General features: G+C 40.0%; 1 protein-coding gene and 1 pseudogene across 2 annotated transcripts; one reads left to right on the forward strand and one right to left on the reverse strand.

The window, feature by feature from the left end:
- Nucleotides 1-1845: 1845 nt before the first annotated feature.
- LOC127454480 (beta-chimaerin-like) lies at nucleotides 1846-88944 on the reverse strand. Of its 2 annotated transcripts, none has more exons than XM_051721721.1 (13): nucleotides 88511-88944; nucleotides 39408-39446; nucleotides 36649-36704; nucleotides 36398-36422; nucleotides 35482-35595; nucleotides 29889-30159; nucleotides 16946-17032; nucleotides 10289-10373; nucleotides 5523-5696; nucleotides 4958-5035; nucleotides 4495-4632; nucleotides 3385-3490; nucleotides 1846-2965 (listed from the first exon to the last, which is right to left on the reverse strand). In XM_051721721.1, exons 2-13 carry the CDS (start codon nucleotides 39419-39421, stop codon nucleotides 2794-2796), a joined length of 1320 nt encoding a protein of 439 aa, XP_051577681.1. In that variant the 5' UTR covers nucleotides 39422-39446; nucleotides 88511-88944; the 3' UTR covers nucleotides 1846-2793. The 2 variants fall into 2 exon arrangements, with proteins under 2 accessions (XP_051577681.1, XP_051577680.1); XM_051721720.1 differs by having other exon boundaries at nucleotides 36391-36422.
- A 14393-nt stretch (nucleotides 88945-103337) lies between these two features.
- On the forward strand, nucleotides 103338-111925 carry LOC127453793 (probable serine carboxypeptidase CPVL; annotated as a pseudogene).
- The last annotated feature ends 7192 nt before the right edge of the window (nucleotides 111926-119117 follow it).

Below are 119117 nucleotides of genomic sequence, written 5' to 3' on the forward strand. Positions count from 1 at the left end.
GGTTCACCACACTGGCTGTGTCCTTCATTTTCTTCAAAGTAAACTGCTAACCTAAAATTAAAAACTAAAAACCTTCACATGTGCAATGTTCAAAATTGTAAATGCAAATCACAATTTCCCTAGACAAACAAACGTACAGGGTAACAATCTGCATCATATCCCGATGAAATGCCCTTGGGCACTGCTGGATTTTCTTCATTTAAAATAATTAACTTAAAAACAACAACAAAAAAATCTCTTCTTTAAATAATACAGAGACTTTTATACATATATATATATAAAAAAAAAAATACAAACAGCCCCAAAAAGTGCTTCTTCGCTCCACTTTATACTTGCGCCAACAGATCCTTTTTTGTAGGCCAATAATTGAATAATTGATCAATTCATTGGAGAAATGAAAACATCAAGCATTCAATGGAGGCAAATCAAGTACAAATTTTCCAGGTTACTACAGAATGTAACGGATGTCATTGGCAGTCCCTGATAATAACAGCAACTGTTTTTCCTTCTACAGTTCAACTCGCTCACGTAATAAAAGACTTTGATCGACCGTTTCATTGATTTTATCCACAATCCTAAAAGACTGGTCGAGTCGCCAGCAACCCACATGGTGTGCTTACTTCGCCACAGCCACGTTTCTCTCATAAAAGTTGTTTTCGAGCAGCGTGACCCGAATTTTTCGTTTTTCCTTGAAACGGCCTGATTGCGAAACTGTCCAGTTTCTCCGACTTGAATTTTCATTGAAGGCGGGCTGCAGCTGAGAGTCGTCGTACATCTGGTCGCTAATCAGATTGTTGTTTTTGTTCTCAGTGCCAGTTTGTTTCGCTGATGTCTTGTCCGAATTTCCAAATTCCTGCTGGACGTTTTTCAGAATATTCTCGTTTCTTCCAGTCAAGGTTTTCCACCAGGGGAACCTGTCTGCCATTATGTCTTTCTTCTTAATTATTGCACACTGAAATGTATAATTTTAACGTTAAAATAGGTCAGTATATAAATAAATAAAACACACACACACACACACATATATATATATATATATATAAATTAAAATTGGCAAAAAATAAACAACAAAATACTACATAAATATATTAAAGTGAAATAGGAAATACAATTGTAATTGCATAATATTATATAAAATAGTTTGGAAGTTTAAAAATGGCTTAAAAAACGATTTCAATTTTTAAGCAAAAAATATTTTAGATTTTTGTTATTTTTTCATAAAACATTTTAAGAGTAATAAGATATTAAATATACAACAATATATTTTTTATTTTTATAAAGCCATAACATTCATATAATACTCACCAATCTCAGCAGGAGGTTTATATCAGTTTGAATCTCAGAGACTGTCCTGTTAAGTCTTCAGTTTCTTTCGAGAAAACATCCAGCAGGAAAACTTTGTGACTTTTGATTCTAAATCCTAGCCTACAACATCTTGTAGTGCCTCACATCTCAGTCTAATGTAGTCATAGTAAGCCATGAATTCATTCATTTATACTTCACCTGCTGCTTACACACCCTCCTTTCTCTCTCTAATTGGTCTGTTGAGGCTGGTTTCAAGTTCTCACTGTGCCCATGATGTAGTGCAAAAGTCACTTTGGGACATACTGGCTAAGCTGCCCTACACTAAAACAATGGTGCCATTCACACCCCAGAATTTGGAACACAAAACCAAACTTAACGCTAAACAGAGCTAACCAAGTTTGTGTGTGTGTGGTTGAGAAGCACAACAGCATATTTCACATACTGTTAATAAGAGGTAAAAAAATAAATACAAATAAATAACAATAATATCATCAGGGCTATATGTGCCAGAAAATAATTTCACAATGAAATTAGTAAACAGATTTACATAATTTAATAAATCAGCATTTCATAAATTACAATCATAATTACATTCTTCACAGAAAATATTTTAACAAAACAAATCTGTAGAAAGGTCTTAGATCAAATATACAGCTTGAAAAAACTTAGACCAAGGCAATGGTACTTTTTTTTTCTCATGGTAGGTGAATGACTGATCTTGCCTCAAGCCTGTAGGCTCAGGAGCTAGTGTCACTGTATAAGATGAATACAATACAAGCAATTTTGTTGAGTGTCATTCTTTAAATGGGAGGAGAGTTTAAAGTCCAAGGAGGGAGAACAAGCAGTAAATAAATGCTGAAAGAAACATTTTGTCAAGTTACAGAGTGATGATGTAGACAACTCCATTGTTTTCATGGTGAACAAAAACAAAAAAAAACAAAAAATATATGATATAAGGGAGCGATGGATTACTCTAAATACAGCGTTATCAACTCTGATTGAACAAGAAATATGAAACAACTATTTACACTCTTTGTAAAATTAAAATTAAAAAGTGCTTTACATAGGATCTCAATTGTCTGGCCATTATAACACACTATACATTTTGCCAACCTCATGACCCCAAAAATACTGTATACTTTTTCTATATTTGTTTCACAATGCTAGCAAATGCTTCATACTTATTTGGCATCAAAATCATTTGATCAAACAAAATGTCCATCATTTATCGGTTTATAATTCATTCTGTAGCGTGAATGTTGAATGCAGAATGTTATTACTTGCGTAACAGCATGTGTTAAAAAATATACCACTACTGGGGGTGGAGAAAGACATTGAGTGAAATATGAATGTAAAATCTGATTCGATATATTTGAAAATCTTTAACATTTGTGTCATGCTGCAACAAAGTGGATTAGCAAAGTGACTTTTGCTTCATGTCCATTTCTGTGTGAAGTCTCAAAACACAGAATTCTTCCATTTAGCTATTTAAAACAAAATGTCCTCGTGCTCTATCAGGAGTTGAACAATCAGTTTCTGGTATCTCATGTCGTTGAGAGTGGCAAGCGTGTTCTGGTCTGGCGGCCGCATGAGCGTTGGTCCAAAAACAATTCCTAGGTTCTCTGCGGTCATGTAATTGTCTTTATCAAACATGGTGACCCTGAAAAACATGGGAAGAGGAAAGACTTGGAAAAATAAAAATAAATAAACAATACAATTTTGGTAATATACATGAGCAGGCAGGTAACTGATATGTTTCCATAAATGTGACCGAGCTGGCTCAACAGGTCAGATATAAAGCCCAAATCCTTAAGGATCATTGCATACATTTTCGAGTTCCTGAATTGCACTGAACTAAAGGGCCATATTATGTATCTAGTTCCCTTCTAATCAGTCTTAGAAGTACTTTATATTGCAAAGAAAAAGGAAGTAAACTCACTTTTAAAGCTTAGTAAATGCTTAAATGCAACAAAAACCTCAAAAACCACCAGCTCAATGTGGCACAGAGCCAGAACTATGGGAGCACTACCTAAGGGACCAGAGAATATGACTGAATATGTACATTTTCAGTCACTTTACCTCTTCAGGTGTGTCATCAGGTAACGCAGGGTCTCAAAGTGGGCGGGGGGAAGCTGAAGGAGACCATCGTGAACTGCCTCCAGTCTAGAGTCAGGGTCCATTATTTCTGATCAAGAAAACATACTGTTTAGAAATTGCACATGACCTCGATATGTTCTCAAAATTCTGTACATTTACAGAAATGCAATACTTCTGCTTTAAGCGACACTAATCCACATACTCCATATGTTTTAGCACAGGCTGATAGCATAATGGCTAACACTTTACAATAACATTCCATTCATTAACATTAGTTAATGCATTAGGTATCATGAACTAACAATTAACAATGCTGTTTACAGCATTTATTAATATCTGCTTATGTTAGTTAATAATAATACAATTGCTCATTGTTAGTTTATAGTGCATTAACTAATGTTAGCTAATACAACTTTTGATTAAAATGTTTTATTACTATATGCTGAAATTTACATTAACCAAGATGAATAAATGCTGTAAAAGTATTGTTCTTTGTTAGTTCCTTAACTAATGGAACCTTATTGTAAAGTGTTACCACAGAATGCATAATGTGTTAATGAATAAAACCTGCATTAACACATTATGCAAAAATAAAACAATGTTTGCGTGGTGAATAATGTGGGACTTTTAACTAACCAACAAACCCAAAACACACCAGGGACTCTTATTTTGAAAGGACGGAGACTTAGCTCCATTACAATAATCTATATTTAAGTATTTACCAAATTAAGCTTTTTATAATACTGTATATACAGATATATATCCACCAGGTGAAGGGTATGAAAATATGAATGAATATTGTCAATAGGTTTTTATTTCAACTCGAAAGTGCGCTTTTATACTGTAGAACCAAGCCGTTCTAACCGTAGAATCCACCAGTGCTGGCCACAGAGGAACACAGAGGACATTTAAAAAAATAAAATAAAAATAAACTATCGGTATGGATTTTTGCTGATAACTGATAGTTCTACTGGCACCGATTAATTGATAAAACCAATATATCGGTCTACATCTATTAAGGGCCATTCAAACATAGATTACAAGAGCAGATTCCAGGATATTTATAATTGAATATGTTTTGAAGTCTCTTACTGGCTGCTTGTATGAATTTGGAGTAAACGTCATATGTGATGACTGGAATGGGCAGGTCCCGCAGGTAAAGCTTCAGAGCTCCAGCAATGATGTTGATGTCTGGGTATAAACTGGCACTGATGTCTGCCTTCTCACCATCTGCACAGAATTAGTTATGTTTTATGAATAATTGATTAATCACTATACTAAGACGCATTGCTTGTTTTGAGTGGAAAAGCTTGGGTTTTTCCACCCAGGTTGAATGTTGATGGAAAATTAAGGTTACGTGAGCAATTATTGTGAGTTCATTCAAGGATATAACTGAATGGGGAGAACAAACTTAAATGTTTAAACATCAGCCATTGAAAAACCATACTGACAGAGCATTAATATAAATATTGGGGTCTATGGTGGATATTACCCCGAGTTCTTCAGGTTTGATGCAGCAATAACGTGAAGGTCCTACACTTATTCTAATACACACCTCTATCAAAGGCCAGCCTGACGTCTTCTATGTGTTCTGTGAAGCCAGACACTCTGTAGAGACCCTCTGATTTTAACCCTGAAAGAAGCAGCAGTAAGACACATTTACTTGGACTTAGCCGTAAACAATTTGGCATAAAATCCAAAAGAGCATACTGTGGGTGAGCTGTCTTGCTTTCTACTCCCTGCACAGGGAGCATGCTAACTGAAATGGAACCTCGTAAGTGACTGTTTTGGAACGCTTTAGCTCGATTATAACAGCGCATAAAAATCTACTGACTCAAGATGCAATTCCAAGTAAAAATGCAAAGAATGTTAGGTTATCTCCCTGTTATTTTAATTTGCAAAGGTATCCAAGGATTCTTCTTCTTGCACATTTTGATATATGACAGGGGAAGGGGTCAGAGCAAAGGGCAGCTGTGGGGTGCCCACAGACAGTGATTAAGTGCTTTGCTGAAGGCCACAGGTGGAGTAGAGAAGGTCTGAGCCTGGGATCTCCCATTTATTCTGAAACACACAAATCACCAATCACATTTATAGTACTGCATTTCAGAAGTGATCAGAACCTCTGTGCTCGATCTCTTTGATACACATGTCCAGAACCATTGGCCGTGGTGTGTTGTGGGCTTTGACCAGCGTGGTGAGATCGCAGCTGAAGACCTTCTTGATCCGGCGCAAGTCTGGCTGACAGTCGCTGGGCACCAATTTAGAGCACTGCTTGTGCACGTTCAGCCCACAGTCTGTAAGAGTAACAGGTCAAAATGTCAACAGAGCAGGACTCTATTGTCTCCAATGAGAAAAAAAGACTGACTCCAAGAGAGAGTGTGTTTCTAGGGGTCTAATTGAGTGTATATCTTCAGTCACAGTCAAGCTGGGTGGTACAGTGTCAGAATATCTATCACATGCTGGTGTGTGCTCATGGCTCTGTCAATCTAAGAGCTTAACCTTGAGTGACTCTGGGTGTTTGTCAGCAGGCCTACATACATACACGTACAGTTGTGCGTCATATGAAGTTCTGTTGTCATATGTGTGATGGATACCTGCTGGACTGAAACAATGCTGCTGCTCTTGACCCCAAAGACTTAGTGCCCATATGCGTTTTCACACATATTTTGTTAATTAGTCATAACTTGGACCACAAGGATCTCTGAAAGCGTCATTCAAACGTCATTCTACACATTCCCCATAACTTTTTGTAAGTTTGTATATTTGTTTTTCCTTATTAGTGGTGCTTGATTTGAACCAACCCCTAACCCTACATATTAAATTTGGCACGTAACTTGTCACTGTTATAATACAAACATGACAACCTCATGGCTAGTACCTTTCAAAGAGCTCATACTTATGATTTTTGCAAAAAATCCCCATTGACTTACATTGAAGGAGGGATTTCAGCAATATTTAAGGACCAAAATATCAAAGAGCTCTTCTGACTTGGGCCAGTAACCAACCACATAGCAACCCCCCCAAAAGACCCTTGCTCTGACTTTTGCACAGGAAACCCCAGTCACATTTTCTTCAGAAAACGCTTTAATAAATGCATTTTGGAATCAACCTATCAATGGCATACATGGTTGTCTCTGCACATTAAGCTGGAATAGGAAGTATTTTAAAATCGTATTTTAGTTATTTAACATAAGTATTTTAACATAGAAAAAAAATACACACTTAACCATTAACTAATTTGACCATATTTAAACCCATTACACAGATTTCTGAAGTGTGCAGATTCAATGTTAGCCTAATCATGAGATTTCAGTTGTAAGCGACCTGGTTCCCTAACTCTGGCTTGATACAGGAGCTATGGGTGTACGCAGCAGAATGTGAACTAGGGTGGTCTGTCTGTCTCTGTCTGTCTCCCCCTGTCTTCAGTGGCATACACATGTTGTCCCACTGTTCCTAATCTACAGTAATCCCATTAATCACACACTCTGTCACTTTTACTGCCTCCTGAACTCCTCCTTTACTGTCTTTAGGCCACGTAGAGAAAAAAGAAAAACACTGTGCTCCTCCGTGTGGGCCTGTGGACACATTTAAATCTGCACTAATTCTCAATGTGTCTGATGACACCAGCTTGCTTGGGGGCCAGTGTGAAATACGAGGTCACTGTGTGAAAAGAAAAGGCTTGAATAATGGTCCAAATGGATGAGACCATTTACAGTGTAAAAACCAACAGTGAAGCCTTGTGACTGGATTGAGTTTGTGTACTAGTTCTATGTTAACATGAGATCTGACCAAACCTGTAATTACGGAATAAAGGTGCATTTGCCTATCTAGGTCACATCTAAATGAACATCCTGTATTGAAGAGGGTTTAGGAATTAGTAAAGCTTATATTTGAAGGACAGACAGAAGATGTGAGTTAAAACCTCTGAAATACAATAATAATAATAATATATATATATATATATATTAGAGCTGTCAGAAATAACGCGCTAATGCATGCTATTACTTAAACCTAAAAATTTTCTTATTCGCGATTAACGCATTTATCATTATTACAGCATAAACACTGGTGTGAAGGGAGGAACCCTTGTAATGTGTCCGCCCGGCATCGTTACACTGACGGACACTTCACAAACAGACACAGCGCCAGAGCCCTTCTACCAAGATGAGCCTACAAGCTTAGCATAAATTAACATAACGCGGCAGTCCCGTTGACATTCTATGGGTGGTATGACCTATGATAAAGCCGCAGAGGTTATGTCAGTAAATAAAAGAGACTCTGAGCTTCCCCGTCAGTGATAAAATGGAAAAAGGAGCTCTTAGCACTGTATGATGTACAAGACAAGCCATATGCATTTCTTGTGGAAGGCTTTGTTTGGAAAAATTAGGGTGCAATGCACTATTTTGTGACTCCTCCCGTTAACCATCATTTACATTTTCTGTGACTTGTGCCACAATAGACCTTCTGTCGGTTTGGACCAGATGGGATAGCTTTCGTTCCGATGAGTCCCATTTTCTTTTACATCACGTAGATGGCCATGTACGTGTGCGTTGTTGACTTGGGGAATTGATGACACCAGGATGCACTGTAGAAAGATGACAAGCCGGTGGAGGGAGTGTGATGCTCTGGGCAATGTTCTGCTAGGGAACCCTGGGTCCGGCCATCCATGTGGATGTTAATGTGACACATGCCATATATCTAAACATCGTTGCAGACCAGGCACACCCCTTCATGGCAATGGTATTCCCTGATGGCAGTGGCCTCTTTCAGCAGGATAATGTGCCCTACCACACTGTACACATTGTTCAGAAATGGTTTGAGGCACATGATGAAGAGTTCAAGGTGTTACCCTGGCCTCCAAATTCCCCAGATCTCAATCCGATTGAGCATCTATGGGATGTGCTGGACCAACAAGTCCGATCCATGGCAGCTCCACCTCGCAACTTACAGGACTTCAAGGATCTGCTGCTAATGTCTTTGTGCCAGATACCATAGGACACCTTCAGGGGTCTTGTAGAGTCCATGCCTTGGCGGGCCAACGCCGTTTTGGCAAGTGGTCATAATATATATTATATATATATATATATATATATATATATATATATATATATATATATATATATATATATATATATTAGTAACATTTAAAATAATAATAAGTATTTAATTAATTAAAAAATTATCACACTCACAAAAAGCAATTTAAAGAAATATTTTGGATCCAAACATAACTAGAAATAACTATAATCACTAAAGAAATGTCCATTATTTGTCCATGATTTTTTTAAAGGTTGAACTTTTCCATGACTTTTCCAGGCCAGTAAATTACAATGAAAAAAAATTGTCTGATATTCATGAACGTGGGAACCCTGTCTCTTCTGTTCCATGTTGGAGTGAATATAGTACAATTCATAAGATCCAACTTATAATGCAGGAAAATTATCTTCCTAATAATTTGCATCACATCTACATAACTTCTATAGAAGTGTTATTTAGTGAAGTGCTATTTCGTCATACAGTACAGTACAGCCCAATTTTGTTCTGAGGTGGGATTGGACGACATTGGACGGGATTGAAGTGCATCTGTGCATGTGTTGTTGCATGTTCAGTGTTGGGAGGGTTACTTTTGAAATGTAATCCTCTACAGATTACAGAATACATGTTGTAAAATGTAATTTGTAACGTATTCCATTAGATTACTCAAAGTCAGTAACGTATTCTAAATACTTTGGATTGCTTCTTCAGCACTGGTAGATTTTTTCACTTGTTTTGACTATAAAAACTCTGCCAGTACAGTAAGACAAAATACATGTTAAAAATACATTCTCTGAAAAACCTAAATATCTTATGCAGTGTTGTTTCTAAAACAAGATCAATCTAATTGATCTTGTTTTAAGGATTTTTAGATATCTTTATAGGAAAACAATACAAAAATTATTATCAAGAATAAGATTTTTGCCCTAATATCACTACTTACTAGAAAAAAAGAAATTATGATCCAACGTGAATTTTCTTGATAAAAAAATATGATCGTGCCTGGTAACATGTGCATGTAAAATGGCTAGAAATAGCATTTTATCTTAGCGTAAAGCTGACAATTTACACAAGGTTTATTTCTATTTCTTCTGCTCCAAACTTACTTCTCTGTCTGCTCGTATGAATGTAACACATCATAAGAAAGTGTTTCACCGCTGTTCGAATGCACTTTGGATCGCATTATTTATATGTATAAATGTTTTCCATCTGAAAGGACTAAATATTAAATGAAAAAATGACAATAAAATGCAAAGTAATCTCTTCAGTAATCAAAATACTTTTTGAATGTAACTGTATTCTAATTACCAGTGATTTAAATTGTAACTGTAGTAGAATACAGTTACTTATATTTTGTATTTTAAATACATAATCCCATTACATATATTTCGTTACTCCCCAGCCCTGTGTATGTTTGTGTGTGTGGTTTGGAGTGCAGCCAGATTTCATTCTGCAATAATACAAAAAAGATTGTCCTGGTTTACCTAGGTGTGCCTCTTTCACGATACTCTATTTTGTACACAATATGCAGCACTATAAATAGTCAACACTCGACAGAAAGCACTAAACTGGTTTAGACCAGGTGTCATTTAGGAATGCTAATTACCCACACATTAGCTTATAATTTAGTTTAATAAATCCTTATTGTCCCAGGTCTCACTTTCAGTATTTAGCCTCAGGTTGCCATCATGTTCAAGTTCAACAGCTAATCAAACATTGTTATGTTATGTAGAACTGCCTTTGGTTGTAATTTAACATGAGCAATTCTTTCTGTGGATGCTTCTTGGCAGGTCCCATAATTCTGATAGACAGTCCATTTGTGTGGGAGGGTTTGTGACTGATGGAGGGTTACCTGCACAACGGACGCCCTGGGCGATAAGACCCCACATGAAGTTAGCACAGTATTCACACCAGTGTGGCCCTCTGAAGGTGTGCACCTATACCAAAGAGAAAGCAGTCATTGTGAGAAACACATTCAAAGCACTCACAAACACACACTGGAAATACACACATAACACACATACACTACAAGGCCAGTGATTCATTCATCTATCAATTTCCAGCTAAAGCTCACAGTGAAAGTTCAACAGAATATGAGTGATAACATTTCCGGAGTATCTTGCAGTATAAATACATCAAACAGAGAGAGTCTTACTTAGACTGGACAAACATTTCCTGTGATGCATTAAGATCCTTTACTGTCATTATTATTCTACACATTTTACCAGGTTATTTTGCAAAATTCTCATTATTATTACAAATTACTCTATTTTAAGTTATTTAATAATTGTATTAAATTTAATTGTTAGTTAATTAAGCTGATGTCCACGTCCAACCTTGAGATCATAAAGGGATAGTTCACCCAAAAGAGAAAATTCTCTCATCATTTTCTCACCATCAATCCTAGGGATGTGCCTGAAGCCGAATACCTTATTCGGAAAGGCACGAATAATGACTTCAAAACGAATAATGGATTCATCCAAAAAATACAAAAAATATTATTATGACTGATTATCCAAGAAACACAAGGATAAAAAATTATACCAAATTACAATGAATTTATGAATCTGTGCAGCCAATATTTCTAAAGTGAAAACTTTATGAATGGAAATGATCAGATGACCACGGTCTCGACTCCGTATGTGGTCTCTGTTAATTGTGCGCATATGGAGCTTATCAAGTGTAACATTAATTAAGATACGACATCATATACACTTTCCACTTCTTGAAATGTCTGTTAAAGTATCACACGATTCACACGTGATTCTCATGTATTATTTATAGCCTAAACCTGAGCGCGATGTTAAATTCCTGACATGAAGTGATTTAACGTCAGAGCTCGTCTATCCGTCTCTTAAAGTTGAAAACATTTATATCCACATGAGCGATTAACCTGGTTAAGACTTTATTCTTAAAATGCTCCATAAAGGTTTAAATGCTCCATAGAGTATTCATTTATTAGGAGTATTCCTCATGTAAAACGAAGAAACTGAAACATGCTCTGTCTTTTTTCTTCTTCTTCTGTAAACTGTGCTAAATTTGAGAATGTTAAGTGTTCTTGAGCCCTGAAAAGGGGCTATAGAAATGTAACATTATTATTATTTAACAAAATAATGGTGTCCTATCATAAAAATTCCTGATAGACTTATGGGACTTTCACCTGTTTGTAGGCTATATTGATTTATTATATTTCTTTTAATGCTTGAATGTTTTGAATTTGTATTTATTATTTACTGCAGAATGTGTGCTTGACATTTCACATTTTGTTTGACACCTCCTGACTCCAGAATAATGTTGTTATACATGCACAGACAATCGGAAATTCTGTTTCATGCAGATATTAATATCAGAAATACCAGGAGAAACCAAAGTTAACAATATATTCCACAGTTAATGTGGCCAACAAATTCAGCTTCATTTGGTAAGAAAAATATTATAATTTAATTAAATAATAATTGTATAATAATAATAATTATTATTATTAGGCTATTATTATGAAAAGGCATACACAAGGCATATTTTATTAATAGAAACTATAAACGTAAGAGTAACATTTAAAAATGGGCGTTTCATTTAGTTTAAACGCACTTCCGGTTTAAGCCCCGCCCACACCCAGTTCTATCCGAATACAGAGACAAATACAGATAATTTTGTCATATGAACAACTACAAATACAGATAATCGCTTTGCTGCACACCCTGATATGCCATCCCAGATGTGTATGACTGACTGTCTTCTGCTGAACACAAACAAAGATTTTTAGAAATATATCTCTGCTCTGTAGGTCCATACAACACAAGTTAATGGGTACAATTTGTAAACATTTTGAAGCTCCAAAAAGCATATAAAGGCTGCATAAAGAAACCTATAAGACTCCAGTGGTTAAATCCATGTTTTCAGAAACAAATATGATATGTGTGGGTGAGAAACAATATTTAAAGCTGAAGTATGTAATTTCTGCACCACTAGCTCAGCGAAACAGAATTGCAAAAATAAACATTGTTTTCAAAACAGCTTTTGCCATTGATCGAACAGATAGTCTCGCCCCCAACTCACGCCATTGGTCAAGTCAATGTTATTGTTTCTCTTGAGATGGGACACTCAAACAAACACAGGAATTTTCATAGTGCCACAGAGATGCAGTGTTTTCAGTTTTCAAGAAAATTAACCAATGAATGGCAGTATCTGCATATTTGTTTTATTTTTATTTTCTCCCCAATTTGGAATGCCCAGTTCCCAATGCGCTCTAAGTCCTCGTGGTGGCGTAGTGACTCGCCTCAATCCAGGTGGCGGAGGATAAATCTCAGTTGCCTCCGCGTCTGAGACCATCAATCCGCGCATCTTATCACGTGACTTGTTGAGCGCGTTACCGCGGAGACATAGCACGTGTGGAGGCTTCACGTCATCCACGCACAACTCACCACGCACCCCACAGACAGCGAACCACATTATAGCGTCCAAGAAAGTTACCCCATGTGACTCTACCCTCCCTAGCAACCGGGCCAATTTGGTTGCTTAGGAGACCTGGCTGGAGTCACTCAGCACACCCTGGGATTCGAACTCGCAAACTCCAGGGGTGGTAGTCAGCGGCAATCTCTGCATATTAAGCTGGGGTGGGATATATTAACACAGAAAAAGTTACATCCTTCAGCTTTAAGTCCTTTTTTTACTATAAATTCTCCTCCCTGCCCAGTCGGTGGCGATATGCATGAAGAATGTGAATAGCCAAAATCAAAAGTGAAAAATGGAGATTTATATATATATATATATATATATATTATATAATAACTTAAATATTTATCTGTTTCTCATCCACACCTATCATACCACTTCTGAAGATATGGATTTAACCACTGGAGTCTTATGGATTACTTTTATGCTGCCTTTGTGCTTTTGGAGCTTCAAAGTTTTGGTACCCATTCACTTGCATTGTATGGAACAACAGAGTGAAAATATTCTTCTAAAAATCTAAGTTTGTTCTCTGTAGAAGAAAGTCATACAAATCTGGGAGGGTTAGTAAATGATGAAAGAGTTTTAATTTTTGTGTGGACTCTCCCTTTAACCAAGCACTGAGGGGTCAGTTTGATGACAGGCAGCACTTCAGCAACAAAACTGCTCTCAAGCAAAGTGATAAAGAAATAATCAGACCTGTAAGTAAAGACTAGAGGGTGGCAACGAAAGAGATTATAAGTAGGGTGGACCCCCTGTGGAGACAGTCCTGCTTTTTGTATTATAATACTTGTGAAATATTTTACAGGATTGCTGAAGAAAGTAATATGCCAAGCATCTGTTACCATGGCTGCTGAAAGTCACACGCAAAGCATGTTTCCATACACGCCCTTGTCAAAACACAGCACAAAGATGAAAAGAAGAAAAGATGCAACACACAGAGCAGGGTTTCACAGGAATAAACCCCAGGCATATGAATGCTGAAATGTAACTATTATAATGAGACAAAGTGTTAGATCTCAGGAGGGATAAGGAGGAAACTGAATAACTTATGTTGCTGTTATGACTGCAGGTGACTTCATGAGGAAGATTCTAGGAAGGGTTCAAGATTTACACCTAAATGAACACACCTGCCAGTGACGGGGGAATAGAGAAAATCTACCTGCCATTTATTAACCAGCCATGAAATTGCATTTTGCATTATTTTAATTAAAATATATGTTTTGTCCAAATGACTTCAATTATTTAGATATTTTTTCTTATTTTGTCCCCCCAGTCACTGATGTTTCCTTTAGTATAGGTGTTTTTAAGTCACTCAGGGCTCTTAAATCAATAAGGATCAGATTATCATTCTTACAGTTTGATTTAAACCATCTGATTGTAGTTCCTAAAAAATATTACTAGCCAATTATCGAGTTACTACGCTTTTGTTTTTACACACCAAAGCCAATTTTGACTTGCATTTGCCACTTTGCAAGTGTTTATTTTGGAGCCTGCTTCCAGGTGACATTAAAATGAGATGAGCTTTTTTTTGCTATTTCTTTTGCTATTTCAGGGTTTGAAAAGAACAAAAGTAATTCAGATAAGGATGTGTGTTCATTCTCAGCCTCAATCATTTTTCAAAAGCCGAAGGCATGAAATGGGAGAATCCATTCATCAGCTCAGCAGTGAGAGGTTATTGACCTGGACAATCAATCCTATCAATCAATACCACTGTTAATGGATTAAAAGCCTAGGCAATTAGGCTCATAGGATAGACACAGGCTTATTGCTATGACTCTCGCAGAATTTGTACCAAGCCTTTACAAATATTGTCAGAAAATTAACATAAGGCAGTTGAACAACACATCATACTACAATAAAACTCACTGATAAAAACAGCATCCCATTTCAATTCCAGGAAGCCATGAGTGTAGCTGCGTGTTTAGGTCATGTCGGAATTATTGTAATTATGCGAACTCTTATAGTGTAAACATGGATCCATGTGCAGCTTTGTTGATGACGACAAACAAAATACTTAATCACTAATTTATTTCACCTCTATATACCAGTAATAAGAATGCACATCAACAAATATTTGTATAGGTACCAAACTTAACTACACTCAAAAAAGGATTTTTGCTGCTTGTTCAATTTTCTTTTCTAGAAAATTGTCACAACTTGATTTCATTGCATTCTATCCACTTAAATTTGTAAAACTGAAGTTAACTTAATCCATTTGAGTTGGAACTACATTAATACTTTATATGGTGCTAATGCATAGATGAAACTGGGCAGGGGATTTCCATTTCCCAGCATGCTTTGTATGGGACATGATAGGGAGCGTAAATGTTAAGTGTTATTTTATGTGTTTTTGTGCAAGATGAATAAAAAGGGGGATACCTGTTACTGTTTAATGTTTTGTAATGTTGAAATTTAGAAGAGTATCTGTTATGTTGAAGTTTTGGGGGTTACCATTATGGTGAAGAGTGGAGTCTGAGGTAATGAGGACAGTTGCACATGAAATTGATTGCTTGCTTCATTGAGCAAATGCTGTGCTAACCATAGCATAGTTACTAAACTATAGCGATGGGAAGATCGGATCATTTTACTGACTTGGATTTTTGAGTCTCGTTCAGCAAAATGAGCAAATCTTTTTTCCACGTCATTTCGTTCATTTGAGCTGAATTAAATTAAGATGTTACATTTTCAATAGCCAAATCCCCCCCAAACACATCTACTTTGATTATAGTCCCAATAAGGAAACATTTATAATGCAGCCAAGGACAAATGATGAGAAACAGAAATCATTAGTTCATCTCTGGAATCTTCTTGTCCGAGTCGTTTGTTCTTTTGTCACGTGACAGCCGTATGTGCATAGCGTATACAGCTGTCACGTGATAAAAGAACAAACGTCTAGGACCAGAAGACTCGAGAGGTGAACTAAACATTTCTGTTTCCTGTGTGAGCAATGCAGTGTATACGGCTGTCACGTGACAAAAGAACGAACTACTCTGACCAGAAGACTCGAGAGGTGAACTAAACATTTCTATTTCCTGTACAGCACCTATGCGGTTTTCACATAAAAAATGAACGAATCACTCTGAGACTTCTCGTTCTTCCGAGTCACATAAAAGATTTGTTCAAAATGAACGAATCGTTCATGAACGACCCATCACTACTAAACTACACTCTGTAATTCTTCCAACCAGCATGTATTTAGTATGCCAACATTCACTTTCACTAGTTAGTAATTAAATAAGTGTCTTATTTGAGTTACATTGAAGAGTTTAATTTAGTTGGGTTTACCCAATTCAACTGAATGAAGTTCAGCCAAAAAGTTACTAAGCTGCTGTGAGTTTGGCTCCTTTCACATGATACCATGACATTCAAGTGCAAGTAGTCAGAGCTTTTCAAATCCAACTTTAATTCAAGTTGAGCTCAATCGACAGCATTTGTGGCAAAATATTGATTACTACAATAAATATTTTTGACTTGTCTCTCGTTTATTAAAATAAAAGAAGCAAAAAACCCAGTAACAATAAGGCGCTTATAATAGAAGTGAATGGGGCCAGTCCATAAAAATTTAAATAAACATTAGTTCAAAATTATAGTCACAGGACATAAACATAATACATGTTAACATGATTTCAGTGTGATAAAATCGATTACTAACATCAGGGTAAAGTTATATCCAATATTGCAACATTGTTGCCATGACGACGCAATGCCGGTAACCCTGTAAGCGATTTCATTACAGTTAAATCGTGTTAACATGTATAATATTTACGTATTGTGGCTCTACTTTTAAAACAGTGTGTATTGTAATGTTTATGGACTGACCTCATTCACTTCCATTGTAATTGCCTTCCTACTGTATAACTGTGATCTCTGCTTAAACGAAGGACGAGTCGAAATAATTTTCTGTGGTAATCAACATTATGGTACAAAAACCTTCGACTGAGTTTAACTTGTACTGAACATTTCTTTAACTGCAGAATTACGAGTTTAAGACGCGAGCGGTTTTTACATGTCTGAAATTCATAATTATGCCAATTGACATGACGTCAACATTACCCACCTTAAAGTTGTGGAACTTTTCGTAGTTGTAGTGTTTCTCCTGTCCATCCTTGATTGTGGTGCGTCTGCTCAGCAGCGATGGGGAGATCTGTGAACAAGCCAAGATTTTTAAAGGCTTCCATAGCAGAGTTCCCTTTCTGCCCAGATTCACTCCCAGAGCCATTGCCAACAACTCCTGGTGCTTACATTCCTTTGGCTTCACTCTGTGATTGGCTAACTCACCCCTTGCTGGGCACTTAGTGCCAACAGCCGGGTCCCAGGGCTCCGCAAGAGCCTGCATCTCCTCTGTAGAGGAAGATGAGAGTGGTGTGGTGGAATAGAGGAGAAGGTCAGGACTACAGGGATGACAGTAACAACTGTCCCGCAGAAACTGAGGCAGTCCTCCTCTCTCTGGCAAATGAAAGAGGGACAGCATGGCCCTATATGGGCAGGGCGGGGGGTAGGGGGTGTGGTGGGTGGTCTGCCTAGGGGCAGGAGTGTACTTCACACAATAGCACTTATTCAGCACTCTCAGAGAAGGGCAAAGTGTGCAAGAGACAGAAGAGGAGAGAATAGACATTGTTAGGAGTCCCAATGTCAGTCTTGTAAATACATTTCAGCAGGTTTTTATAGCTGGATCAATGGAATCTTTCCACAGGGCTTTCCTTAAACACGGCTAATCCTACAGCTCACAGCCAAAGCGCTTGGCTTTTAAATGCAACAAAATGAGAGATTTGCTCTAAGAAGTGAAGAGTTTCTCTCAAAACGGTCTTTTATCATAGACAAAAGAGAACCACTACGCTACAAAATTGCTTTCTATGTTCTTTTAACATCCATTGAACAGGTTTTAAGATGTTTATCTATTTAGTCCCCTCACTGTACTGTTTAATAGAGAATTTTCTATTTCTTCATTTCAGGATTTAGCCAGATTACAGTCGTAATCTTGCATTATGGGATATTCCTCTGGTGCTTAAATCTCTTGCCTGCCTTAAATGCAGGCTCATTTTCGGGCTGGGGGGCCATGACCCCTCTCAGCAAGGGGCTATTGCAGACTCTAGCAAGTCTTTGTTTAAACATCCTCACCTGCAATCACTTACTTACAGAGTTATATTACAGAACAGACTTTATGGACCAGCCATTGGAATTATTAACGGCATCGTTCACCCAAAAAATGCATTCTATGGAAAATAAATAATTGGATGTAAAACAGATGCAGTAAAAGTGAATGGTGACAGAAGATAATGTTTTGTTGAACTATTTTCCTGTTCCACAGAAGTCAGTCATACAGATTAGAAACAAAAAGAGTGAGTAAACGAAACTGTCCCTTTTAATAAATTAACAAAATTATGAGATTAGGAGGGACTATGAAGATCTGATGAGTAAAAAATAAAAAATGTTGAAGAGGAAGGAAAGCAACCTGACAGCATGTCTTAGTTCAAGATATGCTGCATTCAGAGACATGATGGACCTGATTTCCCAGAAAAGTGAAGCAGACATGGGTGGACACCTGTCAAGGTTGTGTTTAAATATATGAGCTTTGCTAAAAAACTGCTGGAGTGGTTTTATTGCTGCTGACCTCCACAAAGTGACCAGGCATAGTTGTGTGCTGGTGGTACAGAGCAGTAGACACCAAATAACCAGTGGTGGACAGTAACGAAGTAGTTACTTTGTTACTGTACTTGAGTAAATTTTTTAGGTATCTGTTCTTTAAAGTATTTTAGGAAACTTTTACTTCACTACATTCAAAAGCATAATTTCGTACTTTTTACTCCACTACATTAAAAAAAAAAAAAAAAAAGTGCTGTTCCTCGCTACTTTGAAATTAACAAATAAATAGTGTTCAATTAAAATAGACTAGTTGGTCTTGTTCTCACGAGACTATAACCGTAACCCAGCAACAATGCGGGCTCGCGAGAGTTTCCGCAGAACGAGGGTTACCGTTCAGATATAGTGTTGCTCAATGCATTTTAGTGCCAAAAGCCATTTTTAAATGTCTTCTCTGCCTGCCTAGCAAAATACACAATGACGGTATCGGCTTTCAAGAACTTACCATCAAACTTGAAAAACACATCAAGTTAAGCAATTTTTAATATTATATAAATAAAACTGCCTCGAGTTGCTTGCTAGAAGTAATCTTATAAATGCACTCTGGCCAATGCAAATTAGCTTGCAGGGTAATATAGGATATATAGAGAGAGCTATATAAAGAGCCAAGAACAGTTGATTAGGTCTATTTCTCTTTATATGTCAAAGAAAATATATTAATCTCTGTTTTAGGAATGAACAAATCATAAAATGAATAGCGAGGCTAAAGCATGAAACTAGATTTGTCTATCTTAATGCAATCTACAATCTCATCTGTTTAGCATCTTTGGTCATTACAAGATCATTATTCATATCCATATTCAGATTATTAAACACACATTGACCAAGCGGGGTATGTTGTCCTACAATTATTTAAAAAAATAAAACAATTATGAAGCACAAAATGATTGATAAAATAGCAAAGATGTACTTAATTGGCAATTTACAAAGATAAAAAACCATTGTTTGGCCAACAGATATCGTAATAAATAAATCGTAAACAATTTAAAACACACAATCTGCACTGACCTGACATTTATGAATAATACTCGTCCTGAGAACACAGGTGAACCTTTTGGTTGATGTCTTTATTATTGGTGACCCTTGCTTTAAATGTATGGCAGTATGGTTTTATGAGTAATCATATAACTCAAATAACCATACTGTACCATTGCATTCACAAATTTTAACCATACTTAACTACACTACTGTTGTATTGTTGTTGTATTTGTTTTTAATTTTTATCCCCTTTTCGGCCAATTCCCACTACTTAGTAGGTCCTCGTGATGGCGCGGTTATTCACCTAAATCTGGGTGGCGGAGGACGAATCTCAGTTGCCTCCGCTTCCGAGACAGTCAATCCGCGCATCTTATCTCGTGGCTCGTTTTGCATGACACCGCGGAGACTCCCAGCATGTGGTGGCTCATGCTACTCTCCGCGATCCACGCACAACTTTCCACGCACCCCATTGAGAGCGAAAACCACTAATCGCGACCATGAGGTGGTTACCCTATGTGATTCTACCCTCCACAGCAACAGGGCCAATTTGGTTACTTAGGAGGCCTGGCTGGAGTCACTCAGCACACCCTAGATTCGAACTTGCGACTCCAGGAGTGGTAGTCAGCTACCCAGGCCCCCACTACTGTTGTATTGTTTATTATGATGCTGTCATTTTACGATTTAAATGTGGAAAAAGCATTGTATGTTTGCAAAAAAATTTAGTAACAATTAAAGATCATTAAATTTCAGGTCAGGACTTCTTCAGAGACCATCTGCGAGAAGAGATCACGTCTCAGTAACCAGATGATACCTCCAACACTTCTGATGAAAATGACTTCTTTTCAAGTATGAAACACACATACAGTCAGGAAAGGGTCACGCACGCATGCGCGCGCGCACACACACACACACACACACACACTTATTGTGTATGGCAGTTTTTCTTAATAAAATGCTCTATTTGTGCCTGTGACATTAGACTACTCTCTCCTTAAATTTATATGAGCAGGAGAATACAGCATATTGAATTGCAAAAAAAAATATTAAACAAAAGCCTTATAGGGATAGATCACCCCAAAATGAGAATTCTCTCTTAATTTACACACCCTCATGACATCCCAGATGTTAATGACTTTCTTTCTTCTGCAGAACACAAACAAAGGTTTTTAGAAGAATATTTCAACTCTGTAGGTTCATACAATGCAAGTGAATTGTGGCCAGAACTTTGAAGCTCCAAAAACCACTTAAAGGCAGCATAAAAGTAATCCATACACCTCCAGTGGTTTAATTAATGTCTTTGGAAGTGATATGATAGGTGTGGGTAAGAAACAGATCAATATTTAAATCTTTTGTTACTATAAATTCTCCTCCCTGCCCAGGTGGCGGCAATATGTACAATAAAATGTGAATCATAAAAAACAAAAGAAAAAGAAAGTGAAAGTGGAGATTTATAGTACAAAAGGACTTAAATATTGATCTGTTTTTCACTCACACTTATATAGCTTCTGAAGACAAGGATTTGACCACTGGAGTCTTATTGTTTTTATGGTGCATTAATGTGCTCTTGTAGCCTCAAAGTTCTTTGTGTTCTGCAGAAGTCAGTCAGTCATACACATCTTGGATGGCGTGAGGGTGAGTAAATGATGAGCGAATTTTCATTTTTGGGGTAACTATCCCTTTAATAGACCAGTGCTTTTTAATTTTGATGCTTAAGTGCATTTGAAAGCAAATACTTTTGTACCTTTACTCAAGTGGAAATTTAAAAGGAGTAATATTTCATCAGGGTATCTGTGCTTTTACTTAACTACAGGATTAGTGTGCTTTGTCCACCACTGCAAATAACCAATAAATCAGTTTTCCAATGGCTGATGCCAACATTTATGGCACAGTGAGGCTGATGGCCAACATAATGCTAGCAAATGTGATGTATGGGTCTAAAAGTCTGAGTACACACTGAAAATATGGGATTCAAAATCTAATTTAAAGGTGCAGTATGTAACAATTTTCATGTAATATTCACCTTTTTTTTCGGCAATATGTGAACGGCTTGTAACGCAACTTAAAATATGAGCCCTTCCCAGCCTTCCTAGGTTGCCTATTAAAGCCTGTAGACTGATTTTCATACGAAGGGAGCGGGTCACTTTTGCCGGGAAAATCCAAAGGATGTGACGTTTATGCACGCTCCCGAGAGCCTTGCCTCAGACAGTAGTAGCTTCTCTTCCGCTATTCTACAACAAACTGCAACACTAGGTAATGTTATCTTAGAGATGGAATCCAGTAAATGTCCGGTCCCAGCACAACACAGACTCCTACACAAACTCGGAGTAAGCCAAAAAAAAATAAAATAAATAAATAAAATAAAAACATTTATCTACTGAATCCCATCTGGCTAAGCAGGAATGTGATCGTGGTCATGGTCGAGCGAAAACTAGAGTGAACATCGGCAGGACATTTGATTCCTGGAGGGAACTTAGTTCGGTTTTGGGGATCAAAACCGACCCTGAATTGCCGTTCTTCTTATTGGACAGGTAAGATTACATAACTGCAAAGCATGTGAAATATAGTGCCATAAGGAATGATCTGTGTAATTTTAGCTAACATGATCTTGCCTACTCTCTTTATACTAAAAGTCAGGTATACAGGATAAATTTAAACAAATACGCTGGTTTCTTGATTGTAGTACAACATATAACATACAAAACATACAATATCAGTGTATCAGTAAGCTATGTCAGCTGATAAGTAGTTTTAGTTTAGTCTCAAAGTTTGTAGTAAAACAATCATAACTGTGTAATTTTAATGATGCTGCCTCATCTGTCAGCATAATGCCAGTGAATCACATTCAGTCTCTTTGTACGTTACATCATTGTTTTGGCCGATGCTCGCTCGCGTCCCTATGGAGTGTGTGCATGAGAGCACGAGCAACAGGTAGCGGCTGCAGTTCACTTAACGGCCACAGGTGTCATTAATAACAAGTGTTTCTGAATCTTACATACTGCACCTTTAATCCTGGAAATAAACAGTTCACATACACACACACACTCACACTTTATTAGGAACACCTGTACATCTACTTATTCGTGTGATTATTTAATCAGTCAATTGTGTGGCAGCAGTGCAATGCATAAAATAATGCAGATACGGGTCAGGAGCTTCAGTTAATGTTTACATCAACCATCAATCAACCATCAGAATGGGGAAAAAATGTGATATCATTGATTTGGCCCTTGGCATGATTGTTGGTGCCAGATGGGCTGGTTTGAGTGTTTCTGTAACTGCTAATCCCCTGGGATTTTCATGCACAACAGTCCCTAGAGTTTACTCAGAATGGTGCCAAACCAAAAACATCCAGTTAGCGGAAGTTCTGTGAACGGAAATGCCTTGTTGATGAGAGAGGTCAACGGAGAATGGCCAGACTGGTTCAAACTGACAGAAAGGCTATGGTAACTCAGATAACCACTCTGTACAATTGTAGTGAGCAGAATAGCATCTCAGAATGCACAACACATCGAATCTTGCGGCGGATGGGCTAAAAAAAAGCAGAAGACCATGTCGGGCACTTTATTAGGATCATGTTCATAATAAAGTGCTCAGTGAGTGTGTATATATATATATATATATCTCATCACAAATCATAAATAAAATAGCTGAAATTAAATGAACAATTATTTAAAAAATATTTTACTCAAAATCCACTACTTCTGTTTATTGACCATGACATTACCAATGACAAACTTGAATATGGGCCAATTAATCAACCTGGCTGATAAAATAGTCAGCTAGCCTAAACAACTAACCCTAACCAGTACTGAAAGAGGGAGACAAACTCAATGACTGAGGGTGACACGTTTAAGCTTTACACTAATAAGACAAGATAAAGGGATGTTGGGGAGTTACATACAATGATAAAAGGAGTGCGTGAGATGGCCTTTCAGACAGTGTGAGTGCACAAGACTTGCACATTTTGTCCTAAGGCAGATGGCTTCTTGTGTCCTAATGAAATAGGTTCAAAACTAAACACAAAAGAGTGACAATAAGGCCATGTCTCTTTTTTTAGAGCACACTATATTGACAAAACAGAGAAGAGACCCAGCAGCTGACAAGACAGACAGAACTAGGGCATTATAAAAAAAATAAAAATCACAAGGCCTCTCTATGAGCACATAAGTGTGCACAGGACAAAACCACATCATTTGCAATGAACACAGAGGGAAATTAAATACATTCATTTAATACACTATGCTTTCATTAAACTAAAAAGATAAAAATGTACTGTATTCAATGAATCCACTATGCACTATTTATATCGTTTACTAAATGTTGCCTGAATATAGTCTTATCACTCACAGTACAGCTGTAATGTTAGAGATGCTTATTTCAATCGAAACAAGTGTATTTAAGAAAATGGTTCTCCCAATAATGGAAGTTCCTTTATGTTGTTCCTAACTAGTATGCTTGTATATTTTCTGTGGAACACAAAAGTAGAACTTTTTGAATAATCTTCGTGCAGCATTGCGCATAAGTGCTTTTATAGTGTTTTTTGTTTTTGTCCTTTTTTGAGCTTGAAAACAGTCACTTCAAACTGTTGAAGGTAAAGAGATGCTTGAAGATTGCTTAAAAAAAAATTCTACTTTTGTGTTCTACAGAGGAAAGACATACTGTACAAGTTTTGAACGACATGAGGGTAAATAATGACAGAATTTTAGGGTGAACTATTCCTTTAAACCAGTGGTTCTCAACCCTGTTCCTTGGGGAGAAATGCAAAGAAAACTACATCTGGTAAGAAACCTAATTAAGTTTTTACACTGAAACCTGTTTGAGTCAAAAGATTAGAGTCTCTAATTACATCCAATGTTTTTTTTTTTTTAAAATTAAGCAATTTATCATTAAATGCCACGCTGCTAAACACAATGTACACTAATGTGTACAATAGTACAAGGTTTTCATTAGAAATCCTATATTTACTGTGCATTTTCACATTGAGAACCAATGTGAACATTTTTGCTTTGAGGCTTTTTTCATGGAGTTAGGATGAAAATAAGGTGCATTTCGAACTGTTCTAAGACCAGTGCAGACAGACAGCACACTAGAGGTCAAGTCATTCACTAAATAATGAGAAAGGGAGTGGGGGAGCATCCTATAGCTTTTGTATTCAGCTAAGAGCATTCAATCCAAACTTCTTATCAAATGTTCAGTTTTAGGCTGCAGATGATGTTTGGACCACTCAACATGTTTGGCAGACATGGGACAATGGTAATCAATACATAGATTCAGAATTTTTAATGTTTAATTTTATTTTAACATCGTTGGCAGTGATTGGATGATGTTGGCCGTTACTTTGAATCTGAATAAATTATGTTAATTTCTGATGTAATGTCTGTCAAAAACAATTTCTATAGCTTGTTATTGTTTCAAATTTCTGTCCACATATGTTGCCATCAATTTTTAGGAAAACCGTTTGTCTAGAATATTTCTTTTGCATGTTCATTAGGTCCTACTAGCTACAAGTGTGAGTGGTGGTGGCATAGTGGGCTAAAGCACAGAACTGGTAAGCAGAAAGTTGCCAGTTCGATCCCCACAGCCACCACAATTGTGTCCTTGAGCAAGGCACTTAACTCCAGGTTGCTTCAGGGGTATTGTCCCTGTAATAAGTGCACTGTAAGTAGCTTTGGATAAAAGCATCTGCCAAATGCATAAATGTAAGTGTAAGTCAAAAAGGGAAATGGAAAATGGACACAGCAGTCACACTCAGGTCTCAGGAGGTTAAGACTATCTGAGCTGTGAAACCTATTGTAATGATGGTAATAAAAAACAAAGATTAAATTTTTTTTTTTTTTGCCAAAGCAGCAAACAAAAAACACCTAGCATTGCAAAAGTATGCGCAATTATGACTAATGTGCAAGATAACTGCAGGAAAGTAAAAAAAAATAAATAAATAAATGCAGTGCTGAAATACAATGTAAACAACAATGATAAATCACCAAAAAGCTATGCGATAATTCTAATAACTCTAATCAATCAGCATTGAGTGGTTTTAGGTGGAACTTGCCAGGCAATCAGGACTCTTAAGCCATTATTGCTTTTAGAGGAAGAGAGCCATGTGAAATGCTGCGCAGGTAAGCAGACAGGCTGGGTGGGTGTTCATACAGGTTATCATACTAGAGGACTGCAGTCATAGAAAGTCACTTTGATTAGTAATTGGTTAGACATGTAACTGATTCCAAAGTGACAGGGTGTGTGTGGTCAATGTAATGAAGTGAAATTACCCTACTATAACACATTTATTGTTCATTGTTCTGTTGTTGATGAGGATGATGTATCCTTGGTAACCCTAAAGCTAAACCTGCCAGGTTGAGCCAATTTTAATGTAATGTAAAGCCTTAAATATAGATCCATACCAATATACATCATAACACAATGGTAGCTCGTAAAGGCACTCATAATGGGTCGATTCTAGTAAGTGTGCATGAATTGTAGCAGCACTGTAACAGAAATCAAAGCCACTATGAAATCATAACTACACAGTTATTACCATGAATCTCAGCAGTATTAGTCTGGGGACACTGAAGTGGCTGATTCATTCAGAGTCTGTGGTTTTAGTTTTCTCATTTTATCTCCATAGACCTTTTTCACACTCCGGGTTTTGGAATGCGGAAGTAAACGTTTGCAGGGTAAACTTCAATAGCGGTGAATGGGAGATCACAGCAAATATTATTTTCACTTACCCACTTGATCCAAGACCAAAAGAAAAAATACACGCTTACATTTTAATGACTTTCCAGAATAGGTGAAAATAGAGACAGTCAGATGAGAGAAGATGCCAAATTTACTGTCACTCTTTCAGCAGCTGTAATAGAAACCCCCTCACAGCTGTGGTAATTCAGTTTATTTATTTTTTTTACTAATTCCAGGGTAATATAACAATAAGCATAATGTTATAAATTTACACTCAATATTTTAAAAATGTATAATATAAAAAAAATCGTGAGATTTACGCTGCTATAGAAGGCAGAAACGCGTCATCACAGTCTGTGAAAAAGGTCTATTGTAACAGATGAAAAAAATTTCTGTATCAGGCCAAGGGAAATGTTCCAAAACACTTTGTGTGCTGTGAGAGCAGATCAAAGTGTACGAATATAAAAACACTTCAGATTCCTGCTGGTCTCAACAAAATTACTGTGATGATTTATTTATTCTAGTGGCCTCAAAACACAGAATTACTGTAATGAAGTACCACACACAAGATTCAGAAGAAACTGTTATTTATTACAATTGATCATTACAATAATTCTTGTCAGAATGACTTCTGTTTAATCTGATTTTCATTTAATCTGTGGCCGCCTGTATTTAAAATTATGTCGTAATGATAAAATCATCAATTAAAAATCTTCTCAGTTAAAAGCGCTAGGCTTATTTGGTGTACTGTATGTCTAACAATGTACAAATAACACATTGTGCGTTTGAGTGGATGAAGAGTAAAATAAAGGACAAATGCAGTGCAAACTAAAGCTTGATCAAAACCCAGAAAATACATTCTGTATAGTCTGGTATAGTTGATGGACTGCCCCAGTTATCAACATACTTTATTCTGGAAGTGAAAAAAACAAATACTCTGATTAGTTTATGCTAATCAGTGCTGTATATAAGGGGGGTGCTTCAAGGTTTACTTTAAAGACCCATTGAAACTGCCATCATATAGAAGGTCCCATTCCTTTTTTTTTTTTTTTCTTTTTTTTTTTTTATAGCCAATTGCCTTTAGTTTACTTCACAAGCATGAATATGATTTGCTATTTGCTACTGCTAGACAGAAGTAAGTGGTATTTTAGGGAGGGACATTCTCATTCTAAAGAGCATTTGATTGGACAAATTTAAGTAGTATAAAATATTAAAAGGATAGTTCACCCAAAAATGAAAACTCACCCTCATGCCATCCCAGATGTTAATGACTTTCCTCTGCTGAACACAAAGATTTTCAGCTCTGTAGGTCCATACAATGCAAGTGAATGGTGACCAAAATTTTAAAGCTCCAAAAAGCACAAAGACAGTGTAAAAGCAATCCATACAACTCCAGTGGTTATATCCATGACTTCTGAAGCAATTCAATCGATTTTGGGAACGGACCAAAATATAACGCCTTTTTCACTATATATCTTGACATCTGCAGTCTCCTTGGCGATCATGATTTCAAGCTTGATTACACTTTTTATAGCACCATCTAGCACTCTGCATATGAGTCAAGCAGTTGGAAGTGTAATCAAGCTTGAAATCGTGATCAAAGACTGCAATGACAAGATGTACAGTAAAAAGGAGTTACATTTTGTTTTTGTTTCACCCAAAACCAATTAGATCACTTAAGACAAGGAGTAAACCAGTGAGTCTTCTGGATTATTTTTATGCTGCCTTTGTGCTTTTTTCGAGCTTCAAATTTTCTCACCATTCACTTGCATTATATGGACCAACAGAGCTGAGATATTCTTCTAAAAATCTTTATGTTCTGCAGAAGAGAGAAAGTCATACACATCTGGGATGGCATAAGGGTGAGTAAATGATGAGAGAATTTAAATTTTTGGGTGAACTATTCCTTTAATATTTATTTAATATTTTTTGGTCCATTTTACCAGAAGAGAAAGTCTGTAAATTTGATATGCATACAGTATATCTACTAAAAGTTAACTTTGTCAACTTTTAGGAGTACATTACCATATAGATGATCATATAGAGAAGGACTAAAAGCCAGAAAACTACACCTTGATTTCAACAGGTGCTTAAAAGAAAAGTCCAGATAGTGTAAATTGATATTTAACCTCTTAAGACCTGTCTTTATGAGATTCAGGATTAAAATAATATAAAAGAACTGGGTATGTAATAAAGCAGATTTTGAGTTTACTGACAGCACATAAGTAACGCACAAGGAGTTGGACATGGACACACACACACGTTGGTGCGGATATCCTTATGAGGACTCTCCATAGACATAATGATTTTTATACTGTACAAACTATAGATTTTATCCCCTAACCCTACCCCTAAACCTAACCCTCACAAAAAACTTTCTGCATTTTACATTTTCAAAAAAACATTGTTTATTATATTTTTTAAGTGATTTGAATTATGGGGACACTAGAAATGTCCTCAAACCACATTTATAGCATAATACCCTTGTAATTACCTGTTTATAACCTAAAAAAAATTTCCTCCTAAACCACCCAAACCCACCTACACACACACACCAGACAGACAGACAGAGATCAAGCCATACTCACAGTTTGACAGTTTGTTGTGGCTGCCCTCTAGTGAACACTATCTGAACAGGGCAAATTGATCTACTGATCTACAAATTGTTAATGAATAAACAAATCTACAAATTGTTGATAAACATGAAGTGGTCATATACATAAATTAATCTTGTCTTAAAATTTGCCATCTGGTGAGTGCAACAAAAATCTAACATCCCCTATGCAAACACGAATATGGGACAGACAAACTACACTTCTTTAGACTAATTTGCAAATGTCTGAACATCTTTTATGCTGATATACGAGTTCTCATAATGAGCCATTTCACCTGAAGTGTGAGGCAGCTGAATTTATAAAGATGTAAGACAGACCTGACTGACCTGATAAAGCTCTCTCAGTGAACCACACAGTGTGTCTGATAAATAAGAGACATTTCACAACATTATCTGCATCAAAGATGCACACCCTGATACTAAAACACTCACACATTTCTAATCTTCTAAATGTCCTGTACACACAGAAATGCTCCTGTTTGTCATTTGTCCATATAACAAAGATTTGTGAAGGGAAAGAGCCATCCTAAGTTGTGTAAACAAGAAAATGCCTGCATAAATAGCTAAATAAATAAAAAATGGACAAGATGTGCGTTTACTCCTTGCAATATGCATGCATAAAGAAATAATACCAATACCTATATCCTGCTTTCTCTATTCACTGATACAGAGGAGTGCATGTAAGATTTCATGCTTATCTAACTTTCTCACAGGCATTTGCATGTAAATGTCATCTCAGATAACAACTGTGGCTCCATTAAAAGAACTGAAACAGAACTGGCAGCATTTTATAAGTTATTCAAGGGTTTGCACACACTGCATTGTTTTAGTTTACAATTCACCAAAATAATTATTCAAATCAGGTAAAAAACACAAACACGGCCATCTGCACTGAACACATTTTTTTTTTACGGAGCAAACCTTTATACTTTAATACTTTACAGGGACTGTACAGCATTGCTCCACCACTGTGATGCAGATGGCTGAACTGGCTCTTTCAAATTCAGAAAGTGCATAGGCACTATTCCAGCACAGAAAGCACCTGGTTAAACTATATTTGAAAATAAGATGCAGGATTTTTGTGCTGAAATACCTTGTCATCCTGCTGGAAAGTGACTCTTTTGGGCTCGGAACGGGTTCGACTGAGACGGTGAGTGAATCTGTCCCTCAGGAGAGAAGTGTACCCCAGGTGCTGGTAGATGGGGTTTGTGGTCATCTTGGCGATATACTCGGCTGCCTTGGTCTCAATATAGAGAGTGATGAGACCGTCTGTAACCAGATCATGCACAGACTCGAAATGCTTCTCTCCCACAAAGTGCTTTCCATCATAAAAGAGTCGGTAGTTCAGTGTCTGGCCTCCGAATCTGAGTGATAGACAAGTAATATTGTTTAAGAGAAATAATTTCATGAATGTACAGTGGAGCAGAAAAAAAATCAGTACACAATTGCTTCCAAATATACAGTACTGTGCAAAAGTCTTAGGCACATAAGATGTTTCACAAAAGCATTTGTCTTAAGATGGTTATTTAAATCTTCAGCTTTAGTGTGTCAATAGGAAATATAAATGTCCCAAACATTACTTTTGCAAATAGAAAAGATTAGAATAGAAGAACAGGGAGCCCTGCAACAGATGTCATGGTCCCCACAGAGCCCCCCACTGAACATTGTGTCAGTCTGAGATTACATAAAGAGACAGAAGCAATTGAGACAGCCTAAATAGATAGAAGAACTGTGGCGAATTCTCCAAGAAGCTTGGAACATCCTATCTGCCAACAACCAAGAAAAACTGTTTCCAGGTGTACCTGCAGAATTAGTGCTGTTTTAAAAGCAAAGATGGTCGAACTGAATATTGATTTAGCTTTTTTTATGTTTATTGGACTTTGTATGACATCAAGTGATACTATTTATATAAGACATCCTCACTATGCAACATTTTTCACAAGTGCCTAAAACTTTTGCTCAGTACTATATATGCAGTATACACATTCCAAAGTGTGTGTATGTGTATAATATATATATATATATATATATATATATATATATCACACACACACACACACACACACACACACACACACACACACACACACACACTATATTGCCAAAAGTATTCGCTCACCCATCCAAATAATTAAATTCAGGTGTTCCAATCACTTCCATGGCCACAGATGTATAAAATGAAGCACCTAGGCATGCAGACTGCTTCTACAAACATTTGTGAAAGAATGGGCCGCTCTCAGAAGCTCAATGAATTCCAGCGTGGTACTGTGATAGGATGCCACCTGTGCAACAAGTCCAGTCGTGAAATTTCCTCGCTACTAAATATTCCACAGTCAACTGTCAATGGTATTATGACAAAGTGGAAGCGATTGGGATTGACAGCAATTCAGCCATGAAGTGGTAGGCCACGTAAAATGACAGAGCGGGGTCAGCGGATGCTGAGGCGCATAGTGCGCAGAGGTCGCCAACTTTCTGCAGAGTCAATCACTACAGACCTCCAAAGTTCATGTGGCCTTCAGATTAGCTCAAGAGAGCTTCATGGAATGGGTTTCCATGGCCGAGCAGCTGCATCCAAGCCATACATCACCAAGTGCAATGCAAAGCGTCGGATGCAGTGGTGTAAAGCACGCCGCCACTGGACTCTAGAGCAGTGGAGACGCGTTCTCTGGAGTGACGAATCACGCTTCTCCATCTGGCAATCTGATGGACGAGTCTGGGTTTGGCGGTTGCCAGGAGAACGGTACTTGTCTAATTGCATTGTGCCAACTGTGAAGTTTGGTGGAGGGGGGATTATGGTGTGGGGTTGTTTTTCAGGAGCTGGGCTTGGCCCCTTAGTTCCAGTGAAAGGAACTCTGAATGCTTCAGCATACCAAGAGATTTTGGACAATTCCATGCTCCCAACTTTGTGGGAACAGTTTGGGGATGGCCCCTTCCTGTTCCAACATGACTGCGCACCAGTGCACAAAGCAAGGTCCATAAAGACATGGATGAGCGAGTTTGGTGTGGAAGAACTTGACTGGCCTGCACAGAGTCCTGACCTCAACCCAATAGAGCACCTTTGGGATGAATTAGAGCGAAGACTGCGAGCCAGGCCTTCTCGTCCAACATCAGTGTCTGACCTCACAAATGCGCTTCTGGAAGAATAGTCAAAAATTCCCATAAACAAACTCCTAAACCTTGTGGAAAGCCTTCCCAGATGAGTTGAAGCTGTTATAGCTGCAAAGGGTGGGCTGACGTCATATTAAACCCTATGGATTAAGAATGGGATGTCACTTAAGTTCATATGCGTCTAAAGGCAGATGAGCGAATACTTTTGGCAATATAGTATATATACATACATATATATATATATATACATACATATATATATATATATACACACACACACACACACACACACACACACACACATATACACACACACACACACATATACATACATACACACACACACACACACACATATACATACATACACACACACACACACACACATACACACACACACACACACACACTTTTATATACACCGATGAGCCAAAACATTATGATCACAGGTGAAGCGAATAATGTTGATCATCTCCTAACAAGGCCACATGTCAAGGTCTGGGTAGATTAGACGGTAAGCGAACAATCAGTTCTTGCAGTCAACGTGTTAAATGCAGGAGAAATGGTCAGGAGTAAAGACCTGAGTGACTTTGACAAGGGTTAAATTGTTATGGCCAGACGACTGGGTCAGAGCATCTCTGAAATGGCAAGGCTTGTGGGATGCTTCCGGTCAGCAGTGGCGACTACCTACCGACAGTGGTCCGAGAAGGGACAAACCAGCAACAGGGTGTTGGGCACCCAAGGCTCATCGATGCGCAAGGGCAACGAAGGCTATCCCGTCTGGTCCAAACCGACAGAAGATCTACTGTGGCACAAATCACAGAAAATGTTAATTATGTTACGGGAGGAATGTGTCACAACACACAGTGCATCACACCCTGCTGCGTATTGGGCTGCGTAGCCACAGACCGGTCAGAGTGCCCATGATGACCCCTGTCCACTGTCGAAAGTGACAACAATGGGCACGCAAGCATAGGAACTGGACCTTGGAGCAGAGGGAGAAGGTCGCCTGGTCCGATGAGTCCTGCTTTCTTTTACATCACGTGGACAGCCGTGTACGTGTGCATCGTTTACCTGGGGAAGTGATGGCACCATAATGCACTGTAGGAAGACGACAAGCCGGTGGAGGGCGTATGATGCTCTGGGCAATGTTCTGCTGGGAAACCCTGGCCATTCATGTGGACGTCAATTTGACAAGTGCCACCTACCTAAATATCGTTGCAGACCAGGTACACCCCTTCATGGCAATGGTATTCCCTGATGGCAGTGGCCTCATTCAGCAGGATAATGCACCCTGCCACACTGTACACATTGTTTGGGAATGGTTGAAGAACATGATGAAGAGCTCAAGGTGTTGCCCTGGCCTCCAAATTCCCCAGATCTCAATCTGATTGAGCATCTGTGGGATGTGCTGGACCAACAAGTCCAATCCACGGCAGTTCCACCCTGCAATATACAGGATTGAAGGATCAGCTGCTAATGTCTTGGTGCCCAGATACCTCAGGAAACCTTCAGGGATCTTGTAGAGTCCATGCCTCGACGGGTCAGCGCTGTTTTGGTGGCATGCGTAGGAATAACAGCATATTAGGCAGGTGGTCATAATGTTTTGGCTCATCGGTATATATATATTACACACATACACATACACACACACACACACACACACACACATATACACATACATACACACACACATACACAGTGCATCCAGAAAGTATTCACAGCGCTTCACTTTTTCCACATTTTGTTATGTTACAGCCTTATTCCAAAATGGATTAAATTCATTATTTTCCTCAAAATTCTACAAACAATACCCCATAATGACAACGTGAAAAGTCTGTTTGAAATCTTTGCAAATGTATTAAAAAAAAAAAAAAAGAAAAAAAATCACATGTACATAAGTATTCACAGCCTTTGCTCAATACTTTGTTGAAGAACCTTTGGCACCAATTACAGCCTCAAGTCTTTTTGAGTATGATGCTACAAGCTTGGCACACCTATTTTTGGGCAGTTTCTCCCATTCTTCTTTGCAGGACCTCTCAAGCTCCATCAGGTTGAATGGGGAGCGTCGGTGCACAGCCATTTTCAGATCTCTCCAGAGATGTTCAATTGGGTTCAAGTCTGGGATCTGGCTGGGCCACTCAAGGACATTCACAGAGTTGTCCCATAGCCACTCCTTTGTTATCTTGGCTGTGTACTTAGGGTCGTTGTCCTGTTGGAAGATGAACCTTCGCCCCAGTCTGAGGTCCAGAGAGCTCTGGAGCAGGTTTTCATCAAGGATATCTCTGTACATTGCTGCATTCATCTTTCCCTCAATCCTGACTAGTCTCCCAGTTCCTGCTGCTGAAAAACATCCCCACAGCATGATGCTGCCACCACCATGCTTCACTGTAGGGATGGTATTGGCCAGGTGATGAGCAGTGCCTGGTTTCCTCCAGGCATGACGCTTGCCATTCAGGCCAAAGAGTTCAATCTTTGTTTCTCATGGTCTGAGAGTCCTTCAGGTGCCTTTTGGCAAACTCCAGGCGGGCTGTCATGTGCCTTTTACTGAGTAGTGGCTTCCGTCTGGCCACTCTACCATACAGGCCTGATTGGTGGAGTGCTGCAGAGATGGTTGTTCTTCTGGAAGGTTCTCCTCTCTCCACAGAGAAACGCTGGAGCTCTGTCAGAGTGACCATCGGGTTCTTGGCCACCTCACTGACTAAGGCCCTTCTCCCCCGATCGCACAGTTTGGCCGGGCGGCCAGCTCTAGGAAGAGTCCTGGTGGTTCCAAACTTCATCCATTTACGGATGATGGAGGCCACTGTCCTCATTGGGACCTTCAATGCTGCAGAAAGTTTTCTGTACCCTTCCCCAGATCTGTGCCTTGATACAATTCTGTCTCGGAGGTCTACAGACAATTCCTTGGACTTCATGGCTTGGTTTGTGCTGTGATATGCACTGCTAACTGTGGGACCTTATATAGACAGGTGTGTGCCTTTCCAAATCATGTCCAATCAACTGAATTTACCACAGGTGGACTCCAATCAAGTTGTAGAAACATCTCAAGGATGATCAGTGGAAACAGGATGCACCTGAGCTCAATTTTGAGTGTCATGGCAAAGGCTGTGAATACTTATGTACATGTGATTTTTTCATTTTTTATTTTTAATAAATTTGCAAAGATTTCAAACGAACTTCTTTCACGTTGTCATTATGGGGTATTGTTTGTAGAATTGAGGAAAATAATGAATTTAATCCATTTTGGAATAAGGCTGTAACAACAAAATGTGGAAAAAGTGAAGCGCTGTGAATACTTTCCGGATGCACTATATACAGTATGTATATATATTTTTTATTTATTTTATTTTTTCCAGCACCTCCAAATGTGGTTTGAGTGATCTGATCACAAAAACTTTTGAACCTCGTATACACCTGTATTTACATTAGTGTTGGCCATTTGTGATCAGATCGCCCGGAATGGATGTAAATACCAGGTGTAAACGTGGTCATACTGGTATAAAGGATGAATAGATAGATACGTAAATGTACTACAGAACATATAGGTATAGTGAAAAGGATAAATGGATGGAGTGTACCTCAATGCAAGTGTGTATGTTCCTGGTTGTCTTTGACTCTCTCTGATGAGGTAAGCACCCTCTGTCCCTGCAAGCATTTCATCTGCACACTCTCTGGAAATCAGACCATGGAACCTGTGCACAGACACTATGATTTGTCCTGGTGTGTGTACACGTACACACACGTACACACACACAGCTCAGACTCTCTCTAATGCTTAAATATTCACATTCACATTTTCTCTCAATTGACATAATAAAAATCACAGTCTCTCTCTCTCTCTCTCTCTCTCTCATATACAGTCTTTCATATCAACACCCACCCACACACTGGTACACTAGATCAATGTGCATTACATCTCATGTCAGTCTTAAAAGGAACAGTTAATCCAAACATTTTATGAACTAACCAGCATGTCGTTCCAAATGCGCACTTTCTGCCAGTAAACACAAAATGTGAATTTCAAAGCATATCCTGGTGAAAGTGGGTCTGTCAAACTTCAAATTGACAAAAAAAAAAGCATGAACAGTAGTCCATAAAAGAGATCCACATGACTTGTGAGCTATATTGCAAGTTTTGTGTAATGAACAGACAGAAATTTAAACTGTTATTTACTGAAAATGTTTGAAATGTGATAATTAGGTCAAATGTTGTTGACACTTTAATCATTTTCAAGCTTAAAAGACACAGTTTCCATACACTTTATTATATGGACAAGGACGGCTCTGATTTTCTTTAAAATAACTCCACAGAAGAAGAAAGAAATTTATACGGGTTTGGAACAACACAGGGATAAGTAAATGACAGAATTAGCATTCTGTTATGACCTATTCCTTAAAATTATATATTCTGCCCACAAATTTCACACACATTATTGGATGCACTGAGAGATGTACTGAAGGTAGAAAATCATAAAGTTAGAAACTCACTCTCTACCATAGTGCTTGGGCCTGCTCCCCATCTGAAAGTCAAAGAAGGAGAGGGGAAGAGAGAAGAACATTGATTGAGAAATACAGTTTGCAACACATCACTTTGTCAAACTGTGGCTCTTCTTTTCTAAGAGGATGAGTGGCAGTCTGACAGTCAGAACAATTGCTGCAGTGTTTAGTGAAGATATGCTGATTGAGTCAATATGAGTCATGTTTGATAAACCTTGGGAGTGTTTACACATATTTTCCTGTACTAACCTCCTGAGGACATGTAATCCTCTTTGGTCTTGGTGCTTCCTGCTGTAGCTGATACACTGACAATAAATGAAAAATAAAGAAAAAGATAATAAGAGCTTGTTACTCAGGTTATTCTTCTTGACTGGAAGACCAAAGCCTTCAGCCTTTTGAAGTACTGTAAATATCACATCATTCAGAACTGCACAAATCTCAAATCAGAACAATTCAGTACAATGGATATACACGATACCAAATCTAGAGTTCCTGAATTTTGGTTTAAACTCTGTTTACTAGGGATGTCATAAAATATCAATTATTTTTTTATTTTTTTTGGGGGGGGGGATTTTCCCCCTTTTTCTCCCAATTTGGAATGCCCAATTCCCAATGTGCTTTTTTAAGTCCTCGTGGTCACGTAGTGATTCGCCTCAGTCCGGGTGGCGGAGGACAAATCCCAGTTGCCTCCATGTCTGAGACCGTCAACCTGCGCATCTTATCAAATGGCTTGTTGAGCACGTTGCCATGGAGACATAGCGCGTGTGGAGGCTTCACGCCATCCACCGCAGCAACCACACTCAACTCACCATGTGCCTCACCGAGAACGAACCAGATTATAGCGACCACGAGGAGGTTACCCCATGCGACTCTACCCTCTCTAGCAACCGGGTCAATTTGGTTGCTTAGGAGACATGGCTGGAGTCACTCAGCACGCCCTGGGTTTCGAACTAGTGAACTCCAGGGGTGATAGCCAGTGTCTTTACCACTGAGCTACCCAGGCCCCCTGTGATACATCGATTATTGATCTGTCACGTTATTTTATCAATATATTTTTGAGGCACTGATATATTAAAATTAGCCGACATTTAAATTAGAAGCCTAATTTGCATGCTTTCAAATTCAATCAGTTGGCCTCTTTTTAACAGTCTGGCGTCTGCCCTAAAAGTGTAGGGACACCACCAGAGGGTGATATAACATACACTGAAGCCAGCTGCAGTCAAGAAAAGTAACACATACACACAGGACGTGGTAGTCCAAAGTTAGGAAAGTTTTTGTACTTCAAGAATGAACAAAGTAACATCGATGAGTTTGCAGGTTAGGGTATGAAACTGGTGTAACTCCGCAAACTGAACGATCAGAAATGGTGACGTTTATTATGCAATTTCTCTGTATGTAGCCTTGAATAGGTCTTTCATTCAAGCTGTCAAACCACAAAATGACATACTTGTAACTGAAAATACATTGTGTAGGCTATATGAAAGATACATATACACAATATATCATCCAGCGATGGCTAGAGTAAATCATCTTTGTCCTTTGATAATGATTTGGGTCGAATTTAATGGAAAACTATGCAAGATGTGCTCCGTGGCACTTCATAATTTTGAAGCTGAGCATTGACTTTGTGAGTGTACCTTTGTAGAAAATAATAGTTTCAAACTGTAGAATGTAACATGTCCGGTGATGTGACATGTCCGGTGTGCGATCCCCTTTAATTTACCCTGGCGCTCACGCTTTACCAAAGTTGTGTTGAGAAAAATGTTTGAAGAGCAGCAACAAGCAGCCCAATTTATATCTGAAAAAGTGCATTCAGAAAGTATTCAGACCCCTTCATTTTTTGTGAAAACCAGAAATTCCTCAGATTATCCTCTCCAAATTAATCGGCTAGCAAGGGTAGGGTCAGTTTGTGGTAACGTTGAACAGCATTCCTTTGATAGAGGGTAATTCACAATGATAGGAAAAAAAAAAAAAAAAATGGGGATTTCGAGCCATGATTTCCATCACTAAAGGGAATATTAGGGTCTCATATACAAATAAACTGATCCTGTGTCCCCTTGTCTCTCCATGTACCTATATTATCAATCTGTGTCACTCTTTACTGGTAGGGAAAAGTATAAAAGTAATTTCAAACCTGTATGCAGTTATATTTTTCCATGGAACACAAAAGGAGAATTTCTTCACACTCTTTTCCATACAAAGACAGTTCATAGTGACCACATCTGCCAAGCTCTAAAAAGTCATAAAAGTAGTCTATATGACTTGTGCGCTATAAACAAAGTATTCTGAAGCTATTCAATAACTTTACATACTCCACTGCAGTTTGAGAGAAGCGCATGAGTCGTATGCACTGCTTTTATGTCGCCATTTCTGCGACTAACAGACATATTTACAATGAACTGTTTTATTGAAAAGAGCTGCTTCAGAATTCTCCTTTTGTGTTCAACAGAAAAATAACAGCATAAAGTTTTGAAACTACATGATGGTGAGTAAATAATGTCAGAAGTTTTGTATGAGCTATTCATTTATTATTGGCATAGATCAGTGTGAAAAGAGCAGCACTAGTGAAATGATCAATACGGGCTCAATAACAGCAGTAGATGTGCCGGGGCACTTTAGTTCCACATGGACTCAACCTTCTCTTGATTACTTCATTAAAAGCTGCTTTTAATGTTACGGGTTAACATGCATGTTATACAGTACAATATATATACACAACAGAGTGGTATAGGAGTGATCTTGGAGTGAGAGAGAGAACACAGACGCTCCCGGCGAAAATCACAAAACTTCAACTTCACACTGCTCACATACTCTGGGACTGTGAAGAGTTTTGCCAGTTTGCTGTTAAGTGTGTCAACTGGATCTAGTTTTGAAGCATTCAAATCTCCACTGTGATAATGATTTCTTGATTTGTATATTATAACCATGTTGGTGTAACTATGAACATCATCCTTAGGATACATGCATGACATTGAAAATGTCCTTCAAAAAAACATTCAAATACTCACGATAGGACTTCCATATTGGTGGTTGATAATCTTCAGGATCTACAAAAAAAAAAAAAAAAGATAAGATAATGTCAGACTGGGAGGACCTTTTTTATGATTTATGTGCTATGAATACATGCTAAAATAATTGTTTCGTGTAAGCTTTTCTCACTTAACAGTGTACTTTACACATAACCTGATACTTACGGTCAGTTTAGAGAGTGTTCTAAGGTTATTAGAATATTTTATTAATGTAAAGTTATTCTGTAAGCTGTGATGCATACTTGTAATGCTCAATGGGGTTAGGTGAAAGTTCAAGATCTAAATGCAGCTTTTAATGAAGGTACACAAAGCAAAATAAGTAAATCCTCAAACACAGGAAACATTAGAAATCAAGAAAACAAACATTACAACCATAAATGGAAAATAACTGACGAAAAACCCAGGAAAACCAAGGGATCAAATACACAAGGGTCAAACAGGGAAACAAGGAACACCTGGGACTAATAATCACAAGAACCAATGAAACAAAAGACAACGACATGAACTACAAAACCCATAATCTAAACACAAAACAAGCAGGGAACAATAAACATACATGGCGACCCCTAGTGGTCACCAGGGTAATTGTGACAATACTACATTACATGGCTCTGAACAGCACAATCCTCTCTCTACAATTCCCTTAGGGCTATACATGTTTAACACTTCTTTTATTTAGTTCCTGTGCACAAGGATGAAAAATATACAAATTTTGTTCTTTGTAAAACACTTGTACAACTAAAACAATCACACACACACACACACACACACTGGGGTCATGGAAAAAGAGGAGATTATCATCGCTCACCTATCAAAAACCTTTATATGTTTCCAGGGTAAATTGCAAAAATTGTGGAAAAGTTAGATTTGGGCAGAGGAAAGAGAAGAACTCAGAAAATATATTTTGTATAACTTATTATTTATGCACATAGAAGATTTGTTGTTACAGTTACAGCATGAGGTGTTTATGATAATATTACTGTATGCTTAATACTCTCTACACTTAAGTGATAAAAGTGGACAGGGAAGCAGAACCTCAGGTAAGCAGATAATTTCTCTGAAAATCTGAAGAAAAAAAATGACAGCCTGGATATGGAGATTAATTTGCAGAGATTATGCATATTAATAAGAAGATTAATGATCTCTGCATTTCCAGAGCAGACTGAAACAGTAGAAGGGTATAAAATAATGTCTGACTTGTAGAAAACAAAACATTTTTTATAAAACAGACAGTTCTGACCCTAAAGTCTGATTGGATGAGAAAATGCATATAAACGCATATATTCTATAATGTGTCCAGTTGCTTCGGGGTTTGGCAAATGTAAACAGCCTACAGGCAAATTAACTATAGTACTTAGCAGAGGAAATGTTTATTCAGGTTATTGTTGTTAATAAATGTTTGATTAATGTTAATATTAAATAAATATTTATTGAACATTGATGTCTTTTATTATATTGTTGCTGTTTGCTTGTGCCAAGGACAGTATATATACAGTATATAGAGTATGTATATATATATATATATATATATATATATATCACACATATACATCCATATATTTCATTTTCATTAGTCTAATTTTACATTTTACATTAATGCATATGATTTAAATATTTTATTTATTATTATTTACTATTTATCAGTAATTCATTGTTATGAGTTATCACACAAAAAGTATTTAAAAAATGCCATAAAACTTTTATACAAAAATAACTAAATAAAACAGGGTTTTCAGGATGGTTCCTCTCAATCTTCTCACACTATTTAAAAATCAGATAGTATCAACCCTGTATTCTGATTGGATGAGCTGAAAGTTGCTAAGTTGCTTGGCACCAGTAAACAGCATACAGTTAGACAAATTATCTATATAACGTGGCATAGGAATTTTTTATTTTGTCTTATACAGCTGTTGCCGCTGTTTTATAAACTCTTTGCCTATAGTGCTAATTAAAGGACACCCTTTACCCGTGGTAAAATTACTGTAACCCGTAGCCTCTTGTGGCTTGTTACGATGTTTTATTATTGTTTTACATTTTATTTTAATTCAAGTAGTTTATTAAATATGCCATAAAACTATATGCACTTCAATTTCAGACAGTCTAAACAGCCTTCATACAGGAGACTGAAAGCTTCAATACAAAAATAAATAATTTAAGCAGGGTTCTCAGGAAAACAAGACGGTTCCTCTCGCAGTCTAGCCAGACAGGCTTCTAGATGATCAATATTAGTAAAGTATGTTAAGTAGGACCAGAATTAATCCATAAACAGAACAATTTTGGCATTGAAAGAGAGAGACTTATTTGAAATTACAGTAGAACTGCATGTGCACAGCCTAAGTGAATGAGACTATGGCTTTGATCAGTGTTTCCTCGTCAAAAAGCAATGACAAATACTTTGTCTGAGTTGAGTGGTTATGATATACCTTGGAAAGTGTGATAAAGTTCAGAAAGTGTGATTGTGTGATTTTAAAGGTCTGTGTGTGTGGAGAAACATGGGTACAGCAAGTGAGAGAAAGAGAGTAGAAAGCAGCAGCCCTTGTTCCTTCAGTAAATCAGTGTCTATGAGTGTATAAATCAGTGCATGTTCTCTGCTCTTCCCTGAATATATGCTGCTCTCTAAGGATCCATGTCTTATTTCAGGCACCATCTCTTTTACTGTCAGCACTTTAAGACTGTGGGTAGTCAGCATTTCATCCCTGCCTACACACTCACAACACAAGCTCAAAGTCCAGCCCCCAACACACATAAGAGATACAAAGTGCTCCATTCAAACCAGTACAATCAAACATGTAACAACTGGAACCCTATACAACTTCAAGAGTTAAATGGATAGTTCACCCAAAAATTAACATTGTCATCATAAACAGACTGTTCCGTTGATCCAAATATATGAGTTTTTTTTTTTTATTATTATCATGGAACACAAAAGGAGGTGTTAGGCAGAAAGTCTGGGACTGACAGCCTCAGTCACCATTTACTTTCATTGTATGAAACAAAGATGCAATTAAAGTGAATGGTAACTGAGACTAACATTCTACCTGACATCTCTTTTAGTGTTCCATAGAATAAAGTAGGGTTGCATGGTATACTGGTGCTATATGGTAGTATCGCAAAACTAAAGCTTCAAAATACTTGCGGTGCCACATTATTTTTTAAACGGTAGTACCGTCAATATGGCAGTACCGTAAGTTATGTTGAATGTGTGGTAGTAAATATAATTTTTGCTAAAACCTTTATTTGAATCAGACCCAAGTCTGCAATAACATTAAAAATATAGTTTTTTCGAGTGGCGTCCCCTTCACGCAGTGCCCTTTAAGAATGCAATGTGTAATCTGCACTCGTGCTGCTATTTACCAGGAGAGAGGGGCTAAAGCGGTTGTAATTAGTGGTCAACCGATATTTCACAGAGGCCGATAAATCGGCTGATATTCTGACTTTTTTAATTATCAGCATCGGCCGATAAATTTTCCCCTTTGGCCGATTTGTTTCTTATTTTTTTTCCAATTTGGAATGCCCAGTTCCCAATGCGCTCAAAATCCTCATGGTGGCGTAGTGACTCAATCCGGGTGCGGAGGACGAATCTCAGTTGCCTCCGCATCCGAGACCGTCAATCCACGCATCTTATCATGTGGCTTGTTGAGCGTGTTACCGTGGAGGCTTCACGCCATCTATCGCGGCACCCACGCACAACTCACCACGCGCCCCACCGAGAGCAAACCACATTTTAGTGACCATGAGGAGGTTACCCCATGTGACTCTACCCTCCCTACCAACTGGGCCAATTTGGTTGCTTAGGAGACCTGGCTGGAGTCACTCAGCACGCCCTGTATTCGAACTCGCAACCCCAGGTGTGGTAGTCAGCGTCTTTACTCGCTGAGCTACCCAGGCCTGGCTGATTTGTTTCTTGAGGGTGCTGAGAATTGCCTCTTGCATGTGAAGAGACTGAGACATGTTAATGACCATACATGGTTCATTTTGTTGTTATGTGCCATCGTGTTACCACAATAATAGACCGGTGTGCAACACAGTGTCATTTAAACGGCCCACATATCAGAGCTGCGGCAGATGCGTTTAAGCTCATAATGTTAAAGTGCTCGCCTGTTTCATTCTCCCTCTCTCTCCTCAACAGTTCCCTGTAACTTTAAATGTCTTGTCTAATGATAAAAAGGCAAATATTAATAAAACTAATATCATATAAAATATGCGCATTATCTCGTTTAAACAGATGTAATAAACCAACCTCACACAACTTCAGCAGATCCAGCATCCCGTGGAGCGCTCATTTATTTACCTCTAAAGCATGTATTCCATCAGCCTCTCCTCAACAGTTCCCTGTCACTTTTAACTTTCTTTTCTAATGATAAAAGGCAAATATCAATAAAACTTATATTATATACCATCTGCAAATATGCAGATATCTCGTTTAAACAGATGTAATTCATGAACCTCGCAAAAATCCAGCGTTTTTTCTTCCCGTCGAGCGCTCATCTAATATCTTCCTCTGAAGCGCGTATTCTATCAGCCAGAATCAAAACTTTAGGATCAGGATCAAAAGTTCCTCTGATTCACAAATCATGACGACAGTCCAAGCAGGCAATTCAGGACATTTAAACTGTCAGGAGATTGCTGCTTACACTGGATCCACACGAGCGCGTGAGTGCAACCAAAATCTTTCTAGCAAGTCAGTCCACTGTCGGCCATGTCTGGAATGCTCTTGGGAGGCTATTTTCAGTCATGAAAGTGCAGCTCCTATCTACTTGAATGGTGAAAGAATGAAATCTCCAAAACGGTTGGTCAAGATTTCAAATCAGAACATATTTCAAATCAGTAGTAAAATCTTACTAAAAAATGCAATTTTCCCAGGTTTTAGCTAATGCGCATGCGCTTTCTTGAGTTTACTGACAGGCGATGTCTGTATCTAAAAGGTGACTGGCTCTTTTACCAGTAAGTTGGGACTTCCTATCTACATCCATTGACCGTTGGCTGCAGTTGGGCGATCTATTTTCTCCCATTCATTTTAACAGAAGTGGCCCATCTCTGCTAAATTGTCTCTGGTGCAACTTCAGGGTAAATGCTTTGAGTAAATGTCTTATTCACTATGCACTGTATGTACATTTGGTTTGATTTGGTATTTTTTGAGATTGCTAACGTGGACATGCCATGTATGGTTGCTGGACTACTGTGTGTACTGTTATTTCCTTCTTCCTAAAATATAAAAAATTTCTTCATGTGCAAATAAATTACTAAAATTTGATGACAACACAAATTAGAAGAAACTGCTATCTACCATTTAAAATACAATATAATTTTTTTAGATTATTTTTTACAAAGTTAAAGTTTTGTCTGAAATTGAGTAAATATAGTGCTAAATAAGAGTTTATTATTTATTTGTTTAGCTATTTTATGTTTATGTTATTCACTATATTAAATTTGTTTTATATCTGCATTTTATCGGACTATCGGCATTGGCCATTAAAAAACCCATATCGGTCGACCACTAGTTGCTCAAAACAGTCTTTTCAACATTACAATATCTTTATTTTTATGTTACCAACATTCAAATATTCACAGAAACAATGGAATAAAAGTTTTTTTGTTTTTTTTTTTTACATTAAACTAAGAATGTATTAGGTAGCAAGTTAGTCCATTTGAGCCTTCTCCCTGTTCATCCATCAGTTATTTTCACCACTTACAGAGCAACAAGTGGAATTTCTAAGAACCACCTTTGCTATGACAAACTGTTAAGAATTAACACTATCGTGTGGTATCGTGATACTATTTGGTATTGTGATACTTTAGCTGGTATTGTATCGTAATATATGATAATGGTATTGTGACAACCCTAGAAGAAATTAAGTTATATGTGTTTGGAACAATCTGGGTGAGAAAATTACAGAATTGTAATTTTTTTTTGGTGAACTATCCCTTTAAGAAATGAGTGAGCAATGCAGCAAGATATTAGTCTGTGTATCTATCTTGACAAAATTATTAAATCATTATACAAAAACATGTCCAACCACTTAACACAGACAGTAAGAAACAGGTGAAAGGCACTCTGTTGAGGACAAAAAAATCTGAGCTGCTCAGCTTAGTTTCTTTTAATACCCTGCCATTAATAAAGGATATGAAAAAGGCAATTGCTATGCTGAACCAGAACAAAAGGATTGAGGCTTTGAGAAAAACTGTTCCCATGTAATCCCTCTGCATGTGCTTGCAAGGAGTATTTTGCAAGAACATCAAGCGATTTAGGGTCCAGTAAATTGTCTTTCTAAAAAGAGGATGATATAGCTATTTCTAAATGTTGCCTGAGGTTTGGATCTGTGTTTTGCCAGCAATTTCTGTAAATTATGCAATTTCTTTTATACTGTGTATTATATATATACACACACACACACACACACACACACACACACACACACACACACACACACACACACACTACTGTGCAAAAGTTTTAGGCACTTGGGAAAAATGTTGCATAGTGAGGAAGTCTTCAAAAATAATGCCATAAATAGTTTTCATTTATCAATTAACGTCATACAAAGTCCAGTATACATAAAAAAGCTACAGTGCATTCGGAAAGTATTCACAGCGCTTCACTTTTTCCACATTTTGTTATGTTACAGCCTTATTCCAAAATTGATTAAATTCATTATTTTCCTCAAAATTCTACAAACAATACCCCATAATGACAACGTGAAAGAAGTTCGTTTGAAATCTTTGCAAATTTATTAAAAAAAAAAAAATCGAAAAAAAAAAAAAAAAAATCACATGTACATAAGTATTCACAGCCTTTGCTCAATACTTTGTTGAAGAACCTTTGGCACCAATTACAGCCTCAAGTCTTTTTGAGTATGATGCTTCAAGCTTGGCACATCTATTTTTGGGCAGTTTCTCCCATTCTTCTTTGCAGGACCTCTCAAGCTCCATCAGGTTGGATGGGGAGCATCAGTGCACAGCCATTTTCAGATCTCTCCAGAGATGTTCAATCAGGTTCAAGTCTGGGCTCTGGCTGGGCCACTCAAGGACATTCACAGAGTTGTCCCGTAGCCACTCCTTTGTTATCTTGGCTGTGTGCTTAGTGTCGTTGTCCTGTTGGAAGATGAACCTTCACCCCAGTCTGAGGTCCAGAGAGCTCTGGAGCAGGTTTTCATCAAGGATATCTCTGTACATTGCTGCATTCATCTTTCCCTCGATCCTGACTAGTCTCCCAGTTCCTGCCGCTGAAAAAAATCCCCACAGCATGATGCTGCCACCACCATGCTTCACTGTAGGGATGGTATTGGCCAGGTGATGAGCGGTGCCTGGTTTCCTCCAGGCATGACGCTTGCTATTCAGGCCAAAGAGTTCAATCTTTATTTCTCATGGTCTGAGAGTCCTTCAGGTGCCTTTTGGCAAACTCCAGGCGGGCTGTCATGTGCCTTGTACTGAGGAGTGGCTTCCGTCTGGCCACTCTACCATACAGGCCTGATTGGTGGAGTGCTGCAGAGATGGTTGTTTTTCTGGAAGGTTCTCCTCGCTCCACAGAGAAACACTGGAGCTCTGTCAGAGTGACCATCGGGTTCTTGGCCACCTCCCTGACTAAGGCCCTTCTCCCCCGATCGCACAGTTTGGCCAGGTGGCCAGCTCTAGGAAGAGTCCTGGTGGTTCCAAACTTCTTCCATTTACGGATGATGGAGGCCACTGTGCTCATTGGGACCTTCAATGCTGCAGAAAGTTTTCTGTACCCTTCCCCAGATCTGTGCCTCGATACAATCCTATCTCGGAGGTCAACAGACAATTCCTTGGACTTCATGGCTTGGTTTGTGCTGTGACATGCACTGTTAACTGTGGGACCTTATATAGACAGGTGTGTGCCTTTCCAAATCATGTCCAATCAACTGAATTTACCACAGGTGGACTCCAATCAAGTTGTAGAAACATCTCAAGGATGATCAGTGGAAACAGGATGCACCTGATCTCAATTTTGAGTGTCATGGCAAAGGCTGTGAATACTTATGTACATGTGATTTTTTCCTTTTTTTTATTTTTAATACATTTGCAGATTTAAAACAAACTTCTTTCATGTTGTCATTATGGGGTATTGTTTGTAGAATTTTGAGGAAAATAATTAATTTAATCCATTTTGGAATAAGGCTGTAACATAACAAAATGTGGAAAAAGTGAAGCGCTGTGAATACTTTCCGGATGCACTGTAAATCAATATTTTGTGTGACCACCTTTGCCTTCAAAACAGCACCAATTCTCTTAGGTACACCTGGACACAGTTTTTCTTGGTTGTTGGCAGACAGGATGTTCCAAGCTTCTTGGAGAATTTTCCATAGTTCTTCTATCTATTTAAGCTGTCTCAGTTGCTTCTGTCTCTTCTTGTAATCCCAGACTGACTCAATATTCAGTGGGGGGCTCTGTGGGGACCATGCCATCTGTTGCAGGGCTCCCTGTTATTCTGTTTCACCTCACACTTCACCATGTGCAGCTCCGTGGTGGAGAGCGGACTAACGATGAGCTCTTTTGGCGGAATCTCATCTCTCACTGAACCTGAATGTTCTGAATGGACTTCTCTTTTCTTTCTTTTTTTTTTGGCAAACTGTTGTGAAACATCAACAGCAAGGTCTCGGTCCTGGTTCTGACCACGTTCTAAGCAGCACGTTTGAAGCGGGTGAGTGTTAAAGTGAACTGGAAGTTCTGACCAACTAACTGCACTTCTTCTAAGCTTGTTTTATGGGTTTGTAGTTTAAAGTTAATCAGTTAGTGGAAAATGTGGTTTTTAATCGCCATGTATTCGCCTGGCGTTACCCCATTCTATAAATTTACAGCATGTATATTCTGTCTTATTTCTAGCATAAAAACTCATCTGCAATGTTCATCTGCAAACACTGTGGCATGTCTCTGGAGACTTCCTATTCGTTTATTAATCAAAAACTTGGCAAACTTCAGGTTTTCGTGTGCTTTGCCTGAATGTCCGTGCACGTTCAAAAACATCTCAGCACTTCGGTCACACATGTACCGCAAACACAGAAAGCATGCAAAAACAGTAAACTGATCTGAACGACACGATCTGAATACCAGATGCTGCGTGGAAGGCTGTACATTCATGTCGCCTAAATTCTCTAGCCTTTGTGAACACCTATTTCCACATTCGAGATGGGAAATAAATTTAACTGTAAAAAATATTTTAGAGTGAAATCTGCAAGCCTATTTGAAAGCTGGTTGCCTCTTTCCCCAAAGTATGCAAATAGGTGAAGCAGATGAGTTCCATAGTCACTTACACACACCAGCATTCAAGAAGCTGTAAGGGTGCAAGTCATTCATGACTCCACATTTGTAACATCAGCTGTTACATACAAAGGCACCAAGTACCAGACATCAATGTTTGTGTTGGTAGATCACACTGAAGATGGATACACATTTGGGAAATTGAAATGATACTGATAAACTTCTCAAATGTATTCTTTGTTGTTGAACATTTAAATCAGTGTCAGTTTTTGGTCTTGGTGTACACTATCTGTAGCAAAAATCAAATGCTTATTATTTATGTGTGCTAAGAAGTACTGAATCGAGTCCAGTGTGCCATATGGCTAACCTAGAGTCTAGTCATAATTTCCCTTATACTGTATAAAACATGTTATAACCCAATTTAAATAATTAAATCAAAACAACAATACTTTAATCATAGATGAGTTAAGCTTACTTGTAACTAGTTAACGTTACTTAAAAATTTTTCAGTTTAGTTTACTTGAGCCAAATAAGTATGTATACTAAGAAAAATCATGATGCCCTTAAAAAATCTAAGTAAGGTCAACTAATTAGATTTTACAGTGCAGTAGTAAAGTGTAATAAAAAATAGGTTACATAGGTTTTAACAATGTTGGTAATGTGCTTGTTCCTGTATTAGCCATAACATTTAATATCAATAAAATAGAAATATGTACATTTATTTCAAACTATTAATTTTCTTGTTATTAAATACATCTAAACTTTAATGTCACATTTCTATAGTACAACTCTGTTTAATTAGATTTTTATATTCAATGATTCATTTAGGTAATGAAAATGCTCTAGCCACTCAGCCAAGCAACCATCCCAACGTTCCATCATTCACTGTGCAGTGTCCTGCATCCAGTCCAGTCACAATTCAGAGTCCTACATCTACTCCATTCCCAGTTCAAAGTGTTGCATGAGTGTCAAATGTTCAAATACCATGGGGTAAGATGACACCAAATCTAAGAACATATCTTGCACAAGGAAAGAGACCTGAAGCCTCAGATAGAAGACACATGGTCAGAGTGATTGTGGGTTCCATTAGAGAGGTGTGTTTAAATCCGACTAAGAGGCAGTGTTCAGAAATTGCACAGTCAATCATACAGAAGTATCAAACAGCTTTAGTGACAAAACAGAGGAAGGAGAATTAATTGGATGTGGTTACTACTCTTTGCTGTGTCAGTTGAAGATATGGGTCGAACATCTTAACCAGAATAACACAATGGCTCGACTTAGAAAACCTAAACGAACAGGAGACGAAATGGATGATAGCCAACCCTCAACATTTAAATCTGCAAAACTGGATAGCTATGGTTGTGTCAACTGGAACCCTACTGAACTGCCTGAAGGTGAAACCTCTGAGTCTTTAGAGGGGAATAGAAAGGAGATGCTTTGCCTGTTTTCCCAAGAAGGACCTCATGCAGCAGAACGTAGCAGAGTTCGAGAACTAATGAAAATGACATTCATTGCACAACGTCATAGCATTAATGCCAGCCCCCCACCCAGTATCACAGAACTTCAGGCAAGCCGGCATTTTCTCTTCATGAAGAGATTTATGAGTAACTGACTAGGATTGATCTTGACCTCAGATTAAAGGAATCCCTTTGTACCAAAGGGGAAAGGATTCTCTGCTTCTTTAAAAATCTAAATTCCAAGTGGGGAAAAGAAGTTAGAACAGTCCTGAAAGACATCAGAGAAGGCAGAGACATTGACCCTGTCCTTTCAACTATCCTGTTGATGATGGCCTACTTCAGAGAAAAGGAGGATTCACTGTTCCTATTAGCAGATATAAATATTTTTCATTGTTACAATTGGCATAAAAAAACTGACAATTAGAAAAACTGGCTCTACTGATTATATTTCACACAAAAATAAACATTCTGCCATATTATTAGCCTCATATTGTTCCAAACCTTTATGATGTTTTTTTCTACCGTGGAACCCAAAGGAACTTGGTAAGAAGGGTGACAGCCTCAGTCACCTTTCACTTTCATTTTATAGAAAAAAATGCAATGAAAGTGAATGGTGACTGAGACTAACATTCTGCATAACATCTTGTTTTGTGTTCCACAGAAGAAAGAAATCCACATTGTATAAGAACAAGATGAGAGTGAATAAATGACAACATTTTCATTTTTGGGCGAACTACTGTATCCGTTTAAACATATTAAATGATGTTCTAATACCATGTGGCTTTCTTTCTTCTGTGGAACACAAAACAAGATGTTATGCAGAACGTTAGTCTCAGTCACCATTCACTTTCATTGCATTTTTTTCTATAATATTAAATTGAAAGGTGACTGAGGCTGTCATCATGCTTACCATGTTCTTTTGGGTAATATATATACACTTATACACATGTACTATTATACTATTATGTTTTTTTTATGCAGGTCACAACCAACTCCAACAGATGCAGTGACCAGATTTTCACTCCCATGTACTCCAAGGTTGATCATGGTAAGATATCTTATTACATGATTAAGTGATGTTAAAGGGATAATTCACCTAAAAATAAATTATTTTGTTATCCTTAATTCACTATCACAGCTCTCAGTGTCCAACATTCTGCCTTACATCTCCTTCCTTTGGAGGAAAGAATGTCAGATACGTTTTGAACAACAAGGGTAAGTAAATGTTGACAGAACTGTCATTTTTGGGTGAACTATACCTTTAACCTAATGAGAGATGCTTCAATGTCTATACACGGTTACTGAGTTGTTGACACCATATTTAAAAATGTCTTTGCAAGGTTAAACCCACACACACACACACAGAGGATTTAGAGGATTCCATTCTCTGCAGCAGAAAATGGATGCTGGCAACTGAAGGCAAAGTCCTCTTCCTGGTTGTCTTCTGCATTTGGCCTTCTTTTTGGTTGCTATTATGTGTTTAACATAGAGTACCAAGTGGAAGCAGCCACTACTTTGGAGTTCATTCAGAGGTAAGTACATCTTGCAGTATGCCATAATATTAAGTAACATTAAGTCTTTTACAAGGTAATTTATATTTATAGAGATAAGTAGGGGGAATATCCCATCATTCTTATGACCAAATAATGGAATATTTCATCCAAAAATTACAATTCTGTCCTTATTTAGTTGTCTTTGTGTCATATCAAAGCTATGTGACTTACTTTCTGCAATGGAACACAAAAGAAAAATTTAAAGACTGCGCTAGTTGTTCTTTTCCATGCATTTACAATGAATGGGAACTGAAAGTTTCAAGCTTCAAAAATGATGCTTAAGCACCATAAAAGTAGTCCATACAACTGATGTACTATATTCCAAGTCTTCTGAAGCCATACAATAGCTTTGTGTGAGAAACAGACCAAAATGTAAGTGGTTATTCACTGAAAATCTTAACATCTGCCCAAGCTAACATTATCTCGTTCAAAGATGTCCAATTTTTTTTATTAAAGGAATATTCTGAGTTCAATAAAAGTTAAGCTCAATCAAACAACAGCATTCGTGGCATAATGTTGTTTACCACAAAAAATCGTCCTGGTTACTTTCGTAACCTCCGTTCCCTGATGGAGGGAACAAGACGTTGTGTCGATGTAGTGACACTAGGGGTCATTCTTGGGAGCCCCAAACACTTCTGCCTTTTTTTGAAAAAAGTCCAATGAGAATTGGCGAGTGGAATTTGCATGCCACTCCCCTGGACATACGGGTATAAAAGGAGCTGGTATGCAACCACTCATTCAGGTTTTGTGCTGAGGAGCCGAGACCAGGTCCCGGCCATTTCAGCGGGTAGTTCAGCATTGTGGCAAGAGGGACACAACGTCTCGTTCCCTCCATCAAGGAACGGAGGTTACGAAAGTACGTTCCCTATCTGTCACTCACTCGACATTGTGTCGATGTAGTCACACTAGGGGTCCCTATACAAAACGCCACAACTAGCTGAACTGTGTTGCGTGAACTGGCGGTGTGTGATGGGCAAACTGCTGTGTGCCTCGTAGCCAGTGCACCAGGCCGTCACGTAACCTCCCCCAACGCTCTTATGAGTGTCGAATGGTCCATCAGGAACAAGTCGACTGCCCAACTATAGGAACAGGCTAGCCCAGCCGAGGCCTCTTTTCCCTCTCTTTTCTCCCCAAAAAGAGTGGAATTTGTTAACTGACTGGGAGCCATATATGTCTGTGTCGGGGGGTGTTCCTCCCAAAGAGAAGACACTGCGGAGACCACACCCCGCCCAAAAAGGGTGGGGGGGGGGGGTATTTTGAGTGGAATACGTCACATGGTCTTACCGAGTCTTGTCGGAAGTATGTCATGTGGAGAGGTCCCATGGTAGGTCCTACCCGAAGGGGGAGGAGTTTCTACAGATCATGGCGACTGGGGGCAGAGGGGCCTCTGCCCAAGGAAGACACAGTTTGCTGTCAGGGAAACAATTTTGCGGAAGATATCACATGGGGTCACCTTCGGGGAACCAGCACATGTGGAGCACCTACCTCAGTACAGGGGCTCATTAGCGCACGTACTGGGCCGGTCAGCGAGTTTCTCCGCAAACTCAGCTGCCGGAGGGCTAAGGAGGAAAGTCATCCAGGGATCACAGTCTGTGAACATGACTGGGAGTCAAGAGTGCACATTTTCACCTCAAGGGAGGGGAAAGGCGCTATGCGCAAGCGATACACCCGGCCAGTTGTCCCAGAACTTACCTGCTCGTGCCTGCTAATACAAGGGACGAGACCGGCTCAACCCGGAGATTGTAAAACCTTGCAAAGGTGTTGGGTGTTGACCAGCCCGCTGCTCTGCAGATGTCTGACAAAGAGGCGCCACAGGCCAGGGCCCAGGAGGCCGCCACACTCCTAACCCTAACCCCGCAGAGGGTGGCACATCCTGAGCCTGTTATACCATGGTGATGGTGTCGATGACCCAGTGGGCGATCCTCTGTTTGGAGACAGCGCTTCCTTTCCGCTGTCCACCAAAGCAAACAAAGAGCTGCTCGGAGCTTCTAAGGCTCTGCGTGCGATCCAAATAGATGTGTAAAGTACTACAAATACTTACCATCTACAGCATCGTGATGAGCCGAAATAGGGGGACAGCCGCCCCTCCAGCCTCTCCTGCAGGAAGGAAAGCACTGATCCGACTGTGCATCTCTGGGGGTCTTTGTGTCGGGAAGAACACCACTTCAAGGCATACAGGCGCCTCATAGAGGGAGCCCTAGCCTGAGTGATCATGTCTACCACCGCGGTTGGTAGGCCACTTAGGTTTTCCGCGTCCCGTCCAGGGGCCAGACGTGGAGATTCCAGAGGTCTGGTTGTGGGTGCCAGATGGTGCCCCGTCCCTGAGAAAGAATGTCCTTCCTCAGGGGAATTCGCCAGGGGGGGCTGTCGCGAGGAGCGTGAGATCCGAGAACCACGTCTGGGTGGGCTAGTAGGGTGCTACTAGGATGATCTGCTCCTCATCCTCCCTGACCTTGCACAGGGTCTGTGCAAGTAGGCTCACTGGGGGAAACGCGTATTTGTGTAGTCCAGGGGGCCAGCTGTGTGCCAGCGCATCTATACCGAGGGGTGCCTCAGTCAGGGCGTACCAAAGCGAGCAGTGGGAGGATTCCCAGGAAGCAAACAGGTCTACCTGTGCTCGACCAAATTGACTCCAAATCAGCTGGACCACCTGAGGGTGGAGTCTCCACTCTCCCCTGAGGGTAACCTGATGTGACAGCACGTCCGCTGCAGTGTCGAGGTCGCCCAGGATGTGAGTGGCACGTAGCGACTCAAGGCGCTGCTGATTCCAGAGGAGGAGACGGCGGGCGAGTTGTGACATGCAATGGGAGCGTAGACCGCCTTGGCGGTTGATGTACGCTACCAATGCTGTGTTGTCCGTCCAGACAAACACGTGCTTGCCCTGGATCAACAGCAGAAACCTCCGCAAGGCGAGCAGTACTGCCAAAAACTCTAGGCAGTTGATGTGCCACCGCAACCGCGGGCCAGTCCAGGAGCCGGCGGCTGTGTGCCTGTTGCATACGGCACCCCAGCTCGTCTTGGAGGCGCCTGTTGTAACCACGACGCACCTGGAGACCTGCTCTAGGGGAACCCTGCCCGTAGAAATGCAAGGTCAGTCCAAGGGCTGAAGAGGTGGCGACAGATCGACGTGATGGCCATGCGATGCGATGCCCATCTCGGGACTCGAGTCTGAAGCCAGTGCTGAAGCGGTCACACTTGCATCAACCCGAGCAGTGTGGCTGCCGCTGAGGATGCCGCTGAGGATGCCATATGCCCCAGGAGCCTCTGAAAAAGTTTCAGTGGAACCGCTGTTCTCCGTCTGAACGTCTTCAGACAATTCAGCACTGACTGTGCGCGCTCGTTCGTGAGGCGCGCTGTCATCAAGACTGAGCCCAACTCCAAACCGAGAAAAGAGATGCCCTGAACTGGGGAGAGCTTGTTATTTTCCCAGTTGACCCGAAGCCCCAGTCGGCTGAGGTGCCGGAGCATGAGGTCCCTGTGTGCGCACAGCAACTCTCGAGAGTGAGCTAGGATTAGCCAGTCGTCGAGACAGTTGAGGATGTGGAGGTCCACTTCCCTTAGTGGGGCAAGGGCAGCCTCTGCAACCTTCGTGAAGACGCGAAGACGTGAAGAGGGGACAGGGACAGGCCGAAGGGGTGGACCTTGTATTCGTACGCCTGGCCTTCGAAGGCAAACCGCAGGAAGGGTCTGTGCTGAGGTAAGACGAGACGTGAAAGTACATGTCCTTCAGGTCTACCGCCGCAAACCAATCTTGATGCCGGACGCTCTCTAGAATGTGTTTTTGCATCAGCATCTTGTACGGGAGACTGTGCAACACCCGGTTCAGTACTCGTGATGGCTTGGAAAGCGCGAGCCATGAGCCCAAACTCCGGGCGAGGGGGACCAAGGGATTGATCACATCAGACGTACCAGCGGGTGGGGCCTCGTGGCGGGGCGAAGCTTGAGGTGCCACGTCGAGGGGACTCGAGCCCCGTGGCCATGCTGAGTCCAGGGACATTGAAGCACTTACCTGGCTCCTGCTGCCCACCATAAGATTGGCCGAGGAGGGGGGAGGAGGAATCTCGTCCCCGTAGTCCACTGGAACCAATCCCATGTGGGCGTGTTTGTGCCACAGCTGGGCACACAAGGGGGGGGGTCCGCCGCTGGAGCACCATACCTGCCAAAATGGGACGGTGAACGGTGGTCGTGATAACGGCTGTGCGCACCGGATATGTAACCCAGGAGACGAGGGAACCATTCTTTTGTCAGGTGTTTGGGTGCCGCAGCCTCCTGGGCATGCGGTGACAATAGATTCTCCTCCTGGCCCTCCACCGGGGGATGGAGTGGTCTGTCGACCAGCCCCAGAGAAGTGGGTCTCCTCGCCCCTGGGTCGCCCATCTCAGGGGTGCTTCGAAGCCTTCCTCGGGTTCTTAGCGGCCGGCCGCGAGGCGGGTGGCGTCTGCTTCCCGCGGAGGGCTCCACGCTGGAGCCGGGCCACGGAGGCGGGCTGCAGCGGAGCCGGTGCTGTTGCTGCAGGAGGACACCCTTGGCGACAAGCAGACAGGGTGCGGGGTCTTAAGCCGCGCCGGGGCAGGATATACTGTAAAACCTCCGACTGCTTCTTCACCGTTGAAGCAGTGTATTCAGGGCATAGTCCTCGACGGAGTCGCCAAACAGGCAAACCTGGGAAATGGGGGCGTCAAGGAACCGTGCCTTGTCCGCCTCTCCCATCTCGACCAAGTTGAGCCAAAGGTGGCACTACTGGACCACCAGGATGGACATCGCCTGCCCGAGAGACCGCGCCGTGACCTTCGTCACCCGGAGAGCGAGGTTGGTCGCAAAGCGCAGTTCCTGCATCAATCCCGGGTCAGAACTACCCTCGTGCAGTTCTTTTAGCGCCTTGGCTTGGTGTACTTGCAGGAGAGCCATGGCGTGCAGGGCAGAGGCGTCTTGTCCAGTGGCACTGCAGGCTCTAGCCGTCAGGGACGATGTAAACCTACAGGCCCTGGACGGGAGTCTCAGGCGCCCACGGGGGAGCTGAAAGACCAGGACCGGGCAATAAAAGATGCCTCCCACGATCTTGTCAGCTCCTCATGCACTTCCAGGAAGAAAGGAACGGGGGCCCAGGAACCGATCGTCGAGCCAGGGGAGAGTGGAGGTTTACACGCTTGCGGCCGCCCAGGAAAGCATGTCCGTCATTTCCGTGTCGGCTTGAGACTGGGCGACCGTTCCTGAAAAAGATGTTCCATGTGTGCCACTCTTTTAGTGAAGAAAATATACTCTTTTAGAATATACCTTTTTGTTGTTTGTTTGTTTCTGCCGAAGCGCCCAGGGGCGTTCTCTGCACTCGGGTGCAGAGGGGGAGAAGCCACTGAAATGCACCGTAGAATCCAGCAGATGAGGTGAATGAACTTCGCGGATGAATTCAGCTTCAATGAATAGAACCGCTCGGCTCCGAAGAGAAAATCTGAATGAGTGGTTGCATACCAGCTCCTTTTATACCCGTATGTCCGGGGGAGTGGCATGCAAATTCCACTTGCCAATTCTCATTGGCCTTTTTTCAAAAAAAGAGAGGTGTTTGGGGCTCCCAAGAATGACCCCTAGTGTCACTACATCGACACAATGTCGAGTGAGTGACAGACAGGGAACATTTAGATTTGTCCCTCCTTTTCTTTAAATTTTTAAAAAAAAATTAGGTTTCAGTTAGGCACTTACAATGGAAGTGAATGTAGCCCATTTTTGGAGGGTTTAAAGGCAGAAATGTGAAGCTTATAATTTTATAAAAGCATTTACATTAATTCTTCTGTTAAAACTTGTGTATTATTTGAGCTGTAAAGTTGTAAAAAAAAATGTTTAACGGTCATTTTAGGGTTAATGCTGTTACGTTATCATGGCAATGAAGTTGTATAATTGGATATAACTTTACACAGAAAAGGTTCGCAAGCGATTTTATCACACTGAAATCATGTTAACACACATATTGTTTACATCTTACATTTACATTTATGCATTTGGCAGACCTTTTTATCCAAAGCGACTTACAGTGCCCTTATTACAGGGACAATCCCCCTGGAGCAACCTGGAGTTAAGTGCCTTGCTCAAGGACACAATGGTGGTGGCTGTGGGGATCACAGCCTGTGTCTATAACTTTGAAACAGTGAGTATTTTAACATTAACAGATTGGCCTCATTCACTTCCATTGTAAGTGCCTCACTGTAACCCAGATTTGGGATAAAAAAAAAAAAAAAAGGTAGGGATGAGTTGAAATTAACTTTTGAGGTAATCAACATTATGCCACAAATGCTGTTGACTGAGCTAAACTTGTATTGAACATGGAATATTACTTTAATGTTTATTTCAAAGAAAAAGTTGATCTGATTCACAGAACCAGTGTGAATGGTTCATTCACAAATCGGACAGACAGGGTTCTCAAGCTCAACTTGGTGAAAAGGGATTAACAATTTACATTTTGGTCAGTTTCTCACATAAAGCTATCGTATGACTTCTAATGACTTGAAATATAATGCAGTTGAATGGTCCACTTTTATGATACATTTATTGTGCATTTGTATATTTTTGAATCTTGAAAACTTTCCCCATTTATTGTAATTGCATGGAAAATAGCAACCAGTATAGTCTTCAGAATTTTGTCTTTTGTGTTCAATAAAAGAAAGTAACTCAAGCAAGTTTGTAATGACATGAGGATGAATACACTTCATGCTCCATTCATTCCGAATGCTGGAGACTGGAAACACAAGTTCCTGCAAAGAAATGTCAGATTCCACAGTGTACAAAAATTCAAGTTTGGTGAACTCTGACCTGCGAATCCAAATGATGAGAACACATGTGAGTAATAGAAGATAGGAAATGTTACACATTAACCTCTTGGTTCAATACAAAGAATACAGATCTTAAAACTGCATGTTTTTATTGTTGCCGGAAAGTGAGCAGACAGTACATTTTAAAATGTTTTAATAAAATATTATTTATTTATTTATTGTGTGATTTATTATTCATTAAAACCAGAAGCTGTCGCACTTAACATCATATGCTGGTCCGTTGTGGTGTCCAAAATAATTTTGCATGCTAAAAGTCTTGAGTGACCATCCTCTGAGTAAATAATGACAGAATTTTAGTGAACTGCTCCTTTACAATGGCTTGATTCCTTTAAGATCACTTGTGATTGTCTTAAAGTATTCATATCTTATATAGCTAAAATGTTTTTGCAAACAAATGGCCTAATGCATTATATTTCTTTAATGTAAAGATTCATTGTGAGGATCAATCCTGACAACAGCAAGTGCTCCTCAAAGTTCCAGATCAGCAAAAGAAGTGGGAAGATGGTGCAAAGGAAGAACTCTGGCCTGAACCCTCATGTTGCCTCCATCAAAGAGTTTGTGGATTTCAACTGTCAGAATTATGAATCTACTAAAGGACTATACATTCTGCTCCGGAGAGTTTATATGAGTTTGTAAGTTCTTAAGATTTTTTTATTTTTTATGATCAAAATTGTTCATGAAATTTTTAAAAATACAATAAAATGAAAGTCTTATATGATGTTTAAACATATTGCAAGTTTGAACAATATGAGTTCTAAAATGTAAAAATCTATTTACGATGCAAAGAATTCTGGCCTTCGTTACAGGTTCTGTAAGTTTCAGGCAGCAATTCTATTAAAGGAATAATTCACCACGATGTTAAAATTGTCATAATTTACTCACCTTCGTGTAATTCCAAACCCGTATGACTTTATTTCTAACACAAAAAGATCTCCGAGGCCCTCATTACAGTACTGTGGTGCTGGTAGATTCACTTTCAAACTTCAAAAAGGATGCAAAACTATCAAAGTCCTCCAATCATCTTGTGTGTCATATTCCAAGTCTTCAATTTCATGTTCCTTCAGAACAAAACACATGTTATGCGTTCAAAAGATTGGGAATATGACACACAAGGTGCATGGACTTGTCATGGAAATTCTCCACCTGGAATTCACACGAGTGCGAATGTTCCAAACATTATGTTATACATAAATAATAATGTTCTAATATACCTAACTATTATAATTTCTTTTACAGACTACTTTTATGATACTTTTGTGTTCTTTTTGAAGCTTCATTATCACTATCCTCTGTATTGAAAGGAGCAAGATTCTGCTAAACATCACTTTTTGCATTCAAGAAAGAAAGCATTACAGGTTTGGAATTACATGAGGGTCAGTAAATACTGACAGTTTTAATCTTCAAAAGGAGAGTATGTTGTGCTTGGTTATACAAATTTTATATAACCATTTTAAATTTATATAATTATAAGTTAAAAGATCTGTATGCAAGAATGTTTTTAAGTTAATGATTACTTTTGCTCAAGTTAAAAATGAATCAATCTTGCACAAGGTAAAAATCTGTCTGTTTCATTATTGAACAATTAAAAAAATGTCATTATTGTTTATTCACTATCATTTTTTAAATTCAGTAATTTTATAATTTGTACATACTGATTTATAGTACATAGCTGGAGAAAGTGACAAGCCAATTACAGTAAATTTTACAGTATATTTATTGTATTACAGTACATTACTGGAGAAAAGACATTTAGAGTAAAAATTTACATTTACCAGTAAAAATTACATTATACTGTAAATTCATTTACAGTAAGATGAATGGTACTGTAAATATCAATAAAGTATTGTTGCTGTAATTTCAAATTACAGTAAGTTACTGGCGAACTGCTGTAACTTATTACAATGATTTTTGATAATAAACTGGTTTAAATTTTACATAAGCAGCAATGTGTAAAATCGAAAAGGAATTAAAGGGAAGTCTTTTCATGCTTTTAAAATTTTTGGGTGAACTATTTTTTAATTCTGCTATAATTTCCTTCCCCCCTTATGTTGTTCTTTCTGTGGAACACAAAAGGTGATGTTTAAATGATTATACTGGCCCGTTTTTTCAATAAAATGGCAAAAAAGTCAATAAAGGACCCAAAAATAGCATAAATGTAGTCCATGCAACTTGTGCGTCATTTTTCAGTGAAACTTTGATATCTGTTCTGATGCACGTTCAAGAGTGCATGAGAAAAACTTGTTCACAGTTGCTTGAGTTTTCACATGAGAGCTTAAAGTTCTCATGAGTAAATTATTACTTTTTATGAATTTTATGAATATTCATTGAAGATCCCTTCAAAACATATACTATAATAAAATAACATATTTGCGATATATTTGCTGCTTGCAAAAAATAAATATTTCATCAGAATACTTTTGAATGCAATGTAAAAAATCTTGAAACTTGGGAATTCAATGTTGGCTCAACAAAAGACATGCAAAAAAAGTTTTCCATTAAAATTAAGAATATATAATTATTAGGGCTGTTAATCGATTAACATTTTTAATCGAATTAATTACATGGTGTGCCGATTAATCAGATTAATCTAAATTAAATCGTATACATAAATTTGCTAAGAAAGCCCCTCAAATAACAATAATTCAATATATAATGATTAAATAATTTTAAATAGTTATATTTAAATAATTATGAATAAAATATATTATAAACATTATAATACAGATAATTAAAATATATAACATTTTTTTGGCACACAAGTAAAGCATTAAAAATGACAATACAAAAAATGGCTTTAGAATGCAATATATTGTTTATTTCCATATTACTGAACATAAGCCAATCATTGGCCAACAGTTCAAAGCAATCCAACTAATTCGTCAAACAGTCCGAGATACAGTGCATCCAGAAAGTATTCACAGCGCTTCACTTTTTCCACATTTTGTTATGTTACAGACTTATTCCGAAATTGATTAAATTCATTATTTTCCTCAAAATTCTACAAACAATACCCCATAATGACAACGTGAAAGAAGTTTGTCTGAAATCTTTGCAAATGTATAAAAAAAATAAATAAAAAAAATCACATGTACATAAGTATTCACAGCCTTTGCTCAATACTTTGTTGAAGCACCTTTGGCACCAATTACAGCCTCAAGTCTTTTTGAGTATGATGCTACAAGCTTGGCACACCTATTTTTGGGCAGTTTCTCCCATTCTTCTTTGCAGGACCTCTCAAGCTCCATCAGGTTGAATGGGGAGCGTCGGTGCACAGCCATTTTCAGATCTCTCCAGAGATGTTCAATTGGGTTCAAGTCTGGGCTCTGGCTGGGCCACTCAAGGACATTAACAGAGTTGTCCCGTAGCCACTCCTTTGTTATCCTGTGTGCTTAGGGTCGTTGTCCTGTTGGAAGATGAACCTTCGCACCAGTCTGAGGTCCAGAGCGCTCTGGTGCAGGTTTTCATCAAGGATGTCTCTATACATTGCTGCATTCATCTTTCCCTCGTTCCTGACTAGTCTCCCAGTTCCTGCCGCTGAAAAACATCCCCACAGCATGATGCTGCCACCACCATGCTTCACTGTAGGGATGGTATTGGCCAGGTGATGAGCGGTGCCTGGTTTCCTCCAGACATGATGCTTGCCATTCAGGCCAAAGAGTTCAATCTTTGTTTCTCATGGTCTGAGAGTCCTTTAGGTGCCTTTTGGCAAACTCCAGGCGGGCTGTCATGTGCCTTTTACTGAGGAGTGGCTTCCATCTGGCCACTCTACCATACAGGCCTGATTGGTGGAGTGCTGCCAGAGATGGTTGTTCTTCTGGAAGGTTCTCCACAGAGAAACGCTGGAGCTCTGTCAGAGTGACCATCGGGTTCTTGGTCACCTCCATGACTAAGGCCCTTCTCCCCTGATCGCTCAGTTTGCCCAGGCAGCCAGCTCTAGGAAGAGTCCTGGTGGTTCCAAACTTCTTCCATTTAAGGATGATGGAGGTCACCGTGCTCATTGGGACCTTCAATGATGCAGAAATTTTTCTGTACCCTTCCCCAGATCTGTGCCTCGATACAATCCTGTCTCGGAGGTCTACAGACAATTCCTTGGACTTCATGGCTTGGTTTGTGCTCTGACATGCACTGTTAACTGTGGGACCTTACATAGACAGGTGTGTGCCTTTCCAAATCATGTCCAATCAACTGAATTTACCACAGGTGGACTCCAATCAAGTTGTAGAAACATCTCAAGGATGATCAGTGGAAACAGGATGCACCTGAGCTCAATTTTGAGTGGTGTGAATGGTGAAGGCTGTGAATACTTATGTACATGTGATTTTTTTTTTGTTTTTTATTTTTAATAAATTTGCAAAGATTTCAAACAAACTTCTTTCATGTAGTCATTATGGGGTATTGTTTGTAGAATTTTGAGGAAAATAATGAATTTAATCCATTTTGGAATAAGGCTGTAACATAACAAAATGTGGAAAAAGTGAAGCGCTGTGAATACTTTCCGGATGCACTGTAGGTTTATTATAATGGCTTGTCTAAGGACGTGTCAATGTACACCTGCATCAGACAGATGCTTTTTGAGCATCTCTGTTGCGTTGCATCATAAACATACCGTTTTTAAGTCACTGTGTCAAGTTAAACAAAGTTTGAAACTTAGAAAAACACGCCTTGCGATCCCTGCGTTCAGATTTGCGCTCATCAAGCTGTGTTTGAACGCAAGAACATGTTCTCATCTTGTGTTGTCTGCTCTTGGTAAGTTTTGTTTGTTCTCTGTATAAGCTGCGCATTGAATATACAGCGAGTTTTGCTTACTGCCCCCTGGAGAAAACAGGTGGTACTCCATGCTTGCTCAGATGGAAGGAACATTCCTTATTACGGTCCGGGGACATGATTAATTGCACTAATTTATTTAACACATTATTTTTCATACAATTAATCGCACTGAATTAACACGTAAAATTGACAGCCTTAATAATTATAAATGTGTTCAGTCAATATGACAAGTCAAACTGAAAAATCTGTGTTGGCTGAGCAAATCAGTATATGTAAAACTGTCTATGCATGCACAGCTGGGTGGAAAGCACGAGCGACAGCGAAGTCCAAAGACACGAATGAACGTCAGTCCCAAGAGAAGAGAAGAGACCTGAATTTCATAAAATGAGCGGTGAGTATTGAGTACTGAAGATATTAGAAGTCCATGTTTAAGCTCAACTAACTGCAGCTCTCATTCTGAACTTTAACATATGCTATAGGTAGACTAGAGAAAACCTCTGATGAAAACATAAGCATGCCCACCAAATTTTTGTGTTAGCTATATGGATTATACAAAAAAAAATAATAAAAAATAAAAATAATACATCACAGGTACGTGGCAAAAACACTGAAGAAAATAAAGAAAAAAATCCCGCACACTGCTGCTTCTTGCAAACAGTATACAATTTATTCATACAACATTTTGGTCAGGTATTTGGCTGACAAAGGTCGCGTGACCGAAACACTGCATCAATAAACTGTATCAATAAATTGTATACTGTTTGAAAGCAGTGTGCAGGGTTTTTTGTTCTTTATTCTATTCACTACTCTGTACACTACTCTTTCGCATTTTGTACTCACCCAGTACTTATATAATGATGATTTCACGCTCTCAATGGTTTCATGGCAGCCTTTTAGGCTATAGTTACTTTTCATTCAAACCAAATGATCATATTGAATATAAAAATTTACCCTGCAATAGTAGACATAGAATTCTGTCATAATTTCTTTAATTTGATGTGCCATTTGTGATCTAGTTTCAACTTTTGCGGAAAACAGAAGGAAACACTTTGAGTTTCAATGTGTAGTTTTTTTCCCTCCTCATTCCACATCTGTGTGAAATTATTAAGTTCAAAAATGAAACTCTAAATGGTGCAAGCTGATAGGCTTTTGATATCTGTTAGCCAATCATCTCGCTCACATGTGATTTGTCAAGCCAGTCAGCTCACATGGTGCAAGCAGATAGGTCCTTTGACGTGTAATCGGGTAGCCAGTCAACTTGCGTATTCTCTCTGTGCCTAACATTTAAATTTGCTCAATTTGCAAGTAAGCCGGTTTCACTGCAGCATGCTGCGAGAGTTTTCTCTGGAACGCTCCTCCTCCCCAGCTCCAAATTTCTAGATCTGCTACGGGGGATTGTATTTATGTCTAATTGTGCAGCAGCATGTCATACATGCTTGATGCAGCTTGTCTTGTGTTTTTCTAATTGTGCAGCAGCATGTCCACATGATCAACTTCAGTACTTAGAATGTTTGTGTATGTTCTAGCAGTAGCAAGTCTCCGTACTTGCTCTGCAGCAGCAGCAGCATAGCAGATCTAGTACACCAAGACAAATATTCTATCAATATGTCATACCCATATTAACATGCAAAAACTTTTCTGGGAGTTGTCATGACTGAAAAACTGTTATGTCTGCGGAATATGTTTTATGTTTATATGCAGAAAATGTTATCTTTAGTTTAGTTTAGTTTAGTGTCCAGCCAAGGCTGAAAATTGATCTCTGGTCTCGTCAGAACTCAAACAACTACACTTATTACACACCACAGCAATACATACCAAATGCAATATATACAGCATATGTTTAAACATAAAATATGCATTTAAAAAAAACAATATATAAACAAAACAATCATATAATTTTAAAGTTGGGACTTCCTATCTACATCCATTGACCGTTGGCTGCAGTTGGGCTTTCTAATTTCTCCCATTCATTTTAACAGAAGTGGCCTGTCCCTGCTAAATAGTCTCTGGTGCAACTTCAAGGTAAAAGCGCTTCACGTGTGCTTTGAGTAAATGTCTTAAACCAATTGTACATACAGTACGTAGTGAATGATTCGGTATTTTTTGAGAAAATGCGATTGCTAATGTGGATATGCCATCTATGGTTGCTGGACTACTGTGTGTACTGTTATTTCCTTCTTCCTAATATATTAACAATTTCTTCATGTTCAAATAAATTACTAAAATTTGATGACAGCACAAATTAGAAGAAACTGCTATCTACCATTTAAAATAAAATTTTTTTTTTTTAGATTCTTTTTTTACAAAGTTAAAGTTCTGTGTGAGATTGAGTAAATATAGTGCTAAATAAGAGTTTACTATTTGTTTTTTGTTTTTTTTAGCAATTTTATGTTTATGTTATTTACTATATTAAATTGTGTTATATATCGGCAATGTATCGGCCACCCTGCTCTCTGGATATCGGCATCGGCCATTTAAAAACCATAACGGTTGACCACTGAACTATTTCACCTTCAGCCCATCTGAAAACACAGAAATGCTGATAGACGAACAGCAACAGACTGCACTTAATCACAACACTCATTTTAACACAGAAGATGGCAGAACATTTTTTTTTTTTCATTTTCCCTCCATTATAGCTTATGTGGTGATCTATAGGAAATTTGTAATTATTTTTGTTTATTTATTGGCAAGTTTCCTATCTTCAGAATGCCATGCAATTCCTCAGAATGAAAGGTATGTCTAGATGAAACGAGAAGTGTATGTTGTGAGTCTTTCACACCTGACGATTGCATAATTGAACCCTTGAACACGTAATGAAATGGCCAAACTTTTGTATCCATTTTACCACCAGACTTCATCATCCATCCATCTGTCCATCCATCCATCAATCCATCTACCACAATTTACAATAAAATCTGACCACATACAAAGTAAAAAATTGTTAAAAACTCAGAAATTCAGATTTGGGCACATACTTTTTCACACGAATGTATGTTTAAACGATTAAAAATAGCTGTATTTTTGAAATGGTAAGATTGTGCTTCACTGTCAAGTGCTATAATTTTTGCCTTTATGTCTTTACTGTAATCAGCCTTTTATCCCCTGGTAGAGATGGCAGACTTGACATCACATAAAAGGTCCACTGCTCTTCAGGGTCTTCCCTTGAATTTGAGAAAGCAGTGCTATTTCAAAGACCATTCTGGTCATTTATTTTATTAGTGTACAGTGATAAAAGCTTATAAAAAGCTGAAACCACTTAAATATGCATAACAGTAATAGCATAAATTTGTGGGAGTTCAGTTTTATTCTGGGTTTATTCATTATATAGACTCAGTATTAACACTGCTGTTTTATGCACTCTACAAAGTACTGAGGCATGAGAAAACCACACAAGCAGCATGAAAATGGGAATCCTTGAGGTGGTGAACAACAACATTTCCACATCAAGATCACTCTCCAATGCGATCACTCTCCAATGCAGCCTTTGTGGCCTGCTTTATGCACTAAATATAGAGAATAACAAGGATTATTTTTGGTTATCAATTTATGAATATGTTGTATTTTCTTTGGTAAGCTACAGTACGCTGTCAGCAGTTCTGCAAATATTTATCAGATTGATTTCAGATGTTTAATATTTAAAGTGCATGGAACAATTTGATGGACCAACCTATTTTTAAGTTGCTCGTTTGATCCTAATGTATGCAACATACATGTATGTGTGTTTTTTTATTATTATTATTATTTAACTTGTTTTTTGTTTTGTTTTTTGTTTTTTTGCTGTCATGCACCCAGTGTTTTTTTTCTCTTTCTGTTAGGTAGTGTCTCTAAACATTATTCTGTTTTGCAGGTGATGTGTTAATAAAGCACACGTTAAAGAGAGAGACATTTTGTGATTCTTGGATTGTAATGTTTCATGCACTTTTTCCATTGAGACAATGAGAAATAAACAGTTCATTCACACTGCTTCCTGATATACATTTTATGATTAGGTGAACATAAAAAAAAGGTAGCTACTACAGCTCAAATGTGTAACTGGACCACCAGGATGTTTTGGAAAATAGTTTTTCAGTTGGCTCAACATATAATTTCTGATTGAGCAAATGTTAAAATACTGTTACTGCAATAAAGAATATTCAATTCACACAACTTTCATTGAGCCAATTGAAATTTTCAGATGCAGCAAGTCATTAAAAAACTCTGAGTTGGAGATTTTTCTATAGTGTGGCCGTCAATGGAGAAAGATTATTTTTGTGCCGAGATGATGTAGTTTAAATATATGGCATCTAACTTGGCCAAGCTAACCAGCCAAACCCTATCCACATTATAATATTCAAGATGGATTAGATTTCAATCTATGTTTACATGAGCATTTGCTTGGATTAGTTTAGGCTGTATTGTCTGTTGGTGCTCAGGGGTGCTGGCGTGCTTTTCCCAGCCATTGCAAAAACACGAATTATTCTTCTCTGGCTCGTTTGGAAAATGTGATTTCTTTTGGTGATCTGCCAGGCACTTTCTTTCCTCTATCGCTGGATCTAATAAGAGAGACTGGAGAACACTGACGGAGGAAACCTCAGGGTCAGGAGGTTCATTCTGTTTGACTGCCTATTCACATAATACTTACAGCTACTTTTGAGCATACAGCATGCCAATTATAAGTACACAACTTGTCAATAAAGCCTTCAAATAGCCTAAGACTAATACAGTCAGTGCAATTAGCACAAGTGTTAAGCACATAAATAATAAAAGTCAGGATTTGTGAAGAACATGAAAGGACATTACTGAAACATACTGTGCATAATCAAACTATAATATATCTCTCTTTCTTTCTCTGCTTTTTAAAACGGCATGACTGCTGTAAAGGGTTTTAATTAAGCAAATTTCCATGTCTGACTGCTAGGCAAATGTTTGCTATTACTGAAAAAAGATGATTCCGAGAAAAACATGCCATGGACAAATTGTTGCCTTGTGCCAAAGATATGCGGTAAAAGCTTTTATATTCAACTTCTCAAATAGCATTAGCACAGGTGTATTTAAGGTAATAGGGGTGGCTGGGGCTAGCTGTCACATGGGGAAGTTGATGCAAGGTAATGGAACTTTTTAAAGATGGAAAAGGATATAAAAATATATCCGAAGCCTTGAAAATGCCAGTCAGTACTGTTCAATCACTTATTAAGAAGTGGAAAATTTGGGGATCTCTTGATACCAAGCCAAGGTCAGGTAGACCAAGAAAGATTTCAGCCACAACTGCCAGAAGAATTGTTCAGGATACAAAGAAAAACCCACAGGTAACCTCAGGAGAAATACAGGCTGTTCTGGCAAAAGACAGTGTGGTTGTTTCAAGGAGCACAATACGACGATACTTGAACAAAAATGAGCTACATGGTCGAGTTGCCAGAAAGAAGCCAATGCCACAAAAAAGCCTCATTACAATATGCCCGACGACACCTTGACACGCCTCACAGCTTCTGGCACACTGTATTTTGGAGTGACGAGACCAAAATAGAGCTTTATGGTCACAACCATAAGTGCTATGTTTGGAGAGGGGTCAACAAGTATTGTAATCCTTGAAACAATTCCATCTTTATAAAGTTCCATTACCTTGTTACGCAGGTCTTTTGACAGTTCTTTTCTGCTCCCCATGGCTCAGTATCTAGCCTGCTCAGTGCATCCACATGAGAGCTAACAAACTCATTGACTATTTATACACAGACACTAATTGCAATTTAAAAAGTCACAGGTGTGGGAAATTAAACTTCAACTGCCGTTTAAACCTGCGTGTGTCACCTTGTGTGTCGGTAACAAGGCCAAACATTCAAGGGTATGTAAACTTTTGATCAGGGCCATTTGGGTGATTTCTGTTATCGTTATGATTTAAAAAAGAGCCAGACAACTATGTGATAATAAATGGCTTCATATGATCATGATCCTTAAATAAAGGATTTTTTGCATGATCAGTCATATTTTCAAAATCAATGCCAAAATTTCACAATTTCTGCCAGGGTATGCAAATTTTGAGCACAACTGTATAGGGAGAGACTAGCAGGTAGTTGAATTTTGGAATACAATTAATTTGAATAACATTAACCTTCCTAGTCATAGATAAATGTAATGAAGCCCACCTGCTCATATCAGTCGAAACCCTTTTTATTAAAGGGTCAAAATTAACTCTAACTAAATCACACAAATTTGCTTGGAATAAAATACCCAAATACTTAATGCCCTGTTCTAGTAGGGTCGGAGACAAATAAAATATCATCTGCGTAATGCAAAAGCTTATGCGCCACACCACTCGCCACGACCCCTGGAAAATCATTCTCCTTTCTTATCGCGGCCACTAGTGGTTCCAGGGTAAAACAGAACAATAAGGGGGAAAGAGGGCAACCCTGCCGGGTGCCGCTATCCAGAGTAAAATAATCTGAAATTAATCCATTCGTTTGAACCGCCACTACCGGGTGTCTATAAAGTAACTTAATCCACCCAATAAAAGTATTCCCGAACCCATACACTTCCAAAATCCTAAAAAGATAATCCCATTCTACCATATCAAACGCCTTTTCAGCATCAAGCGAGATGGCAGCGACCGGAGTCTGATCGTTCGCCACTGCCTATATGACATTAATGAAACACCTAATGTTATCAGAAGAGTTACGGGCCCGAATAAACCCCACCTGATTTGTATAAGAGATGTCATAACTTTACTGGTTAGCCAAAATTTTTGACAATATTTTAACGTCTAGCTGGATCAGGGAAATTGGACGGTAACTCTTACACTCGCTTGGATCTTTGTCCTTTTTAAGAATCAGACTGATCTGAGCTTGTGTCATGGTTGGTGGAAGCTTTCCATTCTTTAATGATTCCATATAAACTTCTAGCAAAAGTGGAGCCAGTTCTGTGGCATAAGATCTAAAAATTTCAGCGGCAAAGCTGTCTGGCCCCGGAGTCTTTCCTGTAGGCAAGGCCTTAATTACCTTGCCAAGCTCCTCCAAGTTTATCTCAGAATCAAGAGAATTTTTTTGCTCAGCCGTCAGTTTAGGAAGTTCTAATGGTTCCACAAAGTTTCAAATATCCTCTTCAGTAGTCGAAGACATGGAACTATAAAGATCAAGAATTCTTTAAAAGCATTATTAATATCAAAGGCCAAGGTAAATATTTCACCACCAGCAGATTTCACTGAGGGAATGGTAGAAAAAGACTCTCTCGGTTTTATATATCTAGCCAGTAGTAGAGTAGTATATATATATAAAATCTATTCTAGAGTAAATCTTATGGACTGATGAAAAAAATGTATAGTCCCTCCCAGATGGGTTCAAAAGTCTCCAAATATCTGTAAGACCAAGATTTTTTACACATCCTGTTGACACTATTTATTTTCTTAATGCATGTTACTGGTCTTATTGGGAACAATTCATCCATGCATTCTATTAAGCTTAAAAGATTATTTAAACTGTAGCGCTGCCTATTTCCACCATTGAAATATGCTGCTCATAAGAACCTGGAAACAGGGTTTCCTGTGGTGTGATGTCAGAATAATTGTATCTATAGCCAATGTAAACATGAGTGTGAAACTAACATAACCCAGTGCATTTCAAACTGCACTGACATTCTAAACAGCATTTATGAGGAAAACAGGAGAAAACTGAGCCATGAACAGACATAAATTGTAAGGCTTTTCAATCTACACATCACAACCCTTACAAAAATTTACCATGAATCTACTATAGTAACACTAACTGTATCTATGGTTTATGGGCAGAAATGTGGTATATTCAGACTAAACATCAGGGGAGTAAGGGAATATCATTTTGTTACAACTATGGCAGTTAAAAGTTTCTAAATGTGTTTAGGCTACTGTTTTTGTAATTAAAAATGCATCCGCATCCCAAATCAAAATCAGTTCTTTACAGTTGAGTGGGCATTTCAATGGGACAAAATATGCAATTTTATTGGTAACTGTACTTATTTGTGCAATACAATATCACTATTATTATTCTTATTATTATTATTATTATTATTAGGTATATTTTTCATTTTATTGAAAAATAAAATGAAACACCCAACAGCACCCCACTGTCAGTGCTACCAAATCATGTGCTTGTGCCATTATCAGTAGAACTTGGTGGCACCAGTGCTTCCCCTCTCAAATGCTAGTCTGGAGCCCAGCATGGAAACCAGGAACTAATCACATCCACTCCGAGACACGGGTTCCGGTACCATAAAAACCAGGAAGTTGTCGCATTTAGATAAACAATTGTGAACATGATTTTGAGGTTGCATATTTGCTCTAAAATACTTTTTTGCTACACTGACAGTGAGGTTAATGGTTAGGGTTCAGGTTAGGGGTACACTTGATAAAATATGCATTTCTGTTGACTGTATTATGTCATTTTGGCAAATTCACAATGTAATCAGTCTGCATACTACTAGGTCAACCCAGGGCCGTAACTACCATAGACACTGAGGGGGACATGTACCCCCCAATATTCATAATAGTGGTTTACTGTTGACGCGGACTACCACCCCTGGAGTCGCGAGTTCGAATCCAGGGTGTGCTGAGTGACTCCAGCCAGGTCTCCTAAGCAACTAAATTGGCCCGGTTGCTAGGGAGTGTAGAGTCACATGGCAATTAGTGGTTCTTGATCTCAATGGAGCTCGTGGCAAGTTTTGCGTGGATCACAGATAGTAGCATGTGCCTCAACATGCTGTGAGTCTCCGCGGTGTCATGCACGACGAGCCACGTGATAAGATGCGTGGATTGATGGTCTCAGAAGCAGAGGCAACTGAAACCTGTCCTCCACCACCCAGATTGAGGTGAGTAACCGCGCCACCACGATGACCTACCCAGTAGTGGGAATTGACCATTCCAAATTGGGAGAAAAGGGGAAAAAAAATAAAAAAATCTTTTTTTAAATGTGTGGTTTACTGATATGGGTTTTCCCATGGTTGATTATTAAATGATCACAGTTGGCATTTTTTCCTGGCCAGTAATGGTGGAAATGTTTGAAGCTTTTTTGTAGCCAAGACAGTTTAAAAAACAAACATACGCTGAGAAATATTCATTGGAGTAAAAAGTGGGACAAGACAACTAGACCTGGTCTCGCTTATTTTACAGGCTGGTAATTTTAAATGTAATTTGATATTGGTTGTGTAAGCCTGGGGTTGGTTGCATAGTGTATTCTGAGAGCATAAAAGCTGCTTTGAGATGGAGAGTGGGGCAACTATCTGCAGCTCACACACACCCTCACAGCTCCCAAATTTTTTGGGCAGACTCTTATCTCTCACACATATTAAAGCTCAGCGGATGAGAGGGAACAGACATCCTTAAGGCAGAACACACATATAAATGCACAGACACACACTAGCAAGAATGTACTTCAAACAAATGGCCTGTCTAAAATCTCTGCATCCAGAGGAAGACGGTCTCAGTAAAACCTGACAAAAATAGTCTATCCAATACCTTCCCCTAACACAAACACACGTTTACTTGCCTATCTAAATGGGGAATTTGTAACATAGACTTCCATTATTTGTATATAAAGCTAATTAGCTATGCATTAGGGTTGTAATTTGTTTATTTATTTTTTATCTAAAAATGTTTTACAAAAAAGACCGTTAACATTAATGAATAAAAGAAAATTATAATTAACAGTAATAAACTGTACATGGTGATCAGCTTGAAACTAAAAAAAAAATACAAGATGCATATTTTTCTTCAATCAAACTTGATTTATACAAAGTTAGATTTTTGATTGACCAACCGTTCTAGTTTAAATTTTCCTTACTGTAGAAGGAAACGTGAAAACATGGACAAGTCACCTAAGTATGTGCATGTAGCCTACTGTTTAAACATCATTTAAAATAAATACACCTAAAAAATGTGAGTATTGGGATTTTGCTCTTAATATATTTTCAGTTCAGTGTATTTTTAATACATTCAGGCTGTTTAAATAATTTACGTTAATTTACTGTTAATGTATAACTGTTAATAATAACTTGTATAAAAAAAGATACAGATTAGAGTTTATTTAAACTTGCCGTTGTGAATCGTGGGATATTTAAGGCATTACTTTTTTATTTGAAATTAAGTCAAATAAAAACACACTGTGTGAATCCAGTTAATAACATACCTCTATAGTGGTGATTTCAGGTGAATATACCTGCACGCTTCCCCAGAGAGAACTAACATGATTATTGATCAACAATGCTTGTTGAACACACTAGCTGGGTCTCGCTTCGAAGACTGTGTGCTTCAGAGGTCGTATTTGTCAGCCGCATACATAACAGAGGCTGTCTTGTGTCGGAACGTGAATTTTGAAGCCTTAATTATTAATTAAGAATTACATACTATTTTTTTAAAACACACGGCTGCTTCAAAATTCACGTTTGAGGTATTACTGTGTGTAATTTATACCAAGTAATGTGTAACATAGACCTTATTTTACTTATAAGTTGAAAAACTCCATTATAAAAACTCATAGGAAAATGCAGAGGCAACCAATGGCGAATTAGACTTCCGGGTTTGCCAAAAATTGACATCACGGCTGAACAGCTCTATACCGCTAACTACAAAGGAGTTGTACACCTCCTACCTAGCAACAGCCTTCGAAATGAGACACTCCCACTGTCACTGTTTATGGAGTAAATGTAAAGTTTATCTATAGAGAAACTCTCCATGATTACATTGACACTTGCTTCATCTTTACAAGCTGTTCCCTATCTGTCACTCACTCAATGTTGGTGTCGATGTAGCGACACTAGGGGTCACTCTTGAGAGCCCGAGACACCTCTGGTATTTGATAAAAGGCCAATGAAAATTGGCGAGTGGTATTTGCATGCCACTCCCCCAGACATACGGGTATAAAAGGAGCTGGTATGCAACCACTCATTCAGATTTTCTCTTCGGAGCCGAACGGTCAAGCTCATTGAGCTGAATATCATTGTTCATTCACCTCTGCTGGATCTGACGGCGCATTTCAGCGGCTTCTCCCTCCTCTGCACTGGTGCACTGCAGAGAACGCCCCTGGGCGCTTCGGCAGAAAACCTAGAGAGTATATTTTCTGAAAGAGCATTTTTCCCCTCTAAAAGAGTATATTTCTCTAAAAGAACGCACACACGGAATGTCTTTTTAAAGACGCGTCTTTCTAAAGATGCCTTTCCGATTGTGTGTTATTCCTGGTTGCGGTCGTTTTCTCTCAACTTCGGATGGTCATGATTGCTGTCTTTCGTGTCTGAAGCCTCAGCTGGGCTTCCCCCTTCGGGGACGATCGCCCAGTCACAGGCCGATGCCGAAATGACGGACATGCTTTCCCGGGTGGCCGCGAGCGTCTGGCTAGAGTGGAACCCTCCGCTCTCCCCTGAACCCTCGCGGCTTGATGATTGGTTTCTGGGCTCGCGGCGCCGCTCAAAACAGCCGTGCCCCGCTCCAGTGCCATTCTTCCCGGAAGTGCATGAGGAGCTGACGAAGTCATGGGAGGCACCTTTCACTGCCTGGCCCCGACTCCACAGTTCCCCCGCTCTCACTACCCTCGATGGCGGGGCGGCCAAGGGCTATACGGCGATTCCCCCGGTGGATAAGGCGCTCGCGGTGCACTTATGCCCGCAGAGCGCCGCCACCTGACGTGGACACCCTAAGCTCCCGTCCAAGCCCTGTAGGCTCACGTCATCCCTGACGGCTAAAGCCTACAGTGCTGCTGGACAAGCCGCCTCTACCCTGCAAGCCATGGCTCTCCTGCAGGTCCACCAAGCCAAGGCACTGAAAGAACTGCATGAAGGTAGTTCCGCCCCAGATTTGATGCAGGAACTGCGCTCAGCGTCCGACCTCACCCTTCGGGCCGGCCCCGGCGTGGAGCCCACCGCAGGAAGCCGACGCCACCCGTCTCCCAGCCGCCACCAAAGAACCCACGGAGGTCCTCGAAGCGCCCCTGAGACGGGCAACCCAGGGACGAGGGAACCCACTCACGTGGAGCTGGTTGGAAGACCACTCCATCCCCCGGTGGAGGGCCGGGTGGAAAATCTTTTGTTGCCTTTTTGTTTGATTTCGCCGCACGCCCAAGTGGCTGCGGTACCCAACAGTTCAGCAAAAGAGCGGCTTCCTTCCTCCCTGGGTCACATACCCGGTGTGTATGGTCGTCACCACGACTACCGTCCATGGGCTTTTTCTTGCAGGATTGGCGATCCAGCGGTGCCCTTTCCACACCCGAGCGCCCTGCTGTGGCACACAACCACCCCCGATGTGGCAGTCACAATGGTCACAAGGAGCCAGGTAAGTGCGTCGATGTCCCTAGACTCAGCACGGCCACGACATGCTGTGGCACCTCGCACTCCGCCCCGCCGCGAGGCCCCACCTGCCGGTACGTCCGACGACGTTGTCCCCTTGGTCCCCCTCACGCGGAATTTGGACGCGTGGCTTGCGCTTTCCAATCCATTGCGGTGGCTGGTCCGGACCGGCCGACTCGGCTACGTGATTCAGTTCGCCAGGCGCCCGCCCAGGTTCAGCGGTATTCACTTCACCTTGGTCAAGGCGAAAACGCTGCCACCCTGCGCGCAGAGATCGCTACCCTCCTACGGAAGGACACGATAGAACATGTCCCTCCAGCCAAGATGAAGAAAGGGATTTACACTCCCTACTTCATCGTACCAAAAAAAGTCGGTGGGTTGTGGCCAATCTTGGACCTGCGAGTACTGAACCGGGCTTTACACAGACTCCCGTTCAAGATGCTGACGCAAAGACGCATTCTAGCGAGCATCCGGCATCAAGATTGGTTCGCGGCGGTAGACCTGAAGGATGCGTACTTCCACGTCTCGATCCTTCCTCAACACAGACCCTTCCTGCGGTTCGTGTTCGAGGGTCAGGCGTATCAGTACAAAGTCCTCCCTTTCTGACTGTCCCTGTCTCCTCGCGTCTTCACGAAGATCACAGAGGCTGCCCTTGCCCCGTTAAGGGAGGTAGGCATTCGCATTGTCAACTATCTCGATGGCTGGCTAATCCTAGCTCACTCTCGAGACGTGTTATGCACCCACAGGGACCTGGTGCTCTCGCACCTCAGCCGACTAGGGTTTCGGGTCAACTGGGAAAAGAGCAAGCTCTTCCCGGTTCAGAGCATCTCTTTTCTCGGTTTGGAGTTGGACTCAGTCTCCTTGACAGCGCGCCTTACGAACGAGCGCGCCCAGTCGGTACTGGCCTGTTTGAAGGCGTTAAAACAGGGAACAGCGGTTCCACTGAAACTTTTTCAGAGGCTCCTGGGGCATATGGCGGAGCCGAACGGTCATGCTCGGCGGAGGCCACCCCGCTAGGGTTGATGCATATGAGGCCGCTTCAGCACTGGCTCCAGACTCGAGTCCCGAGACGGGCATGGCGCCACGGGCACACTGCGTGGCCATTACGTCGGTCTGTCACCGTCTTTTCAGCCCTTGGACCGACCTCTCGTTTCTACGAGCAGGTGTTCCCCTAGAACTGGTCTCCAGGCGCATCGTGGTCATGACAGACGCCTCCAAAATGGGCTGGGGCACTGTTTGCAACAGGCACGCAGCCGTCGGCATCTGGACGGGTCCGTGACTGCATTGGCACATCAACTGCCTCGAGTTACTGGCAATTCTGCTCGCCCAGCAGAGGTTCCGGCCGTTGATCCAGGGCAAGCACGTGTTAGTTCAGACAGACAACATGGCAATGGTAGCATACGTCAACCACCAAGGTGGTCTGCGCTCTCGTTGTATGTTACAACTCACCCGCCATCTCCTCCTCTGGAGTCAGCAGCACTTCAAGTCGCTGCGAGCCACTCACATTCCGGGCAACCTCAACACTACAGCAGATGTGCTGTCACAACAGGTTAACCTCAAGGGAGAGTGGAGACTCCACCCTCAGGTGGTCCAGCTGATTTGGAGTCGATTCGGACAGGCACAGCTGCACCTGTTCGCCTCCCAAGAATCCTCCCCACTGCCCGCTCTGGTACGCCCTGACCGAGGCCCCCTCGGCATAAACGCGCTGGCACACAGCTGGCCCCCTGGCATGCACAAATATGCATTTTCCCCAGTGAGCCTACTCACACAGACCCTGTGCAAGGTCAGGGAGGACGAGGAGCAGGTCGTCCTGGTAGCACCCTACTGGCCCACCTGTGGTGGTAGACACGATCACTCAGGCTAGGGTCCCCTCTATGAGGCGCTTGTATGCCTTTAAGTGGCGTCTGTTCACTAAGTGGTGTTCTTCCCGATGGGAAGACCCCAAGAGATGTGCAGTCGGATCAGTGCTTTCCTTCCTGCAGGAGAGGTTGGAAGGGAGGCTGTCCCCTTCCACCTTGAAGGTGTACGTTGCCGCCATAGCAGCACACCACGACGCAGTCGACGGTAAGTCCTTAGGGAAGCACGACCTGATCATCAGGTTGCTGAGAGGCGCCAGGAGGCTGAATCCCTCCAGACCACGCCTCGTTCCCTCATGGGACCTCTCTGTAGTTCTTCAGGGTCTACAGAGAGCCCCCTTTGAGCCTTTGCAATCAGCCGAGCTTAAGGCACTCTCCTTGAAGACTGCCCTCCTGACTGCGCTCACTTCCATCAAGAGGGTAGGAGACCTGCAAGGGTTCTCTGTCAGCGAAACGTGCCTGGAGTTCGGTCTGGGTTACTCTCACGTGATCCTGAGACCCCGATCAGGCTATGTGCCCAAGGTTCCCACCACCCCTTTTAGGGACCAGGTGGTGAACCTGCAAGAGCTGCCCCAGGAGGAGGCAGACCCAGCCCTGTTGTTGCTGTGTCCGGTGCACGCTTTATGCATCTATTTGGATCGCACGCAGAGCTTTAGGATCTCTGAGCAGCTCTTTGTCTGCTTTGGTGCACAGTGGAAAGGAAGTGCTGTCTCCAAGCAGAGGATCGCCCACTGGCTCATTGACACCATAACTATGGCATATCATGCCCAGGACATGCCACCCCCAGTAGGGCTACGAGCCCATTCTACCAGGGGTGTAGCGGCTTCCTGGGCCCTGGCCAGGGGTGCCTCTCTAACAGACAATTGCAGAGCAGCAGGCTGGGCAACACCCAACACCTTTGCAAGGTTCTACAACCTCCGGGTGGAACCGGTTTCATCCCAGGTAGTGGCGCGCAATACAAGCGGATAAGCCCAGGATAGCCGGCCGGGTGTATCGCTTGCACATAGCACCTTCCACCTCCTTTTGAGCTGAAGACGTGCGCCATTGATTCCCAGTAGTGTTCACAAACTTTGTTCCCTGGTTGACTTCCTCCGAGCCCTGTGGCAGTCGAGTTTTCGGGGAGACTCGCTGCCGGCCCAGTACACGTGCTAAGAGTCCTGTTCTGGGGTAGGTGCTCCACATGTTGCGGTTCCCTATAAGGCTAACTCCATGCGATATATATCTTCTGCTAATTCGTTTCCCTGTTGGCAAACTGCATCTTCCTTGGGCAGAGTCCCTCTGCCCCAGTCTCCATATTTGAGGTAACTCCTCCCCCGTTGGGTAGGATCTACCTTGAAGACTCTCCACATGGTTGGAAAGACCATGTGACGTATTCTTCCACTTAAATATCCCTCCTTCTCTTTGGGCGAGGTGTGGTCTCCGCAGTGTCTTCCCCTTGGGAGGGACACCCCCCGACTAGACCTGGCGGCCCAGTCGGATAATCCCCCTTCTTTTTAGGGAGTGGAAAATGAGAAGGGGAAAAGAGGCCACCACTGAGTTAAACCTGTCTCTATCTCTTGAGTAGTCGACTTGTCCCCAAAGGGCCGTTCGACACTCATAACTATGTTGGGGGAGGTTACGTGTCGACCTGGTGTGCTGGCTACGAGGCACACAGTAGTCTGCCCACATCGACACAATGTCGAGTGAGTGACAGATAAGGAACGTCATGGATACTTGTGTAACCTCTGTTCCCTGATGGAGGGAACGAGACATTGTGTCCCTCCTGCCACAACGCTGAACTACCCGCTGAAATGGCCGGACCTTATATCGGCTCCTCAGCATAAAACCTGAATGAGTGGTTGCATACCAGCTCCTTTTATACCCGTATATCCGAGGGAGTGGCACGTAAATAACACTCGCCAATTTTCATTGGCCTTTTATCAAAGACCAGAGGTGTCTCGGGCTCCCAAGAGTGACCCCTAGTGTCACTACATCGACACAACGTCTCGTTCCCTCCATCAGGGAACGGAGGTTATACAAGTAATACTTCATAAGCGATTCATCTTAAGGAGACAGTAGTACGAAAAGTGCTGCATTACAAAGTTTCAGTTGCATCAGAATAACAATAGAGTGCAACAAGAATACAGTATATATATATACACATACATACATACACACACTGTATTATTGTTGCACATTTTCCTTTATCTGTACAATGTAGGTCATTTTGGGTTTTACTATCTACGTCGGGACATTTGGTGGGTAAAGTCTAGGCAAAACCTGACCCCTCCCCCCCCAACCCCACAAAGCATAGTCTGTTTCAGTCAACACACAAACTCTATCCACAATGAAGGGGGTACGCAATAAACACATGCAGAGCAAGCGTGCGCGCACACACAAACAAACACACACACATAGTCAATACCGATCCAGTGTTTGTGGGGACATGTTCCAGCTCCTGTGGGGAGGCCATCTGTACAGTATGCTGCTCTGATTATACAGTCACGTCTCTCTGAGCCACAGAAAGCAATAGCACACATCTCTCCCACTTCACACAATGTACCTAAAGAGTGTGGAGATCTTCTGTGAATAAGACAGCAAAAGAACTGGCAAGAAATGTTGTGAATTCTGTGAGTATGTGCGAGATGAGGTATCAGACAGAGGAACCATGAGGGAAGGGAAGACGAAGTGTGTTTATCCTGTAACACTGCATGCAAGCTGAGGGTGGGATTGGGTATTTTCCTGTATGACTGTATGCCTTTGTTTGATTGTGTTTGCATGTATGTGTGTGTGTACTGTACATATACACTACATGGCCAAAAATATGTGGACACCAACCTCTAATTAACGGATTTGGTAAGGCCCCTTAATTCCAGTGAAGACAAATCTTAATGCTACAGCATACAATGACATTCTAGAGAATTTTGTACTTCCAAACTACGTGGCAAAGGTTTTTGGAGGTCCCTATTCTGTTTCAGCATAACAATGCCCCTTTGCACAATGTGAGGTCCATAAGAAATGGTTTACCGAATCTGGTGTGGAAGAACTTGGCTGGCCTTTATAAGGTTCAGACTTCAACCCCACTGAGCACCTTTAGGGTGAAAATGCAGACTGCAAGCCAGACCACATCTCACAATAGGGCTGAATGATTTGCACAAAAAATCGAATTGCGATTATTTTGAAAAATATTGTGATTTGAACTGCAATATTGTTTCCTTTGAATCAAAATTAAGTCATGGGCAAACATGTTCTATTGCCAATAGAAATACTGTACAAGAAAGGGTTTTCACACTCGAGTCCTCTTTAAAGAACTAAATAAATAAATAAATTCTGTGAAACAGAGGGGGAAAAAACAGATTCACATCTGTTTACTGTGTACCGGTTTTGTCTACTTTAAGGTCTTAGCCTACTTTTTACCATTATTTTTTGGAACCCAATAATAAGTTAAAAAAAAAATTACGGAAATATAATGTTTTTAAAAAATATTAACGACAACAACAATAATAATTTTTTACCATGATTGTTGTGTAGTTAAAAACAGTACCATATTTTTGTAATAATTTCTCAACTTGCATGCGGCATTGCAATGCGGTCCGTTAAACCCTTAAGCCTTTAGGTGTGTTCGACTACAACTGTGCCTTGCCTTACAGATCGGAGAGATTTGCTTGTTGTAGTCAGGGGAGGAGTTAAAGGCATAGTTCACCCAAAAATTTAAATTCTCTCGTTATCTACTCACCCTCATGCCATCCCAGATGTATATGACTTTCTTTCTTCTGCAGAAACACAAACGAAGACTTTTAGAAGAATATTTCAGCTCTGTAGGTCCATACAATGCAAGTGAATGGTGGCCAGAACATTGAAGGTCCAAAAAGCACATAAAGGTAGCATAAAAGTAATACATACGACTCCAGTGGTTAAATCCATGTCTTCAGAAGTGCTATGATAGGTGTGGGTGAGAAACAGATCAATATTTAAGCCCCTTTAAACTATAAATCCTCCTCCCTGCCCAGTAGGTGGTGATATGCACAAAGAATGCAAATCAGCAAAAACAAATGAAGAAAGTGAAAGAGGAGATTTATCGTAAAAAAAGACTTAATTATTGATCTGTTTCTCACCCACACCTATCATATCGCTTCTGAAGATATGGTTTTAACCACTGGAGTCATATGGATTACTTTTATGCTGCCTTAATATGCTTTATGGACCTTCAAAGTTCTGGCCACCTTTCAGTTGCATTGTGTGGACCTACAGAGCTGAGATAAAATCTTCATTTGTGTTCAGCAGAAGTAAGAAAGTCATACACATCTGTGATGGCATGAGGGTGAGTAAATGATAAGAGAATTTTTATTTTTGGGTGAACTATCCCTTTAAAAAGAGAGCCGTCAACCCAGACGCTTTGCGCTTCCCGCCATGTACTGAACCTACACCAGTCACGGCAGATCACGCAATTGTAACTTTTTTTTTATTGCAGACAAAGAAGATGCGATAGAAATTCAGAGAGAAAACTTAATACAGTGCCTGTGTGTACAATAAGAAAGGCTGATATAAGCCTATATTATTTAAATACCAGTAAAAAGAGTCAGTATTTTTGAATCAATTAAAATTGTTTTTATTAATAAGCAGGATATATAAGATTACGATTACATGAACAGAGAATTGTACTGTTATAAAAATATGGATTTGTGAGAGTTTAGCAGAATTTAAGGAGTCAGAATAAACACCTTGGTAATGGCATTTAAGTATTTTTTACTATTTCTGTAGACTGTAGACTAATATTGAAAAAGTATTATGAGATATGGGTAGTATGTCATTCTGAACTCAGCCCATGAAACGTACGTCATTGTTGTCATTTGAGAGATCTGGCCAATCGTGAATAAGCTGCATAGTCATCAGAGCTTGTGCAGCTGCTTGGGAGCAACTGCACCGGCTGAGCCAGGTGGCTAGTCTCGACTTGCTCTCGCAGTATTTTGATGGAATACGTCATGGTGACGCGACGGTGGTGCAGACTAAAGTCAGACAAGGTTTCTAACCAACATGCACTGCTTCAAGTCAGGCGCTAATTGGTCTGCGCAGCGCTGCATGAAGTCAAACACAACTATTATTTTGGCAGAAGGTTTTATTTTGATGAAACACTGAAGTAAAACATTGTAATTGCAGAGAAATGATCTTATCCACTCTTCTGACCACAAAACCTGGTGCTATAAGGTTACTTACAATCTGGACAACTTAAAGCAGCCAAGCATTTTTGGAAATACACAAATGTGCAATTAGAGTATCTAGAGCGCTGTAAATAAAACACACTCACTCATTCATTAGCCTCACGCATGCTTCGAGTATGTGTAATACACTACAAAGAACAGAGCTGCGCACATACAGTAAAGGCAGAGAACAGCACACCGCGTGCAGACTGTTTATTTATTTAATTAAATCGTAGCCCTAGCGCTTTGATCCGATTTTATTTTGATGAATCGCTCAGCCCTATCTCACAACACTAGTGTAGAACAAATCCCCACAGACATGTTCCAACATCAAGTGAAAGGCCTTCCCAGAAGAGTTCAAGCCGTTAGGAAGGACCAACTCCTTATTAATGCCAATGGCTTTGAAATAAATTCTCTACAAGCACATATGGGTGTGGTGGTCAGGTGTTCACATACTAACTTGGCCATATAGTGCATGTGCACACACAGTTAGAAACCCCTCACTTCCGACTAGCAAAGGAAACACACACATTAACTTATGTGCACATATACAGTACACAATCACACACACACCGGTAGAAGGGAGATCCATTGTTTGGTAATGTGATTCCAGGACATGGTGATTGATTACCATGGGGATGTCCTCCGAGGTAATAAATAATAAATGTGGAGACAAAGGATGTGGCAAGCTTTAAACTCAATCCCTACTCTCTGGTTCACTCCATCCACCAGTAAAACTGCAGGTTTAAACAAGCCTCTTATTTTACTCAGACTCACTGACTGTGAAACTGTAGCAGGATTTACACAATGACCATGGAAACTATTAAAACTGACCACTAATAAAAAGACCACATTGCAGTGGCTTCTGTCAGAAATTAAACCCTTTAAAAACAAGATTATAATAATGAGCAGTTTTTCCTGAGAGGGCAAAGGGGCGAGCAAATCATTTTTGGGGGCAGTTAAGTGGTGTGCATGCTTCATTTAGCAGTTCTGTCATCACAGGCCGAGGACCCATTCAATCTTTCTCCTCTTCATTCATGCTTTTTAAAGCTACGTGCAACAGCTTAGAAAAGATCTCAGACTTAGGTTCTTTTACATGACCACTGCTATGATACAATTACCCATGCAATCTTCAGCCAAAGTGTGACTATGAGTGGAAAAGCAACATGCATATGCACTATAAATCAACATGACATCCAAATTGACTCTATTTAGGCTACCTTCAGCGGAACTCAGCCAGCTGAAAACATGTTGAAAATATACTATAAAACTATTTAGCAACACAATCTTTTACAATAAAGGCTTTTTATGACTCAACATACAATACTGTACTGAAATACTCACCCACTGACTGAAAAAAGACAACGCGGTAACAGGCACGCAAAACTTTCCTCAAGTAAACTAGATTTCATGACGGTTTAGTGTATAATAGAGTTCAATTACTCACTCTCAATAAACGTTTTAAAAAATTAAATGTAGTAATCAGAAATCACTTTATTTTCTGTATAGTTACACAGTACAGATGCAATGAAAACTCAAAGCGTCTCACGTTGAAGTCACGCAGCACGTTGAAGTCTCGCACACACATAATATGTGAAACAGGCGATAATCTTTGGATACTTTGGTGGTTTTATGTTATTTCTGTTAATGGAATTGTAAAATAGTGCAATCCTCTGAGTAGCAGGCTAGCAGCTACAAGTTTGTTTACACATAGTGGCTGCCGTCTCTTTTCATTTCTCAATGCTTTGTGCATCATATGTGTTTGACCAAATCACAGGCTGCAGTACCTCCCGCAGTTCCTTTTCTCCCAAAAAGTACCAACCCCGGAGTAGGAGCTGAAAATTAGTCTCTCTAAATGGCTTAGAGGAACTATAGTTCTTTAAGCGCGAAAGGGACGAAAAGTAGTAGTTCTGGGTAAAAGAACCTAAAACGGGCTTTAGATCCTGCAGTGTTAAAGGACCTTAAGTCAGGCAGAAGTTCTAGAACGGCTAACATCGCTAATAGTACATTTAACAGCCCCAAGCTTTAGCCACTACGCCACACCAACCCTTCAAAATAGAACGCCACAAAACCGTGAAATCCCCCATCATTTCAACCTCAACATTTCTTAAACATTCACAAGCTTGAAGCCCTGAGTTTCAATCACTGTTTTCCTTTAGGGAAACATCAAAGCTTAGACTGGCCTTTGATGTCAGTAGAGCTGAACCAAGCAGCATCCATCCCGCCAGTCCGCCCTGCATTTGTTTACAGCCCCGTCATTGGCTAATATAAAGCAGAACATGTGCGCATGTTCGCACTCTCTGCCAGTTACATGCAAAGACTAGATGAAACAAGGTTTCTGCCAAAAAGCGTTCGTCTAAAATAATGATACTCTTGTGACAGACATAGCGAGCCTGGCAGAGGCGTGGTGTTCAGCATCCGATGATTACACCGGGGGCACGGAGCTAATGACAGCTCTCTGTATGGCAGGCTTAAAAGACTACCCGTCTCCTTCAAGCCTTGTGGCTGCAGTGCAGCTCTGATACTTCAGCAACAAGCATGTGAGATAATCTATTTGGGAATGGATGGTGACCACAGGGCTGCATTTGCTTGGCTTGATCCATCCCCTCCTGGCTCTCAAGAGTCCAATAGCTTGGCCTGGAGCAGGAAATGTGTTACTTTGTGTGTGCGCATGTGTGCAAAGAGTTGCAGCAAGCATAAAGTTAATCATACACACAGCAAATCCCATCTGAGCAGAGGCCAGTGTGTGCAAACATTTCTCACTCAACATGGCCTCACAACAGTTTTTCATTTGTCAAATTCTCTTTTGCTCTCTCAGACGTTCATTATTCAGCTTTAAAGTAATAATATGATAAATGGAATGGTTTAAATATAAAATGACTACAGTACTTAAAGGGATAGTCCATCCCAAAATTTGCCCTTTTCCACCGAAATGGCGATGGTTCTTGTGCCGGGGCAATCTGAAGCCTACGTAAACCGGCCGCGCATTTCCACTGACATGAGAGCCAAACAGTGACGTAACGGGTTACGTGTTTACATGGTAGTTTTGACTACCTCAAACATAAACACAGCATCACAGTGTTTGTGTAGCCTAAAGTTTCAGCTCCTGTATTTTTTAGGACATATTTAAACATACAGAGAAATGCAATTACGCAACAAGATTGCCAGAGATGATACTATGCCCAACACAACAGGTAACGTAATTACATTATTATGTATAAACTTTTTAAAGTGGCTTATCTTGCAAAGTACTATAAACTGAAACAGTGGAATTGTTATTAACATTGGTGTAGCAGATTGTTATATTTGATTTTTGCCATAGCATTTCATATTATGTTTACGTCTTGATTGAGAATCCCACAGGTTTACATAAAAGATAACAGCAATCTGAGTGAGTAATCCCCTTACTGAACAAAACAATGCACAAAATAAGATGAAGTGTGTTAGGAAAGCTAACAAAGTTGGCAAATATAATTAATTACAGAGATCAGCTGCAGAGGACACTGGCAATTCTGTGCTTATCTCAAGCGAGACTGACTGAACTGAATGCTCTGTTTTTTTAACTGATTGGACTTTAAAGAGAGTACAGGGAGCATAAGAGACCCAAGCAAAACCGGCAGTGGAGGGAGCAACGATGTCTTGGAATCTGTGCTTGGACTATCCCTTTAAGTACTGTGGTCCAAGCACAGATTTCAAGACATCATTGCTCCCTCCACTGCCGGTTTTGCTTGGGTCTCTTATGCTCCCTGTACTCTCTTTAAAGTTTTATGATTTGGTCAATCGTCCGACTGAAGCCGGTGTGCATCATTTCTTGCCATTTCTCCTCGTAGACTTTATTTCTTTGTGACCTCTCTAGTTTATCTTGGATCTCTATAGAAGACCATTTCGAAAGTAGAGCACTCGTTTCCTCTGCGTTTGCTGAATGCTTTTGACATCTGACATATTTGTGGGTCTTTTATTGTTTCTACTGTTGTTGTTTGGACAACTACCTGGTGACGAAACATAATCACGGCCTCCGCCCCTGACGTAATCGGTTCCTGTGTAGAGACCAGAAAGCATTTGGGGCCGGTGCGGAACCAGATTTTCCACTCTAGAACGGCATTTACATCAGTGGAAACACGTGGAACAGTTTGAGAATTTGCAACGGCCCAGGAACCCGCACCTGAACCATGTGGGTGGAAAAGGGCTCCAAAATTGTCATCATTTACTCACACTCAGATTGTTCCAAACCTGTATGACTTTCCTGCCTCTGTGGAACACAAAAAGATATGTTAGGCAAAATGATAACCTCAGTCACCATTCCCCCTTCATTGTATGGAAAAATTATGCATTGAAAGTGAATGCAAAAAAAAACGTTGGAACCGGTTTGGAACAATATAAGGGTTTGTAAATAATGACATTTTCATTTTTGGCTCAACTATCCCTTTAGAAATGGTTCTAATACACACACATTCATTGAATTGCTTGTTATTTAATCGTGCTCTCCTTTGGGACAGGTACTGTCCCTCAAATCATACACATACCCCCTCTGTTCTCACAAAGGCAATGCCAGGTGGAGCTTCATGTCCAGAACAGGGTGTAAACAAGCCTTTCTTTGTGGAAGCAATTTTGAGTGCTTGTCCAACCATGCCTTATCTCTTCACGTTTGTGCTCAGTGTATTTAAACACCTGCACACCCTCTCTCGCTTATCATACCACCGGCCAGCCAGATGCTTTACATTTACTCTGCCTTTACCTAGTTTCTTTTCAACTAATGTGTAGGCACATTTCTAATCTAACCACACAGAATGTGAATATGTAATACAATACACATGCAATACACGTGTGTGTGTGTGTGTGTTTTAGAGAGGTACAGTGAGGCAGTTTGGTACCTGTATGAAAATCTATCAAAAGTTGTGAAAATGGACAGGTAATTAGGGGTACAGGTAAATGTATTTATCAAAAACCATATGACTCCTAGCTAGAAAGATGACAGACTATTTAAAAAGCTAATTTTCAACACCAATGATTTCTTGTGTATAATAAGATAAGGATAATAGAAAATCTCTCAAGTGAATCAAACTGTGAGATGCACCACTTTTAAGGTAATGAGGTTTCATCACACACCCATGGAAATCTTTCGTGACTTACTTAAATATAAAAAAATAAATTACAAAAAATTGTAATAGAAATTTGCTTAGGATTTAAGATATGTTCCCGTAAAAACCTAGATCCCTTGAGACTATGGTGGGAAATGCATCTGTATGTGTCACAACTGGTTTTTTGGTTCCCATGTCACAACATGTTGAAATGGATATAACTTTCACTTTAACATTTAAAGCTTTTAATGTAAAAAAAAAAAAAAAAAAAAAAAAAAGAGATTACTTTATGTAGAAATTAACATAAACTAAGATTAATAAATGCTGTAAAAGTGTTTTCCATACTTAGTTCTTGTTAACTATTGCGTTATCCAATGTTAACAAGCACAACCTTATTGTGTAGTAATTTTTAAAGATTTAAAATGAGGATCAGACTATTGCTTGGTATTACAATTAAGCTCTGTGCATGACCTCTTAGAAAGAATTGTAATGTAGTAACTGTAATGTAGTAAACAATTAAGGTGATTAAACAAAAGGTGTCTCTGTGTGCATGTTATCATACACAGTTTTCATATATTCATACTGAGGTGGCCTTTAGAACTCATGCTCTGTGAGTGTATTACAGCAGTGCTCTGCAACCATGCATTGGTCATGCTGCTATTGCATTAAGTCAAAAGTAGGTCTAATTCATGCTGAATGAAGGAAACAGATTTTGGGAAAGACACACCTCTTCACCATGTTCTATCTTGTCTGATTTCATTACATCCAAAACCACAGAAATGTAACTGAAATGTAATTCAGCTATCCATTTAATTAGAATTACAAAAGGTAATTCATATTCCCAAATAAATGATGCACGCTTTCATTTTTGGTTCACAACTCACCCGAGGAGACAGAGGAGGAACCCGACAGACTGGAGTTACTGGACGCTGCCATCGCGTCTAATTCACTGAATATCCTCGCTTACTGGCGTCTGTTAGGGCTTGACAGTTCTTCCATCTCAGTCTGTGTCCTCTAAGCTAACGCACTGTCTTCAGCTCTGAAGAGTTCCTGCTGAAGAGCCGATAATATCCAGCTGTGAGTGTCTGATCAGACGGGAGTCACGAGCGCTGCTGCATTTACAGTCGCGTGTGTGGCAGCAGATGAACCATATGGTGAAACTAGTTGATATAACCTCCAAATATGCGTACAGAAAATACAAGAACTTATCTACTCTTCGCCGTGATAAAATGCAAAATGCTACAAAACTTCCCGGCTGTTCCGTGTACTGGCAGTGCCAGTGGGTTTCGCCATATTTAGGGACTGGGATTTTGCTGTATCGTTTCCATGTGCCACTTTAAGGCTCGTTATAAACACTATGTGCAAGGGTGAATCCGCCTTCTTAAAGTGGAAGAGACGTCTGTACGCACATTCCTCCCTTTCTACCTGACCATGTTATGCACATGTGTGGTGCGACCATATTACAATGTTGTAGGGTACAATGGGGCAAAAGGCTTCGCGGGGTAAAAGGCTCCTTTGGTTTTATTTGATCCCAAAACACATTAAAAAAATCATCAAAATCTACCTCAGTACATTCCTAAACACCTGTTTGTCACTATGAACTGCAAAGTTTTCCTCTTCCATGAGATCATTGAGTGTAATGTCTAAAGGTTGATTTTGAGGCAAAATTATGTAATATTTATTTATTTATTTTATTTAGCATGTTTATGCAGCTAATGTATATCCTGGAAATCATCACATTTATTTTTAGACAAAATACTTATTTGTCATTTTCAATTGTGTTCAATGTGATTATATCAAAACAATTTCAATAACTGTGAAATAAGTGAAACGATAGCATTTGGGGTAAAAATGCCTCCCTGTTGCAAGGGCTAAAGACCCCTATTAAACTCATTGTTTTTTTGTTTTGTTTTTTAAGTGAGGCGAATAGATTTATTATGAAGAGTGGGCTTACATTGACTGATCCAATCACAATGAAGATTAATTTGTTTATAGAATACTTAAGATGTAATAAAATGTCAAATGTGATTGAAATTAACAAGAAATTATGCACCCTTTTCTGAAGTGGTTATTTTGAGTAAGCATTATATTAATCTGTTCCCAGAAAAATCTTCTTGTCTCAAAAGTATTTGCATAAGTTCACAAATTGTGTACTATAACGTTTGCCCCGGTATGTACACTATATCACTATAACCACCCCTAGGGGCCTTTTACCCCAAGTTAGGGAGCCTTTTACCCCAGGAGTGGCGGGCCATACTATGGGATGAATATAGTATCAAAATTATTCACAAATGCGTAAACACTTATCCATCAATTCGATAAATGTCATACATGCATTTTACTATCCACACACCAATTCCTTTCAACTTGAGTCTGTGAAATTCCGAATTAAATGAATGTGCAGCGATTTGTACAAATAGAGACATATTTGTGAATACAAATGTTCCCTTTTGTATAAATGTAACACAATTTGAATGTCTAACCAAAGTAAGACATTCCAAATTAAACATAAAATGGCCTTGTGAAGCATTGAATGTGCATTTGTGTATCAAGTGACACTTTTTGTGTCTATTCTGTTTTATTTATTTGAATTTGAGCACATCTACCCACCAATTTGGGGAAAAAAATCACAAATGTGTGTTATTAGCCTTATTCAAATGTCTTTTTACTTGTGTCTGTGTAAGATATTATTAAATGAACGTGCACCTATTTGTACAAATAGATACCTATTTGTGAATATAAATGTTTCCTTTTGAACAAATAAATCAGTTTGCGTATGTAACCAAATGAATATGTTTCAAATTAAACAAAAAATGGCCATGTGAAGCATTGAATGTGCATTTGTGGATCAAGTGACACACGTGCATTCATTGACATGTTTTTTGTGTATATTCTGTTTTATTTATTTGAATTTGAGACTTTTGTTTCGCTGTTTTTACCATGGCCAACCCACACACAAACAACTACCAATGAATAAGTCCTAAATTCATTCATAAATGTGGGCAAATCTACCCATCAATTTGGGAAAACTTAACAAATGCATGTTATTAGTCTTAAAAAAATATTTGTACTTGTGTCTGTATAATTTATTATTAAATGAATGTGCAGCTATTTGTACAAATAGAGACACATTTAAGAATATAAATGTTCCCTTTTGTACAAATAAATCACAGTTTATGGATGTAACCAACTGAAGGTGTTCCAAATGAAACACAAAATGGTCTTGTGAAGTACTGAATGTGCATTTGTGGTTCAAGTGACAGGCGTGCATTCATTGACGTCTTTTTTGTGTGTTTTGTGTTTCATTCATTTGAATTTTGAGACTTCCTTTCTGCTGGTTTTGCCTTGCAAAATCCACATGTAACTTTGTGTAATAAACGCAGCTACCACTAGACGGCGGTCTCATTTTACAGATTTACTATCAGACAGGGCATGGAGCGTTAGAGTCTGCTACTTTGATCTTAACTAAGTTTCTAGATTGAAATTCCTGTCTACAGAATGGGAAATATCTGTTTGTGTAGTTCAAGCATGAATACAATTCTTAATGTTGCAGTATCCAATAGGGCTAGGTTGAATGTCGAAACATATCGTGGCGATGGAATAACGTGTCAATCGGTATAAATGTTTCTATATTGTGGTATGCAAATATCTGTGCATGCAATGCTCCACTTGACTGAAGGTGAGACTGATAGTGAGAGACAAACAAACAAACACAGAGACAGATAAACAAACAGAATGCAGGACGAGTCCAAAACAAGTCAAATGCAGGAGGAGGAATATATTTTTCATTAAAAGATGCGGTCTGCACCTTGAATGAGAGCCCTGTTTATGACTCGTGTGTACACAGCGCGCACCTCAGCTGCAGTTAGTTACTTTCCTACTGACTGTTCTCCGGCAATCACGGAGAGAGAAGCGATCGCAATTACATCAAGAATTAATAAATAACACCTTTGTCAACAGTGCATTTATATCAAGTAGACTATATAGTTACCAAAACGGTTTCCTGTATCTAATGGAAGACAAAATCCAAAACAAAACAGTGATTGAGGACTTTGCTTCAGAATCAAAGAAAATGCTTATATTCAAAAAGAAAAGCCTATTTGTGCTTGTATTAAAAATCAATGCAGAGTAGATAAAACGGATCAAAGGTTATTTTTTTATATTTATTGATTGATAAAGTTTTTCGTTGTAATGGACATGACAGGTCTTCCATTAGGCTACATTGGGCATCATTTTAAATAAAAAAGGAACTTATTATTTTTTCATAAGTTTTTGAATCACTTCCATCAAAATGTGTAGGCTATATTCCATATCACTGACATGCACAGAACAGGGGCAGCAGGAGCACAAGCACCTGCCCCTTTCATTCACAAATCTAAAGGTGCCCTTTTGGTCATCTAGAAAAAGGGGATACATTTTAATAATTGAATTAGAATAGTTAAAAAAAACTAAATTAAAAACTCATCATAATCTCACAATAACAGTAATAGCAGTGTAGACAGATTTATTAATTATAATGGAAGTGGTCGCGTCATTTTAAGTGATATAAATTAAATAAGTCTTTTATAGAATATTGACATAAACTGAAGGAGCTGTCTGATTCAGCCAAAGCCAGTTTTTTTTTTTTTTTTTTTTTTTTTAATTAATAAGCCATTAGACTAGTAATTTTCAGAAAAAATACCATTAGGCTTCCACAATACCGCCACTCCCAATACGCATATTATACAGTCTGCGTAGGGCACCAACTCCCTAGGTGGGGCACCATCATACCCTACGGGGGCACCAGGAACCCCACTGGTTGCCCTTACTTGCATGTTATACATTATTCAAGGACCCTGTAGCATTCGTGGAACACAGTCGATCGCCTCGTGCTCGCACTTTCTCTTTGCACCGTGCACCACGTTACCAGGGTAATGCCATGGTACTGAATGATTGATCATGTTCAAATTTCATGATACTGTCATGGCACTCCAAGGTATTTTAAAAAAATACCATGGTTTTACAATGACACATGCCATAAACATGGGGTACACACAGACTATGTCTGAAAATAAATAAATAAACAAGTGTATTACCATGGTGTTTTTTTGTGAGAAATATAACAGAACAGGCTTTTATTTGTAATAAAGGAAAAATGGGAAAACATTATGTACAGTATGTACTGTATATACAAGAAAATGGTTAAATACTCAAAAGCAAAGGAATTAGTTAAATATATATTATTACTACTCATTAAAAAAAAAAAGTAAAAAAAAAAAAAAAAAAAACAGTGCCCTTTTTATCCTTCCGTCCCTGTCCCTGCTAAGGTCTGTACACGTCACTGTTCCATTTCATACATATCATTACTGACCAAAAAGTTAAATAATATTACCATATACAGCTCTGGGAAAAATTAAGAAACCACTCCAAATTTTTCTTAAATCAGCATCACAGCATGTATGGCAGCCATTCTATTCCAGTGTCTGTTGAATTCCAACACAAGCACACCTCATTCTACTTAATGAGGTACTGATTAGGCGATCACCTGAATCACATTTTATTTAATGAGGAAAAGTATGTAATAGAAGTAATAGAATGGCTGCCATGTGTCTGTGATAACCCCATGTTCCCTCTCTGTCACTCACTCGACGTTGTGTCGATGTAGTGACACTAGGGGTCACTCTTGTGAGCCCGAGACACCTCTGGTCTTTGATAAAAGGCCAATGAAAACTGGCGAGTGGTATTTGCATGCCACTCCCCCGGACATACGGGAATAAAAGGAGCTGGTATGCAACCACTCTTTCAGATTTTCTCTTCGGAGCCGAATGGTCATGCTCCCTGAGCTGAATTCCCACGACTGTTCATTCACCTCTGCTGGATCTGATGGCACATTTCAGCGGCTTCTCCCTCCTCTGCACTGGTGCACTGCAGAGAATGCCCCTGGGTGCTTCGGCAGAAATAAGAGTATATTTCTCTAAAAGAGCGGCACACACGGAACGTCTTTTTAAAGACACGTCTTTTTAAAGATGCCTTTCCTTTGTGTGTTATTCCTGGTTGCGCTCGTTATCTCTTGCCTTCTGGCGGTCACGGTCACTGTCTTTCGTGTCTGGGCACTTCTCACATGGAGACAGCATTCGTGGATGGGTCATGTACTCATTGCAAGAACATGTCCATGGTAACGATGCGGTCACGGCTTACCTTCATAAGAAAGCAAGCCATCCCAGAGGCTCCCTGCCTCGGTCCTTCTACCCACGGGTATGAGGCTAGCACTGGGGGCGATTTGGGGACCCCAATGGGACCGCCTCCGCCGGGTATCCCCCTGCGGACCTCCCATTCCCCAGCATGCTCGTCTGCCCCGATTGGGCTTCCGGATGAATCCGCCGGCTCATCTCACTACGAGTTTGACCTCTTATTTGGAGAGTGCAAAAGTGATGAGCTCTCGAGCACAGCATCAGAGAGCGGACACGTCCGGTCGGACGCGGAAGCCTCAGATGGGCTCCTCCCTTCGGGTGTGGTCACCCAGTCACAGGCTGACGCGGAGATGACGACATGCTTTCCCGGGCAGCCGTGAGCGTCGGGCAAGAGTGGAACTCTCCGCTCTCCCCTGAACCCTCGCGGCTCGATGATTGGTTCCTGGGCTCGTGGCGCCGCTCAAAGCTACGCCCCTTTCATCCCGGAAGTGCATGAAGAGCTGACAAGGTCATGGGAGGCACTTTTTACTGCCCGGTCCCGATCTTTCAGCTTCCCTGCCCTCACTACACTTGATGGTGGGGCGGCCAAGGGCTATTCAGCAATCCCCCCAGTGGATAAAGGCGCTCGCGGTGCACCTATGCCCGCAGAGCGCCGCCACCTGGCGCGGGTGCCCAAAGCTCCCGTCCAAGGCCTGTAGGTTTACATCGTCTCTGACGGCCAAGGCCTACGGTGCCGCTGGACAAGCCACCTCTGACCTGCATGTCATGGCTCTCCTGCAAGTCCGCCAAGGTGCTGAAAGAACTGCACGAGGGTAGTTCCACCCCGGGATTGATGCAGGAACTGCGCTCAGCAATCAACCTCGCTCTCCGGGCGACGAAGGTCACGGCGCAGTCTCTCGGGTGGGTGATGTCCATCTTGGTGGTCCAGAAGCGCCACCTTTGGCTCAACCTGGTTGAGATGGGAGAAGCCGACAAGGCACGGTTCCTTGCTGCCCCCATTTCCCAAGTTGGCCAGTCCGGCAACACCGAGGACTTTGCCCAGCAGTTCTCAGCAGTGAAGCAGCAGACGGAGGTTATCCGGCACATCCTGCCCCGGCGCGGCTCAAGATCCCACACCCCGTCTGCTCGTCGCCAAGGGCGTCCCCCTGCGGTGACTGCACCGGCTCTGCCACAGCCCGCCCCTGCGGCCCGGCCCCGGAGTGGAGCCCACTGCAGGAAGCAGATGCCACCTGTCTCGCGGCCGCCAAGAACCCGTGAAAGGCTTCAAAGCGCCCCTGAGACGGGCAACCCAGGGACAACGAAACCCGCTGCTCTGGAGCTGGTAAGCAGACCACTCCATCCCCCGGTCGAGGGCCGGGAGGAGAATCTTTTGTTACCTTTGCATTTAATTGCACTGCATGCCCAAGTGGCTGCAGTACCCAAGAGTTTGGCAAGAGCGGTTTCCTTGTTCCCTGGGTCATGTATCCGGTGTGTATGGCTGTCATCACGACCACCGTCCACCACTCTATTTGGCAGGTTTGGAGCTCCAGCGGCAGTCTTCCCATCCCTGAGCGCCCAGCTGTGGCACAAATCCACCCCCAATGTGACAGTCTCCACGGGTCACGAGGACAGGCCTCTTACTCCCCCGTCCCAGGCTGTTCTGGGGGTGGTCACAAGAAGCCAGGTAAGTACTTTGATTTCCCTGAACTCAGCACGGCCACGACATGGTGTTGCACCTCAAGCTCCGCCCCGCCGCGAGGCCCCACCTGCCGGTATGTCCGACGAGATTGTCCCTTTGGTCCCCCTCACGCAGAGCTTGGATGCTTGGCTTGCACTTTCCAATCCGTCGCGATGGCTGATCCAGACCATCCAACTCGGCTACGCAATTCAGTTTGCCAGGCATCAGCCCAGGTTCAGCAGTATCCACTTCACCTTGGTGAAGGATGAAAACGCTGCTACCTTGCGCGCGGAGATCGCCACCCTCCTATGGAAGGGTGCGATAGAACCTGTCCCTCCGGCCGAGATGAAGAAGGGGTTTTACAGCCCCTACTTCATCATACCAAAAAAAGGCGGTGGGTTGCGGCCAATCTTGGACCTGTGAGTACTGAACCGGGCTTTACACAGACTCCCGTTCAAGATGAACGGATACTGGTGAGCGTCTGGCATCAAGATTGGTTTGTGGCGGTAGACCTGAAGGACGCATACTTTCACATCTCGACGATTTGCTAATCCTAGCTCACTCTCGGGACATGTTGTGTGCACACAGGGACTTGGTGCTCTCACACTTCAGCTGATTAGGGCTTCGGGTCAACTGGGAAAAGAGCAAGCTCCTCTCAGTTCAGAGCATCTCTTTTCTCAGTTTGGAGTTGGACTCGGTCTCATTGACAGCGCATCTCACGAACGAGCGCACACAATCGGTGCTGACCTGTTTGAAGGCATTCAAACAGAAAACAGCTGTTCCACTGAAACTCTTTCAGAGGCTCCTGGGGCTTATGACATCCTCAGCGGTGGCCACCCCCCTCGGGTTGATGCATATGAGACCGCTTCAGCACTGGCTTCAGACTCGAGTCCCGAGATAGGCATGGCGCCGTGGGACACATGGCGCTGTTTGTCACCGTCTCTTCAGCCCTTGGTCCGACCTCTCGTTTCTACACGTAGGTGTTCCCCTAGAGCAGGTCTCCAGGCGTGTCGTGGTCACGACAGACGCCTCCAAAACAGGCTGGGTCGCTGTTTGCAATGGGCATGCAGCCGCCGGCTTATGGACATTATTATCAGGTGGTCCAGCTGATCTGGTGTCGATTCGGACAGGCACAGGTAGACCTGTTCGCCTCCCAAGAATCCTCCCACTGCCCACTCTGGTACGCCCTGACCGAGGCACCCCTCGGCATAGACGTGCTGGCACACAGCTGGCCTCCTGGCCTACGCAAATATGCGTTTCCCCCAGTGAGCCAACTTGCACAGACTCTGTGCAAGGTCAGGGAGGACGAGGAGCAAGTTGTCCTGGCAGTACCCTACTGGCCCACCCAGACGTGGTTCTCGGACCTCACGCTCCTCACAACAGCCCACCCCCCCCCGGTGAATTTCCCTTAGGAAGGACCTTCTTTCTCAGGGATGGGGCACCATCTGGCACCCATGACCAGACCTCTGGAATCTCCATGTCTGGCCCCTGGACGGGATGCGGTGGTAGACACGATCACTCAGGCTAGGGCCCCCTCTACGAGGCACCTGTATGCCTTTAAGTGGCATCTGTTCACTAAGTGGTGTTCTTCCCGACAGGAAGACCCCAAGAGATGCGCAGTCGGATCGGTGCTTTCCTTCCTGCAGGAGAGGTTGGAAGGGCGGCTGTCCCCTTCCACCTTGAAGGTGTATGTTGCTGCTATAGCAGCACATCATGACACAGTGAACGGTAAGTCCTTAGGGAAGCACGACCTGATCATCAGGTTCCTGAGAGGCGCCAGGAGGCTGAACCCCTGCAGACTGTGCCTCGTTCCCTCATGGGACCTCTCTGTAGTTCTTCAGGATCTACAGAGAGCCCCCTTTGAGCCTTTGCAGTCAGCTGAGCTTAAGGCACTCTCCTTAAAGACTGCCCTCCTGACTGCGCTCACTTCCATCAAGAGGGTAGGAGAACTGCAAGCATTCTCTGTCAGCGAAATGTGCCTGGAGTTCGGTCCGGGCTACTCTAACGTGATCTTGAGACCCCGACCGGGCTATGTGCCCAAGGTTCCCACGACCCCTTTTAGGGACCAGGTGGTGAACCTGCGAGCACTGCCCCAGGAGGAGGCAGACCCAGCCCTGTCATTGCCGTGTCCGGTGCGCACTTTACGCATCTATCTGGATCGCACACAGAGCTTTAGGATCTCTGAGCAGCTCTTTGTCTGCTTTGGTGCACAGCGGAAAGGAATCAGGGAATGGAGGTTACGCAAGTAACCATGGTGTTTATGACGTGTCATAGTAAAACCATGCTATTTTTTTAAGGTACCTTGGAGTATCATGACTGTATCATGAAATATGAACATGATCAATCATTCAGTACCATGGCATTACCCTGGTAATGTGGTGCACGGTGCGAAGGCGCGATGAGAAAGTGCGAGTGCGAGGCGATCGACTGTGTTCCACGAATGCTACAGGGTCCTTGAATAACGTAAAACATGCGAGTAAGGGCAGCCGATGGGGTTTCTGGTGCCCCCCTAGGGTATGATGGTGCCCCCCTATGGAGTTGGTGCCCTATGCAGACTGCGTAATATGTGTATAGGGAGCGGTGGTACTGTGGAAGCCTAATGGTATTTTTCTGTAAGTGACTAGTCTAATGGCTTATTAGTTTCAACAAAACCAAACTGGCTTTGGCTGAATCAGACAGCTCCTTCAGTTTATGTCAATATTCTATAAAAGACTAATTTAATTTATATCACTGTAAGCGTCGCAACCACTTCCATTATAATTAATAAATCTGTCTACACCGCAGGTGCGCAATGTCGGAAATGCGTTAGCGATCGAGTATTATTCTTTTGATGAAATTACAACACAAAACATGGAGTGGACTTTTTATCTGACCTGTTTCTCGTCTGAGGTAATGCCACTTCGATGTTCCGGGGCAAAATCAAAACTGCATTTTTTGCTTCCTTGAAGGGCACTCCTGCAGGAGGGGATGCCACTCGAAAGCTCGTTCAAAACGAAAGTGAGAAAATGAATCTTTTCTCGGTGGGGCCTTGCACAAGATAGTTAGCGAAGGGTACATTCACTCAGTAATGCCATGTTTCCTTCAGAGTACCCACTTCAAGGGCTCTGCAGTTTGGAGTGAGTATAGGGCTGTAGCACACGCTCTTAAAGGCACCTCCACTTAATTTTCATAATAACACATTATTATTGTTATTGTGAGATCATGACAAGTTTTTAATTTAGTTTTATTTAACTATTTTAATTTAATTATCACAATTTCTCCCCTTTTTCTAGATGACCAAAAGGGCACCTTTGGATTTTGAATGAAAGGTGCAGGGGCTTGCACTCCTGCCGCCCCTGTTCTGTGCATGTCAGTGATATGGAATATAGCCTACACATTTTGATGGAAGTGATTCAAAAACATATGAAAAAATAATAAGTTCCATTTTTATTTAAAATGATGCCCAATGTAGCCTAATGGAAGACCTGTCATGTCCATTACAATGGAAAACTTTATCAATAAATATATATTAAAAATAATATTTGATCCGTTTTATCTGCTCTGCATCGCTTTTCAATACAAGCACAAATAGGCTTTTCTTTTTGAATATAAGCATTTGCTTTTGTCTTCCATTAGATACTGGAAACCGTTTTGGTAACTACATAGTCTACTTAATGTAAATGCACTGTTGACAAAGGTGTTATTTATTAATTCCCAATGTAATTGCGATCGCTTATCTCTCCGTGCTTGCGGGAGAACAGTCAGAAGGAAAGCTTAAAGGTGTCAATGGTAATTAACTGCAGCTGAGGCACATGCTGTGTACATGCGTGTCATAAACAGGGCTCTCATCCAATAACGTGAGACCGCACCTTTTAATGCAAAAATATATTCCTCCTCCTGCATTTGACTTGTTTCGGACTCGTCCTGCATTCTGTTTGTTTATCTATCTCCGTGTTTGTTTGTTCGTCTCTCACTATCAGTCTCACCTTCAGTCAAGTGGAGTATTGCATGCACAGATATTTGCATACTATGATATAGAAACATTTATACCGACTGACACTTTATTCCATTGCCACGATATATATCGCCATTCCGCCCAGCCCTATTGGATACTACAACATTAAGAATTGTACTCATGCTTGAACTACACAAACAGATATTTCCCATTCTGTAGACAGGAATTTCATTCTATAAACAGCCCTCTACGATCATGTTGGAGAAAGAATCGTCATTGGCTAGTAAATTTTTGTTTTTACTTGCCAGACTTTTGACGACATGTGAGCATAATGTAACTAAAACATATATTAAGCAAACTGAGAGAGGGGGCCTCTTCATATATATCCACGCAATATAGTATATTGTAATGTTTTTTTTTTGGGGGGGTTTTTTTTGCTTTATGGTTTTAATCACATTTTAGCTTTTTAAAAATGTACAAATTTCACATTCTATCAATTAATATGATGTCATGAAATCGCATTTTTAATAATGATACAAGCTGTTGTCACTGTTTGAAATTTCGTACACATTTTTAACAAAACAATTCACAAGGTAGGAACCTAATTATGAAAATTAGGGGTCACGATTGTGAAATTTGGCTGACAATTAATTGTCAAACAAATAATTGCGATTATGATGATTAATTGTCTGTTTTAGGTGTTTCAGGAATATGACGATTAATTACCATACAAACTCACTTTGTATGGTAATTTATAACTGGGCTTCATGCACAAAACAAAGTCATTTATACAAATTTAGCTTGGGTCATATAATAAAATAAGGGTATATGATTTCCTTTTCAGGCTTCAAAAACGTATGAATGACAGTCAAATATAAAAGTATACAATTTTAAATAATTAAAATAATATTTTAATGATCAAAATATGTCTAAATAACTAAAATATATCTCTCTTATTTGTCCGATTTACTTTTGATCCATTGGACTTTTTCAATGTTTTGTTTTGTTTTTCTTCTTTTGTAACCCAGCCAAACTGTATAGCTATTATATTATATTATATTATATTATATTATATTATATTATATTATATTATATTATATTATGCAATAGTAAAATATTTCTGCCTTAAATTCTTCACTTTCACACATTATTTTAAGGCTCTCTGTTTAATTCACAAGCCCTTATTTCTCATGAAGTATAGACATATAGCATTTTATCATCTCCACAGAAATAGTGCAGGGCATCTCACTGCGTGTTATTAACTCTGTGTGAATAAACCCACAATGACCACGGACATTTGCCATTACATGGCCATTAAGTGAAACTGGAGCGCTTTGCGTTCACAAAATGAATATGTTTATACCTTGTTTATATTTTCGCGGGAGTTTGGTGCAAGCCTCTGTAGATGGCGTGCACATCAGAGTGCTTGAGAAGTGGTTCATCTTCACAGGCTCTCAAGAGAGTTGCTCTTGTGATGTCTGCGGTGCGGTTCCCTGAGATGCTCGGAGTTCAACTGAATGAGAACAAGAACAAACCGCATTATAGCGACCACGAGGAGTTTACCCCATGTGACTCTACCCTCTCTAGCAACCGGGCCAATTTGGTTGCTTAGGAGACCTGGCTGGAGTCACTCAGCAAGCCCTGGCATTCAAAATAGCGAACTCCACGTGTGGTAGGAGGCTGAATCCAGCTTCTTAATCAACTGCTTTTTATTCAGTAAAAGGGCCTCATGCTTCAACACAACACAACTCTATCACTGGCGAGTGAAATGTTAATATTTACTTGCCAGTGGCTAATAACAGACATTTTTTTGGTTGCATAGTGTGACATTTACTTGCATATGTGAGTGATTTACTCGCAATGTAGAGGGCTGATAAACGTAGTTAAAATTTAAGTAGCAGACTCAAACGCTGACCTGGAACAAAGACCCAGTGAGCCAGGTGTTGAAATCCTGTTAGCTAAAAGCTACTAACATGTCACACAAACGTATTGTCACCAGGACTTACGCTCTAAAATGGGCTTTTTTTGCCTTTTTCAATGTGACAGGACATTATCCTTGGTTATATATGAGAAAAATTGAGACAAACCTTTGATTCTTTCTGCTGATCTCAGACACTGTTTGTTTGAAGTGGCGCTTGTAAACAGCGCATGCCTAGTGACCTTGTGAATAAGTCCACTCCGCCTGATGGTACATCTGTAAAATGACACTGCCGTCTAGTGGTAGCTGCTTTTATTACACAAAGTTACGTGTGGATTGTGCAAGGCAAAACCAGCGGAAAGGAAGTCTCAAAATTCTAATGAATGAAACATAAATGCACAAAAAGGCAGGGGGGCCTGGGTAGCTCAGTGGTAAAGACGCTGGGCCCAGGGCATGCTGAGTGACTCCAGCCAGGTCTCCTAAGCAACCAAATTGGCCCGGTTGCTAGGGAGGGTAGAATCACATGGGGTAACCTCCTCGTGATCGCTATAATGTGGTTCGTTCTCGGTGGGGCGCATGGTGAGTTGAGCGTGGTTGCCGCGGTGGATGGCGTGAAGCCTCCACACGTGCTATGTCTCCGTGGCAACGCGCTCAACAAGCCACGTGATAGGATGCATGGGTTGACGATCTCAGACGCGGAGGCAACTGGGATTCGTCCTCCACCACCCGGACTGAGGCGAATCACTACGCGACCACAAGGACTTAAAAGCACATTGGGAATTGGGCATTCCAAATTGGGAGAAAAAGGATAGAAAAAAAATGCACAAAAAGGCGTCAATGAATGCACGCGGGTCACTTGATCCACAAATGCACATTCAGTGCTTCACAAGGCCCTTCTGTGTTTCATTTTGGAACATCTTCCTTTGGTAAGACAGGCAAATTGTGTTACATTTATACAAAAGGGAACATTTGTATTCACAAATATGTCTCTATTTGTACAAATCGCTGCACATTGATTTAATTCGGAATTTCACAGACACAAGTTGAAAGGCATTTGTGTGTGGATAATAAGATGCATGTATGACATTTATCGAATTGATGCATGTTTACGCATTTGTGAATAATTTTGATACTACATTCATCCCATATACTGCCCCGTTGTACGCTATGCCACAGTGTGCTTTTCAAAACTGTTCAAAGTTCAGGCTGTGACATGTTCAATGTTTGGTTCATTTGAATAATTGACAATTAACGAGTCTTGTGGCATGGTAAGCCCATAACTTTCATTCTCATAATTTCCAGCATAAAATCTATAAAAAATATAATTAAGCAATATTACACTATAATTCAACAATATTACAAGCAAGAGCAAGAGTGCTGTTGTTGTCCTATTTATCAGCAGGTAATCAAAGCATGTTGATAACAAGACCAACAGCATGACTGTGAGTGTGATATTGCTTTTATACAACAGTTCTACAAACAAGTAAATAATATTAAATAACACAATTTCTGACCAAAAAAATTGGCCATTTTGGTAATTTCTTCTCCACAAGCGAAAATAGTTCAAAAAGAAGTCAAAGCATCTAGCTCTCTGCCCTGCTCTCATACTCTTGCTGTATCCAAGTATGCACATATCTCAACTATATAGTATGCCAATGCAGTAGGGTGTCCTAAAAAATTAGATGAGTAGAGTAGTAAAAGAGTAGTCGACATATACTACTCAAGACCGCATCCACTGGAGACTGTACTATAATTGCACGGGAGCTGAGGACATTTCACATTCAAAATACTTCATTTAAAAAAATGGCGGAACACCACAAGTCGGGTCACTCTTTAATCTAAGTTTTAGACTGAATCATTTATTTTTAAAAATCGTTATTGTTTCGGTGGGTTATTTAACAAATCACTTGAGTCAATGACTGAATGACTCACTCTTAACATAAAAGAGGTTCATTTGTCGCCACCAACTGGTGTACATATGTAATCTCCAGAAATGAAATCAAAATGAACGATGAATCAAAGTCCCCACCACCGCCACCATTTGGAAAGCAATGAACGCAGAGGGGTGGTAAATAGTGTAGCGTCTCAGTGCTTTTGGACTGTTTGGGTGTTTCTCAGTGTGGGGGTTCTTATGTGTTCTCTCGTTCAGGTGGGCTCATCTGACGTCATCATCCATCAAACATTATAAAAAGGCTTTACATAAATTGACATGTTATACAAGTCAAACCAAAGAAAATGAGCAGCTTCAATAAGAAATGTCAAATAAAAAAATTATAAAATAAACACACACACACACATACACACACACACACACACACACACACACACACACAAGGGATTAATCCTCAAAGAAGACTTTTAAAAAATGATGTAATTTAAGGGCATTTTTGTTACGTATACATTTAAGTGATTTATAAAAGACCGTCAACTCATTTTGAAAAGCCAAGATAAGTGCATGATTTTTAAAACCCATCCAGTTTTGTATATAGTATTTGGCCAAAATCACAATAGTATTGACCACAAATTTAACTTTAGGGTTCCCTATAGAAAACCCATATTGTATGCTTTTGTTGTCCAAGCTAGGTACTGTATACTTCAATAATATCCAGTTATAAAGATCAACCCAAAAATGTCTGGAAAAACTGCATGAATATAATAAATTCCCCAAAGATTCTATATCTTTTTCACAGAATGTACACTTGTTACAGTCCATGATAGATCTGTTTCTCAGAAACCCATTACATGGATAAATGTCATTAATTATTTTGAAATGAAGTTCTTTTGCCTTTGGTAAAATAGGCCTTTTGTCCCCACCTCCTCTTTTGTACACTCCAAAACAACACTTCTCTTTTTAACTTTAAGTAGAAAACATTCTTAAGTCAACAAAGCTCTTAGCACTTTGTTATTACAGATTTTCTCTACAAAACTGATGCCAAAAATAGTTTAACTTACCAACCTTGGTATCACAGGAGAGTAAAGCAAAGTGCCTTGAATCAGCTGAACCATACCAAATGGAACTGCTTTAATCAAAGACAGATATGTCTTTTGACTACAAGTGATATTGTACTTCTTACAGAAATCAGTGTATGTCAGGAAGTAACAGCAACAACGTGACTTTAACAACTTAATTATTTACAGTCCAAATTCATATACCGATGTAAACGATTTCTTGAGTTCTGACAGGCATCAAGGTAACTCGATCAGGGAAACGAAAGGTGTTTTAATAAGTTTGGTAGTGACTCTAAACAGTGGTGTATCAGAAATTACCATTGATGTACAATGCATTGTTTCATTTGCTTCACTCAAATGTTTTTACATATGTCACACTTTTAAGTTAATTTCTATATTGGCTCAGTTTTGCAATGATCGACTGACTTAGAAGTTTTGTTGTTGCTTTAAAACTATCGAGTATTTCTAATATAATATTTGGGGCTTGTACAGACTGGCAGCAGAATAGCAGCAGCAGGTAGTAATAAGAGCCTTTTAATATAATGCTTGACCATTTATCCCCATGTCATATTCTTTTCTGTGTTTTGTTGAAGCTTGATAATGCTGAAGGAAACACTGAGGCTACTGTTTCTCTGGGTTGTGCTGGAATCGGTCAGCTCCCTTGGCTGTTCTTCATTCTTCTGCCGGAGGTCGCACCGTGTGATGAGCGGTTCAGATGGTCCTGATCTGGAGAAAGGCAGGATAGAAGAATGTATGCTTTCAGTGCACATGCAATGACATCACAGTTCTTCACGAAACAACACTGCTAAATAGGACATAAGTAAATCTATCATAAAATTTGAGAATTTTATTCAAAAGTTATTTTTTTGTAATGCACAGAGTGGATGTTTTGATAAAAAAAAAAAAAGGTTGAAATAGAGTTGATATCCCATATGGACTTTAAAGTAGTTACGTATTAATTGATTTATTAGCCTGGCTGATTGATCAACCAGAATATGATCATTTTAAAATGATTCGCATCACGCTACAGCTAAGCTCACTATAGCTGATTAAGAGAAGTGGTATTTTCTCCATGTTTCATTTCTTGTTGAATATAAACCTAACAGACATCTCAGATCACTAGGATCTAAGTCAGTTAGAAATACCAAGGATTCACTCAAAACAAGGAGAGACTGCGTTTAGATATTATGCAACCTGCAGCTGGAGCCAGCTTCCAGAAGAGGTCAGATGTGCTCCAACAGTGGCCACATTCAAGTCCAAACTGAAAACACATTTGTTTAACTGTGCATTTATTCACTGAGCACTGTGCTGCACTTACTGATTGCACTGCATCATTTTATTTCTGTATTCCTTTTCTTTTTTATTCATTTTAATAATTTTTACTTTTTTAAATTTGTTTGATTTTGAAATGATCTTATGAATCTTATATATATTTTTTTATAATTTTTATGTAAAGCACTTTGAATTGCCATTGTGTATGAAATGTGCTATATAAATAATATTGCCTTGCCTTGCTTTGTTTCAGTTCTATAATTTAATAACAGCATTGTCAATGGACAATGCACATTTTCTGTTAAAATTGTTATTTTTATTGAATTTTGTGTAAATAGTATGTCAAATAAACTTTCAGGTGAGTCTCACGAAAATATGTCCATATCACATTTCACCCCCAGTTATTTTTCTTATTATTTCTATTATATCTCATTAGACTCTTGTTACAGAAATACAGTATTTGATAGTATTATATTTTAAAAATATACACTTACACACTTTTTTTTTAAATATATATATTTGAATCAGCACATATTAAAGGCAGTACGATACCATCATGTTGTATTAATCCTTTACAACTTAAATAATATATGGGGAAAAAAAACCTTAATGGTCCTAAAAAATAAGTAAGCTTTATTTTCTAATTTCTCATAAAATTTTGGGAAGAAACACCCTGCTCTTTAGGTATCGCTTTGGCCATTGAAAAGTTGTCAGCAAATTAAAAGAATAGTTCACCCAAAAATGAAAACTATGTCACAAATTACCAGTATGACTTTTTTTTTTATTAATTTCCTGGTCCATGTATTAAATACAATGCCAGTTGATGGTGACCCACTTTAAAGCTTAAAAACGAACCCAAGCCACACATATAAAACTAAATATTTTTTCTGTATATTTTTTAAATTAATTATGAATCATTCTAAAAGGATCAAATCTTGACCAAAATTTCAGATTTTATATTGCTTCGTAATCGTTAGATAAAGAATCGAATATAATTGAATCGTTGTCAGCGCAAATATTTACACACTAGTTAGTACTGTAACAAGATGAGGGTGTGTAAATTGTGTCAGAATTATTATTTTTGGGCCAACTATTTCTTGAAAGCCACGGTCATCATTTCCTGCCTGTATGTATACTAATACAGATTCTTTGATCTCTGTTGTGGGTATGCAGCCAAAAAAACTGAGTTTGGTGGGTCTCCTCTCTGGTACCAATGTCAAGAGTTACACAGGATACCTCACTGTGAACAAGGCCTACAACAGTAACCTTTTCTTCTGGGTCTTACCTGGATAGGTAACATGCTGACGATTTACATACACACACTTTGTTTTACTGTGAAGTTGCCTGTTCCAACAGCACTTTAGATAAGACAAGTCTGCTGACTGCAACTTCAGTGTCAGCTGGCAATACATGATTCAGGAGTATTTTTAGAGGTCATTCGCCAAAAAATACACAATTTACAGCATTTTTCAGGTTTAAAACAAAGTTCTTTCCTGAGATTGTATTGCCTTTTTCTGCTAGGTATGCTTTTATAGTAGGTATATTTTAGGGGGCTGGTGTGCTGTTGACTGCACGCTCATTTATTGTAGCATGTTTTGTGTTAAGGAGAGACCAGAGACTGCTCCAGTGCTGCTATGGCTGCAGGAAGGACCTGGGGGAACCTCTATGTTTGTCCTGTTTGTGGAGCACAGCCCATATTTTGTGCATAAGAACCTCACATGTGAGTACAAACTTGCAATGTTGATGAACATTAGCATTTTGTTACACTCTCTTTTGTGCACTTTATAATCTTGTCAGCAAATATTGTCATGTAATTATTAATCAATGTGTTTTTTTCCTTATTCTCTTTCTGTTGTCAGGATGAAACGTGCACATAGGAATTTTGCTCTTATGCTGTCAAACCATTGTTTCCTTTAATGGGATATTTCACCCAAAAAAAGAAAAATCTCTCATCATTTACTCACCCTCATGCCTTCCATCATGTATGACTTTCTTTCTTCTGCTGAACACAAACAAAGATTTTTAGAAGAGTATCTCCATTCTGTAGGTTCATACAGTGAAAGTGAATGGTGACCAAAACTTTGAAGCTTTAAAAACCACATAAAGGCAGCATAAAAGTAATCCACAAGACTCCAGTAGTTAAATCCATACCTTCAGAAGAGATATGATAGGTGTAGGTGAGAAACAGATCAATATTTAAGCTATTTTTTTTTTTTTTTTACTATAAATCTCCACTTTCACCTTCACATTGTTCTTCTTTTGTTTTTGGTGATTCACATTCTTCATGCATATCGCCACCTACTGGGCAGGGATGAGATTTTAAAGTAAAAAAAGGACTTCACTATTTCTTTGTTTCACCCATTCTTTATATGAATGTTTGGTTTTAGATTTTTTTTTTAATTATACAATTTATTTAATTAATTAAATATATTTAATTACATTTAAAAGTGCTATTTTGTATTTATAAGATTGACAACAAGCATTTGAAATTGGTACTGCAGTCCAAATTCAAAGTATTGAAGAGTTGTCTGCCCCGCCCCAGACTCGAAGCTCATGCGGGTTGCCAGAATGTTGACACGCAAATTAGCCAACTCAGCATCCGTTTTAAAGGATTTCTGGGCTTAAAGCTGTCTCCATCTTCCAAAGGCATCTCCAATATTTATCCTTGTTTTACTACGCCTCTGTCATGGTGGTTTTTAGATGGATGGCGAGGCTTTTTAGGTTGGGTGGAATCTGTTATCTCTGATCCAGTTCATTTGCTGGCTTCCATGGCTGCAGCACGCAGTGTTGTTTGCCTGCAAACTTGTTCAAATCTGGCAACGATGTCGAAATACTATTCGTGAGTGGGCAGTGGGCGGGATCACACAGGCCAAAACATAAACAGAAATTCCAGCCTGGAATGGAAACTTCAAAGTAGAATATACTGGCTGTAGCATTGTTATCAGAGAAGCCAGTATTTCAACTTAGCACGTTTCCTAATTCTCTAATTCCTAATTCTCATTTTATGATTTAGTACAGTAAAAATATTACATATAGCACCTTTAATCAAAGCTAGCTCTGCATTAATCAGTATTTGCAAATGTGCTTGAAAATATTGGAATGTTTGCGATAGCTCAATACCAGCTGTGGGGTTTTGTTGCAGACCTCGAATATTTGTTTGTGAGCAGAAATTATGTAGTGAGGGCTTGGCCTACAGAACGTCACATGCCAGATAATAATGAGTTACAGAAATGCCTTGTTCCATGTGCAGACATTTACAAACCCAGTCTCTCTGTTTTAGATGCTGGGAGGTCAGACCAGCCTCGTAGATGAACTGCAGAGGCAGTATGTGAAGATGCAGACAGATGCAGGAGTCAGACTCATACAGGAGCAGAGATGGGTGGAAACAGGTGAGCTGCATGATCCACCACATGGCCAACAGTTTGTAAACACCTCCTGCTTAGTAACAGGTTTTCTAGACCCCTTAATTCCAGTGAAGACAAATCTAAATTCTATGGCATACAATGACATTTCTACAGAATTGTGTGCTTTCAACTTTTTGCCAGCAGTTTGTGGAGGCCCTTTTTTTTTGTTCTAGAATGATAATGCTGCTGTGCACAAAGTGAGATCCAAAAATAAATTGTTTAATGAGTCCGTTATGGAAGAACTTGACTGGTCTGCACAAAGCCCAGACCTGAGCACCTTTGGGATGAATTGAAATGCTGATTGCGAGCCAGACTACATCGCCCAACATCAGTGCCTAACCTATACTGACTGATGCTCTTGTGTCTTAATGGGAACAAATCCAACATGTTCCAACATCTAGTGGAAAGCCTTCCCAGAAGTGTTAAAGAGGATCATCTACATATTAATTGCAATAGTTTTGTAATGAAATGCTCAAGCACATATGGGTGTGGTGTTTGGGTTTCCACATACTTTTGGCCATATAGTGAATCTCAGAACATATTGGATCGCTGTTACTTTTTATTATCAGTGATGATTGATGTGGTGTTATAGGATCTGTTTGTATTATTGTAAATTATCTAATCTTTCTCTCTTTTTGTTAGGTTTTTGAAAGCTTACTGAATGGTGATGTGGTTCCTTATCCCTCCTTCTTCCAAAATGCCACTGGTTGCACAAACTACTTAAACTACGTGCAGTGTCAGGTATCAGGAGACCCACACATTTCAGTTTAGGCACTTTTCTTAAGCAAACACATGGAAATCTAGGGATGTAAACGGTTAACCGGTTAACCGATTGACCGGCATTAACAATTTGTTTGACTAATACTATTGGTTAAAAATTAAACAACAGAGAGGCAATTTGATGGGGTAATCAGGTAGGGCATGTTATGTACATATGAGAGCGCTGTTAAGAAGTAAACCACTGTCTTCCTGAAGCTGAGAGGAAGACTGAGAGGAAATATGTAGCATGCGGTGTGATGTGGTACCATTTCGTCCGTGAAGACAATGTGTTCCAATGCAAATAGTAGTTTAGTAGTAGCACAATACAATGCAGTACCATTTAAAAAACAAACATCTGCAAGTCTCGACATCTAAGAGCATATGTTTGCAGCCCTAGTTGCACGGGAGACTGGAGTGCGATGCGCAGCGGGGCGTCAGTGCTTTCGGAGTGGGTTTCAATTTAGATTTAGATTGCTCAGCAGCATCATCTTTGGGTAGGTTAAAACTGTTTTTACTCTCCATTGTAATGTTAGTTATCACCTCGTAGGTTAAATTGGCGTGCAAGCGATCGATTCAAAATATATTTTTACAAAATATAAGAAGGAAATATTAGGTTGTTCATTCGCACATCTGCCATGTGAGCATGTTTTGTTTCAGCCAGTAGGCCTGTAGAGCTTTGTCATGCCTGTTTGGTCACTTTGGTTTAATTCATGGCTTATCGGTTAACCGGTTAATAACAGGTTAAAATTCGTAGTTAGTCGGTTAAAATAATTTGCCAAAATTTGCATCCCTGTGGAAATCCCATTCTCTTCTTCTGCATTCAGTCTGTATACACAATATTCGAATGCATAGGGTCATATTCTGTGTTTTTCTCTTAACAGGAACCTTCTGATCAGGAGTATTTTTCTGCATTTGTGAATCTAGCAGACGTTCAACATTCCATCCGTGTTGGGAATTTGACATTCCATGATGGCTATGAGGTTGAGAAGCATCTGCTTCAGGATGTCATCAAGGCCTGGTTAGGTGTTCTCATGGACAACTATAGGGTGAGGGAACATTTTTGTTAATTTCTTGACTTTTAATTAAACAATTACACAGTATGATACAACTGCTTGTGTGTGGGTTACTTAAATTACTTGTCTTTAAGAAACTATTTTTAATTTTTTTAAATGACCCCATGAGATATTTGGTGTTTTTTGACTTTTGACTGAGGTTTGAGGCCATCTCAAGTTGACAAAGTTGACACAATATATATTTTCAGCTGTACACATTTTCAGATATACACATTTAAAATTGACAGTCTTACTCTTCAGAAGAAAATGGACCAAAAGTATTGATGATTTATCTTCAAATTCTGGGATGTATAAATTGTCATTATTTTTTTGGTCCAGTAAAATGCTCTTTAGAATAAGAATGCCCCTTCCCAAAAAGAAAATTTGTGTTCATAAAACCATTTCATGGGGTCTTTAAATCAGGATTGTGATCTCAGTAACTGTCCTTTTCATGGCTAGCTCCCACCCTGGATGAAATGGTGTTTTTTTGTGTGTGTGTGCGTGTGCGTGTGCTCACATGTGTTGATCTAAAGTGAGCAGCTTGATGTCATTGTTGCTGCCCCTCTGACTGAGCATTTCCTGCCCACTGTTAGCTGGTCTAAAACAGACGAGTATAAAAAAGCAGAGCGCTTCCCCTGGAAGGTCCAGCCCAGTGATACTGAAGTGGCAGTTTATGTACGGCAAGTGGGAGAGTTCTTTCAGGTGAGCGTTTGCAGTAGTGATAGACACATATATATTAGCCAGGCTGATTAATCACAATATTAACATTTTTAGATTATCGGCATCCGCCGATTAACAGAAGTGGTCACTCTGTCTGGTCTCAGTTACAAATTTTACCACAGCCTTGTCTACAGATCAGTAAAACAAAAACATATTGTCTATAGAATGTATTTAGTGAATTGAGTAAATAAACACTAATTTTACACATTTGCTATCATTTAATTGTATTGGCATAAAAAAAAAAGAGTTTGCAGAAGAAAATGTATGACACTGCAGATAGTCAGGGTTTAATATAGCCAGGGTTGTGTTACAGCAACAGCTCATTCATAGCATATTCCTCTTGGTTTTCTCCTATTTAGGTCATTGCCAGGGGAGGCGGGCACATTTTGCCTTATGACCAACCAAAGAGATCATTCGACATGATTGATAGATTCCTTTCACCTGATGGATTTTCATCAACCTGATACACTAAGATCAGATAAGATTTAAAGTGACCACTGAGTGAATTTGTGTTCAGTTGTGCAACACATTTGGATGGAAGAGTTGTGTGATGTTACTTAGAAAAGGTAACGGTTAATTGATTGGGATATGTTTAAGAGAAGGGGTTATGTTTTTATTGTTCATGATCTGTTTTTGATTAACGTATGATTTGAGTACATTTTTATTTTGATCTGGTGGTCATTTTTATATTTTGATAACTGTTCATATTTTCATCTATTTAGTGTGATCACGACTTTAAGTTGATATCATCCAGCCATACATGCATGTGGAATAATACTTATTGGGAGGGGTACGAAAAATTCTGTAAAAAAAATTTGAATCTTTAAAGTAGCACAATATACCATAAAATTTACACATACAGGTGCATCTCAATAAATTAGAATGTCGTGGAAAAGTATTAAATAAATTCAGTGCACACAGACTGAAGTAGTTTAAGTCTTTGGTTCTTTTAATTGTGATGATTTTGGCTCACATTTAACAAAAACCCACCAATTCACTATCTCAAAAAATTAGAATATGGTGAAATGCCAATCAGCTAATCAACTCAAAACACCTGCAAAGGTTTCCTGAGCCTTCAAAATGGTCTCTCAGTTTGGTTCACTAGGCTACACAATCATGGGGAAGACTGCTGATCTGACAGTTGTCCAGAAGACAATCATTGACACCCTTCACAAGGAGGGTAAGCCACAAACATTCATTGCCAAAGAAGCTGGCTGTTCACAGAGTGCTGTATCCAAGCATGTTAACAGAAAGTTGAGTGGAAGGAAAAAGTGTGGAAGAAAAAGATGCACAACCAACTGAGAGAACCACAGCCTTATGAGAATTGCCAAGCAAAATCGATTCAAGAATTTGGGTGAACTTCACAAGGAATGGACTGAGGCTGGGGTCAAGGCATCAAGAGCCACCACACACAGACATGTCAAGGAATTTGGCTACAGTTGTCGTATTCCTCTTGTTAAGCCACTCCTGAACCACAGACAACGTCAGAGGCGTCTTACCTGGGCTAAGGAGAAGAAGAACTGGACTGTTGCCCAGTGGTCCAAAGTCCTCTTTCAGATGAGAGCAAGTTTTGTATTTCATTTGGAAACCAAGGTCCTAGATTCTGGAGGAAGGGTGGAGAAGCTCATAGCCCAAGTTGCTTGAAGTCCAGTGTTAAGTTTCCACAGTCTGTGATGATTTGGGGTGCAATGTCATCTGCTGGTGTTGGTCCATTGTGTTTTTTTGAAAACCAAAGTCACTGCACCCGTTTACCAAGAAATTTTGGAGCACTTCATGCTTCCTTCTGCTGACCAGCTTTTTAAAGATGCTGATTTCATTTTCCAGCAGGATTTGGCACCTGCCCACACTGCCAAAAGCACCAAAAGTTGGTTAAATGACCATGGTGTTGGTGTGCTTGACTGGCCAGCAAACTCACCAGACCTGAACCCCATAGAGAATCTATGGGGTATTGTCAAGAGGAAAATGAGAAACAAGAGACCAAAAAATGCAGATGAGCTGAAGGCCACTGTCAAAGAAACCTGGGCTTCCATACCACCTCAGCAGTGCCACAAACTGATCACCTCCATGCCACACCGAATTGAGGCAGTAATTAAAGCAAAAGGAGCCCCTACCAAGTATTGAGTACATATACAGTAAATGAACATACTTTCCAGAAGGCCAACAATTCACTAAAAAAAATTTTTTTATTGGTCTTATGATGTATTCTAATTTTGTGAGATCGTGAATTGGTGGGTTTGTTAAATGTGATCCAAAGTCATCACAATTAAAAGAACCAAAGACTTAAACTACTTCAGTCTGTGTGCATTGAATTTATTTAATACACAAGTTTCACAATTTGAGTTGAATTACTGAAATAAATGAACTTTTCCACGACATTCTAATTTATTGAGATGCACCTGTATTTTATCTTGTGAGTGTCTTTTCCTGAATTTCCTCTGTCATTTGTTGCCTTGTGTTTTTGGCAGATTTTCCATTGTGTCCTGCAGGGGGAGACAGCTGGCTGTTTTAAAAAAAAAAAAAAAAAAGCCAACTTCTGACACTGCACCAAAGATTAGTGGCCATGGACCAAATATGCATGCAGGTCTAGAACTGTATTCTCTAAATACTTTTAAACTATGAGGAAAAATGGCTTTGGAAAAGGAGAAAACCTTCAAAATGTGAAATTCAAAGCCAAAGTTGTTGAATGAGCAAAGGTGTGCCAAATGAAAACACTTAAGTGTCTTTAAGTGAGAGAAGTGCTGTTAAGGATTTCTAGTTAAAAAAAAAAAACGTAACAAACAGCCCACCACAAGCCTCATCTCTAAACTTCCAATTTTTGATTGATGTGGGTTTGGAAAGGAAGTGACTTGATAATGGAAGGGCATTTATAGTTCACCCAAAAATGACCTTTACTCACCCTCATGCCATCCCAGATGTGTATGACTTTCTTGCTGAACACAAAGATTTTTAGAAAAATATTTCAGCTCTGTAGGTCCATACAATGCAAGTGAAAAGTGTCTAAAACTTTGAAGCTCCAAAAAACACAAAGGCAGTATAAAAGTAATCCATATGATCCGAGTGGTTTAATCCATGTCTTCTTAAGCAATCTAATTTATTTTGGGTGAGAACAGACCAAAATATAACTCCTTTTCACTTTACATCTTGTTGTTGCAGTCTCTAGGCACGATCATGATTTCAAGCTTGATTACATTTCCTAGCATTTGACGCATATGCAGAGCGCTAGATGGCGCTACAGGAAGTATAATCATGCTTGAAATCATGATCACCAAGAAGAATGCTGTCAAGATGTACAGTGAAAAATAAGTTATATTTTGGTTTGTTTTCGATTGCTTCAGAGACATTGATTAAACCACTGGAGTCCGAAGAATTACTTTTAGGCTGCCTTTATGTGCTTTTTTGGAGATTTTGGAGTTCTCAAGACATCACTAAGAGAAAGTAAAAACAAGAAAGCTAGAACAAAAATACAACTACAAAAAACTCATGAAGTTACTGTAGAAAGCATGAACTGCTACAGTGTAAATCCAGTAAATTAGTATTACGTTTTCTCAGACTAACGATAAAAGCGGTGTCACTCACATTCATTTTGACAACTTTGTGTGGTCATCCAGTGAGGGCTGAATTTGACCTCAGTGCTCTCTATTCATGATGCTGTTATCTCACCATAGAAGTGGCCATCATTCTCTTGACAGGGTGGGGGACTCTCACCTGTGACAGGAAACAACTGCATAAGGACCTGCAGTGTGATGGCATGAAAGCACAGGACCATAGCTTTCAGGGTAAAAAGTGGGAATGATTCTGGGTGCCCAAAGGTGCAGAGGGGCCCACAACAATTCCAGTATTATTGATGTAAGGGGCCCAGAACAATATGCAGCATCCTCAGATTGCCTAGCTACAGACCTGATAAAACCATAATAAAGGGATAGTTCACCCAAAAATGAAAATTCTCTCATCATTTACTCATGCCAACCCAGCTGAGTACAACTTTTTCTTGTGCTGAACACAAATTAAGATTTTTAGAACAATATCTCAGCTTTTTACAATAAATCTTCAAATTCTTCTTTTTGTTTCTGGTGATTTGCATTATTTGTGCATATTGCCACCTGATGGGCAGGGAGGAGAATTTATAGTTAAAAAGGACTTAAATGTTGAACTTTTTCTCACCCACACCTATCATATCACTTCTGAAGACATTTATTTAACCACTGGAGTCTTATGGATTACTTTTACGCTGCCTTTATGGACTTTTTGGACATTCAAAGTTCCAGCCACCATTCACTTGCATTGTATGAACCTACAGAGTTAAAATATATTCTTCTAAAAAATATTTGTTTATGTTCAGCTGAAGAAAGAAAGTCATACACATCTGGGATGGCATGAGGGTGAGTAAATGATGAGAGAATTTTCTTTTTTGGGTGAACTATCCCTTTAAACTACTAGAGAGGTCTGAGGTAAAGCCAAAAAGTGTGGTACTAACAGTGAGGGAGAGCAGCCTGTGCAGTCTGGTGAGCTTGGTGAAATCACCATCATCTGAGAAGTGAAGAGAGATAACGTGCTTCACTTAACAACATTCTGTTCAATGTGACTGGTTGTAAATATACAGTATTTGATTCTTTTCCAAATGCTATTTAATAAAGAATAAAAGATTTGTCACATAGCATAGGAGACTGACATTTTTAGTATATAAGAGTGATATAACATGAGCCCCTGACCCTGTAGTTCATATGTGGCCGTGCTGAATTCCCAGTATCCAGCAGGGTCACATAAATTAGAGGGAGGATACTCTCACATGTGGTGGTTGAAACAAAGACATGTAAAGACTTACTTAATTAACTGGACCATATAATGATGGTGGCAATGAAAATGGGTTTTTGAAATGTTAAAATCTATTATCTTAGCCTCTGTTGATGTATCATTAACAGGAGGATGTAGGGAAAAGAAAGAATAGAAAGGACAGAGAGTGAAGCTTCTCACCCTGAAGGTGGACACCCACTGCAGTCTGTCAAAGACTGAAATACAGCTGCATAACCGGTTGGTAGTGGAGATACCAATGTGGTTGTGGTATCATGGAATAAAGTTGATCTGACTGCATCACTTTACACAATATAAACTTTATTTACATGCTTTGTACAGATTAATGTGGGGATTCTGGCTCAGAAGGACACTGCAGAGCTGTGTAACATCAGAATGTTTGTGATGCCCAACAAGCTGGATCATCCTGAGGCTCAGTGCCTCTGCAGTTTCAGTGTAAGTTGCTTAGCTTGTAGTAGCACCATAGAGACTGGATTGATGTTGGTGGTATTGGTATTATAATGGAAGTGTTATCAAGTCATTAAACCACAAATCAGTAAATCTTGACTTTAATACAGTTAATGCAAATCAAAGAGTTCAGGGTGTAATCAGTTATGTTTGTGTGTTTTCAGATGAATGAGTCAGACTCGTTTGAGTCAGGATGCTTAAAGGGATAGTTCTGTGGTATCAAAATCCCGTCAAAAGTATTGCGGTCACGGATCCAAAAATAATACGCATGAATCAAAAAATAATAAGCACAGATAAAAAATAATAACCGCAAAAATAAATAAAAAGTGCAGATCAAAATAATAAACGCAGATCAAAACTTCAGTTCAGAACCCAACTTGATCCACTTTTCCATGAAATAAAATCCAGATCCCGACATCAAGACCTATTACAATACTGATGAATATAGAAATGCTTATATATAATTGGACATTTTTTTTAATTATATCAAAAATCTAAAAGGTGTGCATTATTGCTGACACCTACATGCACACTTTGGAGTTGGTTGTATGCCTGTAAGTCATTTGCTTGAAATTTGCTTTTTATTTATTTTTGAACTTATTTTTATTTTATTTGTAATTAACATTTTTATTGATGACAAAGAAACACCCAACACATATACAGGGAATCAACATTTTACATACAAACCCTACTAATCCAATCCCACTCTGACCTCCATTGAACACCCCTGTGGTCTCGCATAATAACACACACACAAACCCCCAACCCCATTATTAATAATAATAAATAAATAAATAAACAAATAAAAAGAAAATAATAATAAACATACTTAATTAAACTAAACTACATTCTCCACATCCCCTCCACGAGAACCCCCCCCCCCACACACACACACACACACTTTTTAACAAACAATTCCCTGAACCCCAGCCTTCTACTTACCACTTCCTCAAATGCAGCCACCCTCCCAATTTCCACACACCACTCCGAAAAAGAGGGCGCTCCACTCATCCTCCAACCCCTTAAAATTATTTGCCTGCCTATCATGAGACTGGTCAGAACCCAATTTTTAATGTGATTATCCCCTAAATTTAAGACCGCCCCATCACCCAAAATACAGAGTCTTGGACAAAGTCAACTTGAGTGCTCAAAATATCACACACACAACTCTGAAATTTCAGCCAAAACTCTTGAATTTTAGCACATCCCCAAAATACATGGATTCTGTCTCCATCTTCTGATTGGCATCGCCAGCAGTGGGTGTGTCTTTAAGACCAAGCCTATATAATCTACTGGGGGTCCAATAAAATCTATGTAAAATCTTAAATTGCATAAGGCGCACCCTTGCATCTCTAGATGCAGACTTGACATTTTTTAGAATCTTAGTCCACACACCCACCTCCAGTACCAAATTCAAATCTTTCTACCATAATCTCATGATAGAAGTTAAGGCTCCATCCCCCAGACTCTGAATTAGCAGGGAGTAATACACTGATGCCTCATGACCCTTTCCAAAAGCAGCAATCACCTCTCCCAGAGTATCTGCCACCTTAGGGGGTTGTGTGCTACTCCCAAAAACAGTACAGAGCATGTGGCGCAGCTGAAAATACCTATAAAACTGAGATTTGGGAATCCCAAAATGATGACCCAAATTCTCAAAAGATCGCAACCCTCCACTCTCATACAGGTCGCCAAGTGTAGTAAGCCCCCTCACAATCCACTCTGACCAACAGAAAGGGGACTTGTTGATACATAATTTGGGGTTCAGCCATATGCTTGAGGCAACATTTAAATAAATGTCCGAATTAAATACTCTGGCCACTCTTTTCCAAATCACATGCAAGTGTGAAATAACGGGGTGTGACTTAACTTCTCCGGTTAGCTTGATAGAAAGGCTTTGCAATGGCAAAATAGTGGCAAGGACTTCCTGTTCAATAGAAAACCAGGGAGGGGCTCTTTCAGGTGGAAGCGCCCAATGAGCCAAATGCCTGAGACCGAACACATAATAATAAAACAAGATCTTGGGTAGGCCTAGCCCACCTTTGTCAATCGGCCTATGTAATTTATTGAAATGTAGTCTGGGACGTTTACCATTCTAAATGAAGGACTTCGCTATGTTATCAAATAGCTTGAAATAAGAGAGGGGGACATCTATAGGGAGTGACTGTAGCAGGTAGTTGAATTTTAGAATACAGTTCATTTTAATAACATTAACCTTCCCAATCATAGATAAATGTAATGAAGCCCACCTGTCCATATCTCTCGAAAACCTTTTTATTAAAGGGTCAAAATTAACTCTAACTAAATCAGACAAATTTGCTGGGAATAAAATGCCCAAATACTTAATGCCCTGTTTGGGCTACTGGAAGGCACCCGGCTGGAAGGCCATTACTGGGCAGT

The sequence above is a fragment of the Myxocyprinus asiaticus genome, chromosome 16 (genome assembly GCF_019703515.2).
Source record: "Myxocyprinus asiaticus isolate MX2 ecotype Aquarium Trade chromosome 16, UBuf_Myxa_2, whole genome shotgun sequence".
Lineage (NCBI taxonomy): Eukaryota > Metazoa > Chordata > Actinopteri > Cypriniformes > Catostomidae > Myxocyprinus > Myxocyprinus asiaticus.

Coding starts and splice junctions, on each gene's coding strand:
- LOC127454480 (XM_051721720.1), bottom strand. CDS start 88,562: ATGGCAGCGTCCAGTAACTCCAGTCTGTCGGGTTCCTCCTCTGTCTCC. Junction 5,036..5,522: donor CAAAGAGATCGAGCACAGAG/GTTCTGATCACT, acceptor TGCTTCTTTCAG/GGTTAAAATCAGAGGGTCTC. Junction 2,966..3,384: donor CTGATGACACACCTGAAGAG/GTAAAGTGACTG, acceptor CATGTTTTTCAG/GGTCACCATGTTTGATAAAG.